Source organism: Microtus pennsylvanicus, unplaced genomic scaffold, assembly GCF_037038515.1.
Source record: "Microtus pennsylvanicus isolate mMicPen1 unplaced genomic scaffold, mMicPen1.hap1 Scaffold_56, whole genome shotgun sequence".
Lineage (NCBI taxonomy): Eukaryota > Metazoa > Chordata > Mammalia > Rodentia > Cricetidae > Microtus > Microtus pennsylvanicus.
Window position 1 is genome coordinate 36,608 of NW_027460990.1, and position 144,179 is coordinate 180,786.

The following is a 144,179-nucleotide window of genomic DNA, read 5'->3' on the forward strand; positions in this document are numbered from 1 at the left end:
CGTTTTCAAAAAAAAAAAAAGGTGAGGGCTGGAGAGAGATGGCTCTGTGGTTAAGAGTTCTGACTGCTCTTCCAGAGGACCCAGGTTCAATTCCTTACCACCCACATGGCAGTCAACAGCTGTCGGTAACTCCAAGATCGGACACCCTCAGATAGACATACATGCAGGCAAAACACCAATGACAATAAAATGAAAATAAATAAATTATTAGGAAAATAAATATATAGAAAAGGTGTTTAGTGCATGCCTTTAATCTCAGCACTAGGAGGCAGAGGCAGATGACTCTCTGTGAGTCTGAGGCCAGTCTTGTCTACAAAGTGAGTCCCAGGGCATACAAGGGTACACAACGAAACCTTATGTTGAACAACCACAAATAAGCAAACAAATAGAGAGATAATAACAATAAAAATATTTGAGAGTTCAAATAATTGACTTCATCCACAATAAAAGAATATAAAAATAAAAATATCAAATGCACTTGAACACATTGGCACAGGAGAACGCTTGCTAAATAGAACCCCAGTAGCACAGACACTGAGAGAAAAAGAAAAAAAAGAAAAGAAAAAAAAGAAAAAAAAACAAAAAAAAAACAAAGAAAAAAACTAAAGAGAGAAAAAAAAGAAAAAAAGGAAAAAAAGAAAAAAAAGAAGAAAAAAAAGAAAAAAAGAAAAAAAAGAAAAAAAAAGAAAGAAAAAAAAAGAAAAAAAAACAGACACTGAGAGAAACAATTAATAAGTGAGACCTCCTGAAACTGAAAAGCTTCTGTAAAGCAAAGAACATGGCCAAGAAGACAAAACGACGGCCTTACAGAATGGGAAAAGATCTTCACTAATCTCCAAAATACACAAAGAAGTCGAGAAATTGGTCATCCAAAGAACAAATAATCCAATTTTAAAAAATGGAGTACAGACCTAAACAGAGAACTCTCAACAGAGGGATCTAAAATGGTTGAAAGACACTTAAATGTTGGGTCGAGGGGGGGGTCATGCAAAGATGAGAACACCACCAAGTCTAATAAACCAAAAACAAACTTAAAAATACAAACACACCGCGAGTCACAGAAGCTTATCAGCTAGCTGAGACCACAGGCAGAGTTTGGGCTTCTGACACTGTGGCAAAAGGCCGGTTTATGAAACCCATTTTTATAGTAGGGGCATCGCAGGGCAGTGGTGGCGCAAGCCTTTAATCCCAGCACTCGGGAAGCAGAGGCAGGCGGATCTCTGTGAGTTCGAGACCAGCCTGGTCTACAGAGCTAGTTCCAGGACAGGCTCCAAAGCCACAGAGAAACCCTGTCTCGAAAAACCAAAAAAAAAAAAAAATATGTTTCTCTGGATGTGCCTCTGTGTGTGTGTGTGTGTGTGTGTGTGTGTGTGTGTGTGTGTGTTGTGTGTGTGTGTGTGTGTTTATGGGGTGGCTTTTGAACTAACCAAGATGACTGGTTCCATATCTGGCAGAGAGGCAGGTGGATCTCTGGGAGTTTGAGGCCAGCCAGCCTGGTTGACAAGAGCTAGTTCCAAAGACAGGCTCCAAAGCAACAGAGAAACCCTTCCTTGAAAATCAAAACAAGAACACAAACCAAAAATAAAATAAAACATAAATTAAATGAGTGTGAGAGAGAGAGAGAGAAGAAATGTTGATTTGTTGATTTACAGACAAGAAATAAGAAAATACAAAACCATAATGTTACCAAGATGACAGCCTGGTTTATATAGTGAGTTAAAGGTATTATACAGAGAAACCCTTCACCAAAAATAATAATAATAATAATAAAAGAAGAAAACAGAAAAAAAAACAAGTAAGGAAAAAGAAAGGAAGGAAGGAAGGAAGGAAGGAAGGAAGGAAGGAAGGAAGGAAGGAAGGAAAAAACAGGTGTTTTCCTTTTTTTCTTTGTTTATCTCAGGTTATTTTATTTTAATTTATTTTTTTAATTGCAGCAGCGGCAGTATATTTTGGGCAGCACATTTCTTTATTCTCAGTTCTCAGCCCTCAGAAATCAGGAGAGGCAGAAACAGGCAAATCGCTGTGAGTTTGAGGCCACCTCGTTCTGCAGTGTGAGTTTTAGGACAGGCAAAGCGACAGACACAGAGAAACCCTGACTTAGGGGGGGAAAGTGGGTTTAGTACAGGCCTTTAATTCCGGCACTAGGAAGCAGAGGTAGAGGCAGGGGCAGCTAGATCTCTGTGAGTCTGAGGCCAGCCTTGTCTACAAAGTGAGTTCCAGGGACACAGGGAACCTCTATGTAAAAAAAAAACACAAATAAACTAATAATAATAATCATCATCATCATCATCATCTAAGAGCTCAATTAATTGACTTCACCCAAAATTCAAAAATAAAAAAAGAGTGTGTCTGACTGATCAGTGAAAGGACTATGTGGGCCAAGGGGCTGCCACAATTATGGCTTGGTGAGAGGGAGGAACTGAGGGAGGGAGGGAGGGAGGGAGGGAGGGAGGGAGGGAGGGAGGGAAGGAAGGAAGGAGGGAGGGAGGGAGGGAGGCCTGCTTTCTTAGGGTTCTTTTTCAGTAGTTGTGTTTGTACAACCCCACACACCACTTCTCATACTAAATACCGAGTCTGAGAAAATTAAAACAGCTGTGGAAAATTCCCACTTGGATGTCTGTTCCTGCCCTGTAAAACAAGAACCACAACAAAAATATCCATATCTAAGCAGGCCAATTAAGTTGTAGCCTCACCCTTTAAAGGTTCTAGCTGTTGGGAAGGGCTGGTGACCTTGAACTTTACTAGTCTCTGAAATCTGCCTTCTCACTTTTACCAGGTGCCCTCAGGGGCCAGGAGTGGAGGCCAGGGCCCCTGCTACAGGAGATTTCCTAGATCACCTACAGGCTCTTAGGATTCCTGGGCCTGCTTAGAGAAAGACACACGACACGTGAGACGCAGAGAAAAAAATTTTCTGAGACAAGGATTCTCTTAGCTTTGGCACCTGTCCTGGAACTGTAGATGACCAGGCTGGCCTCAAACTCACAGAGATCTGCCTGCCTCTGTCTGCCACAGAGAAAATTACAACAGCCATGGAATAATATGAAAAATTCTGATTTACGCCAGGCAGTGGTGGCGCACGCCTTTAATCCCAGCACTTGGGAGGCAGAGGCAGGCGGATCTCTGTGATTTCGAGACCAGCCTGGTCTACAAGAGCTAGTTCCAGGACAGGCTCCAAAACCACAGAGAAACCCTGTCTCGAAAAACCAAAAAAATAAAAATGAAAATAATAAGAATAAAATAAAATGTTAAAAAAAAAAGAAAAATTCTGATTTTGATATCATTTCCAGGAATACTGATGCAGTGAATTATTTGGAACATTTTCACTTCCGACAGAAAAAAATAAAAATGTCATTTTATTGATTTCTTTTAGAGGGTCTCTTTCCCACCAGGATGGTTTGCACTTGCTGGGTTGTTGAAGATGATCTCCTGATCCTTGTATTCCCAGTTCCTGAGTGCTGCCGGCAGGACAGACATGGGCTCACTATACACTCGAGTTTTTGACGCAGTACTGAGAACCTGGAGCCCAAAGGACAAGGCTTCAGCTTCCCCTGCCCCTCTGACATAGGCCAGATACATAAATGATTACCCAGATTTTATTTAAATCTCTCAGTGTGGCTTGTGTATGTGGGGGAGACAGGGAAGGTATCACATTTCAAAACATTTTCATAACTGCACTTAGCACTGTATTCTTTTCCATTTATTTTACTTTTATTTGAGAGTGTTTCCAATTGTGTGGGACTTAGTTAAATTTCAATTTCTTAAGGAATTTTTTTATGATTTTCTTAACTTTATTTTATGTGCAATGGTCTGAAGATGTCAGATCACCCAGAAACTGAATTTACAATCACTATGAGCTGCCATGCAGGTGCTGGGAATTGAACCCAATTTCTCTGGAAGAGCCGCGAAACTAGCTCTCCAGGCTCTTCTTAATTTAAAAGTTTATTTATGTGTCTCTGGGTGTGCCTGTGCCTGTGTTTGGTTTGTGTGTGTGTTGGGGGGGGGTTGTGTGTGTGGGGGTGGCTTTTGACCTCACCAGACAAAGGCATTCAAGAGCACTGGCTCCATATTTAGCAGAAACAGGATCATTGGGAGTTTTAGGACAGCCTGGTCTACAAGAAAGGAGCTAGTTTTAACAACAGTCTCCAAAGCAGCAGAGAAACCCTGTCTGATAAAGCAAAACACAAAACCAAACATGTTTGAGAGAGAGAGAGAGAGAGAGAGAGAGAGAGAGAGAGAGAGAGAGAACAGCTAGGGCTGTTACACAGAGAAACCATGCCTCAAGAACTAACTAATAAAAGAAGGGGGGAAAAAGCAAGAGAGCAAGAAAGCAAAAAAATCAAGCAAGCAAGCAAGAAGGAAAGCTAGAGAGAAACCCTGTCTCAGAAAACAAAAAAATAAATAAATAAACTAATAAATGAAATGAATGGATAGATAGATAGACAGACAGACAGACAGACAGACAGACAGACAGACAGACAGACAGATAGATAGATAGATAGATAGATAGATAGATAGATAGATAGATAGATGATAAAACACCTCCAAGATCAGGGAGACCAAAGCAGGCAGATCACTGTGAGTTTAAGGCTACTTTGTTCTGCAGATTGAGATTCAGGACAGGCAAAGTGACACAGAAAAACCCTGTTTTCAAAAAAAATGTGTTTAGTGTACGCCTTTAATGCCATCACTAGAAGGCAGAGGCAGGCGGATCTCTGTGAGTCTGAGGCCAGTCTTGTTTACAAAGTGAGTCCCAGGGCATACAAGGATACACAAGGAAACCCCGTGTTGCAAACCCACAAATAAACAAACAGATAATAACAATAAAAATATTTGAGAGTTCAAATAATTGACCTCATCCACAATAAAAAAAATATAAAAATAAAAATATCAAAAGCATTTGAACGGGGGCTGGAGAGATGGCTCAGCGGTTAAGAGCATTGCCTGCTCTTCCAAAGGTCCTGAGTTCAATTCCCAGCAACCACATGGTGGCTCACAACCATCTGTAATAGGGTCTGGTGCTCTCTTCTGGCCTTCAGACATACACACAGAAAGAATATTGTATACATAATAAATAAATATTTATTTTTTAAAAAAAAGCATTTGAACGCATCGGCACAGGAGACCACTTCCTAAATCTAACTCCAGTAGCACAGACTCTGAGAGAAACAAAATTAATCAATGGGACCTCGTGAAACTGAAAGGCTTCTTCTGTAAAGCAAAGGACATGGCCAACAAGACAAAACGACGGCCTTACAGAATGGGCAAAGATCTTCACTAACCCCACATCAGACAGAGGTCTGATCTCCAAAATATACAAAGAACTCAAGACATTGGTCATTTCAAGAACAAATAATCCAGTTCACAACATGGAGGTACAGACCTAAACAGAGAACTCTCAACCGAGAAATCTAAAATGGCTGAAAGACACTTAAGGAGATGTTCAACATCCTTAGTCATCAGAGATATGTAAATCAAAACAGCTCTGAGATTCCACTTTATACCTGTAAGAATGGCCAAGATCTAAAACACTGATGACAACTTATGCTGGAGAGGATGTGGGGAAAAGGGAACACTCCTGCATCGCTGGTGGGAATGCAAGCTGGTACCGCCCCCTTTGGATGTCAGTGTGGCGATTTCTCAGAAAATTAGGAAACAACCTTCCTCAAGACCCAGCAATACCACGTTTAGGTATATATGTAAAGGATGCTCAATTGTGCCACGAGGACATGGGCTCAACTATGCTCATAGCAGCATTGTTTGTCATAGCCAGAACCTTGGGAGAGGGTTGAAGGGGAGGCATGGAAAGAGAGGAAAGAAAAACGTAGAGCTTAACAAAAATAAATAAAAGAAACAAAGGCGGGTAGTGGTGGCACATTCCTTTAATCCCAGCACTTGGGAGGCAAAGGCAGGTGGATCTTTGTGAATTTGAGGCCAGCCTGGTCTACAAGGGTTAGTTCCAAAGCTACAGAGAAACCCTGTCATGAAAAACCAAAAATAAATAAATAATTAGGCATGGATTGTTTAAAAAAAAATCAAACGCAAACCAAGTAGAAATAACTACTTTCAGTATGCCATTCAAGAATTAGGGAACCCTTTATCCCAGCATGTGGGAGACACAGGCAGAAGGACATCTGTGAGTTAAAATCCAGACTCATCTACCAAGTGAGATCACAAGACTCGTGCACTGTCTCATAGGTCCTAAATTCCCATGATCCAGTTTCTAGGACCAAGGAGACAGTTTATAATGTCTCCTTCTTCTTTCCTTCCTTAATTCCTTTTTTTTGGGGGGGGGTGGTGTTTGGTCAAACTTTTATATATGTTTTTTTTTTATTTGGGTTGGGGGCCTCTCTATAAAGCCTGGGAATTCACAGAGGTCCACCTGCCTCTGTCTCTTTGATGATAGAATAAAAGATGTGCACCACAATAACCAGGCTCAGTTTCTTGTACATTTAGTTTAATTTCAAATTTTGTTTGTATCTCTTGGTCTGCACCAAGTGTGTCCCTGTGGGGGTGGGGGGGCAGGGAAGTTGTCCTATTTTAGAACATTTTATTTTACTTTTATTTGAGACAGTCTTTCCGGTTGTGTAGAACTTATTTTAATTTCAAATTTTTAAAGAATTTTTTTATGATTTATTTAACTTTATTTTATGTGCAGTTGTGTGAAACTGGATTTACAATCACTTATGAGCTGCTGCCTTGTGGGGGTTACATCTCAGGAGCACAAGAACCCAAATCTGTGCTGTACTCCCTGTCACCAGAAGAGGGCACTAGATCCCCACCATGTGGTTTCTGGACATTCCAGAAATTCCATCTCTCCAGTTCTCATTCTTTCATTGTTCCTCCTGCATGCCTGCATCTAGTGAGAGAGTGGGCACCGTTCCTCCCTGCTTCTGTGTGTCTGTGTCTGTCACGTCCTGGATAGCCAGAGTGCCCGCCACCTACGCCTGAGATAGATGTGGCCGGCAGCCCTGGGGCTGGGGGAAAGGGAGAGAGTGGGTTCCCTGGAGAGCCTTGGGCAGAGGCTCTGTGGATTCCCTGCAGGAGGCCTCACCGCCTCTGAGGAGCCCATGGGGGAGGGGGAAAGGGAAGGTCAACCAGACAGTCCTGCCTGGCTTTTGCTTTGCTTTGCTTTGTTTTTGTTTTGGTTTGTTTCCAGGTACAGCTGTGACCAGGTCTGGATCCAGGACAGACTCCAAAGCTAGAGAGAAATCCTGTCTCAGAAAAAATAAATAAATAAATGAATGGAGAGATAGCTAGATAGCCAGACAGAGAGATGATAAAAACACCTCCAAGATCAGGGAGACCAAGGCAGGCAGATCACTGTGAGTTTAAGGCTCCCTTGTTCTGCAGATTGAGATTCAAGGCCAGGCAAAGTGACACAGAGAAACCCCGTTTTCAAAAAAAAAAAAAGGTGAGGGCTGGAGAGAGATGGCTCTGTGGTTAAGAGTTCTGACTGCTCTTCCAGAGGACCCAGGTTCAATTCCTTACCACCCACATGGCAGTCAACAGCTGTCGGTAACTCCAAGATCGGACACCCTCAGATAGACATACATGCAGGCAAAACACCAATGACAATAAAATGAAAATAAATAAATTATTAGGAAAATAAATATATAGAAAAGGTGTTTAGTGCATGCCTTTAATCTCAGCACTAGGAGGCAGAGGCAGATGACTCTCTGTGAGTCTGAGGCCAGTCTTGTCTACAAAGTGAGTCCCAGGGCATACAAGGGTACACAACGAAACCTTATGTTGAACAACCACAAATAAGCAAACAAATAGAGAGATAATAACAATAAAAATATTTGAGAGTTCAAATAATTGACTTCATCCACAATAAAAGAATATAAAAATAAAAATATCAAATGCACTTGAACACATTGGCACAGGAGAACGCTTGCTAAATAGAACCCCAGTAGCACAGACACTGAGAGAAAAAGAAAAAAAAGAAAAGAAAAAAAAGAAAAAAAAACAAAAAAAAAACAAAGAAAAAAACTAAAGAGAGAAAAAAAAGAAAAAAAAGGAAAAAAAGAAAAAAAAAGAAGAAAAAAAGAAAAGAAGAAAAAAAAAGAAAAAAAAGAAAGAAAAAAAAAGAAAAAAAAAACAGACACTGAGAGAAACAATTAATAAGTGAGACCTCCCAAAACTGAAAAGCTTCTGTAAAGCAAAGAACATGGCCAAGAAGACAAAACGACGGCCTTACAGAATGGGAAAAGATCTTCACTAATCTCCAAAATACACAAAGAACTCGAGAAATTGGTCATCCAAAGAACAAATAATCCAATTTTCAAAAATGGAGTACAGACCTAAACAGAGAACTCTCAACAGAGGGATCTAAAATGGTTGAAAGACACTTAAATGTTGGGTCGAGGGGGGGGTCATGCAAAGATGAGAACACCACCAAGTCTAATAAACCAAAAACAAACTTAAAAATACAAACACACCGCGAGTCACAGAAGCTTATCAGCTAGCTGAGACCACAGGCAGAGTTTGGGCTTCTGACACTGTGGCAAAAGGCCGGTTTCTGAAACCCATTTTTATAGTAGGGGCATCGCAGGGCAGTGGTGGCGCAAGCCTTTAATCCCAGCACTCGGGAAGCAGAGGCAGGCGGATCTCTGTGAGTTCGAGACCAGCCTGGTCTACAGAGCTAGTTCCAGGACAGGCTCCAAAGCCACAGAGAAACCCTGTCTCGAAAAACCAAAAAAAAAAAAAAAAAAAATATGTTTCTCTGGATGTGCCTCTGTGTGTGTGTGTGTGTGTGTGTGTGTGTGTGTGTGTTGTGTGTGTGTGTGTGTGTTTATGGGGTGGCTTTTGAACTAACCAAGATGACTGGTTCCATATCTGGCAGAGAGGCAGGTGGATCTCTGGGAGTTTGAGGCCAGCCAGCCTGGTTGACAAGAGCTAGTTCCAAAGACAGGCTCCAAAGCAACAGAGAAACCCTTCCTTGAAAATCAAAACAAGAACACAAACCAAAAATAAAATAAAACATAAATTAAATGAGTGTGAGAGAGAGAGAGAGAAGAAATGTTGATTTGTTGATTTACAGACAAGAAATAAGAAAATACAAAACCATAATGTTACCAAGATGACAGCCTGGTTTATATAGTGAGTTAAAGGTATTATACAGAGAAACCCTTCACCAAAAATAATAATAATAATAATAATAATAAAAGAAGAAAACAGAAAAAAAAACAAGTAAGGAAAAAGAAAGGAAGGAAGGAAGGAAGGAAGGAAGGAAGGAAGGAAGGAAGGAAGGAAGGAAAAAACAGGTGTTTTCCTTTTTTTCTTTGTTTATCTCAGGTTATTTTATTTTAATTTATTTTTTTAATTGCAGCAGCGGCAGTATATTTTGGGCAGCACATTTCTTTATTCTCAGTTCTCAGCCCTCAGAAATCAGGAGAGGCAGAAACAGGCAAATCGCTGTGAGTTTGAGGCCACCTCGTTCTGCAGTGTGAGTTTTAGGACAGGCAAAGCGACAGACACAGAGAAACCCTGACTTAGGGGGGGAAAGTGTGTTTAGTACAGGCCTTTAATTCCGGCACTAGGAAGCAGAGGTAGAGGCAGGGGCAGCTAGATCTCTGTGAGTCTGAGGCCAGCCTTGTCTACAAAGTGAGTTCCAGGGACACAGGGAACCTCTATGTAAAAAAAAAAAACACAAATAAACTAATAATAATCATCATCATCATCATCATCTAAGAGCTCAATTAATTGACTTCACCCAAAATTCAAAAATAAAAAAAGAGTGTGTCTGACTGATCAGTGAAAGGACTATGTGGGCCAAGGGGCTGCCACAATTATGGCTTGGTGAGAGGGAGGAACTGAGGGAGGGAGGGAGGGAGGGAGGGAGGGAGGGAGGGAGGGAGGGAAGGAAGGAGGGAGGGAGGGAGGGAGGGAGGCCTGCTTTCTTAGGGTTCTTTTTCAGTAATTGTGTTTGTACAACCCCACACACCACTTCTCATACTAAATACCGAGTCTGAGAAAATTAAAACAGCTGTGGAAAATTCCCACTTGGATGTCTGTTCCTGCCCTGTAAAACAAGAACCACAACAAAAATATCCATATCTAAGCAGGCCAATTAAGTTGTAGCCTCACCCTTTAAAGGTTCTAGCTGTTGGGAAGGGCTGGTGACCTTGAACTTTACTAGTCTCTGAAATCTGCCTTCTCACTTTTACCAGGTGCCCTCAGGGGCCAGGAGTGGAGGCCAGGGCCCCTGCTACAGGAGATTTCCTAGATCACCTACAGGCTCTTAGGATTCCTGGGCCTGCTTAGAGAAAGACACACGACACGTGAGACGCAGAGAAAAAAATTTTCTGAGACAAGGATTCTCTTAGCTTTGGCACCTGTCCTGGAACTGTAGATGACCAGGCTGGCCTCAAACTCACAGAGATCTGCCTGCCTCTGTCTGCCACAGAGAAAATTACAACAGCCATGGAATAATATGAAAAATTCTGATTTACGCCAGGCAGTGGTGGCGCACGCCTTTAATCCCAGCACTTGGGAGGCAGAGGCAGGTGGATCTCTGTGATTTCGAGACCAGCCTGGTCTACAAGAGCTAGTTCCAGGACAGGCTCCAAAACCACAGAGAAACCCTGTCTCGAAAAACCAAAAAAATAAAAATGAAAATAATAAGAATAAAATAAAATGTTAAAAAAAAAAGAAAAATTCTGATTTTGATATCATTTCCAGGAATACTGATGCAGTGAATTATTTGGAACATTTTCACTTCCGACAGAAAAAAATAAAAATGTCATTTTATTGATTTCTTTTAGAGGGTCTCTTTCCCACCAGGATGGTTTGCACTTGCTGGGTTGTTGAAGATGATCTCCTGATCCTTGTATTCCCAGTTCCTGAGTGCTGCCGGCAGGACAGACATGGGCTCACTATACACTCGAGTTTTTGACGCAGTACTGAGAACCTGGAGCCCAAAGGACAAGGCTTCAGCTTCCCCTGCCCCTCTGACATAGGCCAGATACATAAATGATTACCCAGATTTTATTTAAATCTCTCAGTGTGGCTTGTGTATGTGGGGGAGACAGGGAAGGTATCACATTTCAAAACATTTTCATAACTGCACTTAGCACTGTATTCTTTTCCATTTATTTTACTTTTATTTGAGAGTGTTTCCAATTGTGTGGGACTTAGTTAAATTTCAATTTCTTAAGGAATTTTTTTATGATTTTCTTAACTTTATTTTATGTGCAATGGTCTGAAGATGTCAGATCACCCAGAAACTGAATTTACAATCACTATGAGCTGCCATGCAGGTGCTGGGAATTGAACCCAATTTCTCTGGAAGAGCCGCGAAACTAGCTCTCCAGGCTCTTCTTAATTTAAAAGTTTATTTATGTGTCTCTGGGTGTGCCTGTGCCTGTGTTTGGTTTGTGTGTGTGTTGGGGGGGGTTGTGTGTGTGGGGGTGGCTTTTGACCTCACCAGACAAAGGCATTCAAGAGCACTGGCTCCATATTTAGCAGAAACAGGATCATTGGGAGTTTTAGGACAGCCTGGTCTACAAGAAAGGAGCTAGTTTTAACAACAGTCTCCAAAGCAGCAGAGAAACCCTGTCTCATAAAGCAAAACACAAAACCAAACATATTTGAGAGAGAGAGAGAGAGAGAGAGAGAGAGAGAGAGAGAGAGAGAGAACAGCTAGGGCTGTTACACAGAGAAACCATGCCTCAAGAACTAACTAATAAAAGAAGGGGGAAAAAAGCAAGAGAGCAAGAAAGCAAAAAAATCAAGCAAGCAAGCAAGAAGGAAAGCTAGAGAGAAACCCTGTCTCAGAAAACAAAAAAATAAATAAATAAACTAATAAATGAAATGAATGGATAGATAGATAGACAGACAGACAGATAGATAGATAGATAGATAGATGATAAAACACCTCCAAGATCAGGGAGACCAAAGCAGGCAGATCACTGTGAGTTTAAGGCTACTTTGTTCTGCAGATTGAGATTCAGGACAGGCAAAGTGACACAGAAAAACCCTGTTTTCAAAAAAAATGTGTTTAGTGTACGCCTTTAATGCCATCACTAGAAGGCAGAGGCAGGCGGATCTCTGTGAGTCTGAGGCCAGTCTTGTTTACAAAGTGAGTCCCAGGGCATACAAGGATACACAAGGAAACCCCGTGTTGCAAACCCACAAATAAACAAACAGATAATAACAATAAAAATATTTGAGAGTTCAAATAATTGACCTCATCCACAATAAAAAAAATATAAAAATAAAAATATCAAAAGCATTTGAACGGGGGCTGGAGAGATGGCTCAGCGGTTAAGAGCATTGCCTGCTCTTCCAAAGGTCCTGAGTTCAATTCCCAGCAACCACATGGTGGCTCACAACCATCTGTAATAGGGTCTGGTGCTCTCTTCTGGCCTTCAGACATACACACAGAAAGAATATTGTATACATAATAAATAAATATTTATTTTTTAAAAAAAAGCATTTGAACGCATCGGCACAGGAGACCACTTCCTAAATCTAACTCCAGTAGCACAGACTCTGAGAGAAACAAAATTAATCAATGGGACCTCGTGAAACTGAAAGGCTTCTTCTGTAAAGCAAAGGACATGGCCAACAAGACAAAACGACGGCCTTACAGAATGGGCAAAGATCTTCACTAACCCCACATCAGACAGAGGTCTGATCTCCAAAATATACAAAGAACTCAAGACATTGGTCATTTCAAGAACAAATAATCCAGTTCACAACATGGAGGTACAGACCTAAACAGAGAACTCTCAACCGAGAAATCTAAAATGGCTGAAAGACACTTAAGGAGATGTTCAACACCCTTAGTCATCAGAGATATGTAAATCAAAACAGCTCTGAGATTCCACTTTATACCTGTAAGAATGGCCAAGATCTAAAACACTGATGACAACTTATGCTGGAGAGGATGTGGGGAAAAGGGAACACTCCTGCATCGCTGGTGGGAATGCAAGCTGGTACCGCCCCCTTTGGATGTCAGTGTGGCGATTTCTCAGAAAATTAGGAAACAACCTTCCTCAAGACCCAGCAATACCACGTTTAGGTATATATGTAAAGGATGCTCAATTGTGCCACGAGGACATGGGCTCAACTATGCTCATAGCAGCATTGTTTGTCATAGCCAGAACCTTGGGAGAGGGTTGAAGGGGAGGCATGGAAAGAGAGGAAAGAAAAACGTAGAGCTTAACAAAAATAAATAAAAGAAACAAAGGCGGGTAGTGGTGGCACATTCCTTTAATCCCAGCACTTGGGAGGCAAAGGCAGGTGGATCTTTGTGAATTTGAGGCCAGCCTGGTCTACAAGGGTTAGTTCCAAAGCTACAGAGAAACCCTGTCATGAAAAACCAAAAATAAATAAATAATTAGGCATGGATTGTTTAAAAAAAAATCAAACGCAAACCAAGTAGAAATAACTACTTTCAGTATGCCATTCAAGAATTAGGGAACCCTTTATCCCAGCATGTGGGAGACACAGGCAGAAGGACATCTGTGAGTTAAAATCCAGACTCATCTACCAAGTGAGATCACAAGACTCGTGCACTGTCTCATAGGTCCTAAATTCCCATGATCCAGTTTCTAGGACCAAGGAGACAGTTTATAATGTCTCCTTCTTCTTTCCTTCCTTAATTCCTTTTTTTTGGGGGGGGGTGGTGTTTGGTCAAACTTTTATATATGTTTTTTTTTTATTTGGGTTGGGGGCCTCTCTATAAAGCCTGGGAATTCACAGAGGTCCACCTGCCTCTGTCTCTTTGATGATAGAATAAAAGATGTGCACCACAATAACCAGGCTCAGTTTCTTGTACATTTAGTTTAATTTCAAATTTTGTTTGTATCTCTTGGTCTGCACCAAGTGTGTCCCTGTGGGGGTGGGGGGGCAGGGAAGTTGTCCTATTTTAGAACATTTTATTTTACTTTTATTTGAGACAGTCTTTCCGGTTGTGTAGAACTTATTTTAATTTCAAATTTTTAAAGAATTTTTTTATGATTTATTTAACTTTATTTTATGTGCAGTTGTGTGAAACTGGATTTACAATCACTTATGAGCTGCTGCCTTGTGGGGGTTACATCTCAGGAGCACAAGAACCCAAATCTGTGCTGTACTCCCTGTCACCAGAAGAGGGCACTAGATCCCCACCATGTGGTTTCTGGACATTCCAGAAATTCCATCTCTCCAGTTCTCATTCTTTCATTGTTCCTCCTGCATGCCTGCATCTAGTGAGAGAGTGGGCACCGTTCCTCCCTGCTTCTGTGTGTCTGTGTCTGTCACGTCCTGGATAGCCAGAGTGCCCGCCACCTACGCCTGAGATAGATGTGGCCGGCAGCCCTGGGGCTGGGGGAAAGGGAGAGAGTGGGTTCCCTGGAGAGCCTTGGGCAGAGGCTCTGTGGATTCCCTGCAGGAGGCCTCACCGCCTCTGAGGAGCCCATGGGGGAGGGGGAAAGGGAAGGTCAACCAGACAGTCCTGCCTGGCTTTTGCTTTGCTTTGCTTTGTTTTTGTTTTGGTTTGTTTCCAGGTACAGCTGTGACCAGGTCTGGATCCAGGACAGACTCCAAAGCTAGAGAGAAATCCTGTCTCAGAAAAAATAAATAAATAAATGAATGGATAGATAGCTAGATAGCCAGACAGAGAGATGATAAAAACACCTCCAAGATCAGGGAGACCAAGGCAGGCAGATCACTGTGAGTTTAAGGCTCCCTTGTTCTGCAGATTGAGATTCAAGGCCAGGCAAAGTGACACAGAGAAACCCCGTTTTCAAAAAAAAAAAAGGTGAGGGCTGGAGAGAGATGGCTCTGTGGTTAAGAGTTCTGACTGCTCTTCCAGAGGACCCAGGTTCAATTCCTTACCACCCACATGGCAGTCAACAGCTGTCGGTAACTCCAAGATCGGACACCCTCAGATAGACATACATGCAGGCAAAACACCAATGACAATAAAATGAAAATAAATAAATTATTAGGAAAATAAATATATAGAAAAGGTGTTTAGTGCATGCCTTTAATCTCAGCACTAGGAGGCAGAGGCAGATGACTCTCTGTGAGTCTGAGGCCAGTCTTGTCTACAAAGTGAGTCCCAGGGCATACAAGGGTACACAACGAAACCTTATGTTGAACAACCACAAATAAGCAAACAAATAGAGAGATAATAACAATAAAAATATTTGAGAGTTCAAATAATTGATTTCATCCACAATAAAAGAATATAAAAATAAAAATATCAAATGCACTTGAACACATTGGCACAGGAGAACGCTTGCTAAATAGAACCCCAGTAGCACAGACACTGAGAGAAAAAGAAAAAAAAGAAAAGAAAAAAAACAAAGAAAAAAACTAAAGAGAGAAAAAAAAGAAAAAAAGGAAAAAAAGAAAAAAAAAGAAGAAAAAAAAGAAAAAAAGAAAAAAAAGAAAGAAAAAAAAAAGAAAAAAAAAACAGACACTGAGAGAAACAATTAATAAGTGAGACCTCCTGAAACTGAAAAGCTTCTGTAAAGCAAAGAACATGGCCAAGAAGACAAAACGACGGCCTTACAGAATGGGAAAAGATCTTCACTAATCTCCAAAATACACAAAGAAGTCGAGAAATTGGTCATCCAAAGAACAAATAATCCAATTTTAAAAAATGGAGTACAGACCTAAACAGAGAACTCTCAACAGAGGGATCTAAAATGGTTGAAAGACACTTAAATGTTGGGTCGAGGGGGGGGGGGTCATGCAAAGATGAGAACACCACCAAGTCTAATAAACCAAAAACAAACTTAAAAATACAAACACACCGCGAGTCACAGAAGCTTATCAGCTAGCTGAGACCACAGGCAGAGTTTGGGCTTCTGACACTGTGGCAAAAGGCCGGTTTCTGAAACCCATTTTTATAGTAGGGGCATCGCAGGGCAGTGGTGGCGCAAGCCTTTAATCCCAGCACTCGGGAAGCAGAGGCAGGCGGATCTCTGTGAGTTCGAGACCAGCCTGGTCTACAGAGCTAGTTCCAGGACAGGCTCCAAAGCCACAGAGAAACCCTGTCTCGAAAAACCAAAAAAAAAAAAAATATGTTTCTCTGGATGTGCCTCTGTGTGTGTGTGTGTGTGTGTGTGTTGTGTGTGTGTGTGTGTTTATGGGGTGGCTTTTGAACTAACCAAGATGACTGGTTCCATATCTGGCAGAGCGGCAGGTGGATCTCTGGGAGTTTGAGGCCAGCCAGCCTGGTTGACAAGAGCTAGTTCCAAAGACAGGCTCCAAAGCAACAGAGAAACCCTTCCTTGAAAATCAAAACAAGAACACAAACCAAAAATAAAATAAAACATAAATTAAATGAGTGTGAGAGAGAGAGAGAGAAGAAATGTTGATTTGTTGATTTACAGACAAGAAATAAGAAAATACAAAACCATAATGTTACCAAGATGACAGCCTGGTTTATATAGTGAGTTAAAGGTATTATACAGAGAAACCCTTCACCAAAAATAATAATAATAATAATAATAATAATAATAATAATAATAATAATAATAAAAGAAGAAAACAGAAAAAAAAACAAGTAAGGAAAAAGAAAGGAAGGAAGGAAGGAAGGAAGGAAGGAAGGAAGGAAGGAAGGAAGGAAAAAACAGGTGTTTTCCTTTTTTTCTTTGTTTATCTCAGGTTATTTTATTTTAATTTATTTTTTTAATTGCAGCAGCGGCAGTATATTTTGGGCAGCACATTTCTTTATTCTCAGTTCTCAGCCCTCAGAAATCAGGAGAGGCAGAAACAGGCAAATCGCTGTGAGTTTGAGGCCACCTCGTTCTGCAGTGTGAGTTTTAGGACAGGCAAAGCGACAGACACAGAGAAACCCTGACTTAGGGGGGGAAAGTGTGTTTAGTACAGGCCTTTAATTCCGGCACTAGGAAGCAGAGGTAGAGGCAGGGGCAGCTAGATCTCTGTGAGTCTGAGGCCAGCCTTGTCTACAAAGTGAGTTCCAGGGACACAGGGAACCTCTATGTAAAAAAAAAAACACAAATAAACTAATAATCATCATCATCATCATCATCATCTAAGAGCTCAATTAATTGACTTCACCCAAAATTCAAAAATAAAAAAAGAGTGTGTCTGACTGATCAGTGAAAGGACTATGTGGGCCAAGGGGCTGCCACAATTATGGCTTGGTGAGAGGGAGGAACTGAGGGAGGGAGGGAGGGAGGGAGGGAGGGAGGGAGGGAGGGAGGGAAGGAAGGAGGGAGGGAGGGAGGGAGGGAGGCCTGCTTTCTTAGGGTTCTTTTTCAGTAGTTGTGTTTGTACAACCCCACACACCACTTCTCATACTAAATACCGAGTCTGAGAAAATTAAAACAGCTGTGGAAAATTCCCACTTGGATGTCTGTTCCTGCCCTGTAAAACAAGAACCACAACAAAAATATCCATATCTAAGCAGGCCAATTAAGTTGTAGCCTCACCCTTTAAAGGTTCTAGCTGTTGGGAAGGGCTGGTGACCTTGAACTTTACTAGTCTCTGAAATCTGCCTTCTCACTTTTACCAGGTGCCCTCAGGGGCCAGGAGTGGAGGCCAGGGCCCCTGCTACAGGAGATTTCCTAGATCACCTACAGGCTCTTAGGATTCCTGGGCCTGCTTAGAGAAAGACACACGACACGTGAGACGCAGAGAAAAAAATTTTCTGAGACAAGGATTCTCTTAGCTTTGGCACCTGTCCTGGAACTGTAGATGACCAGGCTGGCCTCAAACTCACAGAGATCTGCCTGCCTCTGTCTGCCACAGAGAAAATTACAACAGCCATGGAATAATATGAAAAATTCTGATTTACGCCAGGCAGTGGTGGCGCACGCCTTTAATCCCAGCACTTGGGAGGCAGAGGCAGGCGGATCTCTGTGATTTCGAGACCAGCCTGGTCTACAAGAGCTAGTTCCAGGACAGGCTCCAAAACCACAGAGAAACCCTGTCTCGAAAAACCAAAAAAATAAAAATGAAAATAATAAGAATAAAATAAAATGTTAAAAAAAAAAGAAAAATTCTGATTTTGATATCATTTCCAGGAATACTGATGCAGTGAATTATTTGGAACATTTTCACTTCCGACAGAAAAAAATAAAAATGTCATTTTATTGATTTCTTTTAGAGGGTCTCTTTCCCACCAGGATGGTTTGCACTTGCTGGGTTGTTGAAGATGATCTCCTGATCCTTGTATTCCCAGTTCCTGAGTGCTGCCAGCAGGACAGACATGGGCTCACTATACACTCGAGTTTTTGACGCAGTACTGAGAACCTGGAGCCCAAAGGACAAGGCTTCAGCTTCCCCTGCCCCTCTGACATAGGCCAGATACATAAATGATTACCCAGATTTTATTTAAATCTCTCAGTGTGGCTTGTGTATGTGGGGGAGACAGGGAAGGTATCACATTTCAAAACATTTTCATAACTGCACTTAGCACTGTATTCTTTTCCATTTATTTTACTTTTATTTGAGAGTGTTTCCAATTGTGTGGGACTTAGTTAAATTTCAATTTCTTAAGGAATTTTTTTATGATTTTCTTAACTTTATTTTATGTGCAATGGTCTGAAGATGTCAGATCACCCAGAAACTGAATTTACAATCACTATGAGCTGCCATGCAGGTGCTGGGAATTGAACCCAATTTCTCTGGAAGAGCCGCGAAACTAGCTCTCCAGGCTCTTCTTAATTTAAAAGTTTATTTATGTGTCTCTGGGTGTGCCTGTGCCTGTGTTTGGTTTGTGTGTGTGTTGGGGGGGGGTTGTGTGTGTGGGGGTGGCTTTTGACCTCACCAGACAAAGGCATTCAAGAGCACTGGCTCCATATTTAGCAGAAACAGGATCATTGGGAGTTTTAGGACAGCCTGGTCTACAAGAAAGGAGCTAGTTTTAACAACAGTCTCCAAAGCAGCAGAGAAACCCTGTCTCATAAAGCAAAACACAAAACCAAACATATTTGAGAGAGAGAGAGAGAGAGAGAGAGAGAGAGAGAGAGAGAGAGAGAACAGCTAGGGCTGTTACACAGAGAAACCATGCCTCAAGAACTAACTAATAAAAGAAGGGGGAAAAAAGCAAGAGAGCAAGAAAGCAAAAACATCAAGCAAGCAAGCAAGAAGGAAAGCTAGAGAGAAACCCTGTCTCAGAAAACAAAAAAATAAATAAATAAACTAATAAATGAAATGAATGGATAGATAGATAGATAGATAGATAGATAGATAGATAGATAGATAGATAGATAGATGATAAAACACCTCCAAGATCAGGGAGACCAAAGCAGGCAGATCACTGTGAGTTTAAGGCTACTTTGTTCTGCAGATTGAGATTCAGGACAGGCAAAGTGACACAGAAAAACCCTGTTTTCAAAAAAAATGTGTTTAGTGTACGCCTTTAATGCCATCACTAGAAGGCAGAGGCAGGCGGATCTCTGTGAGTCTGAGGCCAGTCTTGTTTACAAAGTGAGTCCCAGGGCATACAAGGATACACAAGGAAACCCCGTGTTGCAATCCCACAAATAAACAAACAGATAATAACAATAAAAATATTTGAGAGTTCAAATAATTGACCTCATCCACAATAAAAAAAATATAAAAATAAAAATATCAAAAGCATTTGAACGGGGGCTGGAGAGATGGCTCAGCGGTTAAGAGCATTGCCTGCTCTTCCAAAGGTCCTGAGTTCAATTCCCAGCAACCACATGGTGGCTCACAACCATCTGTAATAGGGTCTGGTGCTCTCTTCTGGCCTTCAGACATACACACAGAAAGAATATTGTATACATAATAAATAAATATTTATTTTTTAAAAAAAAGCATTTGAACGCATCGGCACAGGAGACCACTTCCTAAATCTAACTCCAGTAGCACAGACTCTGAGAGAAACAAAATTAATCAATGGGACCTCGTGAAACTGAAAGGCTTCTTCTGTAAAGCAAAGGACATGGCCAACAAGACAAAACGACGGCCTTACAGAATGGGCAAAGATCTTCACTAACCCCACATCAGACAGAGGTCTGATCTCCAAAATATACAAAGAACTCAAGACATTGGTCATTTCAAGAACAAATAATCCAGTTCACAACATGGAGGTACAGACCTAAACAGAGAACTCTCAACCGAGAAATCTAAAATGGCTGAAAGACACTTAAGGAGATGTTCAACACCCTTAGTCATCAGAGATATGTAAATCAAAACAGCTCTGAGATTCCACTTTATACCTGTAAGAATGGCCAAGATCTAAAACACTGATGACAACTTATGCTGGAGAGGATGTGGGGAAAAGGGAACACTCCTGCATCGCTGGTGGGAATGCAAGCTGGTACCGCCCCCTTTGGATGTCAGTGTGGCGATTTCTCAGAAAATTAGGAAACAACCTTCCTCAAGACCCAGCAATACCACGTTTAGGTATATATGTAAAGGATGCTCAATTGTGCCACGAGGACATGGGCTCAACTATGCTCATAGCAGCATTGTTTGTCATAGCCAGAACCTTGGGAGAGGGTTGAAGGGGAGGCATGGAAAGAGAGGAAAGAAAAACGTAGAGCTTAACAAAAATAAATAAAAGAAACAAAGGCGGGTAGTGGTGGCACATTCCTTTAATCCCAGCACTTGGGAGGCAAAGGCAGGTGGATCTTTGTGAATTTGAGGCCAGCCTGGTCTACAAGGGTTAGTTCCAAAGCTACAGAGAAACCCTGTCATGAAAAACCAAAAATAAATAAATAATTAGGCATGGATTGTTTAAAAAAAAATCAAACGCAAACCAAGTAGAAATAACTACTTTCAGTATGCCATTCAAGAATTAGGGAACCCTTTATCCCAGCATGTGGGAGACACAGGCAGAAGGACATCTGTGAGTTAAAATCCAGACTCATCTACCAAGTGAGATCACAAGACTCGTGCACTGTCTCATAGGTCCTAAATTCCCATGATCCAGTTTCTAGGACCAAGGAGACAGTTTATAATGTCTCCTTCTTCTTTCCTTCCTTCCTTCCTTTTTTTTTGGGGGGGTGGGTGGTGTTTGGTCAAACTTTTATATATGTTTTTTTTTTTATTTGGGTTGGGGGCCTCTCTATAAAGCCTGGGAATTCACAGAGGTCCACCTGCCTCTGTCTCTTTGATGATAGAATAAAAGATGTGCACCACAATAACCAGGCTCAGTTTCTTGTACATTTAGTTTAATTTCAAATTTTGTTTGTATCTCTTGGTCTGCACCAAGTGTGTCCCTGTGGGGGTGGGGGGGGCAGGGAAGTTGTCCTATTTTAGAACATTTTATTTTACTTTTATTTGAGACAGTCTTTCCGGTTGTGTAGAACTTATTTTAATTTCAAATTTTTAAAGAATTTTTTTATGATTTATTTAACTTTATTTTATGTGCAGTTGTGTGAAACTGGATTTACAATCACTTATGAGCTGCTGCCTTGTGGGGGTTACATCTCAGGAGCACAAGAACCCAATCTGTGCTGTACTCCCTGTCACCAAAAGAGGTCACTAGATCCCCACCATGTGGTTTCTGGACATTCCAGAAATTCCATCTCTCCAGTTCTCATTCTTTCATTGTTCCTCCTGCATGCCTGCATCTAGTGAGAGAGTGGGCACCGTTCCTCCCTGCTTCTGTGTGTCTGTGTCTGTCACGTCCTGGATAGCCAGAGTGCCCGCCACCTACGCCTGAGATAGATGTGGCCGGCAGCCCTGGGGCTGGGGGAAAGGGAGAGAGTGGGTTCCCTGGAGAGCCTTGGGCAGAGGCTCTGTGGATTCCCTGCAGGAGGCCTCACCGCCCCTGAGGAGCCCATGGGGGAGGGGGAAAGGGAAGGTCAACCAGACAGTCCTGCCTGGCTTTTGCTTTGCTTTGCTTTGTTTTTGTTTTGGTTTGTTTCCAGGTACAGCTGTGACCAGGTCTGGATCCAGGACAGACTCCAAAGCTAGAGAGAAATCCTGTCTCAGAAAACAACAAGAACAACCAAAAAATAAATAAATACGTAAACTAATAAATGAATGGATAGATAGCTAGATAGCCAGACACACACACACACACACACAGAGAGAGAGAGAGAGAGAGAGAGAGAGAGAGAGAGAGAGAGAGAGAGAGAGAGATGATAAAAACACCTCCAAGATCAGGGAGACCAAGGCAGGCAGATCACTGTGAGTTTAAGGCTCCCTTGTTCTGCAGATTGAGATTCAAGGCCAGGCAAAGTGACACAGAGAAACCCCGTTTTCAAAAAAAAAAAAAGGTGAGGGCTGGAGAGAGATGGCTCTGTGGTTAAGAGTTCTGACTGCTCTTCCAGAGGACCCAGGTTCAATTCCTTACCACCCACATGGCAGTCAACAGCTGTCGGTAACTCCAAGATCGGACACCCTCAGATAGACATACATGCAGGCAAAACACCAATGACAATAAAATGAAAATAAATAAATTATTAGGAAAATAAATATATAGAAAAGGTGTTTAGTGCATGCCTTTAATCTCAGCACTAGGAGGCAGAGGCAGATGACTCTCTGTGAGTCTGAGGCCAGTCTTGTCTACAAAGTGAGTCCCAGGGCATACAAGGGTACACAACGAAACCTTATGTTGAACAACCACAAATAAGCAAACAAATAGAGAGATAATAACAATAAAAATATTTGAGAGTTCAAATAATTGATTTCATCCACAATAAAAGAATATAAAAATAAAAATATCAAATGCACTTGAACACATTGGCACAGGAGAACGCTTGCTAAATAGAACCCCAGTAGCACAGACACTGAGAGAAAAAGAAAAAAAAGAAAAGAAAAAAAAGAAAAAAAAACAAAAAAAACAAAGAAAAAAACTAAAGAGAGAAAAAAAAGAAAAAAAGGAAAAAAAGAAAAAAAAAGAAGAAAAAAAAGAAAAAAAAGAAAAAAAAAGAAAGAAAAAAAAAAGAAAAAAAAAACAGACACTGAGAGAAACAATTAATAAGTGAGACCTCCTGAAACTGAAAAGCTTCTGTAAAGCAAAGAACATGGCCAAGAAGACAAAACGACGGCCTTACAGAATGGGAAAAGATCTTCACTAATCTCCAAAATACACAAAGAACTCGAGAAATTGGTCATCCAAAGAACAAATAATCCAATTTTAAAAAATGGAGTACAGACCTAAACAGAGAACTCTCAACAGAGGGATCTAAAATGGTTGAAAGACACTTAAATGTTGGGTCGAGGGGGGGGGGGTCATGCAAAGATGAGAACACCACCAAGTCTAATAAACCAAAAACAAACTTAAAAATACAAACACACCGCGAGTCACAGAAGCTTATCAGCTAGCTGAGACCACAGGCAGAGTTTGGGCTTCTGACACTGTGGCAAAAGGCCGGTTTCTGAAACCCATTTTTATAGTAGGGGCATCGCAGGGCAGTGGTGGCGCAAGCCTTTAATCCCAGCACTCGGGAAGCAGAGGCAGGCGGATCTCTGTGAGTTCGAGACCAGCCTGGTCTACAGAGCTAGTTCCAGGACAGGCTCCAAAGCCACAGAGAAACCCTGTCTCGAAAAACCAAAAAAAAAAAAAAAAAATATGTTTCTCTGGATGTGCCTCTGTGTGTGTGTGTGTGTGTGTGTGTGTGTTGTGTGTGTGTGTGTGTGTTTATGGGGTGGCTTTTGAACTAACCAAGATGACTGGTTCCATATCTGGCAGAGAGGCAGGTGGATCTCTGGGAGTTTGAGGCCAGCCAGCCTGGTTGACAAGAGCTAGTTCCAAAGACAGGCTCCAAAGCAACAGAGAAACCCTTCCTTGAAAATCAAAACAAGAACACAAACCAAAAATAAAATAAAACATAAATTAAATGAGTGTGAGAGAGAGAGAGAGAAGAAATGTTGATTTGTTGATTTACAGACAAGAAATAAGAAAATACAAAACCATAATGTTACCAAGATGACAGCCTGGTTTATATAGTGAGTTAAAGGTATTATACAGAGAAACCCTTCACCAAAAATAATAATAATAATAATAATAATAATAATAATAATAATAATAATAATAAAAGAAGAAAACAGAAAAAAAAACAAGTAAGGAAAAAGAAAGGAAGGAAGGAAGGAAGGAAGGAAGGAAGGAAGGAAGGAAGGAAGGAAGGAAAAAACAGGTGTTTTCCTTTTTTTCTTTGTTTATCTCAGGTTATTTTATTTTAATTTATTTTTTTAATTGCAGCAGCGGCAGTATATTTTGGGCAGCACATTTCTTTATTCTCAGTTCTCAGCCCTCAGAAATCAGGAGAGGCAGAAACAGGCAAATCGCTGTGAGTTTGAGGCCACCTCGTTCTGCAGTGTGAGTTTTAGGACAGGCAAAGCGACAGACACAGAGAAACCCTGACTTAGGGGGGGAAAGTGTGTTTAGTACAGGCCTTTAATTCCGGCACTAGGAAGCAGAGGTAGAGGCAGGGGCAGCTAGATCTCTGTGAGTCTGAGGCCAGCCTTGTCTACAAAGTGAGTTCCAGGGACACAGGGAACATCTATGTAAAAAAAAAACACAAATAAACTAATAATCATCATCATCATCATCATCATCTAAGAGCTCAATTAATTGACTTCACCCAAAATTCAAAAATAAAAAAAGAGTGTGTCTGACTGATCAGTGAAAGGACTATGTGGGCCAAGGGGCTGCCACAATTATGGCTTGGTGAGAGGGAGGAACTGAGGGAGGGAGGGAGGGAGGGAGGGAGGGAGGGAGGGAGGGAGGGAAGGAAGGAGGGAGGGAGGGAGGGAGGGAGGCCTGCTTTCTTAGGGTTCTTTTTCAGTAGTTGTGTTTGTACAACCCCACACACCACTTCTCATACTAAATACCGAGTCTGAGAAAATTAAAACAGCTGTGGAAAATTCCCACTTGGATGTCTGTTCCTGCCCTGTAAAACAAGAACCACAACAAAAATATCCATATCTAAGCAGGCCAATTAAGTTGTAGCCTCACCCTTTAAAGGTTCTAGCTGTTGGGAAGGGCTGGTGACCTTGAACTTTACTAGTCTCTGAAATCTGCCTTCTCACTTTTACCAGGTGCCCTCAGGGGCCAGGAGTGGAGGCCAGGGCCCCTGCTACAGGAGATTTCCTAGATCACCTACAGGCTCTTAGGATTCCTGGGCCTGCTTAGAGAAAGACACACGACACGTGAGACGCAGAGAAAAAAATTTTCTGAGACAAGGATTCTCTTAGCTTTGGCACCTGTCCTGGAACTGTAGATGACCAGGCTGGCCTCAAACTCACAGAGATCTGCCTGCCTCTGTCTGCCACAGAGAAAATTACAACAGCCATGGAATAATATGAAAAATTCTGATTTACGCCAGGCAGTGGTGGCGCACGCCTTTAATCCCAGCACTTGGGAGGCAGAGGCAGGCGGATCTCTGTGATTTCGAGACCAGCCTGGTCTACAAGAGCTAGTTCCAGGACAGGCTCCAAAACCACAGAGAAACCCTGTCTCGAAAAACCAAAAAAATAAAAATGAAAATAATAAGAATAAAATAAAATGTTAAAAAAAAAAGAAAAATTCTGATTTTGATATCATTTCCAGGAATACTGATGCAGTGAATTATTTGGAACATTTTCACTTCCGACAGAAAAAAATAAAAATGTCATTTTATTGATTTCTTTTAGAGGGTCTCTTTCCCACCAGGATGGTTTGCACTTGCTGGGTTGTTGAAGATGATCTCCTGATCCTTGTATTCCCAGTTCCTGAGTGCTGCCGGCAGGACAGACATGGGCTCACTATACACTCGAGTTTTTGACGCAGTACTGAGAACCTGGAGCCCAAAGGACAAGGCTTCAGCTTCCCCTGCCCCTCTGACATAGGCCAGATACATAAATGATTACCCAGATTTTATTTAAATCTCTCAGTGTGGCTTGTGTATGTGGGGGAGACAGGGAAGGTATCACATTTCAAAACATTTTCATAACTGCACTTAGCACTGTATTCTTTTCCATTTATTTTACTTTTATTTGAGAGTGTTTCCAATTGTGTGGGACTTAGTTAAATTTCAATTTCTTAAGGAATTTTTTTATGATTTTCTTAACTTTATTTTATGTGCAATGGTCTGAAGATGTCAGATCACCCAGAAACTGAATTTACAATCACTATGAGCTGCCATGCAGGTGCTGGGAATTGAACCCAATTTCTCTGGAAGAGCCGCGAAACTAGCTCTCCAGGCTCTTCTTAATTTAAAAGTTTATTTATGTGTCTCTGGGTGTGCCTGTGCCTGTGTTTGGTTTGTGTGTGTGTTGGGGGGGGGGGTTGTGTGTGTGGGGGTGGCTTTTGACCTCACCAGACAAAGGCATTCAAGAGCACTGGCTCCATATTTAGCAGAAACAGGATCATTGGGAGTTTTAGGACAGCCTGGTCTACAAGAAAGGAGCTAGTTTTAACAACAGTCTCCAAAGCAGCAGAGAAACCCTGTCTCATAAAGCAAAACACAAAACCAAACATATTTGAGAGAGAGAGAGAGAACAGCTAGGGCTGTTACACAGAGAAACCATGCCTCAAGAACTAACTAATAAAAGAAGGGGGAAAAAAGCAAGAGAGCAAGAAAGCAAAAAAATCAAGCAAGCAAGCAAGAAGGAAAGCTAGAGAGAAACCCTGTCTCAGAAAACAAAAAAATAAATAAATAAACTAATAAATGAAATGAATGGATAGATAGATAGATAGATAGATAGATAGATAGATAGATAGATAGATAGATAGAGAGATGATAAAACACCTCCAAGATCAGGGAGACCAAAGCAGGCAGATCACTGTGAGTTTAAGGCTACTTTGTTCTGCAGATTGAGATTCAGGACAGGCAAAGTGACACAGAAAAACCCTGTTTTCAAAAAAAATGTGTTTAGTGTACGCCTTTAATGCCATCACTAGAAGGCAGAGGCAGGCGGATCTCTGTGAGTCTGAGGCCAGTCTTGTTTACAAAGTGAGTCCCAGGGCATACAAGGATACACAAGGAAACCCCGTGTTGCAAACCCACAAATAAACAAACAGATAATAACAATAAAAATATTTGAGAGTTCAAATAATTGACCTCATCCACAATAAAAAAAATATAAAAATAAAAATATCAAAAGCATTTGAACGGGGGCTGGAGAGATGGCTCAGCGGTTAAGAGCATTGCCTGCTCTTCCAAAGGTCCTGAGTTCAATTCCCAGCAACCACATGGTGGCTCACAACCATCTGTAATAGGGTCTGGTGCTCTCTTCTGGCCTTCAGACATACACACAGAAAGAATATTGTATACATAATAAATAAATATTTATTTTTTAAAAAAAAGCATTTGAACGCATCGGCACAGGAGACCACTTCCTAAATCTAACTCCAGTAGCACAGACTCTGAGAGAAACAAAATTAATCAATGGGACCTCGTGAAACTGAAAGGCTTCTTCTGTAAAGCAAAGGACATGGCCAACAAGACAAAACGACGGCCTTACAGAATGGGCAAAGATCTTCACTAACCCCACATCAGACAGAGGTCTGATCTCCAAAATATACAAAGAACTCAAGACATTGGTCATTTCAAGAACAAATAATCCAGTTCACAACATGGAGGTACAGACCTAAACAGAGAACTCTCAACCGAGAAATCTAAAATGGCTGAAAGACACTTAAGGAGATGTTCAACACCCTTAGTCATCAGAGATATGTAAATCAAAACAGCTCTGAGATTCCACTTTATACCTGTAAGAATGGCCAAGATCTAAAACACTGATGACAACTTATGCTGGAGAGGATGTGGGGAAAAGGGAACACTCCTGCATCGCTGGTAGGAATGCAAGCTGGTACCGCCCCCTTTGGATGTCAGTGTGGCGATTTCTCAGAAAATTAGGAAACAACCTTCCTCAAGACCCAGCAATACCACGTTTAGGTATATATGTAAAGGATGCTCAATTGTGCCACGAGGACATGGGCTCAACTATGCTCATAGCAGCATTGTTTGTCATAGCCAGAACCTTGGGAGAGGGTTGAAGGGGAGGCATGGAAAGAGAGGAAAGAAAAACGTAGAGCTTAACAAAAATAAATAAAAGAAACAAAGGCGGGTAGTGGTGGCACATTCCTTTAATCCCAGCACTTGGGAGGCAAAGGCAGGTGGATCTTTGTGAATTTGAGGCCAGCCTGGTCTACAAGGGTTAGTTCCAAAGCTACAGAGAAACCCTGTCATGAAAAACCAAAAATAAATAAATAATTAGGCATGGATTGTTTAAAAAAAAATCAAACGCAAACCAAGTAGAAATAACTACTTTCAGTATGCCATTCAAGAATTAGGGAACCCTTTATCCCAGCATGTGGGAGACACAGGCAGAAGGACATCTGTGAGTTAAAATCCAGACTCATCTACCAAGTGAGATCACAAGACTCGTGCACTGTCTCATAGGTCCTAAATTCCCATGATCCAGTTTCTAGGACCAAGGAGACAGTTTATAATGTCTCCTTCTTCTTTCCTTCCTTCCTTCCTTTTTTTTGGGGGGGGGGTGTTTGGTCAAACTTTTATATATGTTTTTTTTTTATTTGGGTTGGGGGCCTCTCTATAAAGCCTGGGAATTCACAGAGGTCCACCTGCCTCTGTCTCTTTGATGATAGAATAAAAGATGTGCACCACAATAACCAGGCTCAGTTTCTTGTACATTTAGTTTAATTTCAAATTTTGTTTGTATCTCTTGGTCTGCACCAAGTGTGTCCCTGTGGGGGTGGGGGGGCAGGGAAGTTGTCCTATTTTAGAACATTTTATTTTACTTTTATTTGAGACAGTCTTTCCGGTTGTGTAGAACTTATTTTAATTTCAAATATTTAAAGAATTTTTTTATGATTTATTTAACTTTATTTTATGTGCAGTTGTGTGAAACTGGATTTACAATCACTTATGAGCTGCTGCCTTGTGGGGGTTACATCTCAGGAGCACAAGAACCCAATCTGTGCTGTACTCCCTGTCACCAAAAGAGGTCACTAGATCCCCACCATGTGGTTTCTGGACATTCCAGAAATTCCATCTCTCCAGTTCTCATTCTTTCATTGTTCCTCCTGCATGCCTGCATCTAGTGAGAGAGTGGGCACCGTTCCTCCCTGCTTCTGTGTGTCTGTGTCTGTCACGTCCTGGATAGCCAGAGTGCCCGCCACCTACGCCTGAGATAGATGTGGCCGGCAGCCCTGGGGCTGGGGGAAAGGGAGAGAGTGGGTTCCCTGGAGAGCCTTGGGCAGAGGCTCTGTGGATTCCCTGCAGGAGGCCTCACCGCCTCTGAGGAGCCCATGGGGGAGGGGGAAAGGGAAGGTCAACCAGACAGTCCTGCCTGGCTTTTGCTTTGCTTTGCTTTGTTTTTGTTTTGGTTTGTTTCCAGGTACAGCTGTGACCAGGTCTGGATCCAGGACAGACTCCAAAGCTAGAGAGAAATCCTGTCTCAGAAAAAATAAATAAATAAATGAATGGATAGATAGCTAGATAGCCAGACAGAGAGATGATAAAAACACCTCCAAGATCAGGGAGACCAAGGCAGGCAGATCACTGTGAGTTTAAGGCTCCCTTGTTCTGCAGATTGAGATTCAAGGCCAGGCAAAGTGACACAGAGAAACCCCGTTTTCAAAAAAAAAAAGGTGAGGGCTGGAGAGAGATGGCTCTGTGGTTAAGAGTTCTGACTGCTCTTCCAGAGGACCCAGGTTCAATTCCTTACCACCCACATGGCAGTCAACAGCTGTCGGTAACTCCAAGATCGGACACCCTCAGATAGACATACATGCAGGCAAAACACCAATGACAATAAAATGAAAATAAATAAATTATTAGGAAAATAAATATATAGAAAAGTTGTTTAGTGCATGCCTTTAATCTCAGCACTAGGAGGCAGAGGCAGATGACTCTCTGTGAGTCTGAGGCCAGTCTTGTCTACAAAGTGAGTCCCAGGGCATACAAGGGTACACAACGAAACCTTATGTTGAACAACCACAAATAAGCAAACAAATAGAGAAATAATAACAATAAAAATATTTGAGAGTTCAAATAATTGACTTCATCCACAATAAAAGAATATAAAAATAAAAATATCAAATGCACTTGAACATATTGGCACAGGAGAACACTTGCTAAATAGAACCCCAGTAGCACAGACACTGAGAGAAAAAGAAAAAAAAGAAAAGAAAAAAAAAGAAAAAAAAACAAAAAAAAACAAAGAAAAAAACTAAAGAGAGAAAAAAAAAGAAAAAAAAGGAAAAAAAGAAAAAAAAGAAGAAAAAAAAGAAAAAAAGAAAAAAAAAGAAAGAAAGAAAAAAAAAGAAAAAAAAACAGACACTGAGAGAAACAATTAATAAGTGAGACCTCCTGAAACTGAAAAGCTTCTGTAAAGCAAAGAACATGGCCAAGAAGACAAAACGACGGCCTTACAGAATGGGAAAAGATCTTCACTAATCTCCAAAATACACAAAGAAGTCGAGAAATTGGTCATCCAAAGAACAAATAATCCAATTTTAAAAAATGGAGTACAGACCTAAACAGAGAACTCTCAACAGAGGGATCTAAAATGGTTGAAAGACACTTAAATGTTGGGTCGAGGGGGGGGGTCATGCAAAGATGAGAACACCACCAAGTCTAATAAACCAAAAACAAACTTAAAAATACAAACACACCGCGAGTCACAGAAGCTTATCAGCTAGCTGAGACCACAGGCAGAGTTTGGGCTTCTGACACTGTGGCAAAAGGCCGGTTTCTGAAACCCATTTTTATAGTAGGGGCATCGCAGGGCAGTGGTGGCGCAAGCCTTTAATCCCAGCACTCGGGAAGCAGAGGCAGGCGGATCTCTGTGAGTTCGAGACCAGCCTGGTCTACAGAGCTAGTTCCAGGACAGGCTCCAAAGCCACAGAGAAACCCTGTCTCGAAAAACCAAAAAAAAAAAAAAATATGTTTCTCTGGATGTGCCTCTGTGTGTGTGTGTGTGTGTGTGTGTGTGTGTGTGTGTGTTGTGTGTGTGTGTGTGTGTTTATGGGGTGGCTTTTGAACTAACCAAGATGACTGGTTCCATATCTGGCAGAGAGGCAGGTGGATCTCTGGGAGTTTGAGGCCAGCCAGCCTGGTTGACAAGAGCTAGTTCCAAAGACAGGCTCCAAAGCAACAGAGAAACCCTTCCTTGAAAATCAAAACAAGAACACAAACCAAAAATAAAATAAAACATAAATTAAATGAGTGTGAGAGAGAGAGAGAGAAGAAATGTTGATTTGTTGATTTACAGACAAGAAATAAGAAAATACAAAACCATAATGTTACCAAGATGACAGCCTGGTTTATATAGTGAGTTAAAGGTATTATACAGAGAAACCCTTCACCAAAAATAATAATAATGATAATAATAAAAGAAGAAAACAGAAAAAAAAACAAGTAAGGAAAAAGAAAGGAAGGAAGGAAGGAAGGAAGGAAGGAAGGAAGGAAGGAAAAAACAGGTGTTTTCCTTTTTTTCTTTGTTTATCTCAGGTTATTTTATTTTAATTTATTTTTTTAATTGCAGCAGCGGCAGTATATTTTGGGCAGCACATTTCTTTATTCTCAGTTCTCAGCCCTCAGAAATCAGGAGAGGCAGAAACAGGCAAATCGCTGTGAGTTTGAGGCCACCTCGTTCTGCAGTGTGAGTTTTAGGACAGGCAAAGCGACAGACACAGAGAAACCCTGACTTAGGGGGGGAAAGTGTGTTTAGTACAGGCCTTTAATTCCGGCACTAGGAAGCAGAGGTAGAGGCAGGGGCAGCTAGATCTCTGTGAGTCTGAGGCCAGCCTTGTCTACAAAGTGAGTTCCAGGGACACAGGGAACCTCTATGTAAAAAAAAAAACACAAATAAACTAATAATAATAATCATCATCATCATCATCTAAGAGCTCAATTAATTGACTTCACCCAAAATTCAAAAATAAAAAAAGAGTGTGTCTGACTGATCAGTGAAAGGACTATGTGGGCCAAGGGGCTGCCACAATTATGGCTTGGTGAGAGGGAGGAACTGAGGGAGGGAGGGAGGGAGGGAGGGAGGGAGGGAGGGAGGGAGGGAAGGAAGGAGGGAGGGAGGGAGGGAGGCCTGCTTTCTTAGGGTTCTTTTTCAGTAGTTGTGTTTGTACAACCCCACACACCACTTCTCATACTAAATACCGAGTCTGAGAAAATTAAAACAGCTGTGGAAAATTCCCACTTGGATGTCTGTTCCTGCCCTGTAAAACAAGAACCACAACAAAAATATCCATATCTAAGCAGGCCAATTAAGTTGTAGCCTCACCCTTTAAAGGTTCTAGCTGTTGGGAAGGGCTGGTGACCTTGAACTTTACTAGTCTCTGAAATCTGCCTTCTCACTTTTACCAGGTGCCCTCAGGGGCCAGGAGTGGAGGCCAGGGCCCCTGCTACAGGAGATTTCCTAGATCACCTACAGGCTCTTAGGATTCCTGGGCCTGCTTAGAGAAAGACACACGACACGTGAGACGCAGAGAAAAAAATTTTCTGAGACAAGGATTCTCTTAGCTTTGGCACCTGTCCTGGAACTGTAGATGACCAGGCTGGCCTCAAACTCACAGAGATCTGCCTGCCTCTGTCTGCCACAGAGAAAATTACAACAGCCATGGAATAATATGAAAAATTCTGATTTACGCCAGGCAGTGGTGGCGCACGCCTTTAATCCCAGCACTTGGGAGGCAGAGGCAGGCGGATCTCTGTGATTTCGAGACCAGCCTGGTCTACAAGAGCTAGTTCCAGGACAGGCTCCAAAACCACAGAGAAACCCTGTCTCGAAAAACCAAAAAAATAAAAATGAAAATAATAAGAATAAAATAAAATGTTAAAAAAAAAAGAAAAATTCTGATTTTGATATCATTTCCAGGAATACTGATGCAGTGAATTATTTGGAACATTTTCACTTCCGACAGAAAAAAATAAAAATGTCATTTTATTGATTTCTTTTAGAGGGTCTCTTTCCCACCAGGATGGTTTGCACTTGCTGGGTTGTTGAAGATGATCTCCTGATCCTTGTATTCCCAGTTCCTGAGTGCTGCCAGCAGGACAGACATGGGCTCACTATACACTCGAGTTTTTGACGCAGTACTGAGAACCTGGAGCCCAAAGGACAAGGCTTCAGCTTCCCCTGCCCCTCTGACATAGGCCAGATACATAAATGATTACCCAGATTTTATTTAAATCTCTCAGTGTGGCTTGTGTATGTGGGGGAGACAGGGAAGGTATCACATTTCAAAACATTTTCATAACTGCACTTAGCACTGTATTCTTTTCCATTTATTTTACTTTTATTTGAGAGTGTTTCCAATTGTGTGGGACTTAGTTAAATTTCAATTTCTTAAGGAATTTTTTTATGATTTTCTTAACTTTATTTTATGTGCAATGGTCTGAAGATGTCAGATCACCCAGAAACTGAATTTACAATCACTATGAGCTGCCATGCAGGTGCTGGGAATTGAACCCAATTTCTCTGGAAGAGCCGCGAAACTAGCTCTCCAGGCTCTTCTTAATTTAAAAGTTTATTTATGTGTCTCTGGGTGTGCCTGTGCCTGTGTTTGGTTTGTGTGTGTGTTGGGGGGGGTTGTGTGTGTGGGGGTGGCTTTTGACCTCACCAGACAAAGGCATTCAAGAGCACTGGCTCCATATTTAGCAGAAACAGGATCATTGGGAGTTTTAGGACAGCCTGGTCTACAAGAAAGGAGCTAGTTTTAACAACAGTCTCCAAAGCAGCAGAGAAACCCTGTCTCATAAAGCAAAACACAAAACCAAACATATTTGAGAGAGAGAGAGAGAGAGAGAGAGAGAGAGAGAGAGAGAGAGAGAACAGCTAGGGCTGTTACACAGAGAAACCATGCCTCAAGAACTAACTAATAAAAGAAGGGGGAAAAAAGCAAGAGAGCAAGAAAGCAAAAAAATCAAGCAAGCAAGCAAGAAGGAAAGCTAGAGAGAAACCCTGTCTCAGAAAACAAAAAAATAAATAAATAAACTAATAAATGAAATGAATGGATAGATAGATAGATAGATAGATAGATAGATAGATAGATAGATAGATAGATGATAAAACACCTCCAAGATCAGGGAGACCAAAGCAGGCAGATCACTGTGAGTTTAAGGCTACTTTGTTCTGCAGATTGAGATTCAGGACAGGCAAAGTGACACAGAAAAACCCTGTTTTCAAAAAAAATGTGTTTAGTGTACGCCTTTAATGCCATCACTAGAAGGCAGAGGCAGGCGGATCTCTGTGAGTCTGAGGCCAGTCTTGTTTACAAAGTGAGTCCCAGGGCATACAAGGATACACAAGGAAACCCCGTGTTGCAAACCCACAAATAAACAAACAGATAATAACAATAAAAATATTTGAGAGTTCAAATAATTGACCTCATCCACAATAAAAAAAATATAAAAATAAAAATATCAAAAGCATTTGAACGGGGGCTGGAGAGATGGCTCAGCGGTTAAGAGCATTGCCTGCTCTTCCAAAGGTCCTGAGTTCAATTCCCAGCAACCACATGGTGGCTCACAACCATCTGTAATAGGGTCTGGTGCTCTCTTCTGGCCTTCAGACATACACACAGAAAGAATATTGTATACATAATAAATAAATATTTATTTTTTAAAAAAAAGCATTTGAACGCATCGGCACAGGAGACCACTTCCTAAATCTAACTCCAGTAGCACAGACTCTGAGAGAAACAAAATTAATCAATGGGACCTCGTGAAACTGAAAGGCTTCTTCTGTAAAGCAAAGGACATGGCCAACAAGACAAAACGACGGCCTTACAGAATGGGCAAAGATCTTCACTAACCCCACATCAGACAGAGGTCTGATCTCCAAAATATACAAAGAACTCAAGACATTGGTCATTTCAAGAACAAATAATCCAGTTCACAACATGGAGGTACAGACCTAAACAGAGAACTCTCAACCGAGAAATCTAAAATGGCTGAAAGACACTTAAGGAGATGTTCAACACCCTTAGTCATCAGAGATATGTAAATCAAAACAGCTCTGAGATTCCACTTTATACCTGTAAAAATGGCCAAGATCTAAAAGACTGATGACAACTTATGCTGGAGAGGATGTGGGGAAAAGGGAACACTCCTGCATCGCTGGTGGGAATGCAAGCTGGTACCGCCCCCTTTGGATGTCAGTGTGGCGATTTCTCAGAAAATTAGGAAACAACCTTCCTCAAGACCCAGCAATACCACGTTTAGGTATATATGTAAAGGATGCTCAATTGTGCCACGAGGACATGGGCTCAACTATGCTCATAGCAGCATTGTTTGTCATAGCCAGAACCTTGGGAGAGGGTTGAAGGGGAGGCATGGAAAGAGAGGAAAGAAAAACGTAGAGCTTAACAAAAATAAATAAAAGAAACAAAGGCGGGTAGTGGTGGCACATTCCTTTAATCCCAGCACTTGGGAGGCAAAGGCAGGTGGATCTTTGTGAATTTGAGGCCAGCCTGGTCTACAAGGGTTAGTTCCAAAGCTACAGAGAAACCCTGTCATGAAAAACCAAAAATAAATAAATAATTAGGCATGGATTGTTTAAAAAAAAATCAAACGCAAACCAAGTAGAAATAACTACTTTCAGTATGCCATTCAAGAATTAGGGAACCCTTTATCCCAGCATGTGGGAGACACAGGCAGAAGGACATCTGTGAGTTAAAATCCAGACTCATCTACCAAGTGAGATCACAAGACTCGTGCACTGTCTCATAGGTCCTAAATTCCCATGATCCAGTTTCTAGGACCAAGGAGACAGTTTATAATGTCTCCTTCTTCTTTCCTTCCTTCCTTCCTTTTTTTTTGGGGGGGGGGTGTTTGGTCAAACTTTTATATATGTTTTTTTTTTATTTGGGTTGGGGGCCTCTCTATAAAGCCTGGGAATTCACAGAGGTCCACCTGCCTCTGTCTCTTTGATGATAGAATAAAAGATGTGCACCACAATAACCAGGCTCAGTTTCTTGTACATTTAGTTTAATTTCAAATTTTGTTTGTATCTCTTGGTCTGCACCAAGTGTGTCCCTGTGGGGGTGGGGGGGCAGGGAAGTTGTCCTATTTTAGAACATTTTATTTTACTTTTATTTGAGACAGTCTTTCCGGTTGTGTAGAACTTATTTTAATTTCAAATTTTTAAAGAATTTTTTTATGATTTATTTAACTTTATTTTATGTGCAGTTGTGTGAAACTGGATTTACAATCACTTATGAGCTGCTGCCTTGTGGGGGTTACATCTCAGGAGCACAAGAACCCAATCTGTGCTGTACTCCCTGTCACCAAAAGAGGTCACTAGATCCCCACCATGTGGTTTCTGGACATTCCAGAAATTCCATCTCTCCAGTTCTCATTCTTTCATTGTTCCTCCTGCATGCCTGCATCTAGTGAGAGAGTGGGCACCGTTCCTCCCTGCTTCTGTGTGTCTGTGTCTGTCACGTCCTGGATAGCCAGAGTGCCCGCCACCTACGCCTGAGATAGATGTGGCCGGCAGCCCTGGGGCTGGGGGAAAGGGAGAGAGTGGGTTCCCTGGAGAGCCTTGGGCAGAGGCTCTGTGGATTCCCTGCAGGAGGCCTCACCGCCTCTGAGGAGCCCATGGGGGAGGGGGAAAGGGAAGGTCAACCAGACAGTCCTGCCTGGCTTTTGCTTTGCTTTGCTTTGTTTTTGTTTTGGTTTGTTTCCAGGTACAGCTGTGACCAGGTCTGGATCCAGGACAGATTCCAAAGCTAGAGAGAAATCCTGTCTCAGAAAAAATAAATAAATAAATGAATGGATAGATAGCTAGATAGCCAGACAGAGAGATGATAAAAACACCTCCAAGATCAGGGAGACCAAGGCAGGCAGATCACTGTGAGTTTAAGGCTCCCTTGTTCTGCAGATTGAGATTCAAGGCCAGGCAAAGTGACACAGAGAAACCCCGTTTTCAAAAAAAAAAAAAGGTGAGGGCTGGAGAGAGATGGCTCTGTGGTTAAGAGTTCTGACTGCTCTTCCAGAGGACCCAGGTTCAATTCCTTACCACCCACATGGCAGTCAACAGCTGTCGGTAACTCCAAGATCGGACACCCTCAGATAGACATACATGCAGGCAAAACACCAATGACAATAAAATGAAAATAAATAAATTATTAGGAAAATAAATATATAGAAAAGGTGTTTAGTGCATGCCTTTAATCTCAGCACTAGGAGGCAGAGGCAGATGACTCTCTGTGAGTCTGAGGCCAGTCTTGTCTACAAAGTGAGTCCCAGGGCATACAAGGGTACACAACGAAACCTTATGTTGAACAACCACAAATAAGCAAACAAATAGAGAAATAATAACAATAAAAATATTTGAGAGTTCAAATAATTGACTTCATCCACAATAAAAGAATATAAAAATAAAAATATCAAATGCACTTGAACATATTGGCACAGGAGAACACTTGCTAAATAGAACCCCAGTAGCACAGACACTGAGAGAAAAAGAAAAAAAAGAAAAGAAAAAAAAGAAAAAAAAACAAAAAAAAACAAAGAAAAAAACTAAAGAGAGAAAAAAATAGAAAAAAAAGGAAAAAAAGAAAAAAAAGAAGAAAAAAAAGAAAAAAAAGAAAAAAAAGAAAAAAAAAGAAAGAAAAAAAAAGAAAAAAAAACAGACACTGAGAGAAACAATTAATAAGTGAGACCTCCTGAAACTGAAAAGCTTCTGTAAAGCAAAGAACATGGCCAAGAAGACAAAACGACGGCCTTACAGAATGGGAAAACATCTTCACTAATCTCCAAAATACACAAAGAACTCGAGAAATTGGTCATCCAAAGAACAAATAATCCAATTTTAAAAAATGGAGTACAGACCTAAACAGAGAACTCTCAACAGAGGGATCTAAAATGGTTGAAAGACACTTAAATGTTGGGTCGAGGGGGGGGGGGTCATGCAAAGATGAGAACACCACCAAGTCTAATAAACCAAAAACAAACTTAAAAATACAAACACACCGCGAGTCACAGAAGCTTATCAGCTAGCTGAGACCACAGGCAGAGTTTGGGCTTCTGACACTGTGGCAAAAGGCCGGTTTCTGAAACCCATTTTTATAGTAGGGGCATCGCAGGGCAGTGGTGGCGCAAGCCTTTAATCCCAGCACTCGGGAAGCAGAGGCAGGCGGATCTCTGTGAGTTCGAGACCAGCCTGGTCTACAGAGCTAGTTCCAGGACAGGCTCCAAAGCCACAGAGAAACCCTGTCTCGAAAAACCAAAAAAAAAAAAAAATATGTTTCTCTGGATGTGCCTCTGTGTGTGTGTGTGTGTGTGTGTGTGTGTGTGTGTGTGTTGTGTGTGTGTGTGTGTGTTTATGGGGTGGCTTTTGAACTAACCAAGATGACTGGTTCCATATCTGGCAGAGAGGCAGGTGGATCTCTGGGAGTTTGAGGCCAGCCAGCCTGGTTGACAAGAGCTAGTTCCAAAGACAGGCTCCAAAGCAACAGAGAAACCCTTCCTTGAAAATCAAAACAAGAACACAAACCAAAAATAAAATAAAACATAAATTAAATGAGTGTGAGAGAGAGAGAGAGAAGAAATGTTGATTTGTTGATTTACAGACAAGAAATAAGAAAATACAAAACCATAATGTTACCAAGATGACAGCCTGGTTTATATAGTGAGTTAAAGGTATTATACAGAGAAACCCTTCACCAAAAATAATAATAATGATAATAATAAAAGAAGAAAACAGAAAAAAAAACAAGTAAGGAAAAAGAAAGGAAGGAAGGAAGGAAGGAAGGAAGGAAGGAAGGAAGGAAGGAAGGAAAAAACAGGTGTTTTCCTTTTTTTCTTTGTTTATCTCAGGTTATTTTATTTTAATTTATTTTTTTAATTGCAGCAGCGGCAGTATATTTTGGGCAGCACATTTCTTTATTCTCAGTTCTCAGCCCTCAGAAATCAGGAGAGGCAGAAACAGGCAAATCGCTGTGAGTTTGAGGCCACCTCGTTCTGCAGTGTGAGTTTTAGGACAGGCAAAGCGACAGACACAGAGAAACCCTGACTTAGGGGGGGAAAGTGTGTTTAGTACAGGCCTTTAATTCCGGCACTAGGAAGCAGAGGTAGAGGCAGGGGCAGCTAGATCTCTGTGAGTCTGAGGCCAGCCTTGTCTACAAAGTGAGTTCCAGGGACACAGGGAACCTCTATGTAAAAAAAAAAACACAAATAAACTAATAATAATCATCATCATCATCATCATCTAAGAGCTCAATTAATTGACTTCACCCAAAATTCAAAAATAAAAAAAGAGTGTGTCTGACTGATCAGTGAAAGGACTATGTGGGCCAAGGGGCTGCCACAATTATGGCTTGGTGAGAGGGAGGAACTGAGGGAGGGAGGGAGGGAGGGAGGGAGGGAGGGAGGGAGGGAGGGAAGGAAGGAGGGAGGGAGGGAGGGAGGGAGGCCTGCTTTCTTAGGGTTCTTTTTCAGTAGTTGTGTTTGTACAACCCCACACACCACTTCTCATACTAAATACCGAGTCTGAGAAAATTAAAACAGCTGTGGAAAATTCCCACTTGGATGTCTGTTCCTGCCCTGTAAAACAAGAACCACAACAAAAATATCCATATCTAAGCAGGCCAATTAAGTTGTAGCCTCACCCTTTAAAGGTTCTAGCTGTTGGGAAGGGCTGGTGACCTTGAACTTTACTAGTCTCTGAAATCTGCCTTCTCACTTTTACCAGGTGCCCTCAGGGGCCAGGAGTGGAGGCCAGGGCCCCTGCTACAGGAGATTTCCTAGATCACCTACAGGCTCTTAGGATTCCTGGGCCTGCTTAGAGAAAGACACACGACACGTGAGACGCAGAGAAAAAAATTTTCTGAGACAAGGATTCTCTTAGCTTTGGCACCTGTCCTGGAACTGTAGATGACCAGGCTGGCCTCAAACTCACAGAGATCTGCCTGCCTCTGTCTGCCACAGAGAAAATTACAACAGCCATGGAATAATATGAAAAATTCTGATTTACGCCAGGCAGTGGTGGCGCACGCCTTTAATCCCAGCACTTGGGAGGCAGAGGCAGGCGGATCTCTGTGATTTCGAGACCAGCCTGGTCTACAAGAGCTAGTTCCAGGACAGGCTCCAAAACCACAGAGAAACCCTGTCTCGAAAAACCAAAAAAATAAAAATGAAAATAATAAGAATAAAATAAAATGTTAAAAAAAAAAGAAAAATTCTGATTTTGATATCATTTCCAGGAATACTGATGCAGTGAATTATTTGGAACATTTTCACTTCCGACAGAAAAAAATAAAAATGTCATTTTATTGATTTCTTTTAGAGGGTCTCTTTCCCACCAGGATGGTTTGCACTTGCTGGGTTGTTGAAGATGATCTCCTGATCCTTGTATTCCCAGTTCCTGAGTGCTGCCGGCAGGACAGACATGGGCTCACTATACACTCGAGTTTTTGACGCAGTACTGAGAACCTGGAGCCCAAAGGACAAGGCTTCAGCTTCCCCTGCCCCTCTGACATAGGCCAGATACATAAATGATTACCCAGATTTTATTTAAATCTCTCAGTGTGGCTTGTGTATGTGGGGGAGACAGGGAAGGTATCACATTTCAAAACATTTTCATAACTGCACTTAGCACTGTATTCTTTTCCATTTATTTTACTTTTATTTGAGAGTGTTTCCAATTGTGTGGGACTTAGTTAAATTTCAATTTCTTAAGGAATTTTTTTATGATTTTCTTAACTTTATTTTATGTGCAATGGTCTGAAGATGTCAGATCACCCAGAAACTGAATTTACAATCACTATGAGCTGCCATGCAGGTGCTGGGAATTGAACCCAATTTCTCTGGAAGAGCCGCGAAACTAGCTCTCCAGGCTCTTCTTAATTTAAAAGTTTATTTATGTGTCTCTGGGTGTGCCTGTGCCTGTGTTTGGTTTGTGTGTGTGTTGGGGGGGGGGGTTGTGTGTGTGGGGGTGGCTTTTGACCTCACCAGACAAAGGCATTCAAGAGCACTGGCTCCATATTTAGCAGAAACAGGATCATTGGGAGTTTTAGGACAGCCTGGTCTACAAGAAAGGAGCTAGTTTTAACAACAGTCTCCAAAGCAGCAGAGAAACCCTGTCTCATAAAGCAAAACACAAAACCAAACATATTTGAGAGAGAGAGAGAGAGAGAGAGAGAGAGAGAGAGAGAGAGAGAGAGAACAGCTAGGGCTGTTACACAGAGAAACCATGCCTCAAGAACTAACTAATAAAAGAAGGGGGAAAAAAGCAAGAGAGCAAGAAAGCAAAAAAATCAAGCAAGCAAGCAAGAAGGAAAGCTAGAGAGAAACCCTGTCTCAGAAAACAAAAAAATAAATAAATAAACTAATAAATGAAATGAATGGATAGATAGATAGATAGATAGATAGATAGATAGATAGATAGATAGATAGATAGATAGATGATAAAACACCTCCAAGATCAGGGAGACCAAAGCAGGCAGATCACGGTGAGTTTAAGGCTACTTTGTTCTGCAGATTGAGATTCAGGACAGGCAAAGTGACACAGAAAAACCCTGTTTTCAAAAAAAATGTGTTTAGTGTACGCCTTTAATGCCATCACTAGAAGGCAGAGGCAGGCGGATCTCTGTGAGTCTGAGGCCAGTCTTGTTTACAAAGTAAGTCCCAGGGCATACAAGGATACACAAGGAAACCCCGTGTTGCAAACCCACAAATAAACAAACAGATAATAACAATAAAAATATTTGAGAGTTCAAATAATTGACCTCATCCACAATAAAAAAAATATAAAAATAAAAATATCAAAAGCATTTGAACGGGGGCTGGAGAGATGGCTCAGCGGTTAAGAGCATTGCCTGCTCTTCCAAAGGTCCTGAGTTCAATTCCCAGCAACCACATGGTGGCTCACAACCATCTGTAATAGGGTCTGGTGCTCTCTTCTGGCCTTCAGACATACACACAGAAAGAATATTGTATACATAATAAATAAATATTTATTTTTTAAAAAAAAGCATTTGAACGCATCGGCACAGGAGACCACTTCCTAAATCTAACTCCAGTAGCACAGACTCTGAGAGAAACAAAATTAATCAATGGGACCTCGTGAAACTGAAAGGCTTCTTCTGTAAAGCAAAGGACATGGCCAACAAGACAAAACGACGGCCTTACAGAATGGGCAAAGATCTTCGCTAACCCCACATCAGACAGAGGTCTGATCTCCAAAATATACAAAGAACTCAAGACATTGGTCATTTCAAGAACAAATAATCCAGTTCACAACATGGAGGTACAGACCTAAACAGAGAACTCTCAACCGAGAAATCTAAAATGGCTGAAAGACACTTAAGGAGATGTTCAACACCCTTAGTCATCAGAGATATGTAAATCAAAACAGCTCTGAGATTCCACTTTATACCTGTAAGAATGGCCAAGATCTAAAACACTGATGACAACTTATGCTGGAGAGGATGTGGGGAAAAGGGAACACTCCTGCATCGCTGGTGGGAATGCAAGCTGGTACCGCCCCCTTTGGATGTCAGTGTGGCGATTTCTCAGAAAATTAGGAAACAACCTTCCTCAAGACCCAGCAATACCACGTTTAGGTATATATGTAAAGGATGCTCAATTGTGCCACGAGGACATGGGCTCAACTATGCTCATAGCAGCATTGTTTGTCATAGCCAGAACCTTGGGAGAGGGTTGAAGGGGAGGCATGGAAAGAGAGGAAAGAAAAACGTAGAGCTTAACAAAAATAAATAAAAGAAACAAAGGCGGGTAGTGGTGGCACATTCCTTTAATCCCAGCACTTGGGAGGCAAAGGCAGGTGGATCTTTGTGAATTTGAGGCCAGCCTGGTCTACAAGGGTTAGTTCCAAAGCTACAGAGAAACCCTGTCATGAAAAACCAAAAATAAATAAATAATTAGGCATGGATTGTTTAAAAAAAAATCAAACGCAAACCAAGTAGAAATAACTACTTTCAGTATGCCATTCAAGAATTAGGGAACCCTTTATCCCAGCATGTGGGAGACACAGGCAGAAGGACATCTGTGAGTTAAAATCCAGACTCATCTACCAAGTGAGATCACAAGACTCGTGCACTGTCTCATAGGTCCTAAATTCCCATGATCCAGTTTCTAGGACCAAGGAGACAGTTTATAATGTCTCCTTCTTCTTTCCTTCCTTAATTCCTTTATTTTGGGGGGGGGGGTGGTGTTTGGTCAAACTTTTATATATGTTTTTTTTTTATTTGGGTTGGGGGCCTCTCTATAAAGCCTGGGAATTCACAGAGGTCCACCTGCCTCTGTCTCTTTGATGATAGAATAAAAGATGTGCACCACAATAACCAGGATCAGTTTCTTGTACATTTAGTTTAATTTCAAATTTTGTTTGTATCTCTTGGTCTGCACCAAGTGTGTCCCTGTGGGGGTGGGGGGGCAGGGAAGTTGTCCTATTTTAGAACATTTTATTTTACTTTTATTTGAGACAGTCTTTCCGGTTGTGTAGAACTTATTTTAATTTCAAATTTTTAAAGAATTTTTTTATGATTTATTTAACTTTATTTTATGTGCAGTTGTGTGAAACTGGATTTACAATCACTTATGAGCTGCTGCCTTGTGGGGGTTACATCTCAGGAGCACAAGAACCCAATCTGTGCTGTACTCCCTGTCACCAAAAGAGGTCACTAGATCCCCACCATGTGGTTTCTGGACATTCCAGAAATTCCATCTCTCCAGTTCTCATTCTTTCATTGTTCCTCCTGCATGCCTGCATCTAGTGAGAGAGTGGGCACCGTTCCTCCCTGCTTCTGTGTGTCTGTGTCTGTCACGTCCTGGATAGCCAGAGTGCCCGCCACCTACGCCTGAGATAGATGTGGCCGGCAGCCCTGGGGCTGGGGGAAAGGGAGAGAGTGGGTTCCCTGGAGAGCCTTGGGCAGAGGCTCTGTGGATTCCCTGCAGGAGGCCTCACCGCCTCTGAGGAGCCCATGGGGGAGGGGGAAAGGGAAGGTCAACCAGACAGTCCTGCCTGGCTTTTGCTTTGCTTTGCTTTGTTTTTGTTTTGGTTTGTTTCCAGGTACAGCTGTGACCAGGTCTGGATCCAGGACAGACTCCAAAGCTAGAGAGAAATCCTGTCTCAGAAAAAATAAATAAATAAATGAATGGATAGATAGCTAGATAGCCAGACAGAGAGATGATCAGGGAGACCAAGGCAGGCAGATCACTGTGAGTTTAAGGCTCCCTTGTTCTGCAGATTGAGATTCAAGGCCAGGCAAAGTGACACAGAGAAACCCCGTTTTCAAAAAAAAAAAAAGGTGAGGGCTGGAGAGAGATGGCTCTGTAGTTAAGAGTTCTGACTGCTCTTCCAGAGGACCCAGGTTCAATTCCTTACCACCCACATGGCAGTCAACAGCTGTCGGTAACTCCAAGATCGGACACCCTCAGATAGACATACATGCAGGCAAAACACCAATGACAATAAAATGAAAATAAATAAATTATTAGGAAAATAAATATATAGAAAAGGTGTTTAGTGCATGCCTTTAATCTCAGCACTAGGAGGCAGAGGCAGATGACTCTCTGTGAGTCTGAGGCCAGTCTTGTCTACAAAGTGAGTCCCAGGGCATACAAGGGTACACAACGAAACCTTATGTTGAACAACCACAAATAAGCAAACAAATAGAGAGATAATAACAATAAAAATATTTGAGAGTTCAAATAATTGACTTCATCCACAATAAAAGAATATAAAAATAAAAATATCAAATGCACTTGAACACATTGGCACAGGAGAACGCTTGCTAAATAGAACCCCAGTAGCACAGACACTGAGAGAAAAAGAAAAAAAAGAAAAGAAAAAAAAACAAAGAAAAAAACTAAAGAGAGAAAAAAAAGAAAAAAAAGGAAAAAAAGAAAAAAAGAAGAAAAAAAAGAAAGAAAAAAAAAAGAAAAAAAAACAGACACTGAGAGAAACAATTAATAAGTGAGACCTCCTGAAACTGAAAAGCTTCTGTAAAGCAAAGAACATGGCCAAGAAGACAAAACGACGGCCTTACAGAATGGGAAAACATCTTCACTAATCTCCAAAATACACAAAGAACTCGAGAAATTGGTCATCCAAAGAACAAATAATCCAATTTTAAAAAATGGAGTACAGACCTAAACAGAGAACTCTCAACAGAGGGATCTAAAATGGTTGAAAGACACTTAAATGTTGGGTCGAGGGGGGGGGGTCATGCAAAGATGAGAACACCACCAAGTCTAATAAACCAAAAACAAACTTAAAAATACAAACACACCGCGAGTCACAGAAGCTTATCAGCTAGCTGAGACCACAGGCAGAGTTTGGGCTTCTGACACTGTGGCAAAAGGCCGGTTTCTGAAACCCATTTTTATAGTAGGGGCATCGCAGGGCAGTGGTGGCGCAAGCCTTTAATCCCAGCACTCGGGAAGCAGAGGCAGGCGGATCTCTGTGAGTTCGAGACCAGCCTGGTCTACAGAGCTAGTTCCAGGACAGGCTCCAAAGCCACAGAGAAACCCTGTCTCGAAAAACCAAAAAAAAAAAAAAAAAATATGTTTCTCTGGATGTGCCTCTGTGTGTGTGTGTGTGTGTGTGTGTGTGTGTGTGTGTGTTGTGTGTGTGTGTGTGTGTGTTTATGGGGTGGCTTTTGAACTAACCAAGATGACTGGTTCCATATCTGGCAGAGAGGCAGGTGGATCTCTGGGAGTTTGAGGCCAGCCAGCCTGGTTGACAAGAGCTAGTTCCAAAGACAGGCTCCAAAGCAACAGAGAAACCCTTCCTTGAAAATCAAAACAAGAACACAAACCAAAAATAAAATAAAACATAAATTAAATGAGTGTGAGAGAGAGAGAGAGAAGAAATGTTGATTTGTTGATTTACAGACAAGAAATAAGAAAATACAAAACCATAATGTTACCAAGATGACAGCCTGGTTTATATAGTGAGTTAAAGGTATTATACAGAGAAACCCTTCACCAAAAATAATAATAATAATAATAATAATAATAAAAGAAGAAAACAGAAAAAAAAACAAGTAAGGAAAAAGAAAGGAAGGAAGGAAGGAAGGAAGGAAGGAAGGAAGGAAAAAACAGGTTTTTTCCTTTTTTTCTTTGTTTATCTCAGGTTATTTTATTTTAATTTATTTTTTTAATTGCAGCAGCGGCAGTATATTTTGGGCAGCACATTTCTTTATTCTCAGTTCTCAGCCCTCAGAAATCAGGAGAGGCAGAAACAGGCAAATCGCTGTGAGTTTGAGGCCACCTCGTTCTGCAGTGTGAGTTTTAGGACAGGCAAAGCGACAGACACAGAGAAACCCTGACTTAGGGGGGGAAAGTGTGTTTAGTACAGGCCTTTAATTCCGGCACTAGGAAGCAGAGGTAGAGGCAGGGGCAGCTAGATCTCTGTGAGTCTGAGGCCAGCCTTGTCTACAAAGTGAGTTCCAGGGACACAGGGAACCTCTATGTAAAAAAAAAAACACAAATAAACTAATAATCATCATCATCATCATCATCATCTAAGAGCTCAATTAATTGACTTCACCCAAAATTCAAAAATAAAAAAAGAGTGTGTCTGACTGATCAGTGAAAGGACTATGTGGGCCAAGGGGCTGCCACAATTATGGCTTGGTGAGAGGGAGGAACTGAGGGAGGGAGGGAGGGAGGGAGGGAGGGAGGGAGGGAGGGAGGGAAGGAAGGAGGGAGGGAGGGAGGGAGGGAGGCCTGCTTTCTTAGGGTTCTTTTTCAGTAGTTGTGTTTGTACAACCCCACACACCACTTCTCATACTAAATACCGAGTCTGAGAAAATTAAAACAGCTGTGGAAAATTCCCACTTGGATGTCTGTTCCTGCCCTGTAAAACAAGAACCACAACAAAAATATCCATATCTAAGCAGGCCAATTAAGTTGTAGCCTCACCCTTTAAAGGTTCTAGCTGTTGGGAAGGGCTGGTGACCTTGAACTTTACTAGTCTCTGAAATCTGCCTTCTCACTTTTACCAGGTGCCCTCAGGGGCCAGGAGTGGAGGCCAGGGCCCCTGCTACAGGAGATTTCCTAGATCACCTACAGGCTCTTAGGATTCCTGGGCCTGCTTAGAGAAAGACACACGACACGTGAGACGCAGAGAAAAAAATTTTCTGAGACAAGGATTCTCTTAGCTTTGGCACCTGTCCTGGAACTGTAGATGACCAGGCTGGCCTCAAACTCACAGAGATCTGCCTGCCTCTGTCTGCCACAGAGAAAATTACAACAGCCATGGAATAATATGAAAAATTCTGATTTACGCCAGGCAGTGGTGGCGCACGCCTTTAATCCCAGCACTTGGGAGGCAGAGGCAGGCGGATCTCTGTGATTTCGAGACCAGCCTGGTCTACAAGAGCTAGTTCCAGGACAGGCTCCAAAACCACAGAGAAACCCTGTCTCGAAAAACCAAAAAAATAAAAATGAAAATAATAAGAATAAAATAAAATGTTAAAAAAAAAAGAAAAATTCTGATTTTGATATCATTTCCAGGAATACTGATGCAGTGAATTATTTGGAACATTTTCACTTCCGACAGAAAAAAATAAAAATGTCATTTTATTGATTTCTTTTAGAGGGTCTCTTTCCCACCAGGATGGTTTGCACTTGCTGGGTTGTTGAAGATGATCTCCTGATCCTTGTATTCCCAGTTCCTGAGTGCTGCCAGCAGGACAGACATGGGCTCACTATACACTCGAGTTTTTGACGCAGTACTGAGAACCTGGAGCCCAAAGGACAAGGCTTCAGCTTCCCCTGCCCCTCTGACATAGGCCAGATACATAAATGATTACCCAGATTTTATTTAAATCTCTCAGTGTGGCTTGTGTATGTGGGGGAGACAGGGAAGGTATCACATTTCAAAACATTTTCATAACTGCACTTAGCACTGTATTCTTTTCCATTTATTTTACTTTTATTTGAGAGTGTTTCCAATTGTGTGGGACTTAGTTAAATTTCAATTTCTTAAGGAATTTTTTTATGATTTTCTTAACTTTATTTTATGTGCAATGGTCTGAAGATGTCAGATCACCCAGAAACTGAATTTACAATCACTATGAGCTGCCATGCAGGTGCTGGGAATTGAACCCAATTTCTCTGGAAGAGCCGCGAAACTAGCTCTCCAGGCTCTTCTTAATTTAAAAGTTTATTTATGTGTCTTTGGGTGTGCCTGTGCCTGTGTTTGGTTTGTGTGTGTGTTGGGGGGGGGGTTGTGTGTGTGGGGGTGGCTTTTGACCTCACCAGACAAAGGCATTCAAGAGCACTGGCTCCATATTTAGCAGAAACAGGATCATTGGGAGTTTTAGGACAGCCTGGTCTAGAAGAAAGGAGCTAGTTTTAACAACAGTCTCCAAAGCAGCAGAGAAACCCTGTCTCATAAAGCAAAACACAAAACCAAACATATTTGAGAGAGAGAGAGAGAGAGAGAGAGAGAGAGAGAGAACAGCTAGGGCTGTTACACAGAGAAACCATGCCTCAAGAACTAACTAATAAAAGAAGGGGGAAAAAAGCAAGAGAGCAAGAAAGCAAAAAAATCAAGCAAGCAAGCAAGAAGGAAAGCTAGAGAGAAACCCTGTCTCAGAAAACAAAAAAATAAATAAATAAACTAATAAATGAAATGAATGGATAGATAGATAGATAGATAGATAGATAGATAGATAGATAGATAGATAGATAGATAGATAGATGATAAAACACCTCCAAGATCAGGGAGACCAAAGCAGGCAGATCACTGTGAGTTTAAGGCTACTTTGTTCTGCAGATTGAGATTCAGGACAGGCAAAGTGACACAGAAAAACCCTGTTTTCAAAAAAAATGTGTTTAGTGTACGCCTTTAATGCCATCACTAGAAGGCAGAGGCAGGCGGATCTCTGTGAGTCTGAGGCCAGTCTTGTTTACAAAGTGAGTCCCAGGGCATACAAGGATACACAAGGAAACCCCGTGTTGCAAACCCACAAATAAACAAACAGATAATAACAATAAAAATATTTGAGAGTTCAAATAATTGACCTCATCCACAATAAAAAAAATATAAAAATAAAAATATCAAAAGCATTTGAACGGGGGCTGGAGAGATGGCTCAGCGGTTAAGAGCATTGCCTGCTCTTCCAAAGGTCCTGAGTTCAATTCCCAGCAACCACATGGTGGCTCACAACCATCTGTAATAGGGTCTGGTGCTCTCTTCTGGCCTTCAGACATACACACAGAAAGAATATTGTATACATAATAAATAAATATTTATTTTTTAAAAAAAAGCATTTGAACGCATCGGCACAGGAGACCACTTCCTAAATCTAACTCCAGTAGCACAGACTCTGAGAGAAACAAAATTAATCAATGGGACCTCGTGAAACTGAAAGGCTTCTTCTGTAAAGCAAAGGACATGGCCAACAAGACAAAACGACGGCCTTACAGAATGGGCAAAGATCTTCACTAACCCCACATCAGACAGAGGTCTGATCTCCAAAATATACAAAGAACTCAAGACATTGGTCATTTCAAGAACAAATAATCCAGTTCACAACATGGAGGTACAGACCTAAACAGAGAACTCTCAACCGAGAAATCTAAAATGGCTGAAAGACACTTAAGGAGATGTTCAACACCCTTAGTCATCAGAGATATGTAAATCAAAACAGCTCTGAGATTCCACTTTATACCTGTAAGAGTGGCCAAGATCTAAAACACTGATGACAACTTATGCTGGAGAGGATGTGGGGAAAAGGGAACACTCCTGCATCGCTGGTGGGAATGCAAGCTGGTACCGCCCCCTTTGGATGTCAGTGTGGCGATTTCTCAGAAAATTAGGAAACAACCTTCCTCAAGACCCAGCAATACCACGTTTAGGTATATATGTAAAGGATGCTCAATTGTGCCACGAGGACATGGGCTCAACTATGCTCATAGCAGCATTGTTTGTCATAGCCAGAACCTTGGGAGAGGGTTGAAGGGGAGGCATGGAAAGAGAGGAAAGAAAAACGTAGAGCTTAACAAAAATAAATAAAAGAAACAAAGGCGGGTAGTGGTGGCACATTCCTTTAATCCCAGCACTTGGGAGGCAAAGGCAGGTGGATCTTTGTGAATTTGAGGCCAGCCTGGTCTACAAGGGTTAGTTCCAAAGCTACAGAGAAACCCTGTCATGAAAAACCAAAAATAAATAAATAATTAGGCATGGATTGTTTAAAAAAAAATCAAACGCAAACCAAGTAGAAATAACTACTTTCAGTATGCCATTCAAGAATTAGGGAACCCTTTATCCCAGCATGTGGGAGACACAGGCAGAAGGACATCTGTGAGTTAAAATCCAGACTCATCTACCAAGTGAGATCACAAGACTCGTGCACTGTCTCATAGGTCCTAAATTCCCATGATCCAGTTTCTAGGACCAAGGAGACAGTTTATAATGTCTCCTTCTTCTTTCCTTCCTTCCTTCCTTTTTTTTGGGGGGGGGGTGGTGTTTGGTCAAACTTTTATATATTTTTTTTTTATTTGGGTTGGGGGCCTCTCTATAAAGCCTGGGAATTCACAGAGGTCCACCTGCCTCTGTCTCTTTGATGATAGAATAAAAGATGTGCACCACAATAACCAGGCTCAGTTTCTTGTACATTTAGTTTAATTTCAAATTTTGTTTGTATCTCTTGGTCTGCACCAAGTGTGTCCCTGTGGGGGTGGGGGGGCAGGGAAGTTGTCCTATTTTAGAACATTTTATTTTACTTTTATTTGAGACAGTCTTTCCGGTTGTGTAGAACTTATTTTAATTTCAAATTTTTAAAGAATTTTTTTATGATTTATTTAACTTTATTTTATGTGCAGTTGTGTGAAACTGGATTTACAATCACTTATGAGCTGCTGCCTTGTGGGGGTTACATCTCAGGAGCACAAGAACCCAATCTGTGCTGTACTCCCTGTCACCAAAAGAGGTCACTAGATCCCCACCATGTGGTTTCTGGACATTCCAGAAATTCCATCTCTCCAGTTCTCATTCTTTCATTGTTCCTCCTGCATGCCTGCATCTAGTGAGAGAGTGGGCACCGTTCCTCCCTGCTTCTGTGTGTCTGTGTCTGTCACGTCCTGGATAGCCAGAGTGCCCGCCACCTACGCCTGAGATAGATGTGGCCGGCAGCCCTGGGGCTGGGGGAAAGGGAGAGAGTGGGTTCCCTGGAGAGCCTTGGGCAGAGGCTCTGTGGATTCCCTGCAGGAGGCCTCACCGCCTCTGAGGAGCCCATGGGGGAGGGGGAAAGGGAAGGTCAACCAGACAGTCCTGCCTGGCTTTTGCTTTGCTTTGCTTTGTTTTTGTTTTGGTTTGTTTCCAGGTACAGCTGTGACCAGGTCTGGATCCAGGACAGACTCCAAAGCTAGAGAGAAATCCTGTCTCAGAAAAAATAAATAAATAAATGAATGGATAGATAGCTAGATAGCCAGACAGAGAGATGATAAAAACACCTCCAAGATCAGGGAGACCAAGGCAGGCAGATCACTGTGAGTTTAAGGCTCCCTTGTTCTGCAGATTGAGATTCAAGGCCAGGCAAAGTGACACAGAGAAACCCCGTTTTCAAAAAAAAAAAAAGGTGAGGGCTGGAGAGAGATGGCTCTGTAGTTAAGAGTTCTGACTGCTCTTCCAGAGGACCCAGGTTCAATTCCTTACCACCCACATGGCAGTCAACAGCTGTCGGTAACTCCAAGATCGGACACCCTCAGATAGACATACATGCAGGCAAAACACCAATGACAATAAAATGAAAATAAATAAATTATTAGGAAAATAAATATATAGAAAAGGTGTTTAGTGCATGCCTTTAATCTCAGCACTAGGAGGCAGAGGCAGATGACTCTCTGTGAGTCTGAGGCCAGTCTTGTCTACAAAGTGAGTCCCAGGGCATACAAGGGTACACAACGAAACCTTATGTTGAACAACCACAAATAAGCAAACAAATAGAGAGATAATAACAATAAAAATATTTGAGAGTTCAAATAATTGACTTCATCCACAATAAAAGAATATAAAAATAAAAATATCAAATGCACTTGAACACATTGGCACAGGAGAACGCTTGCTAAATAGAACCCCAGTAGCACAGACACTGAGAGAAAAAGAAAAAAAAGAAAAGAAAAAAAAACAAAGAAAAAAACTAAAGAGAGAAAAAAAAGAAAAAAAAGGAAAAAAAGAAAAAAAGAAGAAAAAAAGAAAAAAAGAAAAAAAAGAAAGAAAAAAAAAAGAAAAAAAAACAGACACTGAGAGAAACAATTAATAAGTGAGACCTCCTGAAACTGAAAAGCTTCTGTAAAGCAAAGAACATGGCCAAGAAGACAAAACGACGGCCTTACAGAATGGGAAAACATCTTCACTAATCTCCAAAATACACAAAGAACTCGAGAAATTGGTCATCCAAAGAACAAATAATCCAATTTTAAAAAATGGAGTACAGACCTAAACAGAGAACTCTCAACAGAGGGATCTAAAATGGTTGAAAGACACTTAAATGTTGGGTCGAGGGGGGGGGGTCATGCAAAGATGAGAACACCACCAAGTCTAATAAACCAAAAACAAACTTAAAAATACAAACACACCGCGAGTCACAGAAGCTTATCAGCTAGCTGAGACCACAGGCAGAGTTTGGGCTTCTGACACTGTGGCAAAAGGCCGGTTTCTGAAACCCATTTTTATAGTAGGGGCATCGCAGGGCAGTGGTGGCGCAAGCCTTTAATCCCAGCACTCGGGAAGCAGAGGCAGGCGGATCTCTGTGAGTTCGAGACCAGCCTGGTCTACAGAGCTAGTTCCAGGACAGGCTCCAAAGCCACAGAGAAACCCTGTCTCGAAAAACCAAAAAAAAAAAAAAAAAAATATGTTTCTCTGGATGTGCCTCTGTGTGTGTGTGTGTGTGTGTGTGTGTGTTGTGTGTGTGTGTGTGTGTTTATGGGGTGGCTTTTGAACTAACCAAGATGACTGGTTCCATATCTGGCAGAGAGGCAGGTGGATCTCTGGGAGTTTGAGGCCAGCCAGCCTGGTTGACAAGAGCTAGTTCCAAAGACAGGCTCCAAAGCAACAGAGAAACCCTTCCTTGAAAATCAAAACAAGAACACAAACCAAAAATAAAATAAAACATAAATTAAATGAGTGTGAGAGAGAGAGAGAGAAGAAATGTTGATTTGTTGATTTACAGACAAGAAATAAGAAAATACAAAACCATAATGTTACCAAGATGACAGCCTGGTTTATATAGTGAGTTAAAGGTATTATACAGAGAAACCCTTCACCAAAAATAATAATAATAATAATAATAATAAAAGAAGAAAACAGAAAAAAAAACAAGTAAGGAAAAAGAAAGCAAGGAAGGAAGGAAGGAAGGAAGGAAGGAAGGAAGGAAAAAACAGGTGTTTTCCTTTTTTTCTTTGTTTATCTCAGGTTATTTTATTTTAATTTATTTTTTTAATTGCAGCAGCGGCAGTATATTTTGGGCAGCACATTTCTTTATTCTCAGTTCTCAGCCCTCAGAAATCAGGAGAGGCAGAAACAGGCAAATCGCTGTGAGTTTGAGGCCACCTCGTTCTGCAGTGTGAGTTTTAGGACAGGCAAAGCGACAGACACAGAGAAACCCTGACTTAGGGGGGGAAAGTGTGTTTAGTACAGGCCTTTAATTCCGGCACTAGGAAGCAGAGGTAGAGGCAGGGGCAGCTAGATCTCTGTGAGTCTGAGGCCAGCCTTGTCTACAAAGTGAGTTCCAGGGACACAGGGAACCTCTATGTAAAAAAAAAAAACACAAATAAACTAATAATAATAATCATCATCATCATCATCTAAGAGCTCAATTAATTGACTTCACCCAAAATTCAAAAATAAAAAAAGAGTGTGTCTGACTGATCAGTGAAAGGACTATGTGGGCCAAGGGGCTGCCACAATTATGGCTTGGTGAGAGGGAGGAACTGAGGGAGGGAGGGAGGGAGGGAGGGAGGGAGGGAGGGAGGGAGGGAGGGAAGGAAGGAGGGAGGGAGGGAGGGAGGCCTGCTTTCTTAGGGTTCTTTTTCAGTAGTTGTGTTTGTACAACCCCACACACCACTTCTCATACTAAATACCGAGTCTGAGAAAATTAAAACAGCTGTGGAAAATTCCCACTTGGATGTCTGTTCCTGCCCTGTAAAACAAGAACCACAACAAAAATATCCATATCTAAGCAGGCCAATTAAGTTGTAGCCTCACCCTTTAAAGGTTCTAGCTGTTAGGAAGGGCTGGTGACCTTGAACTTTACTAGTCTCTGAAATCTGCCTTCTCACTTTTACCAGGTGCCCTCAGGGGCCAGGAGTGGAGGCCAGGGCCCCTGCTACAGGAGATTTCCTAGATCACCTACAGGCTCTTAGGATTCCTGGGCCTGCTTAGAGAAAGACACACGACACGTGAGACGCAGAGAAAAAAATTTTCTGAGACAAGGATTCTCTTAGCTTTGGCACCTGTCCTGGAACTGTAGATGACCAGGCTGGCCTCAAACTCACAGAGATCTGCCTGCCTCTGTCTGCCACAGAGAAAATTACAACAGCCATGGAATAATATGAAAAATTCTGATTTACGCCAGGCAGTGGTGGCGCACGCCTTTAATCCCAGCACTTGGGAGGCAGAGGCAGGCGGATCTCTGTGATTTCGAGACCAGCCTGGTCTACAAGAGCTAGTTCCAGGACAGGCTCCAAAACCACAGAGAAACCCTGTCTCGAAAAACCAAAAAAATAAAAATGAAAATAATAAGAATAAAATAAAATGTTAAAAAAAAAAGAAAAATTCTGATTTTGATATCATTTCCAGGAATACTGATGCAGTGAATTATTTGGAACATTTTCACTTCCGACAGAAAAAAATAAAAATGTCATTTTATTGATTTCTTTTAGAGGGTCTCTTTCCCACCAGGATGGTTTGCACTTGCTGGGTTGTTGAAGATGATCTCCTGATCCTTGTATTCCCAGTTCCTGAGTGCTGCCGGCAGGACAGACATGGGCTCACTATACACTCGAGTTTTTGACGCAGTACTGAGAACCTGGAGCCCAAAGGACAAGGCTTCAGCTTCCCCTGCCCCTCTGACATAGGCCAGATACATAAATGATTACCCAGATTTTATTTAAATCTCTCAGTGTGGCTTGTGTATGTGGGGGAGACAGGGAAGGTATCACATTTCAAAACATTTTCATAACTGCACTTAGCACTGTATTCTTTTCCATTTATTTTACTTTTATTTGAGAGTGTTTCCAATTGTGTGGGACTTAGTTAAATTTCAATTTCTTAAGGAATTTTTTTATGATTTTCTTAACTTTATTTTATGTGCAATGGTCTGAAGATGTCAGATCACCCAGAAACTGAATTTACAATCACTATGAGCTGCCATGCAGGTGCTGGGAATTGAACCCAATTTCTCTGGAAGAGCCGCGAAACTAGCTCTCCAGGCTCTTCTTAATTTAAAAGTTTATTTATGTGTCTCTGGGTGTGCCTGTGCCTGTGTTTGGTTTGTGTGTGTGTTGGGGGGGGTTGTGTGTGTGGGGGTGGCTTTTGACCTCACCAGACAAAGGCATTCAAGAGCACTGGCTCCATATTTAGCAGAAACAGGATCATTGGGAGTTTTAGGACAGCCTGGTCTACAAGAAAGGAGCTAGTTTTAACAACAGTCTCCAAAGCAGCAGAGAAACCCTGTCTCATAAAGCAAAACACAAAACCAAACATATTTGAGAGAGAGAGAGAGAGAGAGAGAGAGAGAGAGAGAGAGAGAGAGAACAGCTAGGGCTGTTACACAGAGAAACCATGCCTCAAGAACTAACTAATAAAAGAAGGGGGAAAAAAGCAAGAGAGCAAGAAAGCAAAAAAATCAAGCAAGCAAGCAAGAAGGAAAGCTAGAGAGAAACCCTGTCTCAGAAAACAAAAAAATAAATAAATAAACTAATAAATGAAATGAATGGATAGATAGATAGACAGACAGACAGATAGATAGATAGATAGATAGATGATAAAACACCTCCAAGATCAGGGAGACCAAAGCAGGCAGATCACTGTGAGTTTAAGGCTACTTTGTTCTGCAGATTGAGATTCAGGACAGGCAAAGTGACACAGAAAAACCCTGTTTTCAAAAAAAATGTGTTTAGTGTACGCCTTTAATGCCATCACTAGAAGGCAGAGGCAGGCGGATCTCTGTGAGTCTGAGGCCAGTCTTGTTTACAAAGTGAGTCCCAGGGCATACAAGGATACACAAGGAAACCCCGTGTTGCAAACCCACAAATAAACAAACAGATAATAACAATAAAAATATTTGAGAGTTCAAATAATTGACCTCATCCACAATAAAAAAAATATAAAAATAAAAATATCAAAAGCATTTGAACGGGGGCTGGAGAGATGGCTCAGCGGTTAAGAGCATTGCCTGCTCTTCCAAAGGTCCTGAGTTCAATTCCCAGCAACCACATGGTGGCTCACAACCATCTGTAATAGGGTCTGGTGCTCTCTTCTGGCCTTCAGACATACACACAGAAAGAATATTGTATACATAATAAATAAATATTTATTTTTTAAAAAAAAGCATTTGAACGCATCGGCACAGGAGACCACTTCCTAAATCTAACTCCAGTAGCACAGACTCTGAGAGAAACAAAATTAATCAATGGGACCTCGTGAAACTGAAAGGCTTCTTCTGTAAAGCAAAGGACATGGCCAACAAGACAAAACGACGGCCTTACAGAATGGGCAAAGATCTTCACTAACCCCACATCAGACAGAGGTCTGATCTCCAAAATATACAAAGAACTCAAGACATTGGTCATTTCAAGAACAAATAATCCAGTTCACAACATGGAGGTACAGACCTAAACAGAGAACTCTCAACCGAGAAATCTAAAATGGCTGAAAGACACTTAAGGAGATGTTCAACACCCTTAGTCATCAGAGATATGTAAATCAAAACAGCTCTGAGATTCCACTTTATACCTGTAAGAATGGCCAAGATCTAAAACACTGATGACAACTTATGCTGGAGAGGATGTGGGGAAAAGGGAACACTCCTGCATCGCTGGTGGGAATGCAAGCTGGTACCGCCCCCTTTGGATGTCAGTGTGGCGATTTCTCAGAAAATTAGGAAACAACCTTCCTCAAGACCCAGCAATACCACGTTTAGGTATATATGTAAAGGATGCTCAATTGTGCCACGAGGACATGGGCTCAACTATGCTCATAGCAGCATTGTTTGTCATAGCCAGAACCTTGGGAGAGGGTTGAAGGGGAGGCATGGAAAGAGAGGAAAGAAAAACGTAGAGCTTAACAAAAATAAATAAAAGAAACAAAGGCGGGTAGTGGTGGCACATTCCTTTAATCCCAGCACTTGGGAGGCAAAGGCAGGTGGATCTTTGTGAATTTGAGGCCAGCCTGGTCTACAAGGGTTAGTTCCAAAGCTACAGAGAAACCCTGTCATGAAAAACCAAAAATAAATAAATAATTAGGCATGGATTGTTTAAAAAAAAATCAAACGCAAACCAAGTAGAAATAACTACTTTCAGTATGCCATTCAAGAATTAGGGAACCCTTTATCCCAGCATGTGGGAGACACAGGCAGAAGGACATCTGTGAGTTAAAATCCAGACTCATCTACCAAGTGAGATCACAAGACTCGTGCACTGTCTCATAGGTCCTAAATTCCCATGATCCAGTTTCTAGGACCAAGGAGACAGTTTATAATGTCTCCTTCTTCTTTCCTTCCTTAATTCCTTTTTTTTGGGGGGGGGTGGTGTTTGGTCAAACTTTTATATATGTTTTTTTTTTATTTGGGTTGGGGGCCTCTCTATAAAGCCTGGGAATTCACAGAGGTCCACCTGCCTCTGTCTCTTTGATGATAGAATAAAAGATGTGCACCACAATAACCAGGCTCAGTTTCTTGTACATTTAGTTTAATTTCAAATTTTGTTTGTATCTCTTGGTCTGCACCAAGTGTGTCCCTGTGGGGGTGGGGGGGCAGGGAAGTTGTCCTATTTTAGAACATTTTATTTTACTTTTATTTGAGACAGTCTTTCCGGTTGTGTAGAACTTATTTTAATTTCAAATTTTTAAAGAATTTTTTTATGATTTATTTAACTTTATTTTATGTGCAGTTGTGTGAAACTGGATTTACAATCACTTATGAGCTGCTGCCTTGTGGGGGTTACATCTCAGGAGCACAAGAACCCAAATCTGTGCTGTACTCCCTGTCACCAGAAGAGGGCACTAGATCCCCACCATGTGGTTTCTGGACATTCCAGAAATTCCATCTCTCCAGTTCTCATTCTTTCATTGTTCCTCCTGCATGCCTGCATCTAGTGAGAGAGTGGGCACCGTTCCTCCCTGCTTCTGTGTGTCTGTGTCTGTCACGTCCTGGATAGCCAGAGTGCCCGCCACCTACGCCTGAGATAGATGTGGCCGGCAGCCCTGGGGCTGGGGGAAAGGGAGAGAGTGGGTTCCCTGGAGAGCCTTGGGCAGAGGCTCTGTGGATTCCCTGCAGGAGGCCTCACCGCCTCTGAGGAGCCCATGGGGGAGGGGGAAAGGGAAGGTCAACCAGACAGTCCTGCCTGGCTTTTGCTTTGCTTTGCTTTGTTTTTGTTTTGGTTTGTTTCCAGGTACAGCTGTGACCAGGTCTGGATCCAGGACAGACTCCAAAGCTAGAGAGAAATCCTGTCTCAGAAAAAATAAATAAATAAATGAATGGAGAGATAGCTAGATAGCCAGACAGAGAGATGATAAAAACACCTCCAAGATCAGGGAGACCAAGGCAGGCAGATCACTGTGAGTTTAAGGCTCCCTTGTTCTGCAGATTGAGATTCAAGGCCAGGCAAAGTGACACAGAGAAACCCCGTTTTCAAAAAAAAAAAAAGGTGAGGGCTGGAGAGAGATGGCTCTGTGGTTAAGAGTTCTGACTGCTCTTCCAGAGGACCCAGGTTCAATTCCTTACCACCCACATGGCAGTCAACAGCTGTCGGTAACTCCAAGATCGGACACCCTCAGATAGACATACATGCAGGCAAAACACCAATGACAATAAAATGAAAATAAATAAATTATTAGGAAAATAAATATATAGAAAAGGTGTTTAGTGCATGCCTTTAATCTCAGCACTAGGAGGCAGAGGCAGATGACTCTCTGTGAGTCTGAGGCCAGTCTTGTCTACAAAGTGAGTCCCAGGGCATACAAGGGTACACAACGAAACCTTATGTTGAACAACCACAAATAAGCAAACAAATAGAGAGATAATAACAATAAAAATATTTGAGAGTTCAAATAATTGATTTCATCCACAATAAAAGAATATAAAAATAAAAATATCAAATGCACTTGAACACATTGGCACAGGAGAACGCTTGCTAAATAGAACCCCAGTAGCACAGACACTGAGAGAAAAAGAAAAAAAAGAAAAGAAAAAAAACAAAGAAAAAAACTAAAGAGAGAAAAAAAAGAAAAAAAGGAAAAAAAGAAAAAAAAAGAAGAAAAAAAAGAAAAAAAGAAAAAAAAGAAAGAAAAAAAAAAGAAAAAAAAAACAGACACTGAGAGAAACAATTAATAAGTGAGACCTCCTGAAACTGAAAAGCTTCTGTAAAGCAAAGAACATGGCCAAGAAGACAAAACGACGGCCTTACAGAATGGGAAAAGATCTTCACTAATCTCCAAAATACACAAAGAAGTCGAGAAATTGGTCATCCAAAGAACAAATAATCCAATTTTAAAAAATGGAGTACAGACCTAAACAGAGAACTCTCAACAGAGGGATCTAAAATGGTTGAAAGACACTTAAATGTTGGGTCGAGGGGGGGGGGGTCATGCAAAGATGAGAACACCACCAAGTCTAATAAACCAAAAACAAACTTAAAAATACAAACACACCGCGAGTCACAGAAGCTTATCAGCTAGCTGAGACCACAGGCAGAGTTTGGGCTTCTGACACTGTGGCAAAAGGCCGGTTTCTGAAACCCATTTTTATAGTAGGGGCATCGCAGGGCAGTGGTGGCGCAAGCCTTTAATCCCAGCACTCGGGAAGCAGAGGCAGGCGGATCTCTGTGAGTTCGAGACCAGCCTGGTCTACAGAGCTAGTTCCAGGACAGGCTCCAAAGCCACAGAGAAACCCTGTCTCGAAAAACCAAAAAAAAAAAAATATGTTTCTCTGGATGTGCCTCTGTGTGTGTGTGTGTGTGTGTGTGTTGTGTGTGTGTGTGTGTTTATGGGGTGGCTTTTGAACTAACCAAGATGACTGGTTCCATATCTGGCAGAGAGGCAGGTGGATCTCTGGGAGTTTGAGGCCAGCCAGCCTGGTTGACAAGAGCTAGTTCCAAAGACAGGCTCCAAAGCAACAGAGAAACCCTTCCTTGAAAATCAAAACAAGAACACAAACCAAAAATAAAATAAAACATAAATTAAATGAGTGTGAGAGAGAGAGAGAGAAGAAATGTTGATTTGTTGATTTACAGACAAGAAATAAGAAAATACAAAACCATAATGTTACCAAGATGACAGCCTGGTTTATATAGTGAGTTAAAGGTATTATACAGAGAAACCCTTCACCAAAAATAATAATAATAATAATAATAATAATAATAATAATAATAATAATAATAATAATAATAAAAGAAGAAAACAGAAAAAAAAACAAGTAAGGAAAAAGAAAGGAAGGAAGGAAGGAAGGAAGGAAGGAAGGAAGGAAGGAAGGAAAAAACAGGTGTTTTCCTTTTTTTCTTTGTTTATCTCAGGTTATTTTATTTTAATTTATTTTTTTAATTGCAGCAGCGGCAGTATATTTTGGGCAGCACATTTCTTTATTCTCAGTTCTCAGCCCTCAGAAATCAGGAGAGGCAGAAACAGGCAAATCGCTGTGAGTTTGAGGCCACCTCGTTCTGCAGTGTGAGTTTTAGGACAGGCAAAGCGACAGACACAGAGAAACCCTGACTTAGGGGGGGAAAGTGTGTTTAGTACAGGCCTTTAATTCCGGCACTAGGAAGCAGAGGTAGAGGCAGGGGCAGCTAGATCTCTGTGAGTCTGAGGCCAGCCTTGTCTACAAAGTGAGTTCCAGGGACACAGGGAACCTCTATGTAAAAAAAAAAACACAAATAAACTAATAATCATCATCATCATCATCATCATCTAAGAGCTCAATTAATTGACTTCACCCAAAATTCAAAAATAAAAAAAGAGTGTGTCTGACTGATCAGTGAAAGGACTATGTGGGCCAAGGGGCTGCCACAATTATGGCTTGGTGAGAGGGAGGAACTGAGGGAGGGAGGGAGGGAGGGAGGGAGGGAGGGAGGGAGGGAGGGAGGGAAGGAAGGAGGGAGGGAGGGAGGGAGGGAGGCCTGCTTTCTTAGGGTTCTTTTTCAGTAGTTGTGTTTGTACAACCCCACACACCACTTCTCATACTAAATACCGAGTCTGAGAAAATTAAAACAGCTGTGGAAAATTCCCACTTGGATGTCTGTTCCTGCCCTGTAAAACAAGAACCACAACAAAAATATCCATATCTAAGCAGGCCAATTAAGTTGTAGCCTCACCCTTTAAAGGTTCTAGCTGTTGGGAAGGGCTGGTGACCTTGAACTTTACTAGTCTCTGAAATCTGCCTTCTCACTTTTACCAGGTGCCCTCAGGGGCCAGGAGTGGAGGCCAGGGCCCCTGCTACAGGAGATTTCCTAGATCACCTACAGGCTCTTAGGATTCCTGGGCCTGCTTAGAGAAAGACACACGACACGTGAGACGCAGAGAAAAAAATTTTCTGAGACAAGGATTCTCTTAGCTTTGGCACCTGTCCTGGAACTGTAGATGACCAGGCTGGCCTCAAACTCACAGAGATCTGCCTGCCTCTGTCTGCCACAGAGAAAATTACAACAGCCATGGAATAATATGAAAAATTCTGATTTACGCCAGGCAGTGGTGGCGCACGCCTTTAATCCCAGCACTTGGGAGGCAGAGGCAGGCGGATCTCTGTGATTTCGAGACCAGCCTGGTCTACAAGAGCTAGTTCCAGGACAGGCTCCAAAACCACAGAGAAACCCTGTCTCGAAAAACCAAAAAAATAAAAATGAAAATAATAAGAATAAAATAAAATGTTAAAAAAAAAAGAAAAATTCTGATTTTGATATCATTTCCAGGAATACTGATGCAGTGAATTATTTGGAACATTTTCACTTCCGACAGAAAAAAATAAAAATGTCATTTTATTGATTTCTTTTAGAGGGTCTCTTTCCCACCAGGATGGTTTGCACTTGCTGGGTTGTTGAAGATGATCTCCTGATCCTTGTATTCCCAGTTCCTGAGTGCTGCCAGCAGGACAGACATGGGCTCACTATACACTCGAGTTTTTGACGCAGTACTGAGAACCTGGAGCCCAAAGGACAAGGCTTCAGCTTCCCCTGCCCCTCTGACATAGGCCAGATACATAAATGATTACCCAGATTTTATTTAAATCTCTCAGTGTGGCTTGTGTATGTGGGGGAGACAGGGAAGGTATCACATTTCAAAACATTTTCATAACTGCACTTAGCACTGTATTCTTTTCCATTTATTTTACTTTTATTTGAGAGTGTTTCCAATTGTGTGGGACTTAGTTAAATTTCAATTTCTTAAGGAATTTTTTTATGATTTTCTTAACTTTATTTTATGTGCAATGGTCTGAAGATGTCAGATCACCCAGAAACTGAATTTACAATCACTATGAGCTGCCATGCAGGTGCTGGGAATTGAACCCAATTTCTCTGGAAGAGCCGCGAAACTAGCTCTCCAGGCTCTTCTTAATTTAAAAGTTTATTTATGTGTCTCTGGGTGTGCCTGTGCCTGTGTTTGGTTTGTGTGTGTGTTGGGGGGGGGTTGTGTGTGTGGGGGTGGCTTTTGACCTCACCAGACAAAGGCATTCAAGAGCACTGGCTCCATATTTAGCAGAAACAGGATCATTGGGAGTTTTAGGACAGCCTGGTCTACAAGAAAGGAGCTAGTTTTAACAACAGTCTCCAAAGCAGCAGAGAAACCCTGTCTCATAAAGCAAAACACAAAACCAAACATATTTGAGAGAGAGAGAGAGAGAGAGAGAGAGAGAGAGAGAGAGAGAGAGAGACAGCTAGGGCTGTTACACAGAGAAACCATGCCTCAAGAACTAACTAATAAAAGAAGGGGGAAAAAAGCAAGAGAGCAAGAAAGCAAAAACATCAAGCAAGCAAGCAAGAAGGAAAGCTAGAGAGAAACCCTGTCTCAGAAAACAAAAAAATAAATAAATAAACTAATAAATGAAATGAATGGATAGATAGATAGATAGATAGATAGATAGATAGATAGATAGATAGATAGATAGATGATAAAACACCTCCAAGATCAGGGAGACCAAAGCAGGCAGATCACTGTGAGTTTAAGGCTACTTTGTTCTGCAGATTGAGATTCAGGACAGGCAAAGTGACACAGAAAAACCCTGTTTTCAAAAAAAATGTGTTTAGTGTACGCCTTTAATGCCATCACTAGAAGGCAGAGGCAGGCGGATCTCTGTGAGTCTGAGGCCAGTCTTGTTTACAAAGTGAGTCCCAGGGCATACAAGGATACACAAGGAAACCCCGTGTTGCAAACCCACAAATAAACAAACAGATAATAACAATAAAAATATTTGAGAGTTCAAATAATTGACCTCATCCACAATAAAAAAAATATAAAAATAAAAATATCAAAAGCATTTGAACGGGGGCTGGAGAGATGGCTCAGCGGTTAAGAGCATTGCCTGCTCTTCCAAAGGTCCTGAGTTCAATTCCCAGCAACCACATGGTGGCTCACAACCATCTGTAATAGGGTCTGGTGCTCTCTTCTGGCCTTCAGACATACACACAGAAAGAATATTGTATACATAATAAATAAATATTTATTTTTTAAAAAAAAGCATTTGAACGCATCGGCACAGGAGACCACTTCCTAAATCTAACTCCAGTAGCACAGACTCTGAGAGAAACAAAATTAATCAATGGGACCTCGTGAAACTGAAAGGCTTCTTCTGTAAAGCAAAGGACATGGCCAACAAGACAAAACGACGGCCTTACAGAATGGGCAAAGATCTTCACTAACCCCACATCAGACAGAGGTCTGATCTCCAAAATATACAAAGAACTCAAGACATTGGTCATTTCAAGAACAAATAATCCAGTTCACAACATGGAGGTACAGACCTAAACAGAGAACTCTCAACCGAGAAATCTAAAATGGCTGAAAGACACTTAAGGAGATGTTCAACACCCTTAGTCATCAGAGATATGTAAATCAAAACAGCTCTGAGATTCCACTTTATACCTGTAAGAATGGCCAAGATCTAAAACACTGATGACAACTTATGCTGGAGAGGATGTGGGGAAAAGGGAACACTCCTGCATCGCTGGTGGGAATGCAAGCTGGTACCGCCCCCTTTGGATGTCAGTGTGGCGATTTCTCAGAAAATTAGGAAACAACCTTCCTCAAGACCCAGCAATACCACGTTTAGGTATATATGTAAAGGATGCTCAATTGTGCCACGAGGACATGGGCTCAACTATGCTCATAGCAGCATTGTTTGTCATAGCCAGAACCTTGGGAGAGGGTTGAAGGGGAGGCATGGAAAGAGAGGAAAGAAAAACGTAGAGCTTAACAAAAATAAATAAAAGAAACAAAGGCGGGTAGTGGTGGCACATTCCTTTAATCCCAGCACTTGGGAGGCAAAGGCAGGTGGATCTTTGTGAATTTGAGGCCAGCCTGGTCTACAAGGGTTAGTTCCAAAGCTACAGAGAAACCCTGTCATGAAAAACCAAAAATAAATAAATAATTAGGCATGGATTGTTTAAAAAAAAATCAAACGCAAACCAAGTAGAAATAACTACTTTCAGTATGCCATTCAAGAATTAGGGAACCCTTTATCCCAGCATGTGGGAGACACAGGCAGAAGGACATCTGTGAGTTAAAATCCAGACTCATCTACCAAGTGAGATCACAAGACTCGTGCACTGTCTCATAGGTCCTAAATTCCCATGATCCAGTTTCTAGGACCAAGGAGACAGTTTATAATGTCTCCTTCTTCTTTCCTTCCTTCCTTCCTTTTTTTTTGGGGGGGGGGGTGGTGTTTGGTCAAACTTTTATATATGTTTTTTTTTTTATTTGGGTTGGGGGCCTCTCTATAAAGCCTGGGAATTCACAGAGGTCCACCTGCCTCTGTCTCTTTGATGATAGAATAAAAGATGTGCACCACAATAACCAGGCTCAGTTTCTTGTACATTTAGTTTAATTTCAAATTTTGTTTGTATCTCTTGGTCTGCACCAAGTGTGTCCCTGTGGGGGTGGGGGGGCAGGGAAGTTGTCCTATTTTAGAACATTTTATTTTACTTTTATTTGAGACAGTCTTTCCGGTTGTGTAGAACTTATTTTAATTTCAAATTTTTAAAGAATTTTTTTATGATTTATTTAACTTTATTTTATGTGCAGTTGTGTGAAACTGGATTTACAATCACTTATGAGCTGCTGCCTTGTGGGGGTTACATCTCAGGAGCACAAGAACCCAATCTGTGCTGTACTCCCTGTCACCAAAAGAGGTCACTAGATCCCCACCATGTGGTTTCTGGACATTCCAGAAATTCCATCTCTCCAGTTCTCATTCTTTCATTGTTCCTCCTGCATGCCTGCATCTAGTGAGAGAGTGGGCACCGTTCCTCCCTGCTTCTGTGTGTCTGTGTCTGTCACGTCCTGGATAGCCAGAGTGCCCGCCACCTACGCCTGAGATAGATGTGGCCGGCAGCCCTGGGGCTGGGGGAAAGGGAGAGAGTGGGTTCCCTGGAGAGCCTTGGGCAGAGGCTCTGTGGATTCCCTGCAGGAGGCCTCACCGCCCCTGAGGAGCCCATGGGGGAGGGGGAAAGGGAAGGTCAACCAGACAGTCCTGCCTGGCTTTTGCTTTGCTTTGCTTTGTTTTTGTTTTGGTTTGTTTCCAGGTACAGCTGTGACCAGGTCTGGATCCAGGACAGACTCCAAAGCTAGAGAGAAATCCTGTCTCAGAAAACAACAAGAACAACCAAAAAATAAATAAATACGTAAACTAATAAATGAATGGATAGATAGCTAGATAGCCAGACACACACACACACACACACAGAGAGAGAGAGAGAGAGAGAGAGAGAGAGAGAGAGATGATAAAAACACCTCCAAGATCAGGGAGACCAAGGCAGGCAGATCACTGTGAGTTTAAGGCTCCCTTGTTCTGCAGATTGAGATTCAAGGCCAGGCAAAGTGACACAGAGAAACCCCGTTTTCAAAAAAAAAAAAAAGGTGAGGGCTGGAGAGAGATGGCTCTGTGGTTAAGAGTTCTGACTGCTCTTCCAGAGGACCCAGGTTCAATTCCTTACCACCCACATGGCAGTCAACAGCTGTCGGTAACTCCAAGATCGGACACCCTCAGATAGACATACATGCAGGCAAAACACCAATGACAATAAAATGAAAATAAATAAATTATTAGGAAAATAAATATATAGAAAAGGTGTTTAGTGCATGCCTTTAATCTCAGCACTAGGAGGCAGAGGCAGATGACTCTCTGTGAGTCTGAGGCCAGTCTTGTCTACAAAGTGAGTCCCAGGGCATACAAGGGTACACAACGAAACCTTATGTTGAACAACCACAAATAAGCAAACAAATAGAGAGATAATAACAATAAAAATATTTGAGAGTTCAAATAATTGATTTCATCCACAATAAAAGAATATAAAAATAAAAATATCAAATGCACTTGAACACATTGGCACAGGAGAACGCTTGCTAAATAGAACCCCAGTAGCACAGACACTGAGAGAAAAAGAAAAAAAAGAAAAGAAAAAAAAGAAAAAAAAACAAAAAAAACAAAGAAAAAAACTAAAGAGAGAAAAAAAAGAAAAAAAGGAAAAAAAGAAAAAAAAAGAAGAAAAAAAAGAAAAAAAAGAAAAAAAAAGAAAGAAAAAAAAAAGAAAAAAAAAACAGACACTGAGAGAAACAATTAATAAGTGAGACCTCCTGAAACTGAAAAGCTTCTGTAAAGCAAAGAACATGGCCAAGAAGACAAAACGACGGCCTTACAGAATGGGAAAAGATCTTCACTAATCTCCAAAATACACAAAGAACTCGAGAAATTGGTCATCCAAAGAACAAATAATCCAATTTTAAAAAATGGAGTACAGACCTAAACAGAGAACTCTCAACAGAGGGATCTAAAATGGTTGAAAGACACTTAAATGTTGGGTCGAGGGGGGGGGGTCATGCAAAGATGAGAACACCACCAAGTCTAATAAACCAAAAACAAACTTAAAAATACAAACACACCGCGAGTCACAGAAGCTTATCAGCTAGCTGAGACCACAGGCAGAGTTTGGGCTTCTGACACTGTGGCAAAAGGCCGGTTTCTGAAACCCATTTTTATAGTAGGGGCATCGCAGGGCAGTGGTGGCGCAAGCCTTTAATCCCAGCACTCGGGAAGCAGAGGCAGGCGGATCTCTGTGAGTTCGAGACCAGCCTGGTCTACAGAGCTAGTTCCAGGACAGGCTCCAAAGCCACAGAGAAACCCTGTCTCGAAAAACCAAAAAAAAAAAAAAAAATATGTTTCTCTGGATGTGCCTCTGTGTGTGTGTGTGTGTGTGTGTGTGTGTGTGTTGTGTGTGTGTGTGTGTGTTTATGGGGTGGCTTTTGAACTAACCAAGATGACTGGTTCCATATCTGGCAGAGAGGCAGGTGGATCTCTGGGAGTTTGAGGCCAGCCAGCCTGGTTGACAAGAGCTAGTTCCAAAGACAGGCTCCAAAGCAACAGAGAAACCCTTCCTTGAAAATCAAAACAAGAACACAAACCAAAAATAAAATAAAACATAAATTAAATGAGTGTGAGAGAGAGAGAGAGAAGAAATGTTGATTTGTTGATTTACAGACAAGAAATAAGAAAATACAAAACCATAATGTTACCAAGATGACAGCCTGGTTTATATAGTGAGTTAAAGGTATTATACAGAGAAACCCTTCACCAAAAATAATAATAATAATAATAATAATAATAATAATAATAATAATAATAATAAAAGAAGAAAACAGAAAAAAAAACAAGTAAGGAAAAAGAAAGGAAGGAAGGAAGGAAGGAAGGAAGGAAGGAAGGAAGGAAGGAAGGAAGGAAAAAACAGGTGTTTTCCTTTTTTTCTTTGTTTATCTCAGGTTATTTTATTTTAATTTATTTTTTTAATTGCAGCAGCGGCAGTATATTTTGGGCAGCACATTTCTTTATTCTCAGTTCTCAGCCCTCAGAAATCAGGAGAGGCAGAAACAGGCAAATCGCTGTGAGTTTGAGGCCACCTCGTTCTGCAGTGTGAGTTTTAGGACAGGCAAAGCGACAGACACAGAGAAACCCTGACTTAGGGGGGGAAAGTGTGTTTAGTACAGGCCTTTAATTCCGGCACTAGGAAGCAGAGGTAGAGGCAGGGGCAGCTAGATCTCTGTGAGTCTGAGGCCAGCCTTGTCTACAAAGTGAGTTCCAGGGACACAGGGAACATCTATGTAAAAAAAAAACACAAATAAACTAATAATCATCATCATCATCATCATCATCTAAGAGCTCAATTAATTGACTTCACCCAAAATTCAAAAATAAAAAAAGAGTGTGTCTGACTGATCAGTGAAAGGACTATGTGGGCCAAGGGGCTGCCACAATTATGGCTTGGTGAGAGGGAGGAACTGAGGGAGGGAGGGAGGGAGGGAGGGAGGGAGGGAGGGAGGGAGGGAAGGAAGGAGGGAGGGAGGGAGGGAGGCCTGCTTTCTTAGGGTTCTTTTTCAGTAGTTGTGTTTGTACAACCCCACACACCACTTCTCATACTAAATACCGAGTCTGAGAAAATTAAAACAGCTGTGGAAAATTCCCACTTGGATGTCTGTTCCTGCCCTGTAAAACAAGAACCACAACAAAAATATCCATATCTAAGCAGGCCAATTAAGTTGTAGCCTCACCCTTTAAAGGTTCTAGCTGTTGGGAAGGGCTGGTGACCTTGAACTTTACTAGTCTCTGAAATCTGCCTTCTCACTTTTACCAGGTGCCCTCAGGGGCCAGGAGTGGAGGCCAGGGCCCCTGCTACAGGAGATTTCCTAGATCACCTACAGGCTCTTAGGATTCCTGGGCCTGCTTAGAGAAAGACACACGACACGTGAGACGCAGAGAAAAAAATTTTCTGAGACAAGGATTCTCTTAGCTTTGGCACCTGTCCTGGAACTGTAGATGACCAGGCTGGCCTCAAACTCACAGAGATCTGCCTGCCTCTGTCTGCCACAGAGAAAATTACAACAGCCATGGAATAATATGAAAAATTCTGATTTACGCCAGGCAGTGGTGGCGCACGCCTTTAATCCCAGCACTTGGGAGGCAGAGGCAGGCGGATCTCTGTGATTTCGAGACCAGCCTGGTCTACAAGAGCTAGTTCCAGGACAGGCTCCAAAACCACAGAGAAACCCTGTCTCGAAAAACCAAAAAAATAAAAATGAAAATAATAAGAATAAAATAAAATGTTAAAAAAAAAAGAAAAATTCTGATTTTGATATCATTTCCAGGAATACTGATGCAGTGAATTATTTGGAACATTTTCACTTCCGACAGAAAAAAATAAAAATGTCATTTTATTGATTTCTTTTAGAGGGTCTCTTTCCCACCAGGATGGTTTGCACTTGCTGGGTTGTTGAAGATGATCTCCTGATCCTTGTATTCCCAGTTCCTGAGTGCTGCCGGCAGGACAGACATGGGCTCACTATACACTCGAGTTTTTGACGCAGTACTGAGAACCTGGAGCCCAAAGGACAAGGCTTCAGCTTCCCCTGCCCCTCTGACATAGGCCAGATACATAAATGATTACCCAGATTTTATTTAAATCTCTCAGTGTGGCTTGTGTATGTGGGGGAGACAGGGAAGGTATCACATTTCAAAACATTTTCATAACTGCACTTAGCACTGTATTCTTTTCCATTTATTTTACTTTTATTTGAGAGTGTTTCCAATTGTGTGGGACTTAGTTAAATTTCAATTTCTTAAGGAATTTTTTTATGATTTTCTTAACTTTATTTTATGTGCAATGGTCTGAAGATGTCAGATCACCCAGAAACTGAATTTACAATCACTATGAGCTGCCATGCAGGTGCTGGGAATTGAACCCAATTTCTCTGGAAGAGCCGCGAAACTTGCTCTCCAGGCTCTTCTTAATTTAAAAGTTTATTTATGTGTCTCTGGGTGTGCCTGTGCCTGTGTTTGGTTTGTGTGTGTGTTGGGGGGGGGTTGTGTGTGTGGGGGTGGCTTTTGACCTCACCAGACAAAGGCATTCAAGAGCACTGGCTCCATATTTAGCAGAAACAGGATCATTGGGAGTTTTAGGACAGCCTGGTCTACAAGAAAGGAGCTAGTTTTAACAACAGTCTCCAAAGCAGCAGAGAAACCCTGTCTCATAAAGCAAAACACAAAACCAAACATATTTGAGAGAGAGAGAGAGAACAGCTAGGGCTGTTACACAGAGAAACCATGCCTCAAGAACTAACTAATAAAAGAAGGGGGAAAAAAGCAAGAGAGCAAGAAAGCAAAAAAATCAAGCAAGCAAGCAAGAAGGAAAGCTAGAGAGAAACCCTGTCTCAGAAAACAAAAAAATAAATAAATAAACTAATAAATGAAATGAATGGATAGATAGATAGATAGATAGATAGATAGATAGATAGATAGATAGATAGAGAGATGATAAAACACCTCCAAGATCAGGGAGACCAAAGCAGGCAGATCACTGTGAGTTTAAGGCTACTTTGTTCTGCAGATTGAGATTCAGGACAGGCAAAGTGACACAGAAAAACCCTGTTTTCAAAAAAAATGTGTTTAGTGTACGCCTTTAATGCCATCACTAGAAGGCAGAGGCAGGCGGATCTCTGTGAGTCTGAGGCCAGTCTTGTTTACAAAGTGAGTCCCAGGGCATACAAGGATACACAAGGAAACCCCGTGTTGCAAACCCACAAATAAACAAACAGATAATAACAATAAAAATATTTGAGAGTTCAAATAATTGACCTCATCCACAATAAAAAAAATATAAAAATAAAAATATCAAAAGCATTTGAACGGGGGCTGGAGAGATGGCTCAGCGGTTAAGAGCATTGCCTGCTCTTCCAAAGGTCCTGAGTTCAATTCCCAGCAACCACATGGTGGCTCACAACCATCTGTAATAGGGTCTGGTGCTCTCTTCTGGCCTTCAGACATACACACAGAAAGAATATTGTATACATAATAAATAAATATTTATTTTTTAAAAAAAAGCATTTGAACGCATCGGCACAGGAGACCACTTCCTAAATCTAACTCCAGTAGCACAGACTCTGAGAGAAACAAAATTAATCAATGGGACCTCGTGAAACTGAAAGGCTTCTTCTGTAAAGCAAAGGACATGGCCAACAAGACAAAACGACGGCCTTACAGAATGGGCAAAGATCTTCACTAACCCCACATCAGACAGAGGTCTGATCTCCAAAATATACAAAGAACTCAAGACATTGGTCATTTCAAGAACAAATAATCCAGTTCACAACATGGAGGTACAGACCTAAACAGAGAACTCTCAACCGAGAAATCTAAAATGGCTGAAAGACACTTAAGGAGATGTTCAACACCCTTAGTCATCAGAGATATGTAAATCAAAACAGCTCTGAGATTCCACTTTATACCTGTAAGAATGGCCAAGATCTAAAACACTGATGACAACTTATGCTGGAGAGGATGTGGGGAAAAGGGAACACTCCTGCATCGCTGGTAGGAATGCAAGCTGGTACCGCCCCCTTTGGATGTCAGTGTGGCGATTTCTCAGAAAATTAGGAAACAACCTTCCTCAAGACCCAGCAATACCACGTTTAGGTATATATGTAAAGGATGCTCAATTGTGCCACGAGGACATGGGCTCAACTATGCTCATAGCAGCATTGTTTGTCATAGCCAGAACCTTGGGAGAGGGTTGAAGGGGAGGCATGGAAAGAGAGGAAAGAAAAACGTAGAGCTTAACAAAAATAAATAAAAGAAACAAAGGCGGGTAGTGGTGGCACATTCCTTTAATCCCAGCACTTGGGAGGCAAAGGCAGGTGGATCTTTGTGAATTTGAGGCCAGCCTGGTCTACAAGGGTTAGTTCCAAAGCTACAGAGAAACCCTGTCATGAAAAACCAAAAATAAATAAATAATTAGGCATGGATTGTTTAAAAAAAAATCAAACGCAAACCAAGTAGAAATAACTACTTTCAGTATGCCATTCAAGAATTAGGGAACCCTTTATCCCAGCATGTGGGAGACACAGGCAGAAGGACATCTGTGAGTTAAAATCCAGACTCATCTACCAAGTGAGATCACAAGACTCGTGCACTGTCTCATAGGTCCTAAATTCCCATGATCCAGTTTCTAGGACCAAGGAGACAGTTTATAATGTCTCCTTCTTCTTTCCTTCCTTCCTTCCTTTTTTTTGGGGGGGGGGGTGTTTGGTCAAACTTTTATATATGTTTTTTTTTTATTTGGGTTGGGGGCCTCTCTATAAAGCCTGGGAATTCACAGAGGTCCACCTGCCTCTGTCTCTTTGATGATAGAATAAAAGATGTGCACCACAATAACCAGGCTCAGTTTCTTGTACATTTAGTTTAATTTCAAATTTTGTTTGTATCTCTTGGTCTGCACCAAGTGTGTCCCTGTGGGGGTGGGGGGGCAGGGAAGTTGTCCTATTTTAGAACATTTTATTTTACTTTTATTTGAGACAGTCTTTCCGGTTGTGTAGAACTTATTTTAATTTCAAATATTTAAAGAATTTTTTTATGATTTATTTAACTTTATTTTATGTGCAGTTGTGTGAAACTGGATTTACAATCACTTATGAGCTGCTGCCTTGTGGGGGTTACATCTCAGGAGCACAAGAACCCAATCTGTGCTGTACTCCCTGTCACCAAAAGAGGTCACTAGATCCCCACCATGTGGTTTCTGGACATTCCAGAAATTCCATCTCTCCAGTTCTCATTCTTTCATTGTTCCTCCTGCATGCCTGCATCTAGTGAGAGAGTGGGCACCGTTCCTCCCTGCTTCTGTGTGTCTGTGTCTGTCACGTCCTGGATAGCCAGAGTGCCCGCCACCTACGCCTGAGATAGATGTGGCCGGCAGCCCTGGGGCTGGGGGAAAGGGAGAGAGTGGGTTCCCTGGAGAGCCTTGGGCAGAGGCTCTGTGGATTCCCTGCAGGAGGCCTCACCGCCTCTGAGGAGCCCATGGGGGAGGGGGAAAGGGAAGGTCAACCAGACAGTCCTGCCTGGCTTTTGCTTTGCTTTGCTTTGTTTTTGTTTTGGTTTGTTTCCAGGTACAGCTGTGACCAGGTCTGGATCCAGGACAGACTCCAAAGCTAGAGAGAAATCCTGTCTCAGAAAAAATAAATAAATAAATGAATGGATAGATAGCTAGATAGCCAGACAGAGAGATGATAAAAACACCTCCAAGATCAGGGAGACCAAGGCAGGCAGATCACTGTGAGTTTAAGGCTCCCTTGTTCTGCAGATTGAGATTCAAGGCCAGGCAAAGTGACACAGAGAAACCCCGTTTTCAAAAAAAAAAAGGTGAGGGCTGGAGAGAGATGGCTCTGTGGTTAAGAGTTCTGACTGCTCTTCCAGAGGACCCAGGTTCAATTCCTTACCACCCACATGGCAGTCAACAGCTGTCGGTAACTCCAAGATCGGACACCCTCAGATAGACATACATGCAGGCAAAACACCAATGACAATAAAATGAAAATAAATAAATTATTAGGAAAATAAATATATAGAAAAGTTGTTTAGTGCATGCCTTTAATCTCAGCACTAGGAGGCAGAGGCAGATGACTCTCTGTGAGTCTGAGGCCAGTCTTGTCTACAAAGTGAGTCCCAGGGCATACAAGGGTACACAACGAAACCTTATGTTGAACAACCACAAATAAGCAAACAAATAGAGAAATAATAACAATAAAAATATTTGAGAGTTCAAATAATTGACTTCATCCACAATAAAAGAATATAAAAATAAAAATATCAAATGCACTTGAACATATTGGCACAGGAGAACACTTGCTAAATAGAACCCCAGTAGCACAGACACTGAGAGAAAAAGAAAAAAAAGAAAAGAAAAAAAAGAAAAAAAAACAAAAAAAAACAAAGAAAAAAACTAAAGAGAGAAAAAAAAAGAAAAAAAAGGAAAAAAAGAAAAAAAAGAAGAAAAAAAAGAAAAAAAGAAAAAAAAAGAAAGAAAGAAAAAAAAAGAAAAAAAAACAGACACTGAGAGAAACAATTAATAAGTGAGACCTCCTGAAACTGAAAAGCTTCTGTAAAGCAAAGAACATGGCCAAGAAGACAAAACGACGGCCTTACAGAATGGGAAAAGATCTTCACTAATCTCCAAAATACACAAAGAAGTCGAGAAATTGGTCATCCAAAGAACAAATAATCCAATTTTAAAAAATGGAGTACAGACCTAAACAGAGAACTCTCAACAGAGGGATCTAAAATGGTTGAAAGACACTTAAATGTTGGGTCGAGGGGGGGGGTCATGCAAAGATGAGAACACCACCAAGTCTAATAAACCAAAAACAAACTTAAAAATACAAACACACCGCGAGTCACAGAAGCTTATCAGCTAGCTGAGACCACAGGCAGAGTTTGGGCTTCTGACACTGTGGCAAAAGGCCGGTTTCTGAAACCCATTTTTATAGTAGGGGCATCGCAGGGCAGTGGTGGCGCAAGCCTTTAATCCCAGCACTCGGGAAGCAGAGGCAGGCGGATCTCTGTGAGTTCGAGACCAGCCTGGTCTACAGAGCTAGTTCCAGGACAGGCTCCAAAGCCACAGAGAAACCCTGTCTCGAAAAACCAAAAAAAAAAAAAAATATGTTTCTCTGGATGTGCCTCTGTGTGTGTGTGTGTGTGTGTGTGTGTGTGTGTGTGTGTTGTGTGTGTGTGTGTGTGTTTATGGGGTGGCTTTTGAACTAACCAAGATGACTGGTTCCATATCTGGCAGAGAGGCAGGTGGATCTCTGGGAGTTTGAGGCCAGCCAGCCTGGTTGACAAGAGCTAGTTCCAAAGACAGGCTCCAAAGCAACAGAGAAACCCTTCCTTGAAAATCAAAACAAGAACACAAACCAAAAATAAAATAAAACATAAATTAAATGAGTGTGAGAGAGAGAGAGAGAAGAAATGTTGATTTGTTGATTTACAGACAAGAAATAAGAAAATACAAAACCATAATGTTACCAAGATGACAGCCTGGTTTATATAGTGAGTTAAAGGTATTATACAGAGAAACCCTTCACCAAAAATAATAATAATGATAATAATAAAAGAAGAAAACAGAAAAAAAAACAAGTAAGGAAAAAGAAAGGAAGGAAGGAAGGAAGGAAGGAAGGAAGGAAGGAAAAAACAGGTGTTTTCCTTTTTTTCTTTGTTTATCTCAGGTTATTTTATTTTAATTTATTTTTTTAATTGCAGCAGCGGCAGTATATTTTGGGCAGCACATTTCTTTATTCTCAGTTCTCAGCCCTCAGAAATCAGGAGAGGCAGAAACAGGCAAATCGCTGTGAGTTTGAGGCCACCTCGTTCTGCAGTGTGAGTTTTAGGACAGGCAAAGCGACAGACACAGAGAAACCCTGACTTAGGGGGGGAAAGTGTGTTTAGTACAGGCCTTTAATTCCGGCACTAGGAAGCAGAGGTAGAGGCAGGGGCAGCTAGATCTCTGTGAGTCTGAGGCCAGCCTTGTCTACAAAGTGAGTTCCAGGGACACAGGGAACCTCTATGTAAAAAAAAAAACACAAATAAACTAATAATAATCATCATCATCATCATCATCTAAGAGCTCAATTAATTGACTTCACCCAAAATTCAAAAATAAAAAAAGAGTGTGTCTGACTGATCAGTGAAAGGACTATGTGGGCCAAGGGGCTGCCACAATTATGGCTTGGTGAGAGGGAGGAACTGAGGGAGGGAGGGAGGGAGGGAGGGAGGGAGGGAGGGAGGGAGGGAGGGAAGGAAGGAGGGAGGGAGGGAGGGAGGCCTGCTTTCTTAGGGTTCTTTTTCAGTAGTTGTGTTTGTACAACCCCACACACCACTTCTCATACTAAATACCGAGTCTGAGAAAATTAAAACAGCTGTGGAAAATTCCCACTTGGATGTCTGTTCCTGCCCTGTAAAACAAGAACCACAACAAAAATATCCATATCTAAGCAGGCCAATTAAGTTGTAGCCTCACCCTTTAAAGGTTCTAGCTGTTGGGAAGGGCTGGTGACCTTGAACTTTACTAGTCTCTGAAATCTGCCTTCTCACTTTTACCAGGTGCCCTCAGGGGCCAGGAGTGGAGGCCAGGGCCCCTGCTACAGGAGATTTCCTAGATCACCTACAGGCTCTTAGGATTCCTGGGCCTGCTTAGAGAAAGACACACGACACGTGAGACGCAGAGAAAAAAATTTTCTGAGACAAGGATTCTCTTAGCTTTGGCACCTGTCCTGGAACTGTAGATGACCAGGCTGGCCTCAAACTCACAGAGATCTGCCTGCCTCTGTCTGCCACAGAGAAAATTACAACAGCCATGGAATAATATGAAAAATTCTGATTTACGCCAGGCAGTGGTGGCGCACGCCTTTAATCCCAGCACTTGGGAGGCAGAGGCAGGCGGATCTCTGTGATTTCGAGACCAGCCTGGTCTACAAGAGCTAGTTCCAGGACAGGCTCCAAAACCACAGAGAAACCCTGTCTCGAAAAACCAAAAAAATAAAAATGAAAATAATAAGAATAAAATAAAATGTTAAAAAAAAAAGAAAAATTCTGATTTTGATATCATTTCCAGGAATACTGATGCAGTGAATTATTTGGAACATTTTCACTTCCGACAGAAAAAAATAAAAATGTCATTTTATTGATTTCTTTTAGAGGGTCTCTTTCCCACCAGGATGGTTTGCACTTGCTGGGTTGTTGAAGATGATCTCCTGATCCTTGTATTCCCAGTTCCTGAGTGCTGCCAGCAGGACAGACATGGGCTCACTATACACTCGAGTTTTTGACGCAGTACTGAGAACCTGGAGCCCAAAGGACAAGGCTTCAGCTTCCCCTGCCCCTCTGACATAGGCCAGATACATAAATGATTACCCAGATTTTATTTAAATCTCTCAGTGTGGCTTGTGTATGTGGGGGAGACAGGGAAGGTATCACATTTCAAAACATTTTCATAACTGCACTTAGCACTGTATTCTTTTCCATTTATTTTACTTTTATTTGAGAGTGTTTCCAATTGTGTGGGACTTAGTTAAATTTCAATTTCTTAAGGAATTTTTTTATGATTTTCTTAACTTTATTTTATGTGCAATGGTCTGAAGATGTCAGATCACCCAGAAACTGAATTTACAATCACTATGAGCTGCCATGCAGGTGCTGGGAATTGAACCCAATTTCTCTGGAAGAGCCGCGAAACTAGCTCTCCAGGCTCTTCTTAATTTAAAAGTTTATTTATGTGTCTCTGGGTGTGCCTGTGCCTGTGTTTGGTTTGTGTGTGTGTTGGGGGGGGTTGTGTGTGTGGGGGTGGCTTTTGACCTCACCAGACAAAGGCATTCAAGAGCACTGGCTCCATATTTAGCAGAAACAGGATCATTGGGAGTTTTAGGACAGCCTGGTCTACAAGAAAGGAGCTAGTTTTAACAACAGTCTCCAAAGCAGCAGAGAAACCCTGTCTCATAAAGCAAAACACAAAACCAAACATATTTGAGAGAGAGAGAGAGAGAGAGAGAGAGAGAGAGAGAGAGAGAGAGAACAGCTAGGGCTGTTACACAGAGAAACCATGCCTCAAGAACTAACTAATAAAAGAAGGGGGAAAAAAGCAAGAGAGCAAGAAAGCAAAAAAATCAAGCAAGCAAGCAAGAAGGAAAGCTAGAGAGAAACCCTGTCTCAGAAAACAAAAAAATAAATAAATAAACTAATAAATGAAATGAATGGATAGATAGATAGATAGATAGATAGATAGATAGATAGATAGATAGATAGATAGATAGATGATAAAACACCTCCAAGATCAGGGAGACCAAAGCAGGCAGATCACTGTGAGTTTAAGGCTACTTTGTTCTGCAGATTGAGATTCAGGACAGGCAAAGTGACACAGAAAAACCCTGTTTTCAAAAAAAATGTGTTTAGTGTACGCCTTTAATGCCATCACTAGAAGGCAGAGGCAGGCGGATCTCTGTGAGTCTGAGGCCAGTCTTGTTTACAAAGTGAGTCCCAGGGCATACAAGGATACACAAGGAAACCCCGTGTTGCAAACCCACAAATAAACAAACAGATAATAACAATAAAAATATTTGAGAGTTCAAATAATTGACCTCATCCACAATAAAAAAAATATAAAAATAAAAATATCAAAAGCATTTGAACGGGGGCTGGAGAGATGGCTCAGCGGTTAAGAGCATTGCCTGCTCTTCCAAAGGTCCTGAGTTCAATTCCCAGCAACCACATGGTGGCTCACAACCATCTGTAATAGGGTCTGGTGCTCTCTTCTGGCCTTCAGACATACACACAGAAAGAATATTGTATACATAATAAATAAATATTTATTTTTTAAAAAAAAGCATTTGAACGCATCGGCACAGGAGACCACTTCCTAAATCTAACTCCAGTAGCACAGACTCTGAGAGAAACAAAATTAATCAATGGGACCTCGTGAAACTGAAAGGCTTCTTCTGTAAAGCAAAGGACATGGCCAACAAGACAAAACGACGGCCTTACAGAATGGGCAAAGATCTTCACTAACCCCACATCAGACAGAGGTCTGATCTCCAAAATATACAAAGAACTCAAGACATTGGTCATTTCAAGAACAAATAATCCAGTTCACAACATGGAGGTACAGACCTAAACAGAGAACTCTCAACCGAGAAATCTAAAATGGCTGAAAGACACTTAAGGAGATGTTCAACACCCTTAGTCATCAGAGATATGTAAATCAAAACAGCTCTGAGATTCCACTTTATACCTGTAAAAATGGCCAAGATCTAAAAGACTGATGACAACTTATGCTGGAGAGGATGTGGGGAAAAGGGAACACTCCTGCATCGCTGGTGGGAATGCAAGCTGGTACCGCCCCCTTTGGATGTCAGTGTGGCGATTTCTCAGAAAATTAGGAAACAACCTTCCTCAAGACCCAGCAATACCACGTTTAGGTATATATGTAAAGGATGCTCAATTGTGCCACGAGGACATGGGCTCAACTATGCTCATAGCAGCATTGTTTGTCATAGCCAGAACCTTGGGAGAGGGTTGAAGGGGAGGCATGGAAAGAGAGGAAAGAAAAACGTAGAGCTTAACAAAAATAAATAAAAGAAACAAAGGCGGGTAGTGGTGGCACATTCCTTTAATCCCAGCACTTGGGAGGCAAAGGCAGGTGGATCTTTGTGAATTTGAGGCCAGCCTGGTCTACAAGGGTTAGTTCCAAAGCTACAGAGAAACCCTGTCATGAAAAACCAAAAATAAATAAATAATTAGGCATGGATTGTTTAAAAAAAAATCAAACGCAAACCAAGTAGAAATAACTACTTTCAGTATGCCATTCAAGAATTAGGGAACCCTTTATCCCAGCATGTGGGAGACACAGGCAGAAGGACATCTGTGAGTTAAAATCCAGACTCATCTACCAAGTGAGATCACAAGACTCGTGCACTGTCTCATAGGTCCTAAATTCCCATGATCCAGTTTCTAGGACCAAGGAGACAGTTTATAATGTCTCCTTCTTCTTTCCTTCCTTCCTTCCTTTTTTTTGGGGGGGGGGGTGTTTGGTCAAACTTTTATATATGTTTTTTTTTTATTTGGGTTGGGGGCCTCTCTATAAAGCCTGGGAATTCACAGAGGTCCACCTGCCTCTGTCTCTTTGATGATAGAATAAAAGATGTGCACCACAATAACCAGGCTCAGTTTCTTGTACATTTAGTTTAATTTCAAATTTTGTTTGTATCTCTTGGTCTGCACCAAGTGTGTCCCTGTGGGGGTGGGGGGGCAGGGAAGTTGTCCTATTTTAGAACATTTTATTTTACTTTTATTTGAGACAGTCTTTCCGGTTGTGTAGAACTTATTTTAATTTCAAATTTTTAAAGAATTTTTTTATGATTTATTTAACTTTATTTTATGTGCAGTTGTGTGAAACTGGATTTACAATCACTTATGAGCTGCTGCCTTGTGGGGGTTACATCTCAGGAGCACAAGAACCCAATCTGTGCTGTACTCCCTGTCACCAAAAGAGGTCACTAGATCCCCACCATGTGGTTTCTGGACATTCCAGAAATTCCATCTCTCCAGTTCTCATTCTTTCATTGTTCCTCCTGCATGCCTGCATCTAGTGAGAGAGTGGGCACCGTTCCTCCCTGCTTCTGTGTGTCTGTGTCTGTCACGTCCTGGATAGCCAGAGTGCCCGCCACCTACGCCTGAGATAGATGTGGCCGGCAGCCCTGGGGCTGGGGGAAAGGGAGAGAGTGGGTTCCCTGGAGAGCCTTGGGCAGAGGCTCTGTGGATTCCCTGCAGGAGGCCTCACCGCCTCTGAGGAGCCCATGGGGGAGGGGGAAAGGGAAGGTCAACCAGACAGTCCTGCCTGGCTTTTGCTTTGCTTTGCTTTGTTTTTGTTTTGGTTTGTTTCCAGGTACAGCTGTGACCAGGTCTGGATCCAGGACAGATTCCAAAGCTAGAGAGAAATCCTGTCTCAGAAAAAATAAATAAATAAATGAATGGATAGATAGCTAGATAGCCAGACAGAGAGATGATAAAAACACCTCCAAGATCAGGGAGACCAAGGCAGGCAGATCACTGTGAGTTTAAGGCTCCCTTGTTCTGCAGATTGAGATTCAAGGCCAGGCAAAGTGACACAGAGAAACCCCGTTTTCAAAAAAAAAAAAAGGTGAGGGCTGGAGAGAGATGGCTCTGTGGTTAAGAGTTCTGACTGCTCTTCCAGAGGACCCAGGTTCAATTCCTTACCACCCACATGGCAGTCAACAGCTGTCGGTAACTCCAAGATCGGACACCCTCAGATAGACATACATGCAGGCAAAACACCAATGACAATAAAATGAAAATAAATAAATTATTAGGAAAATAAATATATAGAAAAGGTGTTTAGTGCATGCCTTTAATCTCAGCACTAGGAGGCAGAGGCAGATGACTCTCTGTGAGTCTGAGGCCAGTCTTGTCTACAAAGTGAGTCCCAGGGCATACAAGGGTACACAACGAAACCTTATGTTGAACAACCACAAATAAGCAAACAAATAGAGAAATAATAACAATAAAAATATTTGAGAGTTCAAATAATTGACTTCATCCACAATAAAAGAATATAAAAATAAAAATATCAAATGCACTTGAACATATTGGCACAGGAGAACACTTGCTAAATAGAACCCCAGTAGCACAGACACTGAGAGAAAAAGAAAAAAAAGAAAAGAAAAAAAAGAAAAAAAAACAAAAAAAAACAAAGAAAAAAACTAAAGAGAGAAAAAAATAGAAAAAAAAGGAAAAAAAGAAAAAAAAGAAGAAAAAAAAGAAAAAAAAGAAAAAAAAGAAAAAAAAAGAAAGAAAAAAAAAAGAAAAAAAAACAGACACTGAGAGAAACAATTAATAAGTGAGACCTCCTGAAACTGAAAAGCTTCTGTAAAGCAAAGAACATGGCCAAGAAGACAAAACGACGGCCTTACAGAATGGGAAAACATCTTCACTAATCTCCAAAATACACAAAGAACTCGAGAAATTGGTCATCCAAAGAACAAATAATCCAATTTTAAAAAATGGAGTACAGACCTAAACAGAGAACTCTCAACAGAGGGATCTAAAATGGTTGAAAGACACTTAAATGTTGGGTCGAGGGGGGGGGGGTCATGCAAAGATGAGAACACCACCAAGTCTAATAAACCAAAAACAAACTTAAAAATACAAACACACCGCGAGTCACAGAAGCTTATCAGCTAGCTGAGACCACAGGCAGAGTTTGGGCTTCTGACACTGTGGCAAAAGGCCGGTTTCTGAAACCCATTTTTATAGTAGGGGCATCGCAGGGCAGTGGTGGCGCAAGCCTTTAATCCCAGCACTCGGGAAGCAGAGGCAGGCGGATCTCTGTGAGTTCGAGACCAGCCTGGTCTACAGAGCTAGTTCCAGGACAGGCTCCAAAGCCACAGAGAAACCCTGTCTCGAAAAACCAAAAAAAAAAAAAAATATGTTTCTCTGGATGTGCCTCTGTGTGTGTGTGTGTGTGTGTGTGTGTGTGTGTGTGTGTGTGTGTGTGTTGTGTGTGTGTGTGTGTGTTTATGGGGTGGCTTTTGAACTAACCAAGATGACTGGTTCCATATCTGGCAGAGAGGCAGGTGGATCTCTGGGAGTTTGAGGCCAGCCAGCCTGGTTGACAAGAGCTAGTTCCAAAGACAGGCTCCAAAGCAACAGAGAAACCCTTCCTTGAAAATCAAAACAAGAACACAAACCAAAAATAAAATAAAACATAAATTAAATGAGTGTGAGAGAGAGAGAGAGAAGAAATGTTGATTTGTTGATTTACAGACAAGAAATAAGAAAATACAAAACCATAATGTTACCAAGATGACAGCCTGGTTTATATAGTGAGTTAAAGGTATTATACAGAGAAACCCTTCACCAAAAATAATAATAATGATAATAATAAAAGAAGAAAACAGAAAAAAAAACAAGTAAGGAAAAAGAAAGGAAGGAAGGAAGGAAGGAAGGAAGGAAGGAAGGAAGGAAGGAAGGAAGGAAGGAAAAAACAGGTGTTTTCCTTTTTTTCTTTGTTTATCTCAGGTTATTTTATTTTAATTTATTTTTTTAATTGCAGCAGCGGCAGTATATTTTGGGCAGCACATTTCTTTATTCTCAGTTCTCAGCCCTCAGAAATCAGGAGAGGCAGAAACAGGCAAATCGCTGTGAGTTTGAGGCCACCTCGTTCTGCAGTGTGAGTTTTAGGACAGGCAAAGCGACAGACACAGAGAAACCCTGACTTAGGGGGGGAAAGTGTGTTTAGTACAGGCCTTTAATTCCGGCACTAGGAAGCAGAGGTAGAGGCAGGGGCAGCTAGATCTCTGTGAGTCTGAGGCCAGCCTTGTCTACAAAGTGAGTTCCAGGGACACAGGGAACCTCTATGTAAAAAAAAAAACACAAATAAACTAATAATAATCATCATCATCATCATCATCTAAGAGCTCAATTAATTGACTTCACCCAAAATTCAAAAATAAAAAAAGAGTGTGTCTGACTGATCAGTGAAAGGACTATGTGGGCCAAGGGGCTGCCACAATTATGGCTTGGTGAGAGGGAGGAACTGAGGGAGGGAGGGAGGGAGGGAGGGAGGGAGGGAGGGAGGGAGGGAGGGAAGGAAGGAGGGAGGGAGGGAGGGAGGGAGGCCTGCTTTCTTAGGGTTCTTTTTCAGTAGTTGTGTTTGTACAACCCCACACACCACTTCTCATACTAAATACCGAGTCTGAGAAAATTAAAACAGCTGTGGAAAATTCCCACTTGGATGTCTGTTCCTGCCCTGTAAAACAAGAACCACAACAAAAATATCCATATCTAAGCAGGCCAATTAAGTTGTAGCCTCACCCTTTAAAGGTTCTAGCTGTTGGGAAGGGCTGGTGACCTTGAACTTTACTAGTCTCTGAAATCTGCCTTCTCACTTTTACCAGGTGCCCTCAGGGGCCAGGAGTGGAGGCCAGGGCCCCTGCTACAGGAGATTTCCTAGATCACCTACAGGCTCTTAGGATTCCTGGGCCTGCTTAGAGAAAGACACACGACACGTGAGACGCAGAGAAAAAAATTTTCTGAGACAAGGATTCTCTTAGCTTTGGCACCTGTCCTGGAACTGTAGATGACCAGGCTGGCCTCAAACTCACAGAGATCTGCCTGCCTCTGTCTGCCACAGAGAAAATTACAACAGCCATGGAATAATATGAAAAATTCTGATTTACGCCAGGCAGTGGTGGCGCACGCCTTTAATCCCAGCACTTGGGAGGCAGAGGCAGGCGGATCTCTGTGATTTCGAGACCAGCCTGGTCTACAAGAGCTAGTTCCAGGACAGGCTCCAAAACCACAGAGAAACCCTGTCTCGAAAAACCAAAAAAATAAAAATGAAAATAATAAGAATAAAATAAAATGTTAAAAAAAAAAGAAAAATTCTGATTTTGATATCATTTCCAGGAATACTGATGCAGTGAATTATTTGGAACATTTTCACTTCCGACAGAAAAAAATAAAAATGTCATTTTATTGATTTCTTTTAGAGGGTCTCTTTCCCACCAGGATGGTTTGCACTTGCTGGGTTGTTGAAGATGATCTCCTGATCCTTGTATTCCCAGTTCCTGAGTGCTGCCGGCAGGACAGACATGGGCTCACTATACACTCGAGTTTTTGACGCAGTACTGAGAACCTGGAGCCCAAAGGACAAGGCTTCAGCTTCCCCTGCCCCTCTGACATAGGCCAGATACATAAATGATTACCCAGATTTTATTTAAATCTCTCAGTGTGGCTTGTGTATGTGGGGGAGACAGGGAAGGTATCACATTTCAAAACATTTTCATAACTGCACTTAGCACTGTATTCTTTTCCATTTATTTTACTTTTATTTGAGAGTGTTTCCAATTGTGTGGGACTTAGTTAAATTTCAATTTCTTAAGGAATTTTTTTATGATTTTCTTAACTTTATTTTATGTGCAATGGTCTGAAGATGTCAGATCACCCAGAAACTGAATTTACAATCACTATGAGCTGCCATGCAGGTGCTGGGAATTGAACCCAATTTCTCTGGAAGAGCCGCGAAACTAGCTCTCCAGGCTCTTCTTAATTTAAAAGTTTATTTATGTGTCTCTGGGTGTGCCTGTGCCTGTGTTTGGTTTGTGTGTGTGTTGGGGGGGGGGGTTGTGTGTGTGGGGGTGGCTTTTGACCTCACCAGACAAAGGCATTCAAGAGCACTGGCTCCATATTTAGCAGAAACAGGATCATTGGGAGTTTTAGGACAGCCTGGTCTACAAGAAAGGAGCTAGTTTTAACAACAGTCTCCAAAGCAGCAGAGAAACCCTGTCTCATAAAGCAAAACACAAAACCAAACATATTTGAGAGAGAGAGAGAGAGAGAGAGAGAGAGAGAGAGAGAGAGAGAGAGAACAGCTAGGGCTGTTACACAGAGAAACCATGCCTCAAGAACTAACTAATAAAAGAAGGGGGAAAAAAGCAAGAGAGCAAGAAAGCAAAAAAATCAAGCAAGCAAGCAAGAAGGAAAGCTAGAGAGAAACCCTGTCTCAGAAAACAAAAAAATAAATAAATAAACTAATAAATGAAATGAATGGATAGATAGATAGATAGATAGATAGATAGATAGATAGATAGATGATAAAACACCTCCAAGATCAGGGAGACCAAAGCAGGCAGATCACGGTGAGTTTAAGGCTACTTTGTTCTGCAGATTGAGATTCAGGACAGGCAAAGTGACACAGAAAAACCCTGTTTTCAAAAAAAATGTGTTTAGTGTACGCCTTTAATGCCATCACTAGAAGGCAGAGGCAGGCGGATCTCTGTGAGTCTGAGGCCAGTCTTGTTTACAAAGTGAGTCCCAGGGCATACAAGGATACACAAGGAAACCCCGTGTTGCAAACCCACAAATAAACAAACAGATAATAACAATAAAAATATTTGAGAGTTCAAATAATTGACCTCATCCACAATAAAAAAAATATAAAAATAAAAATATCAAAAGCATTTGAACGGGGGCTGGAGAGATGGCTCAGCGGTTAAGAGCATTGCCTGCTCTTCCAAAGGTCCTGAGTTCAATTCCCAGCAACCACATGGTGGCTCACAACCATCTGTAATAGGGTCTGGTGCTCTCTTCTGGCCTTCAGACATACACACAGAAAGAATATTGTATACATAATAAATAAATATTTATTTTTTAAAAAAAAGCATTTGAACGCATCGGCACAGGAGACCACTTCCTAAATCTAACTCCAGTAGCACAGACTCTGAGAGAAACAAAATTAATCAATGGGACCTCGTGAAACTGAAAGGCTTCTTCTGTAAAGCAAAGGACATGGCCAACAAGACAAAACGACGGCCTTACAGAATGGGCAAAGATCTTCACTAACCCCACATCAGACAGAGGTCTGATCTCCAAAATATACAAAGAACTCAAGACATTGGTCATTTCAAGAACAAATAATCCAGTTCACAACATGGAGGTACAGACCTAAACAGAGAACTCTCAACCGAGAAATCTAAAATGGCTGAAAGACACTTAAGGAGATGTTCAACACCCTTAGTCATCAGAGATATGTAAATCAAAACAGCTCTGAGATTCCACTTTATACCTGTAAGAATGGCCAAGATCTAAAAGACTGATGACAACTTATGCTGGAGAGGATGTGGGGAAAAGGGAACACTCCTGCATCGCTGGTGGGAATGCAAGCTGGTACCGCCCCCTTTGGATGTCAGTGTGGCGATTTCTCAGAAAATTAGGAAACAACCTTCCTCAAGACCCAGCAATACCACGTTTAGGTATATATGTAAAGGATGCTCAATTGTGCCACGAGGACATGGGCTCAACTATGCTCATAGCAGCATTGTTTGTCATAGCCAGAACCTTGGGAGAGGGTTGAAGGGGAGGCATGGAAAGAGAGGAAAGAAAAACGTAGAGCTTAACAAAAATAAATAAAAGAAACAAAGGCGGGTAGTGGTGGCACATTCCTTTAATCCCAGCACTTGGGAGGCAAAGGCAGGTGGATCTTTGTGAATTTGAGGCCAGCCTGGTCTACAAGGGTTAGTTCCAAAGCTACAGAGAAACCCTGTCATGAAAAACCAAAAATAAATAAATAATTAGGCATGGATTGTTTAAAAAAAAATCAAACGCAAACCAAGTAGAAATAACTACTTTCAGTATGCCATTCAAGAATTAGGGAACCCTTTATCCCAGCATGTGGGAGACACAGGCAGAAGGACATCTGTGAGTTAAAATCCAGACTCATCTACCAAGTGAGATCACAAGACTCGTGCACTGTCTCATAGGTCCTAAATTCCCATGATCCAGTTTCTAGGACCAAGGAGACAGTTTATAATGTCTCCTTCTTCTTTCCTTCCTTCCTTCCTTTTTTTTTGGGGGGGGTGGTGTTTGGTCAAACTTTTATATATGTTTTTTTTTTATTTGGGTTGGGGGCCTCTCTATAAAGCCTGGGAATTCACAGAGGTCCACCTGCCTCTGTCTCTTTGATGATAGAATAAAAGATGTGCACCACAATAACCAGGCTCAGTTTCTTGTACATTTAGTTTAATTTCAAATTTTGTTTGTATCTCTTGGTCTGCACCAAGTGTGTCCCTGTGGGGGTGGGGGGGCAGGGAAGTTGTCCTATTTTAGAACATTTTATTTTACTTTTATTTGAGACAGTCTTTCCGGTTGTGTAGAACTTATTTTAATTTCAAATTTTTAAAGAATTTTTTTATGATTTATTTAACTTTATTTTATGTGCAGTTGTGTGAAACTGGATTTACAATCACTTATGAGCTGCTGCCTTGTGGGGGTTACATCTCAGGAGCACAAGAACCCAATCTGTGCTGTACTCCCTGTCACCAAAAGAGGTCACTAGATCCCCACCATGTGGTTTCTGGACATTCCAGAAATTCCATCTCTCCAGTTCTCATTCTTTCATTGTTCCTCCTGCATGCCTGCATCTAGTGAGAGAGTGGGCACCGTTCCTCCCTGCTTCTGTGTGTCTGTGTCTGTCACGTCCTGGATAGCCAGAGTGCCCGCCACCTACGCCTGAGATAGATGTGGCCGGCAGCCCTGGGGCTGGGGGAAAGGGAGAGAGTGGGTTCCCTGGAGAGCCTTGGGCAGAGGCTCTGTGGATTCCCTGCAGGAGGCCTCACCGCCTCTGAGGAGCCCATGGGGGAGGGGGAAAGGGAAGGTCAACCAGACAGTCCTGCCTGGCTTTTGCTTTGCTTTGCTTTGTTTTTGTTTTGGTTTGTTTCCAGGTACAGCTGTGACCAGGTCTGGATCCAGGACAGATTCCAAAGCTAGAGAGAAATCCTGTCTCAGAAAAAATAAATAAATAAATGAATGGATAGATAGCTAGATAGCCAGACAGAGAGATGATAAAAACACCTCCAAGATCAGGGAGACCAAGGCAGGCAGATCACTGTGAGTTTAAGGCTCCCTTGTTCTGCAGATTGAGATTCAAGGCCAGGCAAAGTGACACAGAGAAACCCCGTTTTCAAAAAAAAAAAAAGGTGAGGGCTGGAGAGAGATGGCTCTGTGGTTAAGAGTTCTGACTGCTCTTCCAGAGGACCCAGGTTCAATTCCTTACCACCCACATGGCAGTCAACAGCTGTCGGTAACTCCAAGATCGGACACCCTCAGATAGACATACATGCAGGCAAAACACCAATGACAATAAAATGAAAATAAATAAATTATTAGGAAAATAAATATATAGAAAAGGTGTTTAGTGCATGCCTTTAATCTCAGCACTAGGAGGCAGAGGCAGATGACTCTCTGTGAGTCTGAGGCCAGTCTTGTCTACAAAGTGAGTCCCAGGGCATACAAGGGTACACAACGAAACCTTATGTTGAACAACCACAAATAAGCAAACAAATAGAGAAATAATAACAATAAAAATATTTGAGAGTTCAAATAATTGACTTCATCCACAATAAAAGAATATAAAAATAAAAATATCAAATGCACTTGAACATATTGGCACAGGAGAACACTTGCTAAATAGAACCCCAGTAGCACAGACACTGAGAGAAAAAGAAAAAAAAGAAAAGAAAAAAAAGAAAAAAAAACAAAAAAAAACAAAGAAAAAAACTAAAGAGAGAAAAAAATAGAAAAAAAAGGAAAAAAAGAAAAAAAAGAAGAAAAAAAAGAAAAAAAAGAAAAAAAAGAAAAAAAAAGAAAGAAAAAAAAAGAAAAAAAAACAGACACTGAGAGAAACAATTAATAAGTGAGACCTCCTGAAACTGAAAAGCTTCTGTAAAGCAAAGAACATGGCCAAGAAGACAAAACGACGGCCTTACAGAATGGGAAAACATCTTCACTAATCTCCAAAATACACAAAGAACTCGAGAAATTGGTCATCCAAAGAACAAATAATCCAATTTTAAAAAATGGAGTACAGACCTAAACAGAGAACTCTCAACAGAGGGATCTAAAATGGTTGAAAGACACTTAAATGTTGGGTCGAGGGGGGGGGGGGTCATGCAAAGATGAGAACACCACCAAGTCTAATAAACCAAAAACAAACTTAAAAATACAAACACACCGCGAGTCACAGAAGCTTATCAGCTAGCTGAGACCACAGGCAGAGTTTGGGCTTCTGACACTGTGGCAAAAGGCCGGTTTCTGAAACCCATTTTTATAGTAGGGGCATCGCAGGGCAGTGGTGGCGCAAGCCTTTAATCCCAGCACTCGGGAAGCAGAGGCAGGCGGATCTCTGTGAGTTCGAGACCAGCCTGGTCTACAGAGCTAGTTCCAGGACAGGCTCCAAAGCCACAGAGAAACCCTGTCTCGAAAAACCAAAAAAAAAAAAAAATATGTTTCTCTGGATGTGCCTCTGTGTGTGTGTGTGTGTGTGTGTGTGTGTGTGTGTGTGTGTGTGTGTGTTGTGTGTGTGTGTGTGTGTGTTTATGGGGTGGCTTTTGAACTAACCAAGATGACTGGTTCCATATCTGGCAGAGAGGCAGGTGGATCTCTGGGAGTTTGAGGCCAGCCAGCCTGGTTGACAAGAGCTAGTTCCAAAGACAGGCTCCAAAGCAACAGAGAAACCCTTCCTTGAAAATCAAAACAAGAACACAAACCAAAAATAAAATAAAACATAAATTAAATGAGTGTGAGAGAGAGAGAGAGAAGAAATGTTGATTTGTTGATTTACAGACAAGAAATAAGAAAATACAAAACCATAATGTTACCAAGATGACAGCCTGGTTTATATAGTGAGTTAAAGGTATTATACAGAGAAACCCTTCACCAAAAATAATAATAATGATAATAATAAAAGAAGAAAACAGAAAAAAAAACAAGTAAGGAAAAAGAAAGGAAGGAAGGAAGGAAGGAAGGAAGGAAGGAAGGAAGGAAGGAAGGAAGGAAAAAACAGGTGTTTTCCTTTTTTTCTTTGTTTATCTCAGGTTATTTTATTTTAATTTATTTTTTTAATTGCAGCAGCGGCAGTATATTTTGGGCAGCACATTTCTTTATTCTCAGTTCTCAGCCCTCAGAAATCAGGAGAGGCAGAAACAGGCAAATCGCTGTGAGTTTGAGGCCACCTCGTTCTGCAGTGTGAGTTTTAGGACAGGCAAAGCGACAGACACAGAGAAACCCTGACTTAGGGGGGGAAAGTGTGTTTAGTACAGGCCTTTAATTCCGGCACTAGGAAGCAGAGGTAGAGGCAGGGGCAGCTAGATCTCTGTGAGTCTGAGGCCAGCCTTGTCTACAAAGTGAGTTCCAGGGACACAGGGAACCTCTATGTAAAAAAAAAAACACAAATAAACTAATAATAATCATCATCATCATCATCATCTAAGAGCTCAATTAATTGACTTCACCCAAAATTCAAAAATAAAAAAAGAGTGTGTCTGACTGATCAGTGAAAGGACTATGTGGGCCAAGGGGCTGCCACAATTATGGCTTGGTGAGAGGGAGGAACTGAGGGAGGGAGGGAGGGAGGGAGGGAGGGAGGGAGGGAGGGAGGGAGGGAAGGAAGGAGGGAGGGAGGGAGGGAGGGAGGCCTGCTTTCTTAGGGTTCTTTTTCAGTAGTTGTGTTTGTACAACCCCACACACCACTTCTCATACTAAATACCGAGTCTGAGAAAATTAAAACAGCTGTGGAAAATTCCCACTTGGATGTCTGTTCCTGCCCTGTAAAACAAGAACCACAACAAAAATATCCATATCTAAGCAGGCCAATTAAGTTGTAGCCTCACCCTTTAAAGGTTCTAGCTGTTGGGAAGGGCTGGTGACCTTGAACTTTACTAGTCTCTGAAATCTGCCTTCTCACTTTTACCAGGTGCCCTCAGGGGCCAGGAGTGGAGGCCAGGGCCCCTGCTACAGGAGATTTCCTAGATCACCTACAGGCTCTTAGGATTCCTGGGCCTGCTTAGAGAAAGACACACGACACGTGAGACGCAGAGAAAAAAATTTTCTGAGACAAGGATTCTCTTAGCTTTGGCACCTGTCCTGGAACTGTAGATGACCAGGCTGGCCTCAAACTCACAGAGATCTGCCTGCCTCTGTCTGCCACAGAGAAAATTACAACAGCCATGGAATAATATGAAAAATTCTGATTTACGCCAGGCAGTGGTGGCGCACGCCTTTAATCCCAGCACTTGGGAGGCAGAGGCAGGCGGATCTCTGTGATTTCGAGACCAGCCTGGTCTACAAGAGCTAGTTCCAGGACAGGCTCCAAAACCACAGAGAAACCCTGTCTCGAAAAACCAAAAAAATAAAAATGAAAATAATAAGAATAAAATAAAATGTTAAAAAAAAAAGAAAAATTCTGATTTTGATATCATTTCCAGGAATACTGATGCAGTGAATTATTTGGAACATTTTCACTTCCGACAGAAAAAAATAAAAATGTCATTTTATTGATTTCTTTTAGAGGGTCTCTTTCCCACCAGGATGGTTTGCACTTGCTGGGTTGTTGAAGATGATCTCCTGATCCTTGTATTCCCAGTTCCTGAGTGCTGCCGGCAGGACAGACATGGGCTCACTATACACTCGAGTTTTTGACGCAGTACTGAGAACCTGGAGCCCAAAGGACAAGGCTTCAGCTTCCCCTGCCCCTCTGACATAGGCCAGATACATAAATGATTACCCAGATTTTATTTAAATCTCTCAGTGTGGCTTGTGTATGTGGGGGAGACAGGGAAGGTATCACATTTCAAAACATTTTCATAACTGCACTTAGCACTGTATTCTTTTCCATTTATTTTACTTTTATTTGAGAGTGTTTCCAATTGTGTGGGACTTAGTTAAATTTCAATTTCTTAAGGAATTTTTTTATGATTTTCTTAACTTTATTTTATGTGCAATGGTCTGAAGATGTCAGATCACCCAGAAACTGAATTTACAATCACTATGAGCTGCCATGCAGGTGCTGGGAATTGAACCCAATTTCTCTGGAAGAGCCGCGAAACTAGCTCTCCAGGCTCTTCTTAATTTAAAAGTTTATTTATGTGTCTCTGGGTGTGCCTGTGCCTGTGTTTGGTTTGTGTGTGTGTTGGGGGGGGGGGGTTGTGTGTGTGGGGGTGGCTTTTGACCTCACCAGACAAAGGCATTCAAGAGCACTGGCTCCATATTTAGCAGAAACAGGATCATTGGGAGTTTTAGGACAGCCTGGTCTACAAGAAAGGAGCTAGTTTTAACAACAGTCTCCAAAGCAGCAGAGAAACCCTGTCTCATAAAGCAAAACACAAAACCAAACATATTTGAGAGAGAGAGAGAGAGAGAGAGAGAGAGAGAGAGAGAGAGAGAGAGAACAGCTAGGGCTGTTACACAGAGAAACCATGCCTCAAGAACTAACTAATAAAAGAAGGGGGAAAAAAGCAAGAGAGCAAGAAAGCAAAAAAATCAAGCAAGCAAGCAAGAAGGAAAGCTAGAGAGAAACCCTGTCTCAGAAAACAAAAAAATAAATAAATAAACTAATAAATGAAATGAATGGATAGATAGATAGATAGATAGATAGATAGATAGATAGATAGATAGATAGATAGATGATAAAACACCTCCAAGATCAGGGAGACCAAAGCAGGCAGATCACGGTGAGTTTAAGGCTACTTTGTTCTGCAGATTGAGATTCAGGACAGGCAAAGTGACACAGAAAAACCCTGTTTTCAAAAAAAATGTGTTTAGTGTACGCCTTTAATGCCATCACTAGAAGGCAGAGGCAGGCGGATCTCTGTGAGTCTGAGGCCAGTCTTGTTTACAAAGTAAGTCCCAGGGCATACAAGGATACACAAGGAAACCCCGTGTTGCAAACCCACAAATAAACAAACAGATAATAACAATAAAAATATTTGAGAGTTCAAATAATTGACCTCATCCACAATAAAAAAAATATAAAAATAAAAATATCAAAAGCATTTGAACGGGGGCTGGAGAGATGGCTCAGCGGTTAAGAGCATTGCCTGCTCTTCCAAAGGTCCTGAGTTCAATTCCCAGCAACCACATGGTGGCTCACAACCATCTGTAATAGGGTCTGGTGCTCTCTTCTGGCCTTCAGACATACACACAGAAAGAATATTGTATACATAATAAATAAATATTTATTTTTTAAAAAAAAGCATTTGAACGCATCGGCACAGGAGACCACTTCCTAAATCTAACTCCAGTAGCACAGACTCTGAGAGAAACAAAATTAATCAATGGGACCTCGTGAAACTGAAAGGCTTCTTCTGTAAAGCAAAGGACATGGCCAACAAGACAAAACGACGGCCTTACAGAATGGGCAAAGATCTTCGCTAACCCCACATCAGACAGAGGTCTGATCTCCAAAATATACAAAGAACTCAAGACATTGGTCATTTCAAGAACAAATAATCCAGTTCACAACATGGAGGTACAGACCTAAACAGAGAACTCTCAACCGAGAAATCTAAAATGGCTGAAAGACACTTAAGGAGATGTTCAACACCCTTAGTCATCAGAGATATGTAAATCAAAACAGCTCTGAGATTCCACTTTATACCTGTAAGAATGGCCAAGATCTAAAACACTGATGACAACTTATGCTGGAGAGGATGTGGGGAAAAGGGAACACTCCTGCATCGCTGGTGGGAATGCAAGCTGGTACCGCCCCCTTTGGATGTCAGTGTGGCGATTTCTCAGAAAATTAGGAAACAACCTTCCTCAAGACCCAGCAATACCACGTTTAGGTATATATGTAAAGGATGCTCAATTGTGCCACGAGGACATGGGCTCAACTATGCTCATAGCAGCATTGTTTGTCATAGCCAGAACCTTGGGAGAGGGTTGAAGGGGAGGCATGGAAAGAGAGGAAAGAAAAACGTAGAGCTTAACAAAAATAAATAAAAGAAACAAAGGCGGGTAGTGGTGGCACATTCCTTTAATCCCAGCACTTGGGAGGCAAAGGCAGGTGGATCTTTGTGAATTTGAGGCCAGCCTGGTCTACAAGGGTTAGTTCCAAAGCTACAGAGAAACCCTGTCATGAAAAACCAAAAATAAATAAATAATTAGGCATGGATTGTTTAAAAAAAAATCAAACGCAAACCAAGTAGAAATAACTACTTTCAGTATGCCATTCAAGAATTAGGGAACCCTTTATCCCAGCATGTGGGAGACACAGGCAGAAGGACATCTGTGAGTTAAAATCCAGACTCATCTACCAAGTGAGATCACAAGACTCGTGCACTGTCTCATAGGTCCTAAATTCCCATGATCCAGTTTCTAGGACCAAGGAGACAGTTTATAATGTCTCCTTCTTCTTTCCTTCCTTAATTCCTTTTTTTTTGGGGGGGGTGGTGTTTGGTCAAACTTTTATATATGTTTTTTTTTTTATTTGGGTTGGGGGCCTCTCTATAAAGCCTGGGAATTCACAGAGGTCCACCTGCCTCTGTCTCTTTGATGATAGAATAAAAGATGTGCACCACAATAACCAGGATCAGTTTCTTGTACATTTAGTTTAATTTCAAATTTTGTTTGTATCTCTTGGTCTGCACCAAGTGTGTCCCTGTGGGGGTGGGGGGGCAGGGAAGTTGTCCTATTTTAGAACATTTTATTTTACTTTTATTTGAGACAGTCTTTCCGGTTGTGTAGAACTTATTTTAATTTCAAATTTTTAAAGAATTTTTTTATGATTTATTTAACTTTATTTTATGTGCAGTTGTGTGAAACTGGATTTACAATCACTTATGAGCTGCTGCCTTGTGGGGGTTACATCTCAGGAGCACAAGAACCCAATCTGTGCTGTACTCCCTGTCACCAAAAGAGGTCACTAGATCCCCACCATGTGGTTTCTGGACATTCCAGAAATTCCATCTCTCCAGTTCTCATTCTTTCATTGTTCCTCCTGCATGCCTGCATCTAGTGAGAGAGTGGGCACCGTTCCTCCCTGCTTCTGTGTGTCTGTGTCTGTCACGTCCTGGATAGCCAGAGTGCCCGCCACCTACGCCTGAGATAGATGTGGCCGGCAGCCCTGGGGCTGGGGGAAAGGGAGAGAGTGGGTTCCCTGGAGAGCCTTGGGCAGAGGCTCTGTGGATTCCCTGCAGGAGGCCTCACCGCCTCTGAGGAGCCCATGGGGGAGGGGGAAAGGGAAGGTCAACCAGACAGTCCTGCCTGGCTTTTGCTTTGCTTTGCTTTGTTTTTGTTTTGGTTTGTTTCCAGGTACAGCTGTGACCAGGTCTGGATCCAGGACAGACTCCAAAGCTAGAGAGAAATCCTGTCTCAGAAAAAATAAATAAATAAATGAATGGATAGATAGCTAGATAGCCAGACAGAGAGATGATCAGGGAGACCAAGGCAGGCAGATCACTGTGAGTTTAAGGCTCCCTTGTTCTGCAGATTGAGATTCAAGGCCAGGCAAAGTGACACAGAGAAACCCCGTTTTCAAAAAAAAAAAAAGGTGAGGGCTGGAGAGAGATGGCTCTGTAGTTAAGAGTTCTGACTGCTCTTCCAGAGGACCCAGGTTCAATTCCTTACCACCCACATGGCAGTCAACAGCTGTCGGTAACTCCAAGATCGGACACCCTCAGATAGACATACATGCAGGCAAAACACCAATGACAATAAAATGAAAATAAATAAATTATTAGGAAAATAAATATATAGAAAAGGTGTTTAGTGCATGCCTTTAATCTCAGCACTAGGAGGCAGAGGCAGATGACTCTCTGTGAGTCTGAGGCCAGTCTTGTCTACAAAGTGAGTCCCAGGGCATACAAGGGTACACAACGAAACCTTATGTTGAACAACCACAAATAAGCAAACAAATAGAGAGATAATAACAATAAAAATATTTGAGAGTTCAAATAATTGACTTCATCCACAATAAAAGAATATAAAAATAAAAATATCAAATGCACTTGAACACATTGGCACAGGAGAACGCTTGCTAAATAGAACCCCAGTAGCACAGACACTGAGAGAAAAAGAAAAAAAAGAAAAGAAAAAAAAACAAAGAAAAAAACTAAAGAGAGAAAAAAAAGAAAAAAAAGGAAAAAAAGAAAAAAAGAAGAAAAAAAAGAAAGAAAAAAAAAAGAAAAAAAAACAGACACTGAGAGAAACAATTAATAAGTGAGACCTCCTGAAACTGAAAAGCTTCTGTAAAGCAAAGAACATGGCCAAGAAGACAAAACGACGGCCTTACAGAATGGGAAAACATCTTCACTAATCTCCAAAATACACAAAGAACTCGAGAAATTGGTCATCCAAAGAACAAATAATCCAATTTTAAAAAATGGAGTACAGACCTAAACAGAGAACTCTCAACAGAGGGATCTAAAATGGTTGAAAGACACTTAAATGTTGGGTCGAGGGGGGGGGGTCATGCAAAGATGAGAACACCACCAAGTCTAATAAACCAAAAACAAACTTAAAAATACAAACACACCGCGAGTCACAGAAGCTTATCAGCTAGCTGAGACCACAGGCAGAGTTTGGGCTTCTGACACTGTGGCAAAAGGCCGGTTTCTGAAACCCATTTTTATAGTAGGGGCATCGCAGGGCAGTGGTGGCGCAAGCCTTTAATCCCAGCACTCGGGAAGCAGAGGCAGGCGGATCTCTGTGAGTTCGAGACCAGCCTGGTCTACAGAGCTAGTTCCAGGACAGGCTCCAAAGCCACAGAGAAACCCTGTCTCGAAAAACCAAAAAAAAAAAAAAAAAATATGTTTCTCTGGATGTGCCTCTGTGTGTGTGTGTGTGTGTGTGTGTGTGTGTGTGTGTGTTGTGTGTGTGTGTGTGTGTTTATGGGGTGGCTTTTGAACTAACCAAGATGACTGGTTCCATATCTGGCAGAGAGGCAGGTGGATCTCTGGGAGTTTGAGGCCAGCCAGCCTGGTTGACAAGAGCTAGTTCCAAAGACAGGCTCCAAAGCAACAGAGAAACCCTTCCTTGAAAATCAAAACAAGAACACAAACCAAAAATAAAATAAAACATAAATTAAATGAGTGTGAGAGAGAGAGAGAGAAGAAATGTTGATTTGTTGATTTACAGACAAGAAATAAGAAAATACAAAACCATAATGTTACCAAGATGACAGCCTGGTTTATATAGTGAGTTAAAGGTATTATACAGAGAAACCCTTCACCAAAAATAATAATAATAATAATAATAATAATAAAAGAAGAAAACAGAAAAAAAAACAAGTAAGGAAAAAGAAAGGAAGGAAGGAAGGAAGGAAGGAAGGAAGGAAGGAAAAAACAGGTTTTTTCCTTTTTTTCTTTGTTTATCTCAGGTTATTTTATTTTAATTTATTTTTTTAATTGCAGCAGCGGCAGTATATTTTGGGCAGCACATTTCTTTATTCTCAGTTCTCAGCCCTCAGAAATCAGGAGAGGCAGAAACAGGCAAATCGCTGTGAGTTTGAGGCCACCTCGTTCTGCAGTGTGAGTTTTAGGACAGGCAAAGCGACAGACACAGAGAAACCCTGACTTAGGGGGGGAAAGTGTGTTTAGTACAGGCCTTTAATTCCGGCACTAGGAAGCAGAGGTAGAGGCAGGGGCAGCTAGATCTCTGTGAGTCTGAGGCCAGCCTTGTCTACAAAGTGAGTTCCAGGGACACAGGGAACCTCTATGTAAAAAAAAAAACACAAATAAACTAATAATCATCATCATCATCATCATCATCTAAGAGCTCAATTAATTGACTTCACCCAAAATTCAAAAATAAAAAAAGAGTGTGTCTGACTGATCAGTGAAAGGACTATGTGGGCCAAGGGGCTGCCACAATTATGGCTTGGTGAGAGGGAGGAACTGAGGGAGGGAGGGAGGGAGGGAGGGAGGGAGGGAGGGAGGGAGGGAAGGAAGGAGGGAGGGAGGGAGGGAGGGAGGCCTGCTTTCTTAGGGTTCTTTTTCAGTAGTTGTGTTTGTACAACCCCACACACCACTTCTCATACTAAATACCGAGTCTGAGAAAATTAAAACAGCTGTGGAAAATTCCCACTTGGATGTCTGTTCCTGCCCTGTAAAACAAGAACCACAACAAAAATATCCATATCTAAGCAGGCCAATTAAGTTGTAGCCTCACCCTTTAAAGGTTCTAGCTGTTGGGAAGGGCTGGTGACCTTGAACTTTACTAGTCTCTGAAATCTGCCTTCTCACTTTTACCAGGTGCCCTCAGGGGCCAGGAGTGGAGGCCAGGGCCCCTGCTACAGGAGATTTCCTAGATCACCTACAGGCTCTTAGGATTCCTGGGCCTGCTTAGAGAAAGACACACGACACGTGAGACGCAGAGAAAAAAATTTTCTGAGACAAGGATTCTCTTAGCTTTGGCACCTGTCCTGGAACTGTAGATGACCAGGCTGGCCTCAAACTCACAGAGATCTGCCTGCCTCTGTCTGCCACAGAGAAAATTACAACAGCCATGGAATAATATGAAAAATTCTGATTTACGCCAGGCAGTGGTGGCGCACGCCTTTAATCCCAGCACTTGGGAGGCAGAGGCAGGCGGATCTCTGTGATTTCGAGACCAGCCTGGTCTACAAGAGCTAGTTCCAGGACAGGCTCCAAAACCACAGAGAAACCCTGTCTCGAAAAACCAAAAAAATAAAAATGAAAATAATAAGAATAAAATAAAATGTTAAAAAAAAAAGAAAAATTCTGATTTTGATATCATTTCCAGGAATACTGATGCAGTGAATTATTTGGAACATTTTCACTTCCGACAGAAAAAAATAAAAATGTCATTTTATTGATTTCTTTTAGAGGGTCTCTTTCCCACCAGGATGGTTTGCACTTGCTGGGTTGTTGAAGATGATCTCCTGATCCTTGTATTCCCAGTTCCTGAGTGCTGCCAGCAGGACAGACATGGGCTCACTATACACTCGAGTTTTTGACGCAGTACTGAGAACCTGGAGCCCAAAGGACAAGGCTTCAGCTTCCCCTGCCCCTCTGACATAGGCCAGATACATAAATGATTACCCAGATTTTATTTAAATCTCTCAGTGTGGCTTGTGTATGTGGGGGAGACAGGGAAGGTATCACATTTCAAAACATTTTCATAACTGCACTTAGCACTGTATTCTTTTCCATTTATTTTACTTTTATTTGAGAGTGTTTCCAATTGTGTGGGACTTAGTTAAATTTCAATTTCTTAAGGAATTTTTTTATGATTTTCTTAACTTTATTTTATGTGCAATGGTCTGAAGATGTCAGATCACCCAGAAACTGAATTTACAATCACTATGAGCTGCCATGCAGGTGCTGGGAATTGAACCCAATTTCTCTGGAAGAGCCGCGAAACTAGCTCTCCAGGCTCTTCTTAATTTAAAAGTTTATTTATGTGTCTCTGGGTGTGCCTGTGCCTGTGTTTGGTTTGTGTGTGTGTTGGGGGGGGGGTTGTGTGTGTGGGGGTGGCTTTTGACCTCACCAGACAAAGGCATTCAAGAGCACTGGCTCCATATTTAGCAGAAACAGGATCATTGGGAGTTTTAGGACAGCCTGGTCTAGAAGAAAGGAGCTAGTTTTAACAACAGTCTCCAAAGCAGCAGAGAAACCCTGTCTCATAAAGCAAAACACAAAACCAAACATATTTGAGAGAGAGAGAGAGAGAGAGAGAGAGAGAGAGAGAGAGAACAGCTAGGGCTGTTACACAGAGAAACCATGCCTCAAGAACTAACTAATAAAAGAAGGGGGAAAAAAGCAAGAGAGCAAGAAAGCAAAAAAATCAAGCAAGCAAGCAAGAAGGAAAGCTAGAGAGAAACCCTGTCTCAGAAAACAAAAAAATAAATAAATAAACTAATAAATGAAATGAATGGATAGATAGATAGATAGATAGATAGATAGATAGATAGATAGATAGATAGATAGATAGATAGATAGATGATAAAACACCTCCAAGATCAGGGAGACCAAAGCAGGCAGATCACTGTGAGTTTAAGGCTACTTTGTTCTGCAGATTGAGATTCAGGACAGGCAAAGTGACACAGAAAAACCCTGTTTTCAAAAAAAATGTGTTTAGTGTACGCCTTTAATGCCATCACTAGAAGGCAGAGGCAGGCGGATCTCTGTGAGTCTGAGGCCAGTCTTGTTTACAAAGTGAGTCCCAGGGCATACAAGGATACACAAGGAAACCCCGTGTTGCAAACCCACAAATAAACAAACAGATAATAACAATAAAAATATTTGAGAGTTCAAATAATTGACCTCATCCACAATAAAAAAAATATAAAAATAAAAATATCAAAAGCATTTGAACGGGGGCTGGAGAGATGGCTCAGCGGTTAAGAGCATTGCCTGCTCTTCCAAAGGTCCTGAGTTCAATTCCCAGCAACCACATGGTGGCTCACAACCATCTGTAATAGGGTCTGGTGCTCTCTTCTGGCCTTCAGACATACACACAGAAAGAATATTGTATACATAATAAATAAATATTTATTTTTTAAAAAAAAGCATTTGAACGCATCGGCACAGGAGACCACTTCCTAAATCTAACTCCAGTAGCACAGACTCTGAGAGAAACAAAATTAATCAATGGGACCTCGTGAAACTGAAAGGCTTCTTCTGTAAAGCAAAGGACATGGCCAACAAGACAAAACGACGGCCTTACAGAATGGGCAAAGATCTTCACTAACCCCACATCAGACAGAGGTCTGATCTCCAAAATATACAAAGAACTCAAGACATTGGTCATTTCAAGAACAAATAATCCAGTTCACAACATGGAGGTACAGACCTAAACAGAGAACTCTCAACCGAGAAATCTAAAATGGCTGAAAGACACTTAAGGAGATGTTCAACACCCTTAGTCATCAGAGATATGTAAATCAAAACAGCTCTGAGATTCCACTTTATACCTGTAAGAGTGGCCAAGATCTAAAACACTGATGACAACTTATGCTGGAGAGGATGTGGGGAAAAGGGAACACTCCTGCATCGCTGGTGGGAATGCAAGCTGGTACCGCCCCCTTTGGATGTCAGTGTGGCGATTTCTCAGAAAATTAGGAAACAACCTTCCTCAAGACCCAGCAATACCACGTTTAGGTATATATGTAAAGGATGCTCAATTGTGCCACGAGGACATGGGCTCAACTATGCTCATAGCAGCATTGTTTGTCATAGCCAGAACCTTGGGAGAGGGTTGAAGGGGAGGCATGGAAAGAGAGGAAAGAAAAACGTAGAGCTTAACAAAAATAAATAAAAGAAACAAAGGCGGGTAGTGGTGGCACATTCCTTTAATCCCAGCACTTGGGAGGCAAAGGCAGGTGGATCTTTGTGAATTTGAGGCCAGCCTGGTCTACAAGGGTTAGTTCCAAAGCTACAGAGAAACCCTGTCATGAAAAACCAAAAATAAATAAATAATTAGGCATGGATTGTTTAAAAAAAAATCAAACGCAAACCAAGTAGAAATAACTACTTTCAGTATGCCATTCAAGAATTAGGGAACCCTTTATCCCAGCATGTGGGAGACACAGGCAGAAGGACATCTGTGAGTTAAAATCCAGACTCATCTACCAAGTGAGATCACAAGACTCGTGCACTGTCTCATAGGTCCTAAATTCCCATGATCCAGTTTCTAGGACCAAGGAGACAGTTTATAATGTCTCCTTCTTCTTTCCTTCCTTCCTTCCTTTTTTTTGGGGGGGGGGTGGTGTTTGGTCAAACTTTTATATATTTTTTTTTTTATTTGGGTTGGGGGCCTCTCTATAAAGCCTGGGAATTCACAGAGGTCCACCTGCCTCTGTCTCTTTGATGATAGAATAAAAGATGTGCACCACAATAACCAGGCTCAGTTTCTTGTACATTTAGTTTAATTTCAAATTTTGTTTGTATCTCTTGGTCTGCACCAAGTGTGTCCCTGTGGGGGTGGGGGGGCAGGGAAGTTGTCCTATTTTAGAACATTTTATTTTACTTTTATTTGAGACAGTCTTTCCGGTTGTGTAGAACTTATTTTAATTTCAAATTTTTAAAGAATTTTTTTATGATTTATTTAACTTTATTTTATGTGCAGTTGTGTGAAACTGGATTTACAATCACTTATGAGCTGCTGCCTTGTGGGGGTTACATCTCAGGAGCACAAGAACCCAATCTGTGCTGTACTCCCTGTCACCAAAAGAGGTCACTAGATCCCCACCATGTGGTTTCTGGACATTCCAGAAATTCCATCTCTCCAGTTCTCATTCTTTCATTGTTCCTCCTGCATGCCTGCATCTAGTGAGAGAGTGGGCACCGTTCCTCCCTGCTTCTGTGTGTCTGTGTCTGTCACGTCCTGGATAGCCAGAGTGCCCGCCACCTACGCCTGAGATAGATGTGGCCGGCAGCCCTGGGGCTGGGGGAAAGGGAGAGAGTGGGTTCCCTGGAGAGCCTTGGGCAGAGGCTCTGTGGATTCCCTGCAGGAGGCCTCACCGCCTCTGAGGAGCCCATGGGGGAGGGGGAAAGGGAAGGTCAACCAGACAGTCCTGCCTGGCTTTTGCTTTGCTTTGCTTTGTTTTTGTTTTGGTTTGTTTCCAGGTACAGCTGTGACCAGGTCTGGATCCAGGACAGACTCCAAAGCTAGAGAGAAATCCTGTCTCAGAAAAAATAAATAAATAAATGAATGGATAGATAGCTAGATAGCCAGACAGAGAGATGATAAAAACACCTCCAAGATCAGGGAGACCAAGGCAGGCAGATCACTGTGAGTTTAAGGCTCCCTTGTTCTGCAGATTGAGATTCAAGGCCAGGCAAAGTGACACAGAGAAACCCCGTTTTCAAAAAAAAAAAAGGTGAGGGCTGGAGAGAGATGGCTCTGTAGTTAAGAGTTCTGACTGCTCTTCCAGAGGACCCAGGTTCAATTCCTTACCACCCACATGGCAGTCAACAGCTGTCGGTAACTCCAAGATCGGACACCCTCAGATAGACATACATGCAGGCAAAACACCAATGACAATAAAATGAAAATAAATAAATTATTAGGAAAATAAATATATAGAAAAGGTGTTTAGTGCATGCCTTTAATCTCAGCACTAGGAGGCAGAGGCAGATGACTCTCTGTGAGTCTGAGGCCAGTCTTGTCTACAAAGTGAGTCCCAGGGCATACAAGGGTACACAACGAAACCTTATGTTGAACAACCACAAATAAGCAAACAAATAGAGAGATAATAACAATAAAAATATTTGAGAGTTCAAATAATTGACTTCATCCACAATAAAAGAATATAAAAATAAAAATATCAAATGCACTTGAACACATTGGCACAGGAGAACGCTTGCTAAATAGAACCCCAGTAGCACAGACACTGAGAGAAAAAGAAAAAAAAGAAAAGAAAAAAAAACAAAGAAAAAAACTAAAGAGAGAAAAAAAAGAAAAAAAAGGAAAAAAAGAAAAAAAGAAGAAAAAAAGAAAAAAAGAAAAAAAAGAAAGAAAAAAAAAAGAAAAAAAAACAGACACTGAGAGAAACAATTAATAAGTGAGACCTCCTGAAACTGAAAAGCTTCTGTAAAGCAAGGAACATGGCCAAGAAGACAAAACGACGGCCTTACAGAATGGGAAAAGATCTTCACTAATCTCCAAAATACACAAAGAACTCGAGAAATTGGTCATCCAAAGAACAAATAATCCAATTTTAAAAAATGGAGTACAGACCTAAACAGAGAACTCTCAACAGAGGGATCTAAAATGGTTGAAAGACACTTAAATGTTGGGTCGAGGGGGGGGGGGTCATGCAAAGATGAGAACACCACCAAGTCTAATAAACCAAAAACAAACTTAAAAATACAAACACACCGCGAGTCACAGAAGCTTATCAGCTAGCTGAGACCACAGGCAGAGTTTGGGCTTCTGACACTGTGGCAAAAGGCCGGTTTCTGAAACCCATTTTTATAGTAGGGGCATCGCAGGGCAGTGGTGGCGCAAGCCTTTAATCCCAGCACTCGGGAAGCAGAGGCAGGCGGATCTCTGTGAGTTCGAGACCAGCCTGGTCTACAGAGCTAGTTCCAGGACAGGCTCCAAAGCCACAGAGAAACCCTGTCTCGAAAAACCAAAAAAAAAAAAAAAAAAATATGTTTCTCTGGATGTGCCTCTGTGTGTGTGTGTGTGTGTGTGTGTGTGTTGTGTGTGTGTGTGTGTGTTTATGGGGTGGCTTTTGAACTAACCAAGATGACTGGTTCCATATCTGGCAGAGAGGCAGGTGGATCTCTGGGAGTTTGAGGCCAGCCAGCCTGGTTGACAAGAGCTAGTTCCAAAGACAGGCTCCAAAGCAACAGAGAAACCCTTCCTTGAAAATCAAAACAAGAACACAAACCAAAAATAAAATAAAACATAAATTAAATGAGTGTGAGAGAGAGAGAGAGAAGAAATGTTGATTTGTTGATTTACAGACAAGAAATAAGAAAATACAAAACCATAATGTTACCAAGATGACAGCCTGGTTTATATAGTGAGTTAAAGGTATTATACAGAGAAACCCTTCACCAAAAATAATAATAATAATAATAATAATAAAAGAAGAAAACAGAAAAAAAAACAAGTAAGGAAAAAGAAAGGAAGGAAGGAAGGAAGGAAGGAAGGAAGGAAGGAAGGAAGGAAAAAACAGGTGTTTTCCTTTTTTTCTTTGTTTATCTCAGGTTATTTTATTTTAATTTATTTTTTTAATTGCAGCAGCGGCAGTATATTTTGGGCAGCACATTTCTTTATTCTCAGTTCTCAGCCCTCAGAAATCAGGAGAGGCAGAAACAGGCAAATCGCTGTGAGTTTGAGGCCACCTCGTTCTGCAGTGTGAGTTTTAGGACAGGCAAAGCGACAGACACAGAGAAACCCTGACTTAGGGGGGGAAAGTGTGTTTAGTACAGGCCTTTAATTCCGGCACTAGGAAGCAGAGGTAGAGGCAGGGGCAGCTAGATCTCTGTGAGTCTGAGGCCAGCCTTGTCTACAAAGTGAGTTCCAGGGACACAGGGAACCTCTATGTAAAAAAAAAAAACACAAATAAACTAATAATAATAATCATCATCATCATCATCTAAGAGCTCAATTAATTGACTTCACCCAAAATTCAAAAATAAAAAAAGAGTGTGTCTGACTGATCAGTGAAAGGACTATGTGGGCCAAGGGGCTGCCACAATTATGGCTTGGTGAGAGGGAGGAACTGAGGGAGGGAGGGAGGGAGGGAGGGAGGGAGGGAGGGAGGGAGGGAGGGAGGGAAGGAAGGAGGGAGGGAGGGAGGGAGGCCTGCTTTCTTAGGGTTCTTTTTCAGTAGTTGTGTTTGTACAACCCCACACACCACTTCTCATACTAAATACCGAGTCTGAGAAAATTAAAACAGCTGTGGAAAATTCCCACTTGGATGTCTGTTCCTGCCCTGTAAAACAAGAACCACAACAAAAATATCCATATCTAAGCAGGCCAATTAAGTTGTAGCCTCACCCTTTAAAGGTTCTAGCTGTTAGGAAGGGCTGGTGACCTTGAACTTTACTAGTCTCTGAAATCTGCCTTCTCACTTTTACCAGGTGCCCTCAGGGGCCAGGAGTGGAGGCCAGGGCCCCTGCTACAGGAGATTTCCTAGATCACCTACAGGCTCTTAGGATTCCTGGGCCTGCTTAGAGAAAGACACACGACACGTGAGACGCAGAGAAAAAAATTTTCTGAGACAAGGATTCTCTTAGCTTTGGCACCTGTCCTGGAACTGTAGATGACCAGGCTGGCCTCAAACTCACAGAGATCTGCCTGCCTCTGTCTGCCACAGAGAAAATTACAACAGCCATGGAATAATATGAAAAATTCTGATTTACGCCAGGCAGTGGTGGCGCACGCCTTTAATCCCAGCACTTGGGAGGCAGAGGCAGGCGGATCTCTGTGATTTCGAGACCAGCCTGGTCTACAAGAGCTAGTTCCAGGACAGGCTCCAAAACCACAGAGAAACCCTGTCTCGAAAAACCAAAAAAATAAAAATGAAAATAATAAGAATAAAATAAAATGTTAAAAAAAAAAGAAAAATTCTGATTTTGATATCATTTCCAGGAATACTGATGCAGTGAATTATTTGGAACATTTTCACTTCCGACAGAAAAAAATAAAAATGTCATTTTATTGATTTCTTTTAGAGGGTCTCTTTCCCACCAGGATGGTTTGCACTTGCTGGGTTGTTGAAGATGATCTCCTGATCCTTGTATTCCCAGTTCCTGAGTGCTGCCGGCAGGACAGACATGGGCTCACTATACACTCGAGTTTTTGACGCAGTACTGAGAACCTGGAGCCCAAAGGACAAGGCTTCAGCTTCCCCTGCCCCTCTGACATAGGCCAGATACATAAATGATTACCCAGATTTTATTTAAATCTCTCAGTGTGGCTTGTGTATGTGGGGGAGACAGGGAAGGTATCACATTTCAAAACATTTTCATAACTGCACTTAGCACTGTATTCTTTTCCATTTATTTTACTTTTATTTGAGAGTGTTTCCAATTGTGTGGGACTTAGTTAAATTTCAATTTCTTAAGGAATTTTTTTATGATTTTCTTAACTTTATTTTATGTGCAATGGTCTGAAGATGTCAGATCACCCAGAAACTGAATTTACAATCACTATGAGCTGCCATGCAGGTGCTGGGAATTGAACCCAATTTCTCTGGAAGAGCCGCGAAACTAGCTCTCCAGGCTCTTCTTAATTTAAAAGTTTATTTATGTGTCTCTGGGTGTGCCTGTGCCTGTGTTTGGTTTGTGTGTGTGTTGGGGGGGGGGGTTGTGTGTGTGGGGGTGGCTTTTGACCTCACCAGACAAAGGCATTCAAGAGCACTGGCTCCATATTTAGCAGAAACAGGATCATTGGGAGTTTTAGGACAGCCTGGTCTACAAGAAAGGAGCTAGTTTTAACAACAGTCTCCAAAGCAGCAGAGAAACCCTGTCTCATAAAGCAAAACACAAAACCAAACATATTTGAGAGAGAGAGAGAGAGAGAGAGAGAGAGAGAGAGAGAGAGAGAGAGAGAACAGCTAGGGCTGTTACACAGAGAAACCATGCCTCAAGAACTAACTAATAAAAGAAGGGGGAAAAAAGCAAGAGAGCAAGAAAGCAAAAAAATCAAGCAAGCAAGCAAGAAGGAAAGCTAGAGAGAAACCCTGTCTCAGAAAACAAAAAAATAAATAAATAAACTAATAAATGAAATGAATGGATAGATAGATAGATAGATAGATAGATAGATAGATAGATAGATGATAAAACACCTCCAAGATCAGGGAGACCAAAGCAGGCAGATCACGGTGAGTTTAAGGCTACTTTGTTCTGCAGATTGAGATTCAGGACAGGCAAAGTGACACAGAAAAACCCTGTTTTCAAAAAAAATGTGTTTAGTGTACGCCTTTAATGCCATCACTAGAAGGCAGAGGCAGGCGGATCTCTGTGAGTCTGAGGCCAGTCTTGTTTACAAAGTGAGTCCCAGGGCATACAAGGATACACAAGGAAACCCCGTGTTGCAAACCCACAAATAAACAAACAGATAATAACAATAAAAATATTTGAGAGTTCAAATAATTGACCTCATCCACAATAAAAAAAATATAAAAATAAAAATATCAAAAGCATTTGAACGGGGGCTGGAGAGATGGCTCAGCGGTTAAGAGCATTGCCTGCTCTTCCAAAGGTCCTGAGTTCAATTCCCAGCAACCACATGGTGGCTCACAACCATCTGTAATAGGGTCTGGTGCTCTCTTCTGGCCTTCAGACATACACACAGAAAGAATATTGTATACATAATAAATAAATATTTATTTTTTAAAAAAAAGCATTTGAACGCATCGGCACAGGAGACCACTTCCTAAATCTAACTCCAGTAGCACAGACTCTGAGAGAAACAAAATTAATCAATGGGACCTCGTGAAACTGAAAGGCTTCTTCTGTAAAGCAAAGGACATGGCCAACAAGACAAAACGACGGCCTTACAGAATGGGCAAAGATCTTCACTAACCCCACATCAGACAGAGGTCTGATCTCCAAAATATACAAAGAACTCAAGACATTGGTCATTTCAAGAACAAATAATCCAGTTCACAACATGGAGGTACAGACCTAAACAGAGAACTCTCAACCGAGAAATCTAAAATGGCTGAAAGACACTTAAGGAGATGTTCAACACCCTTAGTCATCAGAGATATGTAAATCAAAACAGCTCTGAGATTCCACTTTATACCTGTAAGAGTGGCCAAGATCTAAAACACTGATGACAACTTATGCTGGAGAGGATGTGGGGAAAAGGGAACACTCCTGCATCGCTGGTGGGAATGCAAGCTGGTACCGCCCCCTTTGGATGTCAGTGTGGCGATTTCTCAGAAAATTAGGAAACAACCTTCCTCAAGACCCAGCAATACCACGTTTAGGTATATATGTAAAGGATGCTCAATTGTGCCACGAGGACATGGGCTCAACTATGCTCATAGCAGCATTGTTTGTCATAGCCAGAACCTTGGGAGAGGGTTGAAGGGGAGGCATGGAAAGAGAGGAAAGAAAAACGTAGAGCTTAACAAAAATAAATAAAAGAAACAAAGGCGGGTAGTGGTGGCACATTCCTTTAATCCCAGCACTTGGGAGGCAAAGGCAGGTGGATCTTTGTGAATTTGAGGCCAGCCTGGTCTACAAGGGTTAGTTCCAAAGCTACAGAGAAACCCTGTCATGAAAAACCAAAAATAAATAAATAATTAGGCATGGATTGTTTAAAAAAAAATCAAACGCAAACCAAGTAGAAATAACTACTTTCAGTATGCCATTCAAGAATTAGGGAACCCTTTATCCCAGCATGTGGGAGACACAGGCAGAAGGACATCTGTGAGTTAAAATCCAGACTCATCTACCAAGTGAGATCACAAGACTCGTGCACTGTCTCATAGGTCCTAAATTCCCATGATCCGGTTTCTAGGACCAAGGAGACAGTTTATAATGTCTCCTTCTTCTTTCCTTCCTTCCTTCCTTTTTTTTGGGGGGGGGGTGGTGTTTGGTCAAACTTTTATATATGTTTTTTTTTTATTTGGGTTGGGGGCCTCTCTATAAAGCCTGGGAATTCACAGAGGTCCACCTGCCTCTGTCTCTTTGATGATAGAATAAAAGATGTGCACCACAATAACCAGGCTCAGTTTCTTGTACATTTAGTTTAATTTCAAATTTTGTTTGTATCTCTTGGTCTGCACCAAGTGTGTCCCTGTGGGGGTGGGGGGGCAGGGAAGTTGTCCTATTTTAGAACATTTTATTTTACTTTTATTTGAGACAGTCTTTCCGGTTGTGTAGAACTTATTTTAATTTCAAATTTTTAAAGAATTTTTTTATGATTTATTTAACTTTATTTTATGTGCAGTTGTGTGAAACTGGATTTACAATCACTTATGAGCTGCTGCCTTGTGGGGGTTACATCTCAGGAGCACAAGAACCCAATCTGTGCTGTACTCCCTGTCACCAAAAGAGGTCACTAGATCCCCACCATGTGGTTTCTGGACATTCCAGAAATTCCATCTCTCCAGTTCTCATTCTTTCATTGTTCCTCCTGCATGCCTGCATCTAGTGAGAGAGTGGGCACCGTTCCTCCCTGCTTCTGTGTATCTGTGTCTGTCACGTCCTGGATAGCCAGAGTGCCTGCCACCTACGCCTGAGAGATAGATGTGGCCGGCAGCCCTGGGGCTGGGGGAAAGGGAGAGAGTGGGTTCCCTGGAGAGCCTTGGGCAGAGGCTTTGTGGATTCCCTGCAGGAGGCCGCACCACCTCTGAGGAGCCCATGGGGGAGGGGAAAAAGGAAGGTCAACCAGACAGTCCTGCCTGGCTTTTGCTTTGCTTTGTTTTTGTTTTTGTTTGTTTGTTTTATTTTATTTTCGGGTACAGCTGTGACCAGGTCTGGATCCAGGACAGACTCCAAAGCTAGAGAGAAATCCTGTCTCAGAAAACAACAAGAACAACCAAAAAATAAATAAATACATAAACTAATAAATGAATGGATAGATAGCTAGATAGCCAGACACACACACACACACACAGAGAGAGAGAGAGAGAGAGAGAGAGAGAGAGAGCGAGAGAGAGAGAGAGAGAGAGAGAGAGAGAGAGAGAGATGATAAAAACACCTCCAAGATCAGGGAGACCAAGGCAGGCAGATCACTGTGAGTTTAAGGCTCCCTTGTTCTGCAGATTGAGATTCAAGGCCAGGCAAAGTGACACAGAGAAACCCCGTTTTCAAAAAAAAAAAAAGGTGAGGGCTGGAGAGAGATGGCTCTGTGGTTAAGAGTTCTGACTGCTCTTCCAGAGGACCCAGGTTCAATTCCTTACCACCCACATGGCAGTCAACAGCTGTCGGTAACTCCAAGATCGGACACCCTCAGATAGACATACATGCAGGCAAAACACCAATGACAATAAAATGAAAATAAATAAATTATTAGGAAAATAAATATATAGAAAAGGTGTTTAGTGCATGCCTTTAATCTCAGCACTAGGAGGCAGAGGCAGATGACTCTCTGTGAGTCTGAGGCCAGTCTTGTCTACAAAGTGAGTCCCAGGGCATACAAGGGTACACAACGAAACCTTATGTTGAACAACCACAAATAAGCAAACAAATAGAGAGATAATAACAATAAAAATATTTGAGAGTTCAAATAATTGACTTCATCCACAATAAAAGAATATAAAAATAAAAATATCAAATGCACTTGAACACATTGGCACAGGAGAACGCTTGCTAAATAGAACCCCAGTAGCACAGACACTGAGAGAAAAAGAAAAAAAAGAAAAGAAAAAAAAGAAAAAAAAACAAAAAAAAAAAAGAAAAAAACTAAAGAGAGAAAAAAAAAGAAAAAAAAGGAAAAAAAGAAAAAAAAGAAGAAAAAAAAGAAAAAAAGAAAAAAAAGAAAAAAAAAAGAAAGAAAAGAAAAAGAAAAAAAAAACAGACACTGAGAGAAACAATTAATAAGTGAGACCTCCTGAAACTGAAAAGCTTCTGTAAAGCAAAGAACATGGCCAAGAAGACAAAACGACGGCCTTACAGAATGGGAAAAGATCTTCACTAATCTCCAAAATACACAAAGAACTCGAGAAATTGGTCATCCAAAGAACAAATAATCCAATTTTCAAAAATGGAGTACAGACCTAAACAGAGAACTCTCAACAGAGGGATCTAAAATGGTTGAAAGACACTTAAATGTTGGGTCGAGGGGGGGGTCATGCAAAGATGAGAACACCACCAAGTCTAATAAACCAAAAACAAACTTAAAAATACAAACACACCGCGAGTCACAGAAGCTTATCAGCTAGCTGAGACCACAGGCAGAGTTTGGGCTTCTGACACTGTGGCAAAAGGCCGGTTTCTGAAACCCATTTTTATAGTAGGGGCATCGCAGGGCAGTGGTGGCGCAAGCCTTTAATCCCAGCACTCGGGAAGCAGAGGCAGGCGGATCTCTGTGAGTTCGAGACCAGCCTGGTCTACAGAGCTAGTTCCAGGACAGGCTCCAAAGCCACAGAGAAACCCTGTCTCGAAAAACCAAAAAAAAAAAAAAAAAAAATATGTTTCTCTGGATGTGCCTCTGTGTGTGTGTGTGTGTGTGTGTGTGTGTGTGTTGTGTGTGTGTGTGTGTGTTTATGGGGTGGCTTTTGAACTAACCAAGATGACTGGTTCCATATCTGGCAGAGAGGCAGGTGGATCTCTGGGAGTTTGAGGCCAGCCAGCCTGGTTGACAAGAGCTAGTTCCAAAGACAGGCTCCAAAGCAACAGAGAAACCCTTCCTTGAAAATCAAAACAAGAACACAAACCAAAAATAAAATAAAACATAAATTAAATGAGTGTGAGAGAGAGAGAGAGAAGAAATGTTGATTTGTTGATTTACAGACAAGAAATAAGAAAATACAAAACCATAATGTTACCAAGATGACAGCCTGGTTTATATAGTGAGTTAAAGGTATTATACAGAGAAACCCTTCACCAAAAATAATAATAATAATAATAATAATAAAAGAAGAAAACAGAAAAAAAAACAAGTAAGGAAAAAGAAAGGAAGGAAGGAAGGAAGGAAGGAAGGAAGGAAGGAAGGAAGGAAAAAACAGGTGTTTTCCTTTTTTTCTTTGTTTATCTCAGGTTATTTTATTTTAATTTATTTTTTTAATTGCAGCAGCGGCAGTATATTTTGGGCAGCACATTTCTTTATTCTCAGTTCTCAGCCCTCAGAAATCAGGAGAGGCAGAAACAGGCAAATCGCTGTGAGTTTGAGGCCACCTCGTTCTGCAGTGTGAGTTTTAGGACAGGCAAAGCGACAGACACAGAGAAACCCTGACTTAGGGGGGGAAAGTGTGTTTAGTACAGGCCTTTAATTCCGGCACTAGGAAGCAGAGGTAGAGGCAGGGGCAGCTAGATCTCTGTGAGTCTGAGGCCAGCCTTGTCTACAAAGTGAGTTCCAGGGACACAGGGAACCTCTATGTAAAAAAAAAAAACACAAATAAACTAATAATAATCATCATCATCATCATCATCTAAGAGCTCAATTAATTGACTTCACCCAAAATTCAAAAATAAAAAAAGAGTGTGTCTGACTGATCAGTGAAAGGACTATGTGGGCCAAGGGGCTGCCACAATTATGGCTTGGTGAGAGGGAGGAACTGAGGGAGGGAGGGAGGGAGGGAGGGAGGGAGGGAGGGAGGGAGGGAAGGAAGGAGGGAGGGAGGGAGGGAGGCCTGCTTTCTTAGGGTTCTTTTTCAGTAATTGTGTTTGTACAACCCCACACACCACTTCTCATACTAAATACCGAGTCTGAGAAAATTAAAACAGCTGTGGAAAATTCCCACTTGGATGTCTGTTCCTGCCCTGTAAAACAAGAACCACAACAAAAATATCCATATCTAAGCAGGCCAATTAAGTTGTAGCCTCACCCTTTAAAGGTTCTAGCTGTTGGGAAGGGCTGGTGACCTTGAACTTTACTAGTCTCTGAAATCTGCCTTCTCACTTTTACCAGGTGCCCTCAGGGGCCAGGAGTGGAGGCCAGGGCCCCTGCTACAGGAGATTTCCTAGATCACCTACAGGCTCTTAGGATTCCTGGGCCTGCTTAGAGAAAGACACACGACACGTGAGACGCAGAGAAAAAAATTTTCTGAGACAAGGATTCTCTTAGCTTTGGCACCTGTCCTGGAACTGTAGATGACCAGGCTGGCCTCAAACTCACAGAGATCTGCCTGCCTCTGTCTGCCACAGAGAAAATTACAACAGCCATGGAATAATATGAAAAATTCTGATTTACGCCAGGCAGTGGTGGCGCACGCCTTTAATCCCAGCACTTGGGAGGCAGAGGCAGGTGGATCTCTGTGATTTCGAGACCAGCCTGGTCTACAAGAGCTAGTTCCAGGACAGGCTCCAAAACCACAGAGAAACCCTGTCTCGAAAAACCAAAAAAATAAAAATGAAAATAATAAGAATAAAATAAAATGTTAAAAAAAAAAGAAAAATTCTGATTTTGATATCATTTCCAGGAATACTGATGCAGTGAATTATTTGGAACATTTTCACTTCCGACAGAAAAAAATAAAAATGTCATTTTATTGATTTCTTTTAGAGGGTCTCTTTCCCACCAGGATGGTTTGCACTTGCTGGGTTGTTGAAGATGATCTCCTGATCCTTGTATTCCCAGTTCCTGAGTGCTGCCGGCAGGACAGACATGGGCTCACTATACACTCGAGTTTTTGACGCAGTACTGAGAACCTGGAGCCCAAAGGACAAGGCTTCAGCTTCCCCTGCCCCTCTGACATAGGCCAGATACATAAATGATTACCCAGATTTTATTTAAATCTCTCAGTGTGGCTTGTGTATGTGGGGGAGACAGGGAAGGTATCACATTTCAAAACATTTTCATAACTGCACTTAGCACTGTATTCTTTTCCATTTATTTTACTTTTATTTGAGAGTGTTTCCAATTGTGTGGGACTTAGTTAAATTTCAATTTCTTAAGGAATTTTTTTATGATTTTCTTAACTTTATTTTATGTGCAATGGTCTGAAGATGTCAGATCACCCAGAAACTGAATTTACAATCACTATGAGCTGCCATGCAGGTGCTGGGAATTGAACCCAATTTCTCTGGAAGAGCCGCGAAACTAGCTCTCCAGGCTCTTCTTAATTTAAAAGTTTATTTATGTGTCTCTGGGTGTGCCTGTGCCTGTGTTTGGTTTGTGTGTGTGTTGGGGGGGGTTGTGTGTGTGGGGGTGGCTTTTGACCTCACCAGACAAAGGCATTCAAGAGCACTGGCTCCATATTTAGCAGAAACAGGATCATTGGGAGTTTTAGGACAGCCTGGTCTAGAAGAAAGGAGCTAGTTTTAACAACAGTCTCCAAAGCAGCAGAGAAACCCTGTCTCATAAAGCAAAACACAAAACCAAACATATTTGAGAGAGAGAGAGAGAGAGAGAGAGAGAGAGAGAGAGAGAGAGAGAGAACAGCTAGGGCTGTTACACAGAGAAACCATGCCTCAAGAACTAACTAATAAAAGAAGGGGGAAAAAAGCAAGAGAGCAAGAAAGCAAAAAAATCAAGCAAGCAAGCAAGAAGGAAAGCTAGAGAGAAACCCTGTCTCAGAAAACAAAAAAATAAATAAATAAACTAATAAATGAAATGAATGGATAGATAGATAGATAGATAGATAGATAGATAGATAGATAGATAGATAGATAGATAGATAGATGATAAAACACCTCCAAGATCAGGGAGACCAAAGCAGGCAGATCACGGTGAGTTTAAGGCTACTTTGTTCTGCAGATTGAGATTCAGGACAGGCAAAGTGACACAGAAAAACCCTGTTTTCAAAAAAAATGTGTTTAGTGTACGCCTTTAATGCCATCACTAGAAGGCAGAGGCAGGCGGATCTCTGTGAGTCTGAGGCCAGTCTTGTTTACAAAGTGAGTCCCAGGGCATACAAGGATACACAAGGAAACCCCGTGTTGCAAACCCACAAATAAACAAACAGATAATAACAATAAAAATATTTGAGAGTTCAAATAATTGACCTCATCCACAATAAAAAAAATATAAAAATAAAAATATCAAAAGCATTTGAACGGGGGCTGGAGAGATGGCTCAGCGGTTAAGAGCATTGCCTGCTCTTCCAAAGGTCCTGAGTTCAATTCCCAGCAACCACATGGTGGCTCACAACCATCTGTAATAGGGTCTGGTGCTCTCTTCTGGCCTTCAGACATACACACAGAAAGAATATTGTATACATAATAAATAAATATTTATTTTTTAAAAAAAAGCATTTGAACGCATCGGCACAGGAGACCACTTCCTAAATCTAACTCCAGTAGCACAGACTCTGAGAGAAACAAAATTAATCAATGGGACCTCGTGAAACTGAAAGGCTTCTTCTGTAAAGCAAAGGACATGGCCAACAAGACAAAACGACGGCCTTACAGAATGGGCAAAGATCTTCACTAACCCCACATCAGACAGAGGTCTGATCTCCAAAATATACAAAGAACTCAAGACATTGGTCATTTCAAGAACAAATAATCCAGTTCACAACATGGAGGTACAGACCTAAACAGAGAACTCTCAACCGAGAAATCTAAAATGGCTGAAAGACACTTAAGGAGATGTTCAACACCCTTAGTCATCAGAGATATGTAAATCAAAACAGCTCTGAGATTCCACTTTATACCTGTAAGAATGGCCAAGATCTAAAACACTGATGACAACTTATGCTGGAGAGGATGTGGGGAAAAGGGAACACTCCTGCATCGCTGGTGGGAATGCAAGCTGGTACCGCCCCCTTTGGATGTCAGTGTGGCGATTTCTCAGAAAATTAGGAAACAACCTTCCTCAAGACCCAGCAATACCACGTTTAGGTATATATGTAAAGGATGCTCAATTGTGCCACGAGGACATGGGCTCAACTATGCTCATAGCAGCATTGTTTGTCATAGCCAGAACCTTGGGAGAGGGTTGAAGGGGAGGCATGGAAAGAGAGGAAAGAAAAACGTAGAGCTTAACAAAAATAAATAAAAGAAACAAAGGCGGGTAGTGGTGGCACATTCCTTTAATCCCAGCACTTGGGAGGCAAAGGCAGGTGGATCTTTGTGAATTTGAGGCCAGCCTGGTCTACAAGGGTTAGTTCCAAAGCTACAGAGAAACCCTGTCATGAAAAACCAAAAATAAATAAATAATTAGGCATGGATTGTTTAAAAAAAAATCAAACGCAAACCAAGTAGAAATAACTACTTTCAGTATGCCATTCAAGAATTAGGGAACCCTTTATCCCAGCATGTGGGAGACACAGGCAGAAGGACATCTGTGAGTTAAAATCCAGACTCATCTACCAAGTGAGATCACAAGACTCGTGCACTGTCTCATAGGTCCTAAATTCCCATGATCCAGTTTCTAGGACCAAGGAGACAGTTTATAATGTCTCCTTCTTCTTTCCTTCCTTCCTTCCTTTTTTTTTGGGGGGGGTGGTGTTTGGTCAAACTTTTATATATGTTTTTTTTTTATTTGGGTTGGGGGCCTCTCTATAAAGCCTGGGAATTCACAGAGGTCCACCTGCCTCTGTCTCTTTGATGATAGAATAAAAGATGTGCACCACAATAACCAGGCTCAGTTTCTTGTACATTTAGTTTAATTTCAAATTTTGTTTGTATCTCTTGGTCTGCACCAAGTGTGTCCCTGTGGGGGTGGGGGGGCAGGGAAGTTGTCCTATTTTAGAACATTTTATTTTACTTTTATTTGAGACAGTCTTTCCGGTTGTGTAGAACTTATTTTAATTTCAAATTTTTAAAGAATTTTTTTATGATTTATTTAACTTTATTTTATGTGCAGTTGTGTGAAACTGGATTTACAATCACTTATGAGCTGCTGCCTTGTGGGGGTTACATCTCAGGAGCACAAGAACCCAATCTGTGCTGTACTCCCTGTCACCAAAAGAGGTCACTAGATCCCCACCATGTGGTTTCTGGACATTCCAGAAATTCCATCTCTCCAGTTCTCATTCTTTCATTGTTCCTCCTGCATGCCTGCATCTAGTGAGAGAGTGGGCACCGTTCCTCCCTGCTTCTGTGTGTCTGTGTCTGTCACGTCCTGGATAGCCAGAGTGCCCGCCACCTACGCCTGAGATAGATGTGGCCGGCAGCCCTGGGGCTGGGGGAAAGGGAGAGAGTGGGTTCCCTGGAGAGCCTTGGGCAGAGGCTCTGTGGATTCCCTGCAGGAGGCCTCACCGCCTCTGAGGAGCCCATGGGGGAGGGGGAAAGGGAAGGTCAACCAGACAGTCCTGCCTGGCTTTTGCTTTGCTTTGCTTTGTTTTTGTTTTGGTTTGTTTCCAGGTACAGCTGTGACCAGGTCTGGATCCAGGACAGACTCCAAAGCTAGAGAGAAATCCTGTCTCAGAAAACAACAAGAACAACCAAAAAATAAATAAATACATAAACTAATAAATGAATGGATAGATAGCTAGATAGCCAGACACACACACACACACAGAGAGAGAGAGAGAGAGAGAGAGAGAGAGAGAGAGAGAGAGAGAGATGATAAAAACACCTCCAAGATCAGGGAGACCAAGGCAGGCAGATCACTGTGAGTTTAAGGCTCCCTTGTTCTGCAGATTGAGATTCAAGGCCAGGCAAAGTGACACAGAGAAACCCCGTTTTCAAAAAAAAAAAAAAGGTGAGAGCTGGAGAGAGATGGCTCTGTGGTTAAGAGTTCTGACTGCTCTTCCAGAGGACCCAGGTTCAATTCCTTACCACCCACATGGCAGTCAACAGCTGTCGGTAACTCCAAGATCGGACACCCTCAGATAGACATACATGCAGGCAAAACACCAATGACAATAAAATGAAAATAAATAAATTATTAGGAAAATAAATATATAGAAAAGGTGTTTAGTGCATGCCTTTAATCTCAGCACTAGGAGGCAGAGGCAGATGACTCTCTGTGAGTCTGAGGCCAGTCTTGTCTACAAAGTGAGTCCCAGGGCATACAAGGGTACACAACGAAACCTTATGTTGAACAACCACAAATAAGCAAACAAATAGAGAGATAATAACAATAAAAATATTTGAGAGTTCAAATAATTGACTTCATCCACAATAAAAGAATATAAAAATAAAAATATCAAATGCACTTGAACACATTGGCACAGGATAACGCTTGCTAAATAGAACCCCAGTAGCACAGACACTGAGAGAAAAAGAAAAAAAAGAAAAGAAAAAAAAGAAAAAAAAACAAAAAAAAAAACAAAGAAAAAAACTAAAGAGAGAAAAAAAAAGGAAAAAAAGAAAAAAAAGAAGAAAAAAAGAAAAAAAGAAAAAAAAGAAAGAAAAAAAAGAAAAAAAAAACAGACACTGAGAGAAACAATTAATAAGTGAGACCTCCTGAAACTGAAAAGCTTCTGTAAATCAAAGAACATGGCCAACAAGACAAAACGACGGCCTTACAGAATGGGAAAAGATCTTCACTAATCTCCAAAGTACACAAAGAACTCGAGAAATTGGTCATCCAAAGAACAAATAATCCAATTTTAAAAAATGGAGTACAGACCTAAACAGAGAACTCTCAACAGAGGGATCTAAAATGGTTGAAAGACACTTAAATGTTGGGTCGAGGGGGGGGGGTCATGCAAAGATGAGAACACCACCAAGTCTAATAAACCAAAAACAAACTTAAAAATACAAACACACCGCGAGTCACAGAAGCTTATCAGCTAGCTGAGACCACAGGCAGAGTTTGGGCTTCTGACACTGTGGCAAAAGGCCGGTTTCTGAAACCCATTTTTATAGTAGGGGCATCGCAGGGCAGTGGTGGCGCAAGCCTTTAATCCCAGCACTCGGGAAGCAGAGGCAGGCGGATCTCTGTGAGTTGGAGACCAGCCTGGTCTACAGAGCTAGTTCCAGGACAGGCTCCAAAGCCACAGAGAAACCCTGTCTCGAAAAACCAAAAAAAAAAAAAAAATATATGTTTCTCTGGATGTGCCTCTGTGTGTGTGTGTGTGTGTGTGTGTGTGTGTGTGTTGTGTGTGTGTGTGTGTTTATGGGGTGGCTTTTGAACTAACCAAGATGACTGGTTCCATATCTGGCAGAGAGGCAGGTGGATCTCTGGGAGTTTGAGGCCAGCCAGCCTGGTTGACAAGAGCTAGTTCCAAAGACAGGCTCCAAAGCAACAGAGAAACCCTTCCTTGAAAATCAAAACAAGAACACAAACCAAAAATAAAATAAAACATAAATTAAATGAGTGTGAGAGAGAGAGAGAGAAGAAATGTTGATTTGTTGATTTACAGACAAGAAATAAGAAAATACAAAACCATAATGTTACCAAGATGACAGCCTGGTTTATATAGTGAGTTAAAGGTATTATACAGAGAAACCCTTCACCAAAAATAATAATAATAATAATAAAAGAAGAAAACAGAAAAAAAAACAAGTAAGGAAAAAGAAAGGAAGGAAGGAAGGAAGGAAGGAAGGAAGGAAGGAAGGAAGGAAGGAAGGAAAAAACAGGTGTTTTCCTTTTTTTCTTTGTTTATCTCAGGTTATTTTATTTTAATTTATTTTTTTAATTGCAGCAGCGGCAGTATATTTTGGGCAGCACATTTCTTTATTCTCAGTTCTCAGCCCTCAGAAATCAGGAGAGGCAGAAACAGGCAAATCGCTGTGAGTTTGAGGCCACCTCGTTCTGCAGTGTGAGTTTTAGGACAGGCAAAGCGACAGACACAGAGAAACCCTGACTTAGGGGGGAAAGTGTGTTTAGTACAGGCCTTTAATTCCGGCACTAGGAAGCAGAGGTAGAGGCAGGGGCAGCTAGATCTCTGTGAGTCTGAGGCCAGCCTTGTCTACAAAGTGAGTTCCAGGGACACAGGGAACCTCTATGTAAAAAAAAAAAACACAAATAAACTAATAATCATCATCATCATCATCATCATCTAAGAGCTCAATTAATTGACTTCACCCAAAATTCAAAAATAAAAAAAGAGTGTGTCTGACTGATCAGTGAAAGGACTATGTGGGCCAAGGGGCTGCCACAATTATGGCTTGGTGAGAGGGAGAAACTGAGGGAGGGAGGGAGGGAGGGAGGGAGGGAGGGAGGGAGGGAGGGAGGGAGGGAGGCCTGCTTTCTTAGGGTTCTTTTTCAGTAGTTGTGTTTGTACAACCCCACACACCACTTCTCATACTAAATACCGAGTCTGAGAAAATTAAAACAGCTGTGGAAAATTCCCACTTGGAAGTCTGTTCCTGCCCTGTAAAACAAGAACCACAACAAAAATATCCATATCTAAGCAGGCCAATTAAGTTGTAGCCTCACCCTTTAAAGGTTCTAGCTGTTGGGAAGGGCTGGTGACCTTGAACTTTACTAGTCTCTGAAATCTGCCTTCTCACTTTTACCAGGTGCCCTCAGGGGCCAGGAGTGGAGGCCAGGGCCCCTGCTACAGGAGATTTCCTAGATCACCTACAGGCTCTTAGGATTCCTGGGCCTGCTTAGAGAAAGACACACGACACGTGAGACGCAGAGAAAAAAATTTTCTGAGACAAGGATTCTCTTAGCTTTGGCACCTGTCCTGGAACTGTAGATGACCAGGCTGGCCTCAAACTCACAGAGATCTGCCTGCCTCTGTCTGCCACAGAGAAAATTACAACAGCCATGGAATAATATGAAAAATTCTGATTTACGCCAGGCAGTGGTGGCGCACGCCTTTAATCCCAGCACTTGGGAGGCAGAGGCAGGCGGATCTCTGTGATTTCGAGACCAGCCTGGTCTACAAGAGCTAGTTCCAGGACAGGCTCCAAAACCACAGAGAAACCCTGTCTCGAAAAACCAAAAAAATAAAAATGAAAATAATAAGAATAAAATAAAATGTTAAAAAAAAAAGAAAAATTCTGATTTTGATATCATTTCCAGGAATACTGATGCAGTGAATTATTTGGAACATTTTCACTTCCGACAGAAAAAAATAAAAATGTCATTTTATTGATTTCTTTTAGAGGGTCTCTTTCCCACCAGGATGGTTTGCACTTGCTGGGTTGTTGAAGATGATCTCCTGATCCTTGTATTCCCAGTTCCTGAGTGCTGCCGGCAGGACAGACATGGGCTCACTATACACTCGAGTTTTTGACGCAGTACTGAGAACCTGGAGCCCAAAGGACAAGGCTTCAGCTTCCCCTGCCCCTCTGACATAGGCCAGATACATAAATGATTACCCAGATTTTATTTAAATCTCTCAGTGTGGCTTGTGTATGTGGGGGAGACAGGGAAGGTATCACATTTCAAAACATTTTCATAACTGCACTTAGCACTGTATTCTTTTCCATTTATTTTACTTTTATTTGAGAGTGTTTCCAATTGTGTGGGACTTAGTTAAATTTCAATTTCTTAAGGAATTTTTTTATGATTTTCTTAACTTTATTTTATGTGCAATGGTCTGAAGATGTCAGATCACCCAGAAACTGAATTTACAATCACTATGAGCTGCCATGCAGGTGCTGGGAATTGAACCCAATTTCTCTGGAAGAGCCGCGAAACTAGCTCTCCAGGCTCTTCTTAATTTAAAAGTTTATTTATGTGTCTCTGGGTGTGCCTGTGCCTGTGTTTGGTTTGTGTGTGTGTTGGGGGGGGTTGTGTGTGTGGGGGTGGCTTTTGACCTCACCAGACAAAGGCATTCAAGAGCACTGGCTCCATATTTAGCAGAAACAGGATCATTGGGAGTTTTAGGACAGCCTGGTCTAGAAGAAAGGAGCTAGTTTTAACAACAGTCTCCAAAGCAGCAGAGAAACCCTGTCTCATAAAGCAAAACACAAAACCAAACATATTTGAGAGAGAGAGAGAGAGAGAGAGAGAGAGAGAGAGAGAGAGAGAGAGAGAACAGCTAGGGCTGTTACACAGAGAAACCATGCCTCAAGAACTAACTAATAAAAGAAGGGGGAAAAAAGCAAGAGAGCAAGAAAGCAAAAAAATCAAGCAAGCAAGCAAGAAGGAAAGCTAGAGAGAAACCCTGTCTCAGAAAACAAAAAAATAAATAAATAAACTAATAAATGAAATGAATGGATAGATAGATAGATAGATAGATAGATAGATAGATAGATAGATAGATAGATAGATGATAAAACACCTCCAAGATCAGGGAGACCAAAGCAGGCAGATCACGGTGAGTTTAAGGCTACTTTGTTCTGCAGATTGAGATTCAGGACAGGCAAAGTGACACAGAAAAACCCTGTTTTCAAAAAAAATGTGTTTAGTGTACGCCTTTAATGCCATCACTAGAAGGCAGAGGCAGGCGGATCTCTGTGAGTCTGAGGCCAGTCTTGTTTACAAAGTGAGTCCCAGGGCATACAAGGATACACAAGGAAACCCCGTGTTGCAAACCCACAAATAAACAAACAGATAATAACAATAAAAATATTTGAGAGTTCAAATAATTGACCTCATCCACAATAAAAAAAATATAAAAATAAAAATATCAAAAGCATTTGAACGGGGGCTGGAGAGATGGCTCAGCGGTTAAGAGCATTGCCTGCTCTTCCAAAGGTCCTGAGTTCAATTCCCAGCAACCACATGGTGGCTCACAACCATCTGTAATAGGGTCTGGTGCTCTCTTCTGGCCTTCAGACATACACACAGAAAGAATATTGTATACATAATAAATAAATATTTATTTTTTAAAAAAAAGCATTTGAACGCATCGGCACAGGAGACCACTTCCTAAATCTAACTCCAGTAGCACAGACTCTGAGAGAAACAAAATTAATCAATGGGACCTCGTGAAACTGAAAGGCTTCTTCTGTAAAGCAAAGGACATGGCCAACAAGACAAAACGACGGCCTTACAGAATGGGCAAAGATCTTCACTAACCCCACATCAGACAGAGGTCTGATCTCCAAAATATACAAAGAACTCAAGACATTGGTCATTTCAAGAACAAATAATCCAGTTCACAACATGGAGGTACAGACCTAAACAGAGAACTCTCAACCGAGAAATCTAAAATGGCTGAAAGACACTTAAGGAGATGTTCAACACCCTTAGTCATCAGAGATATGTAAATCAAAACAGCTCTGAGATTCCACTTTATACCTGTAAGAATGGCCAAGATCTAAAACACTGATGACAACTTATGCTGGAGAGGATGTGGGGAAAAGGGAACACTCCTGCATCGCTGGTGGGAATGCAAGCTGGTACCGCCCCCTTTGGATGTCAGTGTGGCGATTTCTCAGAAAATTAGGAAACAACCTTCCTCAAGACCCAGCAATACCACGTTTAGGTATATATGTAAAGGATGCTCAATTGTGCCACGAGGACATGGGCTCAACTATGCTCATAGCAGCATTGTTTGTCATAGCCAGAACCTTGGGAGAGGGTTGAAGGGGAGGCATGGAAAGAGAGGAAAGAAAAACGTAGAGCTTAACAAAAATAAATAAAAGAAACAAAGGCGGGTAGTGGTGGCACATTCCTTTAATCCCAGCACTTGGGAGGCAAAGGCAGGTGGATCTTTGTGAATTTGAGGCCAGCCTGGTCTACAAGGGTTAGTTCCAAAGCTACAGAGAAACCCTGTCATGAAAAACCAAAAATAAATAAATAATTAGGCATGGATTGTTTAAAAAAAAATCAAACGCAAACCAAGTAGAAATAACTACTTTCAGTATGCCATTCAAGAATTAGGGAACCCTTTATCCCAGCATGTGGGAGACACAGGCAGAAGGACATCTGTGAGTTAAAATCCAGACTCATCTACCAAGTGAGATCACAAGACTCGTGCACTGTCTCATAGGTCCTAAATTCCCATGATCCAGTTTCTAGGACCAAGGAGACAGTTTATAATGTCTCCTTCTTCTTTCCTTCCTTCCTTCCTTTTTTTTTGGGGGGGGTGGTGTTTGGTCAAACTTTTATATATGTTTTTTTTTTATTTGGGTTGGGGGCCTCTCTATAAAGCCTGGGAATTCACAGAGGTCCACCTGCCTCTGTCTCTTTGATGATAGAATAAAAGATGTGCACCACAATAACCAGGCTCAGTTTCTTGTACATTTAGTTTAATTTCAAATTTTGTTTGTATCTCTTGGTCTGCACCAAGTGTGTCCCTGTGGGGGTGGGGGGGCAGGGAAGTTGTCCTATTTTAGAACATTTTATTTTACTTTTATTTGAGACAGTCTTTCCGGTTGTGTAGAACTTATTTTAATTTCAAATTTTTAAAGAATTTTTTTATGATTTATTTAACTTTATTTTATGTGCAGTTGTGTGAAACTGGATTTACAATCACTTATGAGCTGCTGCCTTGTGGGGGTTACATCTCAGGAGCACAAGAACCCAATCTGTGCTGTACTCCCTGTCACCAAAAGAGGTCACTAGATCCCCACCATGTGGTTTCTGGACATTCCAGAAATTCCATCTCTCCAGTTCTCATTCTTTCATTGTTCCTCCTGCATGCCTGCATCTAGTGAGAGAGTGGGCACCGTTCCTCCCTGCTTCTGTGTGTCTGTGTCTGTCACGTCCTGGATAGCCAGAGTGCCCGCCACCTACGCCTGAGATAGATGTGGCCGGCAGCCCTGGGGCTGGGGGAAAGGGAGAGAGTGGGTTCCCTGGAGAGCCTTGGGCAGAGGCTCTGTGGATTCCCTGCAGGAGGCCTCACCGCCTCTGAGGAGCCCATGGGGGAGGGGGAAAGGGAAGGTCAACCAGACAGTCCTGCCTGGCTTTTGCTTTGCTTTGCTTTGTTTTTGTTTTGGTTTGTTTCCAGGTACAGCTGTGACCAGGTCTGGATCCAGGACAGACTCCAAAGCTAGAGAGAAATCCTGTCTCAGAAAACAACAAGAACAACCAAAAAATAAATAAATACATAAACTAATAAATGAATGGATAGATAGCTAGATAGCCAGACACACACACACACACAGAGAGAGAGAGAGAGAGAGAGAGAGAGAGAGAGAGAGAGAGAGAGAGAGATGATAAAAACACCTCCAAGATCAGGGAGACCAAGGCAGGCAGATCACTGTGAGTTTAAGGCTCCCTTGTTCTGCAGATTGAGATTCAAGGCCAGGCAAAGTGACACAGAGAAACCCCGTTTTCAAAAAAAAAAAAAAGGTGAGAGCTGGAGAGAGATGGCTCTGTGGTTAAGAGTTCTGACTGCTCTTCCAGAGGACCCAGGTTCAATTCCTTACCACCCACATGGCAGTCAACAGCTGTCGGTAACTCCAAGATCGGACACCCTCAGATAGACATACATGCAGGCAAAACACCAATGACAATAAAATGAAAATAAATAAATTATTAGGAAAATAAATATATAGAAAAGGTGTTTAGTGCATGCCTTTAATCTCAGCACTAGGAGGCAGAGGCAGATGACTCTCTGTGAGTCTGAGGCCAGTCTTGTCTACAAAGTGAGTCCCAGGGCATACAAGGGTACACAACGAAACCTTATGTTGAACAACCACAAATAAGCAAACAAATAGAGAGATAATAACAATAAAAATATTTGAGAGTTCAAATAATTGACTTCATCCACAATAAAAGAATATAAAAATAAAAATATCAAATGCACTTGAACACATTGGCACAGGATAACGCTTGCTAAATAGAACCCCAGTAGCACAGACACTGAGAGAAAAAGAAAAAAAAGAAAAGAAAAAAAAGAAAAAAAAACAAAAAAAAAAACAAAGAAAAAAACTAAAGAGAGAAAAAAAAAGGAAAAAAAGAAAAAAAAGAAGAAAAAAAGAAAAAAAGAAAAAAAAGAAAGAAAAAAAAGAAAAAAAAAACAGACACTGAGAGAAACAATTAATAAGTGAGACCTCCTGAAACTGAAAAGCTTCTGTAAATCAAAGAACATGGCCAACAAGACAAAACGACGGCCTTACAGAATGGGAAAAGATCTTCACTAATCTCCAAAGTACACAAAGAACTCGAGAAATTGGTCATCCAAAGAACAAATAATCCAATTTTAAAAAATGGAGTACAGACCTAAACAGAGAACTCTCAACAGAGGGATCTAAAATGGTTGAAAGACACTTAAATGTTGGGTCGAGGGGGGGGGGTCATGCAAAGATGAGAACACCACCAAGTCTAATAAACCAAAAACAAACTTAAAAATACAAACACACCGCGAGTCACAGAAGCTTATCAGCTAGCTGAGACCACAGGCAGAGTTTGGGCTTCTGACACTGTGGCAAAAGGCCGGTTTCTGAAACCCATTTTTATAGTAGGGGCATCGCAGGGCAGTGGTGGCGCAAGCCTTTAATCCCAGCACTCGGGAAGCAGAGGCAGGCGGATCTCTGTGAGTTCGAGACCAGCCTGGTCTACAGAGCTAGTTCCAGGACAGGCTCCAAAGCCACAGAGAAACCCTGTCTCGAAAAACCAAAAAAAAAAAAAAAAATATATGTTTCTCTGGATGTGCCTCTGTGTGTGTGTGTGTGTGTGTGTGTGTGTGTGTGTTGTGTGTGTGTGTGTGTTTATGGGGTGGCTTTTGAACTAACCAAGATGACTGGTTCCATATCTGGCAGAGAGGCAGGTGGATCTCTGGGAGTTTGAGGCCAGCCAGCCTGGTTGACAAGAGCTAGTTCCAAAGACAGGCTCCAAAGCAACAGAGAAACCCTTCCTTGAAAATCAAAACAAGAACACAAACCAAAAATAAAATAAAACATAAATTAAATGAGTGTGAGAGAGAGAGAGAGAAGAAATGTTGATTTGTTGATTTACAGACAAGAAATAAGAAAATACAAAACCATAATGTTACCAAGATGACAGCCTGGTTTATATAGTGAGTTAAAGGTATTATACAGAGAAACCCTTCACCAAAAATAATAATAATAATAATAAAAGAAGAAAACAGAAAAAAAAACAAGTAAGGAAAAAGAAAGGAAGGAAGGAAGGAAGGAAGGAAGGAAGGAAGGAAGGAAGGAAGGAAGGAAGGAAGGAAGGAAAAAACAGGTGTTTTCCTTTTTTTCTTTGTTTATCTCAGGTTATTTTATTTTAATTTATTTTTTTAATTGCAGCAGCGGCAGTATATTTTGGGCAGCACATTTCTTTATTCTCAGTTCTCAGCCCTCAGAAATCAGGAGAGGCAGAAACAGGCAAATCGCTGTGAGTTTGAGGCCACCTCGTTCTGCAGTGTGAGTTTTAGGACAGGCAAAGCGACAGACACAGAGAAACCCTGACTTAGGGGGGGAAAGTGTGTTTAGTACAGGCCTTTAATTCCGGCACTAGGAAGCAGAGGTAGAGGCAGGGGCAGCTAGATCTCTGTGAGTCTGAGGCCAGCCTTGTCTACAAAGTGAGTTCCAGGGACACAGGGAACCTCTATGTAAAAAAAAAAAACACAAATAAACTAATAATCATCATCATCATCATCATCATCTAAGAGCTCAATTAATTGACTTCACCCAAAATTCAAAAATAAAAAAAGAGTGTGTCTGACTGATCAGTGAAAGGACTATGTGGGCCAAGGGGCTGCCACAATTATGGCTTGGTGAGAGGGAGGAACTGAGGGAGGGAGGGAGGGAGGGAGGGAGGGAGGGAGGGAGGGAAGGAAGGAGGGAGGGAGGGAGGGAGGCCTGCTTTCTTAGGGTTCTTTTTCAGTAGTTGTGTTTGTACAACCCCACACACCACTTCTCATACTAAATACCGAGTCTGAGAAAATTAAAACAGCTGTGGAAAATTCCCACTTGGATGTCTGTTCCTGCCCTGTAAAACAAGAACCACAACAAAAATATCCATATCTAAGCAGGCCAATTAAGTTGTAGCCTCACCCTTTAAAGGTTCTAGCTGTTGGGAAGGGCTGGTGACCTTGAACTTTACTAGTCTCTGAAATCTGCCTTCTCACTTTTACCAGGTGCCCTCAGGGGCCAGGAGTGGAGGCCAGGGCCCCTGCTACAGGAGATTTCCTAGATCACCTACAGGCTCTTAGGATTCCTGGGCCTGCTTAGAGAAAGACACACGACACGTGAGACGCAGAGAAAAAAATTTTCTGAGACAAGGATTCTCTTAGCTTTGGCACCTGTCCTGGAACTGTAGATGACCAGGCTGGCCTCAAACTCACAGAGATCTGCCTGCCTCTGTCTGCCACAGAGAAAATTACAACAGCCATGGAATAATATGAAAAATTCTGATTTACGCCAGGCAGTGGTGGCGCACGCCTTTAATCCCAGCACTTGGGAGGCAGAGGCAGGCGGATCTCTGTGATTTCGAGACCAGCCTGGTCTACAAGAGCTAGTTCCAGGACAGGCTCCAAAACCACAGAGAAACCCTGTCTCGAAAAACCAAAAAAATAAAAATGAAAATAATAAGAATAAAATAAAATGTTAAAAAAAAAAGAAAAATTCTGATTTTGATATCATTTCCAGGAATACTGATGCAGTGAATTATTTGGAACATTTTCACTTCCGACAGAAAAAAATAAAAATGTCATTTTATTGATTTCTTTTAGAGGGTCTCTTTCCCACCAGGATGGTTTGCACTTGCTGGGTTGTTGAAGATGATCTCCTGATCCTTGTATTCCCAGTTCCTGAGTGCTGCCGGCAGGACAGACATGGGCTCACTATACACTCGAGTTTTTGACGCAGTACTGAGAACCTGGAGCCCAAAGGACAAGGCTTCAGCTTCCCCTGCCCCTCTGACATAGGCCAGATACATAAATGATTACCCAGATTTTATTTAAATCTCTCAGTGTGGCTTGTGTATGTGGGGGAGACAGGGAAGGTATCACATTTCAAAACATTTTCATAACTGCACTTAGCACTGTATTCTTTTCCATTTATTTTACTTTTATTTGAGAGTGTTTCCAATTGTGTGGGACTTAGTTAAATTTCAATTTCTTAAGGAATTTTTTTATGATTTTCTTAACTTTATTTTATGTGCAATGGTCTGAAGATGTCAGATCACCCAGAAACTGAATTTACAATCACTATGAGCTGCCATGCAGGTGCTGGGAATTGAACCCAATTTCTCTGGAAGAGCCGCGAAACTAGCTCTCCAGGCTCTTCTTAATTTAAAAGTTTATTTATGTGTCTCTGGGTGTGCCTGTGCCTGTGTTTGGTTTGTGTGTGTGTTGGGGGGGGTTGTGTGTGTGGGGGTGGCTTTTGACCTCACCAGACAAAGGCATTCAAGAGCACTGGCTCCATATTTAGCAGAAACAGGATCATTGGGAGTTTTAGGACAGCCTGGTCTAGAAGAAAGGAGCTAGTTTTAACAACAGTCTCCAAAGCAGCAGAGAAACCCTGTCTCATAAAGCAAAACACAAAACCAAACATATTTGAGAGAGAGAGAGAGAGAGAGAGAGAGAGAGAGAGAGAGAGAGAGAACAGCTAGGGCTGTTACACAGAGAAACCATGCCTCAAGAACTAACTAATAAAAGAAGGGGGAAAAAAGCAAGAGAGCAAGAAAGCAAAAAAATCAAGCAAGCAAGCAAGAAGGAAAGCTAGAGAGAAACCCTGTCTCAGAAAACAAAAAAATAAATAAATAAACTAATAAATGAAATGAATGGATAGATAGATAGATAGATAGATAGATAGATAGATAGATAGATAGATAGATGATAAAACACCTCCAAGATCAGGGAGACCAAAGCAGGCAGATCACGGTGAGTTTAAGGCTACTTTGTTCTGCAGATTGAGATTCAGGACAGGCAAAGTGACACAGAAAAACCCTGTTTTCAAAAAAAATGTGTTTAGTGTACGCCTTTAATGCCATCACTAGAAGGCAGAGGCAGGCGGATCTCTGTGAGTCTGAGGCCAGTCTTGTTTACAAAGTGAGTCCCAGGGCATACAAGGATACACAAGGAAACCCCGTGTTGCAAACCCACAAATAAACAAACAGATAATAACAATAAAAATATTTGAGAGTTCAAATAATTGACCTCATCCACAATAAAAAAAATATAAAAATAAAAATATCAAAAGCATTTGAACGGGGGCTGGAGAGATGGCTCAGCGGTTAAGAGCATTGCCTGCTCTTCCAAAGGTCCTGAGTTCAATTCCCAGCAACCACATGGTGGCTCACAACCATCTGTAATAGGGTCTGGTGCTCTCTTCTGGCCTTCAGACATACACACAGAAAGAATATTGTATACATAATAAATAAATATTTATTTTTTAAAAAAAAGCATTTGAACGCATCGGCACAGGAGACCACTTCCTAAATCTAACTCCAGTAGCACAGACTCTGAGAGAAACAAAATTAATCAATGGGACCTCGTGAAACTGAAAGGCTTCTTCTGTAAAGCAAAGGACATGGCCAACAAGACAAAACGACGGCCTTACAGAATGGGCAAAGATCTTCACTAACCCCACATCAGACAGAGGTCTGATCTCCAAAATATACAAAGAACTCAAGACATTGGTCATTTCAAGAACAAATAATCCAGTTCACAACATGGAGGTACAGACCTAAACAGAGAACTCTCAACCGAGAAATCTAAAATGGCTGAAAGACACTTAAGGAGATGTTCAACACCCTTAGTCATCAGAGATATGTAAATCAAAACAGCTCTGAGATTCCACTTTATACCTGTAAGAATGGCCAAGATCTAAAACACTGATGACAACTTATGCTGGAGAGGATGTGGGGAAAAGGGAACACTCCTGCATCGCTGGTGGGAATGCAAGCAGGTACCGCCCCCTTTGGATGTCAGTGTGGCGATTTCTCAGAAAATTAGGAAACAACCTTCCTCAAGACCCAGCAATACCACGTTTAGGTATATATGTAAAGGATGCTCAATTGTGCCACGAGGACATGGGCTCAACTATGCTCATAGCAGCATTGTTTGTCATAGCCAGAACCTTGGGAGAGGGTTGAAGGGGAGGCATGGAAAGAGAGGAAAGAAAAACGTAGAGCTTAACAAAAATAAATAAAAGAAACAAAGGCGGGTAGTGGTGGCACATTCCTTTAATCCCAGCACTTGGGAGGCAAAGGCAGGTGGATCTTTGTGAATTTGAGGCCAGCCTGGTCTACAAGGGTTAGTTCCAAAGCTACAGAGAAACCCTGTCATGAAAAACCAAAAATAAATAAATAATTAGGCATGGATTGTTTAAAAAAAAATCAAACGCAAACCAAGTAGAAATAACTACTTTCAGTATGCCATTCAAGAATTAGGGAACCCTTTATCCCAGCATGTGGGAGACACAGGCAGAAGGACATCTGTGAGTTAAAATCCAGACTCATCTACCAAGTGAGATCACAAGACTCGTGCACTGTCTCATAGGTCCTAAATTCCCATGATCCAGTTTCTAGGACCAAGGAGACAGTTTATAATGTCTCCTTCTTCTTTCCTTCCTTCCTTCCTTTTTTTTGGGGGGGGGTGGTGTTTGGTCAAACTTTTATATATGTTTTTTTTTTATTTGGGTTGGGGGCCTCTCTATAAAGCCTGGGAATTCACAGAGGTCCACCTGCCTCTGTCTCTTTGATGATAGAATAAAAGATGTGCACCACAATAACCAGGATCAGTTTCTTGTACATTTAGTTTAATTTCAAATTTTGTTTGTATCTCTTGGTCTGCACCAAGTGTGTCCCTGTGGGGGTGGGGGGGCAGGGAAGTTGTCCTATTTTAGAACATTTTATTTTACTTTTATTTGAGACAGTCTTTCCGGTTGTGTAGAACTTATTTTAATTTCAAATTTTTAAAGAATTTTTTTATGATTTATTTAACTTTATTTTATGTGCAGTTGTGTGAAACTGGATTTACAATCACTTATGAGCTGCTGCCTTGTGGGGGTTACATCTCAGGAGCACAAGAACCCAATCTGTGCTGTACTCCCTGTCACCAAAAGAGGTCACTAGATCCCCACCATGTGGTTTCTGGACATTCCAGAAATTCCATCTCTCCAGTTCTCATTCTTTCATTGTTCCTCCTGCATGCCTGCATCTAGTGAGAGAGTGGGCACCGTTCCTCCCTGCTTCTGTGTGTCTGTGTCTGTCACGTCCTGGATAGCCAGAGTGCCCGCCACCTACGCCTGAGATAGATGTGGCCGGCAGCCCTGGGGCTGGGGGAAAGGGAGAGAGTGGGTTCCCTGGAGAGCCTTGGGCAGAGGCTCTGTGGATTCCCTGCAGGAGGCCTCACCGCCTCTGAGGAGCCCATGGGGGAGGGGGAAAGGGAAGGTCAACCAGACAGTCCTGCCTGGCTTTTGCTTTGCTTTGCTTTGTTTTTGTTTTGGTTTGTTTCCAGGTACAGCTGTGACCAGGTCTGGATCCAGGACAGACTCCAAAGCTAGAGAGAAATCCTGTCTCAGAAAAAATAAATAAATAAATGAATGGATAGATAGCTAGATAGCCAGACACACACACAGAGAAAGAGAGAGAGAGAGAGAGAGAGAGAGAGAGAGAGAGAGAGAGAGAGAGATGATAAAAACACCTCCAAGATCAGGGAGACCAAGGCAGGCAGATCACTGTGAGTTTAAGGCTCCCTTGTTCTGCAGATTGAGATTCAAGGCCAGGCAAAGTGACACAGAGAAACCCCGTTTTCAAAAAAAAAAAAAGGTGAGAGCTGGAGAGAGATGGCTCTGTGGTTAAGAGTTCTGACTGCTCTTCCAGAGGACCCAGGTTCAATTCCTTACCACCCACATGGCAGTCAACAGCTGTCGGTAACTCCAAGATCGGACACCCTCAGATAGACATACATGCAGGCAAAACACCAATGACAATAAAATCAAAATAAATAAATTATTAGGAAAATAAATATATAGAAAAGGTGTTTAGTGCATGCCTTTAATCTCAGCACTAGGAGGCAGAGGCAGATGACTCTCTGTGAGTCTGAGGCCAGTCTTGTCTACAAAGTGAGTCCCAGGGCATACAAGGGTACACAACGAAACCTTATGTTGAACAACCACAAATAAGCAAACAAATAGAGAGATAATAACAATAAAAATATTTGAGAGTTCAAATAATTGACTTCATCCACAATAAAAGAATATAAAAATAAAAATATCAAATGCACTTGAACACATTGGCACAGGAGAACGCTTGCTAAATAGAACCCCAGTAGCACAGACACTGAGAGAAAAAGAAAAAAAAGAAAAGAAAAAAAAGAAAAAAAAACAAAAAAAAAAAACAAAGAAAAAAACTAAAGAGAGAAAAAAAAGGAAAAAAAGAAAAAAAAAGAAGAAAAAAAGAAAAAAAGAAAAAAAAGAAAGAAAAAAAAAGAAAAAAAAAACAGACACTGAGAGAAACAATTAATAAGTGAGACCTCCTGAAACTGAAAAGCTTCTGTAAAGCAAAGAACATGGCCAACAAGACAAAACGACGGCCTTACAGAATGGGAAAAGATCTTCACTAATCTCCAAAATACACAAAGAAGTCGAGAAATTGGTCATCCAAAGAACAAATAATCCAATTTTAAAAAATGGAGTACAGACCTAAACAGAGAACTCTCAACAGAGGGATCTAAAATGGTTGAAAGACACTTAAATGTTGGGTCGAGGGGGGGGGGTCATGCAAAGATGAGAACACCACCAAGTCTAATAAACCAAAAACAAACTTAAAAATACAAACACACCGCGAGTCACAGAAGCTTATCAGCTAGCTGAGACCACAGGCAGAGTTTGGGCTTCTGACACTGTGGCAAAAGGCCGGTTTCTGAAACCCATTTTTATAGTAGGGGCATCGCAGGGCAGTGGTGGCGCAAGCCTTTAATCCCAGCACTCGGGAAGCAGAGGCAGGCGGATCTCTGTGAGTTCGAGACCAGCCTGGTCTACAGAGCTAGTTCCAGGACAGGCTCCAAAGCCACAGAGAAACCCTGTCTCGAAAAACCAAAAAAAAAAAAAAAAATATATGTTTCTCTGGATGTGCCTCTGTGTGTGTGTGTGTGTGTGTGTGTGTGTGTGTGTGTGTTGTGTGTGTGTGTGTGTTTATGGGGTGGCTTTTGAACTAACCAAGATGACTGGTTCCATATCTGGCAGAGAGGCAGGTGGATCTCTGGGAGTTTGAGGCCAGCCAGCCTGGTTGACAAGAGCTAGTTCCAAAGACAGGCTCCAAAGCAACAGAGAAACCCTTCCTTGAAAATCAAAACAAGAACACAAACCAAAAATAAAATAAAACATAAATTAAATGAGTGTGAGAGAGAGAGAGAGAAGAAATGTTGATTTGTTGATTTACAGACAAGAAATAAGAAAATACAAAACCATAATGTTACCAAGATGACAGCCTGGTTTATATAGTGAGTTAAAGGTATTATACAGAGAAACCCTTCACCAAAAATAATAATAATAATAATAATAATAATAATAATAATAAAAGAAGAAAACAGAAAAAAAAACAAGTAAGGAAAAAGAAAGGAAGGAAGGAAGGAAGGAAGGAAGGAAGGAAGGAAGGAAGGAAGGAAAAAACAGGTGTTTTCCTTTTTTTCTTTGTTTATCTCAGGTTATTTTATTTTAATTTATTTTTTTAATTGCAGCAGCGGCAGTATATTTTGGGCAGCACATTTCTTTATTCTCAGTTCTCAGCCCTCAGAAATCAGGAGAGGCAGAAACAGGCAAATCGCTGTGAGTTTGAGGCCACCTCGTTCTGCAGTGTGAGTTTTAGGACAGGCAAAGCGACAGACACAGAGAAACCCTGACTTAGGGGGGGAAAGTGTGTTTAGTACAGGCCTTTAATTCCGGCACTAGGAAGCAGAGGTAGAGGCAGGGGCAGCTAGATCTCTGTGAGTCTGAGGCCAGCCTTGTCTACAAAGTGAGTTCCAGGGACACAGGGAACCTCTATGTAAAAAAAAAAAAACACAAATAAACTAATAATAATCATCATCATCATCATCATCTAAGAGCTCAATTAATTGACTTCACCCAAAATTCAAAAATAAAAAAAGAGTGTGTCTGACTGATCAGTGAAAGGACTATGTGGGCCAAGGGGCTGCCACAATTATGGCTTGGTGAGAGGGAGAAACTGAGGGAGGGAGGGAGGGAGGGAGGGAGGGAGGGAGGGAGGGAGGGAGGGAGGGAGGCCTGCTTTCTTAGGGTTCTTTTTCAGTAGTTGTGTTTGTACAACCCCACACACCACTTCTCATACTAAATACCGAGTCTGAGAAAATTAAAACAGCTGTGGAAAATTCCCACTTGGATGTCTGTTCCTGCCCTGTAAAACAAGAACCACAACAAAAATATCCATATCTAAGCAGGCCAATTAAGTTGTAGCCTCACCCTTTAAAGGTTCTAGCTGTTGGGAAGGGCTGGTGACCTTGAACTTTACTAGTCTCTGAAATCTGCCTTCTCACTTTTACCAGGTGCCCTCAGGGGCCAGGAGTGGAGGCCAGGGCCCCTGCTACAGGAGATTTCCTAGATCACCTACAGGCTCTTAGGATTCCTGGGCCTGCTTAGAGAAAGACACACGACACGTGAGACGCAGAGAAAAAAATTTTCTGAGACAAGGATTCTCTTAGCTTTGGCACCTGTCCTGGAACTGTAGATGACCAGGCTGGCCTCAAACTCACAGAGATCTGCCTGCCTCTGTCTGCCACAGAGAAAATTACAACAGCCATGGAATAATATGAAAAATTCTGATTTACGCCAGGCAGTGGTGGCGCACGCCTTTAATCCCAGCACTTGGGAGGCAGAGGCAGGCGGATCTCTGTGATTTCGAGACCAGCCTGGTCTACAAGAGCTAGTTCCAGGACAGGCTCCAAAACCACAGAGAAACCCTGTCTCGAAAAACCAAAAAAATAAAAATGAAAATAATAAGAATAAAATAAAATGTTAAAAAAAAAAGAAAAATTCTGATTTTGATATCATTTCCAGGAATACTGATGCAGTGAATTATTTGGAACATTTTCACTTCCGACAGAAAAAAATAAAAATGTCATTTTATTGATTTCTTTTAGAGGGTCTCTTTCCCACCAGGATGGTTTGCACTTGCTGGGTTGTTGAAGATGATCTCCTGATCCTTGTATTCCCAGTTCCTGAGTGCTGCCGGCAGGACAGACATGGGCTCACTATACACTCGAGTTTTTGACGCAGTACTGAGAACCTGGAGCCCAAAGGACAAGGCTTCAGCTTCCCCTGCCCCTCTGACATAGGCCAGATACATAAATGATTACCCAGATTTTATTTAAATCTCTCAGTGTGGCTTGTGTATGTGGGGGAGACAGGGAAGGTATCACATTTCAAAACATTTTCATAACTGCACTTAGCACTGTATTCTTTTCCATTTATTTTACTTTTATTTGAGAGTGTTTCCAATTGTGTGGGACTTAGTTAAATTTCAATTTCTTAAGGAATTTTTTTATGATTTTCTTAACTTTATTTTATGTGCAATGGTCTGAAGATGTCAGATCACCCAGAAACTGAATTTACAATCACTATGAGCTGCCATGCAGGTGCTGGGAATTGAACCCAATTTCTCTGGAAGAGCCGCGAAACTAGCTCTCCAGGCTCTTCTTAATTTAAAAGTTTATTTATGTGTCTCTGGGTGTGCCTGTGCCTGTGTTTGGTTTGTGTGTGTGTTGGGGGGGGGTTGTGTGTGTGGGGGTGGCTTTTGACCTCACCAGACAAAGGCATTCAAGAGCACTGGCTCCATATTTAGCAGAAACAGGATCATTGGGAGTTTTAGGACAGCCTGGTCTACAAGAAAGGAGCTAGTTTTAACAACAGTCTCCAAAGCAGCAGAGAAACCCTGTCTCATAAAGCAAAACACAAAACCAAACATATTTGAGAGAGAGAGAGAGAGAGAGAGAGAGAGAGAGAGAGAGAGAGAGAGAGAGAACAGCTAGGGCTGTTACACAGAGAAACCATGCCTCAAGAACTAACTAATAAAAGAAGGGGGAAAAAAGCAAGAGAGCAAGAAAGCAAAAAAATCAAGCAAGCAAGCAAGAAGGAAAGCTAGAGAGAAACCCTGTCTCAGAAAACAAAAAAATAAATAAATAAACTAATAAATGAAATGAATGGATAGATAGATAGATAGATAGATAGATAGATAGATAGATAGATAGATAGATAGATAGATGATAAAACACCTCCAAGATCAGGGAGACCAAAGCAGGCAGATCACGGTGAGTTTAAGGCTACTTTGTTCTGCAGATTGAGATTCAGGACAGGCAAAGTGACACAGAAAAACCCTGTTTTCAAAAAAAATGTGTTTAGTGTACGCCTTTAATGCCATCACTAGAAGGCAGAGGCAGGCGGATCTCTGTGAGTCTGAGGCCAGTCTTGTTTACAAAGTGAGTCCCAGGGCATACAAGGATACACAAGGAAACCCCGTGTTGCAAACCCACAAATAAACAAACAGATAATAACAATAAAAATATTTGAGAGTTCAAATAATTGACCTCATCCACAATAAAAAAAATATAAACATAAAAATATCAAAAGCATTTGAACGGGGGCTGGAGAGATGGCTCAGCGGTTAAGAGCATTGCCTGCTCTTCCAAAGGTCCTGAGTTCAATTCCCAGCAACCACATGGTGGCTCACAACCATCTGTAATAGGGTCTGGTGCTCTCTTCTGGCCTTCAGACATACACACAGAAAGAATATTGTATACATAATAAATAAATATTTATTTTTTAAAAAAAAGCATTTGAACGCATCGGCACAGGAGACCACTTCCTAAATCTAACTCCAGTAGCACAGACTCTGAGAGAAACAAAATTAATCAATGGGACCTCGTGAAACTGAAAGGCTTCTTCTGTAAAGCAAAGGACATGGCCAACAAGACAAAACGACGGCCTTACAGAATGGGCAAAGATCTTCACTAACCCCACATCAGACAGAGGTCTGATCTCCAAAATATACAAAGAACTCAAGACATTGGTCATTTCAAGAACAAATAATCCAGTTCACAACATGGAGGTACAGACCTAAACAGAGAACTCTCAACCGAGAAATCTAAAATGGCTGAAAGACACTTAAGGAGATGTTCAACACCCTTAGTCATCAGAGATATGTAAATCAAAACAGCTCTGAGATTCCACTTTATACCTGTAAGAATGGCCAAGATCTAAAACACTGATGACAACTTATGCTGGAGAGGATGTGGGGAAAAGGGAACACTCCTGCATCGCTGGTGGGAATGCAAGCTGGTACCGCCCCCTTTGGATGTCAGTGTGGCGATTTCTCAGAAAATTAGGAAACAACCTTCCTCAAGACCCAGCAATACCACGTTTAGGTATATATGTAAAGGATGCTCAATTGTGCCACGAGGACATGGGCTCAACTATGCTCATAGCAGCATTGTTTGTCATAGCCAGAACCTTGGGAGAGGGTTGAAGGGGAGGCATGGAAAGAGAGGAAAGAAAAACGTAGAGCTTAACAAAAATAAATAAAAGAAACAAAGGCGGGTAGTGGTGGCACATTCCTTTAATCCCAGCACTTGGGAGGCAAAGGCAGGTGGATCTTTGTGAATTTGAGGCCAGCCTGGTCTACAAGGGTTAGTTCCAAAGCTACAGAGAAACCCTGTCATGAAAAACCAAAAATAAATAAATAATTAGGCATGGATTGTTTAAAAAAAAATCAAACGCAAACCAAGTAGAAATAACTACTTTCAGTATGCCATTCAAGAATTAGGGAACCCTTTATCCCAGCATGTGGGAGACACAGGCAGAAGGACATCTGTGAGTTAAAATCCAGACTCATCTACCAAGTGAGATCACAAGACTCGTGCACTGTCTCATAGGTCCTAAATTCCCATGATCCAGTTTCTAGGACCAAGGAGACAGTTTATAATGTCTCCTTCTTCTTTCCTTCCTTCCTTCCTTTTTTTTGGGGGGGGGGTGGTGTTTGGTCAAACTTTTATATATGTTTTTTTTTTATTTGGGTTGGGGGCCTCTCTATAAAGCCTGGGAATTCACAGAGGTCCACCTGCCTCTGTCTCTTTGATGATAGAATAAAAGATGTGCACCACAATAACCAGGCTCAGTTTCTTGTACATTTAGTTTAATTTCAAATTTTGTTTGTATCTCTTGGTCTGCACCAAGTGTGTCCCTGTGGGGGTGGGGGGGCAGGGAAGTTGTCCTATTTTAGAACATTTTATTTTACTTTTATTTGAGACAGTCTTTCCGGTTGTGTAGAACTTATTTTAATTTCAAATTTTTAAAGAATTTTTTTATGATTTATTTAACTTTATTTTATGTGCAGTTGTGTGAAACTGGATTTACAATCACTTATGAGCTGCTGCCTTGTGGGGGTTACATCTCAGGAGCACAAGAACCCAATCTGTGCTGTACTCCCTGTCACCAAAAGAGGTCACTAGATCCCCACCATGTGGTTTCTGGACATTCCAGAAATTCCATCTCTCCAGTTCTCATTCTTTCATTGTTCCTCCTGCATGCCTGCATCTAGTGAGAGAGTGGGCACCGTTCCTCCCTGCTTCTGTGTGTCTGTGTCTGTCACATCCTGGATAGCCAGAGTGCCCGCCACCTACGCCTGAGATAGATGTGGCCGGCAGCCCTGGGGCTGGGGGAAAGGGAGAGAGTGGGTTCCCTGGAGAGCCTTGGGCAGAGGCTCTGTGGATTCCCTGCAGGAGGCCTCACCGCCTCTGAGGAGCCCATGGGGGAGGGGGAAAGGGAAGGTCAACCAGACAGTCCTGCCTGGCTTTTGCTTTGCTTTGCTTTGTTTTTGTTTTGGTTTGTTTCCAGGTACAGCTGTGACCAGGTCTGGATCCAGGACAGACTCCAAAGCTAGAGAGAAATCCTGTCTCAGAAAACAACAAGAACAACCAAAAAATAAATAAATACATAAACTAATAAATGAATGGATAGATAGCTAGATAGCCAGACACACACACACACACACAGAGAGAGAGAGAGAGAGAGAGAGAGAGAGAGAGAGAGAGAGAGAGAGATGATAAAAACACCTCCAAGATCAGGGAGACCAAGGCAGGCAGATCACTGTGAGTTTAAGGCTCCCTTGTTCTGCAGATTGAGATTCAAGGCCAGGCAAAGTGACACAGAGAAACCCCGTTTTCAAAAAAAAAAAAAAAGGTGAGAGCTGGAGAGAGATGGCTCTGTGGTTAAGAGTTCTGACTGCTCTTCCAGAGGACCCAGGTTCAATTCCTTACCACCCACATGGCAGTCAACAGCTGTCGGTAACTCCAAGATCGGACACCCTCAGATAGACATACATGCAGGCAAAACACCAATGACAATAAAATGAAAATAAGTAAATTATTAGGAAAATAAATATATAGAAAAGGTGTTTAGTGCATGCCTTTAATCTCAGCACTAGGAGGCAGAGGCAGATGACTCTCTGTGAGTCTGAGGCCAGTCTTGTCTACAAAGTGAGTCCCAGGGCATACAAGGGTACACAACGAAACCTTATGTTGAACAACCACAAATAAGCAAACAAATAGAGAGATAATAACAATAAAAATATTTGAGAGTTCAAATAATTGACTTCATCCACAATAAAAGAATATAAAAATAAAAATATCAAATGCACTTGAACACATTGGCACAGGATAACGCTTGCTAAATAGAACCCCAGTAGCACAGACACTGAGAGAAAAAGAAAAAAAAGAAAAGAAAAAAAAGAAAAAAAAACAAAAAAAAACAAAGAAAAAAACTAAAGAGAGAAAAAAAAAGGAAAAAAAGAAAAAAAAAGGAGAAAAAAAGAAAAAAAGAAAAAAAAGAAAGAAAAAAAAAGAAAAAAAAAACAGACACTGAGAGAAACAATTAATAAGTGAGACCTCCTGAAACTGAAAAGCTTCTGTAAAGCAAAGAACATGGCCAACAAGACAAAACGACGGCCTTACAGAATGGGAAAAGATCTTCACTAATCTCCAAAATACACAAAGAACTCGAGAAATTGGTCATCCAAAGAACAAATAATCCAATTTTAAAAAATGGAGTACAGACCTAAACAGAGAACTCTCAACAGAGGGATCTAAAATGGTTGAAAGACACTTAAATGTTGGGTCGAGGGGGGGGGGTCATGCAAAGATGAGAACACCACCAAGTCTAATAAACCAAAAACAAACTTAAAAATACAAACACACCGCGAGTCACAGAAGCTTATCAGCTAGCTGAGACCACAGGCAGAGTTTGGGCTTCTGACACTGTGGCAAAAGGCCGGTTTCTGAAACCCATTTTTATAGTAGGGGCATCGCAGGGCAGTGGTGGCGCAAGCCTTTAATCCCAGCACTCGGGAAGCAGAGGCAGGCGGATCTCTGTGAGTTCGAGACCAGCCTGGTCTACAGAGCTAGTTCCAGGACAGGCTCCAAAGCCACAGAGAAACCCTGTCTCGAAAAACCAAAAAAAAAAAAAAAAAATATGTTTCTCTGGATGTGCCTCTGTGTGTGTGTGTGTGTGTGTGTGTGTGTGTGTGTTGTGTGTGTGTGTGTGTTTATGGGGTGGCTTTTGAACTAACCAAGATGACTGGTTCCATATCTGGCAGAGAGGCAGGTGGATCTCTGGGAGTTTGAGGCCAGCCAGCCTGGTTGACAAGAGCTAGTTCCAAAGACAGGCTCCAAAGCAACAGAGAAACCCTTCCTTGAAAATCAAAACAAGAACACAAACCAAAAATAAAATAAAACATAAATTAAATGAGTGTGAGAGAGAGAGAGAGAAGAAATGTTGATTTGTTGATTTACAGACAAGAAATAAGAAAATACAAAACCATAATGTTACCAAGATGACAGCCTGGTTTATATAGTGAGTTAAAGGTATTATACAGAGAAACCCTTCACCAAAAATAATAATAATAATAATAATAATAATAATAATAATAATAATAATAATAATAATAAAAGAAGAAAACAGAAAAAAAAACAAGTAAGGAAAAAGAAAGGAAGGAAGGAAGGAAGGAAGGAAGGAAGGAAGGAAGGAAGGAAAAAACAGGTGTTTTCCTTTTTTTCTTTGTTTATCTCAGGTTATTTTATTTTAATTTATTTTTTTAATTGCAGCAGCGGCAGTATATTTTGGGCAGCACATTTCTTTATTCTCAGTTCTCAGCCCTCAGAAATCAGGAGAGGCAGAAACAGGCAAATCGCTGTGAGTTTGAGGCCACCTCGTTCTGCAGTGTGAGTTTTAGGACAGGCAAAGCGACAGACACAGAGAAACCCTGACTTAGGGGGGGAAAGTGTGTTTAGTACAGGCCTTTAATTCCGGCACTAGGAAGCAGAGGTAGAGGCAGGGGCAGCTAGATCTCTGTGAGTCTGAGGCCAGCCTTGTCTACAAAGTGAGTTCCAGGGACACAGGGAACCTCTATGTAAAAAAAAAAAAACACAAATAAACTAATAATAATCATCATCATCATCATCATCTAAGAGCTCAATTAATTGACTTCACCCAAAATTCAAAAATAAAAAAAGAGTGTGTCTGACTGATCAGTGAAAGGACTATGTGGGCCAAGGGGCTGCCACAATTATGGCTTGGTGAGAGGGAGAAACTGAGGGAGGGAGGGAGGGAGGGAGGGAGGGAGGGAGGGAGGGAGGCCTGCTTTCTTAGGGTTCTTTTTCAGTAGTTGTGTTTGTACAACCCCACACACCACTTCTCATACTAAATACCGAGTCTGAGAAAATTAAAACAGCTGTGGAAAATTCCCACTTGGATGTCTGTTCCTGCCCTGTAAAACAAGAACCACAACAAAAATATCCATATCTAAGCAGGCCAATTAAGTTGTAGCCTCACCCTTTAAAGGTTCTAGCTGTTGGGAAGGGCTGGTGACCTTGAACTTTACTAGTCTCTGAAATCTGCCTTCTCACTTTTACCAGGTGCCCTCAGGGGCCAGGAGTGGAGGCCAGGGCCCCTGCTACAGGAGATTTCCTAGATCACCTACAGGCTCTTAGGATTCCTGGGCCTGCTTAGAGAAAGACACACGACACGTGAGACGCAGAGAAAAAAATTTTCTGAGACAAGGATTCTCTTAGCTTTGGCACCTGTCCTGGAACTGTAGATGACCAGGCTGGCCTCAAACTCACAGAGATCTGCCTGCCTCTGTCTGCCACAGAGAAAATTACAACAGCCATGGAATAATATGAAAAATTCTGATTTACGCCAGGCAGTGGTGGCGCACGCCTTTAATCCCAGCACTTGGGAGGCAGAGGCAGGCGGATCTCTGTGATTTCGAGACCAGCCTGGTCTACAAGAGCTAGTTCCAGGACAGGCTCCAAAACCACAGAGAAACCCTGTCTCGAAAAACCAAAAAAATAAAAATGAAAATAATAAGAATAAAATAAAATGTTAAAAAAAAAAGAAAAATTCTGATTTTGATATCATTTCCAGGAATACTGATGCAGTGAATTATTTGGAACATTTTCACTTCCGACAGAAAAAAATAAAAATGTCATTTTATTGATTTCTTTTAGAGGGTCTCTTTCCCACCAGGATGGTTTGCACTTGCTGGGTTGTTGAAGATGATCTCCTGATCCTTGTATTCCCAGTTCCTGAGTGCTGCCGGCAGGACAGACATGGGCTCACTATACACTCGAGTTTTTGACGCAGTACTGAGAACCTGGAGCCCAAAGGACAAGGCTTCAGCTTCCCCTGCCCCTCTGACATAGGCCAGATACATAAATGATTACCCAGATTTTATTTAAATCTCTCAGTGTGGCTTGTGTATGTGGGGGAGACAGGGAAGGTATCACATTTCAAAACATTTTCATAACTGCACTTAGCACTGTATTCTTTTCCATTTATTTTACTTTTATTTGAGAGTGTTTCCAATTGTGTGGGACTTAGTTAAATTTCAATTTCTTAAGGAATTTTTTTATGATTTTCTTAACTTTATTTTATGTGCAATGGTCTGAAGATGTCAGATCACCCAGAAACTGAATTTACAATCACTATGAGCTGCCATGCAGGTGCTGGGAATTGAACCCAATTTCTCTGGAAGAGCCGCGAAACTAGCTCTCCAGGCTCTTCTTAATTTAAAAGTTTATTTATGTGTCTCTGGGTGTGCCTGTGCCTGTGTTTGGTTTGTGTGTGTGTTGGGGGGGGGTTGTGTGTGTGGGGGTGGCTTTTGACCTCACCAGACAAAGGCATTCAAGAGCACTGGCTCCATATTTAGCAGAAACAGGATCATTGGGAGTTTTAGGACAGCCTGGTCTAGAAGAAAGGAGCTAGTTTTAACAACAGTCTCCAAAGCAGCAGAGAAACCCTGTCTCATAAAGCAAAACACAAAACCAAACATATTTGAGAGAGAGAGAGAGAGAGAGAGAGAGAGAGAGAGAGAGAGAACAGCTAGGGCTGTTACACAGAGAAACCATGCCTCAAGAACTAACTAATAAAAGAAGGGGGAAAAAAGCAAGAGAGCAAGAAAGCAAAAAAATCAAGCAAGCAAGCAAGAAGGAAAGCTAGAGAGAAACCCTGTCTCAGAAAACAAAAAAATAAATAAATAAACTAATAAATGAAATGAATGGATAGATAGA